Here is a 144,179-nt window from a genome sequence, read left to right on the forward strand (position 1 = left end):
GAGAGAGAGAGAGAGAGAGAGAGAGAGAGAGAGAGAGAGTGAGAGTATGTGTTAATATGAGGAGTTAGCTCATGTGATTACAGAGCTCAAGAAAGTCCAAGATCTACCACCATCAGTCCGAAACCCTGGAGTAAGTGGCACAGCTACACACCTACACGTATAATACTATGAAAAGACAGAGTGCAAGTAGTTCAAGTCTGAGTCCAACAGCAGAGGAAAGCCAGTGTCTCATCTAGCAAACAGCCAGGCAGAGAGAATTCCCTTTTCCTTAGCCTTTTGTCCAATTTAGACTTCCAACAGATTGGAAGAGTCCCATCCACACTGGGAAGAAGAGCCCATTTCACTGTCTACTGTTCCAAACACTAACATCACCAGAAGGAAAACTTAACCAAATAATCATTTCTGCCAGCAACATCTACTTGCTTGTAGTTAACAATTGATGCATTCTAAAAAACGTAAAAGGCAGAGAGGCACCAATAGATAACAATCAATATCTCAAGCCATTCAGGTTGCTATATCAATAACAACATCTCTTGGGCTGTATAATTTATAGGCAATGCAAACTTATTTTCCATAGTTCTGGAGACTGGGGAGTCCAAGATCAAAACACAGCAGCATACTGCATCTCTGGTGAAGGCCTGTTCTCTTTATAAGGGCTTTACATGGACTCTACTGGGGCAAAGCCCTCAGAGCTTAATCACTTCCAGGAAGGCCCCACCCACCTTGCTATTTCATGGAACAGTAGGTCCACCATACAAATTTTGAAGGAACCTCAATACTCAGAAGTTAGTAATAATAATGTTTTTTAAAAATGAGAAGACTGTGAAGAATGTTTCAAAAGAAACATGAAAAAATGTGTTATTAAAAATAGAGAGCCTACTACATCCCTCAAAAATGTCAATGACCTCTGCCCATGGCTGTACATATCTGAGTCGGCCACAGCAGCTTTGCTTAGACAGCACTTACCCAAGGACTCAGCAGAGAGGGAGGAAAGCTGGCCCCTCCTTTTGATTTCTCTAAGGGGAACTTTGTTCTGGCACTCCCAGGGGACCTGACTGAGGCCACCTCCCAGCTGGGATGCATGGGTTCCCATTTCATTCCCCATCGCACCCCCTAGTCCTCTCTCTCCTTCCCAGGCAGCAGATCTATAGTATCAGCTCTGCCTCTCTTTTCATACTTCCAGCCTTCACCTGCATGGTTTCCCAGTACGTTGCCTCTAATACGTTTTGGTGTGCTGGACTGAACTTTGGATAAAGAGAAGCCAAATGGGTACAGTTGTGTGGTGTTCCAGATTAAAGGAGACCACAGAATTCTGAAAACATAAGTACCTATGTCCTGGAAGTGGAGGGTGCTAGACAAGATATTGTTACATCAACCCATGAAATGCAATATATGTAAAATTAGAGAAAAACAAATCAATCTAAATTCTTCTGAAGTTGATAATGTATGTCCCGTGGATTGAAAGAGTGGCATTCCTAGGAAATACAACTGAATAATTTAGAACTAAAGTACCCTGTTGCTTGCCATTCTTATCAGTAGTTCAGATAACACTGTCTAGGTAAATAAAGGACAAAAAGTTTTTAAATGGTGACCATGGAGAATACTCTTTGTACCGTTCTGTGTGCTTGAAACTGTTCCCAAATAAAATGGTAAAATAAATAAATAAATTACAGAAAGAAAGAAAAGAAGGAAGGAAGGAAGGAAGAGAAAGAAAGAAAGAAAGAAAGAAAGAAAGAAAGAAAGAAAGAAAGAAAGAAAGAAAGAAAGAAAGAAAGAAAGAAAGAAAGAAAGAAAGAAAGAAAGAAAGAAAATACCACAGCCTTCCGTGCACAGCGGGCCAGGAGAGCGTGATCTCCCAGCAGCCCATTCACTTCTGAGCACAGAGGTCAGATTTCCACCTTCTCTCTGGAGGGGGCCAGCTGGGAGCACACAGGGCATAAGATCAGTGAAACAGCTGGGACAGAAGTCTTCCTGCCACCATTTGCATCAGGGAGCCAGGAAACTCCACAGCCTTCTGTGCATAGCCCACCAGGAGAGAGAGATCTCCCAGCAGTGCTTTCACTTTTGAGCTCAGAGGAATAAGGACACAGGCTTACAAGTCCACAGGAGGAACAAACTCCAGCCAGAAACAACAATACCAACTAGCACCAGAGACAACCAGATGGCAAAAGGAAAGCGCAAGAAACCTACCAACAGAAACCAAGGCCACATGGCAACATCAGAACCCAGTTCTCCCACCACAGCAACTCCCAGATACTCCAACACACTGGAAAAGCAAGAGTTGGATTTAAAATCTTATCTCATGATGCTGATATACAGGAGAACATTGGTCAACAGGTAAAAGCCCTTAAAGAGGAAACACAAAAATCCCTTAAAGAAATACAGGAGATCATGGGTCAACAGGCAGAAGCCCTTAAAGAAGAAACACAAAAATCCCTTAAAGAATAACAGGATGGCCGGGCGGTGGTGGCACACGCCTTTAATCCCAGCACTTGGGAGACAGAGGCAGGTGGATTTCTGAGTTCAAGGCCAGCCTGGTCTACAGAGTGAGTTCCAGGACAGCCAGGACTATACAGAGAAACCCTGTCTCGGAAAAAACAAAAACAAAAAAAAACCCCAAACAAACAAAAAAGAATTACAGGAAAACACAAACAATCAAGTGAAGGAACTGAACAAAACCATCCAGGATCTAAAAGTGGAAGTAGAAACAAGAAAGAAATCACAAAGTGAGACATCTCTGGAGATAGAAAACCTTGGAAAGAATTCAGGAGTCACAGATGCAAGCATCAATAACAGAATACAAGAAATAGAAGAAAGAATCTCAGATGCTGAAGATACCATAGAAAACATTGACTCAACAGTCAAAGAAAATGCAGAATGCATAAAGCTGGTAACCCAAAACATCCAGGAACTCCAGGATACAATGAGAAGACCAAACCTAAGGATTATAGGTATAGAAGAGAGCAAGGATTTACATCTTAAAGGCCCAGTAAATATCTTCAACAAAATTGTAGAAGAAAACTTCCCTAACCTAGAGAAAGAGATGCCCATCGACATACAGGAAGCCTACAGAACTCCAAACAGTCTGCACCAGAACAGAAAGTCTTCCCAGCACATAATAATCAAAACACCAAATGCACTAAACAAAGAAAAAATATTAAAAGCAGTAAGGGAAAAAGGGCAAGTAACTTATAAAAGCAGACCTATCCGAATTACACCAGACTTCTCACCTGAGACCATGAAAGCTAGAATATCCTGGGCAGACCTCATACAGACCCTAAGAGAACACAAATGCCAGCCCAGGCTACTATACCCAGCAAAATTCTTAATCATCATAGATGGAGAAACCAAGATATTCCATGATAAAATCAAATTTGTACAATATCTGTCCACAAATCCATCCCTACAAAGGATAATAGATGGAAAATGCCAACACAAGGAGGGAAACTACACCCTAGAAAAAGCAAGAAAGTAATTTTCTTCCAACAAACCCGAAAGAAAATACCTACACAAACATAAAAATAACATCACAAATAACAGGAAGCAACAATCACTATTCCTTAATATCTCTTAACATCAATGGACTCAAGTCCCCAATAAAAAAACATAGACTAACAAAATATTTCTCATGTAAATCTTCAATTTTATCAGAAAATGTTTGTAATTCCCCTTTTAATTAATTTAGTAATTTCTTTTATGTCTACCATTTTATCTGCATTATTTTTCATAATAATCTTCAATTTTAATATGCCTTTCTATATATTTCCTCTATTTTATCAGAAATGTTTTCAATGTAAATCTTTGATTTTATCACAAATGTTTCTAATTCCACCTTTAATTAATTTAGAAAGAGAAATAATAAATTTTAACATGTTTGTCTATATATTTCTTGAATTTTGCCAGAAATATTTTCCATGTAAATCTTCAATTTTATCTGAAAATGTTTATAATTCCACCTTCAATCAACTTAGAATTATCTTTATACATATCACTTTATCTGTATAATTTCCATAATAATCTTTAATTTTAATATGTTTTTCTATATATTTCTTCAATTTTATCAGAAATATTTTCCATGTAAATCTTCAAGTTTATCAGAAAATGTTTATAATTCCACTTTCAATCAACTTAGGAATACTTTTATGCCTACCATTATTATATCTATATAAAATTTTCCATGATAATCTTTAATTCTAACATGTTTTTCTACATTTTTCTACAATTTTATCAGAAATATTTTCCATGTAAATCTTCAATTTTATTATAAAATGTTTCTATCCCAAATTTCAATTAATTTAGCAATGTTTTACATGTCTACTACCTTACTCTTTAATTTTCCATGAAAATTGTCAATTTTGACGTGCTTATCTGAAATATTTTCCATGTAAATCTTTAATTTTATCATAAAGTGTTTTTACTTCCCTTTTCAATAAAAATATATATAAAAAGAAAGGAAGGAAGGAACAAAAAGAAAGAAAGAAAGAGAGAGAGAGAAAGAAAGAGAGAGAGAGAGAAAGAAAGAAAGAAAGAAAGAAAGAAAGAAAGAAAGAAAGAAAGAAAGAAAGAAAGAAAGAAAGAAAGAAAGAAAGAAAGCGCAGAGTTTGAGGAGGAACCTTAGCAATTACTGGATTGGCTAAGAGAAGTCAATCTCCTTCCTATCTGACTTCCTGGAGCTTTCTATGGATGCTTACTAAGATGTACTTGGCCACTCAAAATTTCTTCAAGTGAGAGATCTTGAGAATCAACATTCCAAATCATGCATTGGACTAAAACTCAGAAAATTAAACTAAACTGAGGCATGAGGTCAAGAACTCTGATTCTACCATCCCACAACTCCAGAATTCATGTATTCACCCTACAAGGAAGTAGGTTGATTTAAGCAACCCTGAAACATTTTCTTTGCTTATTTACAGCAATGGTGTGCAATACAGGCTAGAAAAGTCTATGATGTCTTTAGGGTGGTCCAGCAGCAGATGAGGGAGGAGGGAACAGAGAATTCTACCTCTGAAAAGACTGGGAAACACTACATCTTCCTCAGGCGCTCTGTGAATCTAACTCCTGCCCCCATTCTTCCTATAAACCTCTGTCTTGTCAAGAGTTTACAAGAGTAAATTTATCTGTTGCACGGGTGGTTACAAAATCCTCACAACATATAAAATTAACAACGGACACCTTCCCAAGAGGGGATTAATTTGAATTAATTTTTTGCATGAGTGGTTATATATCCTCATGATATATGAAATTAATGTCAGAACACTTTTTTCATCTTTATTTATTTATTTTTATTATGATATTCAACATAATATATATATTTATTACCAATCATAAAAATTATGGACGTTATTAAATGAACATAAAACGATAAAGTCTTTTTGTTTGTTTGTTTGTTTGGTTGGTTGGTTGGTTGGTTTTTAGTAAAGCTTAAAATCTTGACTTGTACTGTGCTACAAACCCAAGATAAGAACAATTTTTAGACATTGGAGTTCATTGTAATAAGGCTGACTTCAATGTTCTTCATATTACCAAAGGTTTTTACCTCCATAGTAGCTAAGCTAAGAGTTGTCAGTTGTGCTATGTCAAGGAATGAATTGTATGCACAATTATTTGGGTACAGATATTCTGCTATGATCAAAGGTATTTGACTTGAGTGATTATCATCATTCTCAGCCCACAGGGAACAGGTTACATTCATATAAGAAACTGTGTGTGTGTTAAGATGGTCTATCCATGAAGTCATTCATCAACTGTTTCAATGAACAATGGTTCTGCTTGGAGGGTGGCACAGACATTAGGTGACGGTAAGAATCTGGTTCATTGGCTGTGATGATTTTGAAAAGCATTCATCTCAGAAAAAGAGTAACATATAAGTCATCTTCTTCAAAGTTGATACAATAATTATAAATATCAAGCAAAATATTTAGTTTCACTCCCTGCTGTTCTCTTACAAGCTACCTCCCAAATTAATTGTCTGTGTTTCTTCTGGCTGTATTAATAATTTTGAAATATGTAAACTGTTCTGAAAACCATAGTACAATATAAAACCATTAAATAAACAATCCTACTAATAGAGAGGCTGAGATAACAGAAGCATGATTTCAAGACCATTACATGGTACACAGCAAGACACTGTCATGTACAAACAAGCAGAAAGTGTATATAGATGGTACAATATTGGACATATTTCTCCATTTACCAAATTAGAGAGACCATTGGGTGATAGCCAACAAATTTCTAATTCCTTATATTTTTGGATTTAAATCAATTAGGATATATTGGTAATATTAATAGATATTAAGGAAAAGTAATTGTTACTTCCTGTTATTTTTGTTGTTAGAGGTGGATTTATTTTTGTGTGGGTTTGTTGAAAGATTACTTTCTTGCTATTTCTAGGGTGTAGTTTCCCTCCTGGTATTGGTGTTTTCCATTATTCTTTATAGGGCTGGATTTATGGAAAGATATTGTGTAAATTTCATTTCATCATGGAATATCTTATTTTCTCCATCTATGGTAATTGAGAGTTTTGCTGGGTATAGTAGCGTGGGCTGGCATTTGTGTTCTCTGTATGACATCTGCCCAGGATCTTCTAGTTCTCATAGTCTCTGGTGAGAAGTCTAGTGTAATTCTCATAGGTCTGCCTTTATATGTTACTTGACCTTTTTCCCTTACTGCTTTTTAATATTCTTTCTTTGTTTTGTGCATTTGGTGTTTTGACTATTGTGTGACGGGAGGAACTTCTTTTCTGGTCCAATCTATTTGGAGTTCTGTAGGCCTCTTGTATGTTTATGGACATCTTTTTTCTTTAGGTTAGGAAGTTTTCTTCTATAATTTTGTTGAAGATATTTACTGGCCCTTTAAGTTGGGAATCTTTATTCTCTTCTATATCTATTATCCTAAGATTTGGTCTTTTCATTATGTCCTGGATTTTCTGGATGTTTTGGGTTAGGAGCTTTTTGATTTTTGCCTTTTCTTTGACTGTTGTGCCAATGTTTTCTATGGTATCTTCTGCACCTGAGATTTTCTCTTCTGTCTCTTGTATTCTGTTGGTGATCTATGACTCATGATCTTTTTCCTAGGTTTTCTAACTCCAGGGTTGTTGCACTTTGTGATTTTTTTTTATTGTTTCTATTTCCATTTTTAGATCCTGCATGGTTTTATTCATTTCCTTTGCCTATTTGATTGTGTTTTCCTGTCATTCTTTAAGGGATTTTTGTGTTTCCTCTTTAAGGGTTTCTACCTGTTTACCTGTGTTCTCCTGCATTTCTTTAAGTGACTTATTTATGACCTTCTTAAGGTCCTCTATTATCATCATGAGAAGTGATTTTAGACCCGAATCTTGCTTTTCCAGTGTGATGGTGCATCCAGGACTTGCTATAGTAGGAGAATTGGGTTCTGATGATGCCAAGTAACCTTGGTTTCTGTTGCTTATATTCTTATGCTTGCCTCCCGCCATCTGGTTATCTCTCGTGCTACCTGCCCTCTCTATATCTGACTGGAGCCCGTCCTTCCTGTGATCCCAGTTGTGTTAGAACTCCTCAGAGTCAAGCTGCCTCTGTAATCCTGTGATTCTGGGATCCTGGGATCCTGAGATCCTGGGTGTGCCTGAGCTCCTAGGAGCCAAGCTACCTCTGGGACACTGAGATCCTGGTGTGGCCAAGCTCCTGTGATTCTGTGATCCTATGAGCCTGTGATCCTGGGCATGTTAAAGTGCCTGAGAATGGAGTGTCCTCTGGGTGTTGTGGGACTGGCTGCGGGAGTTCTTGCCCAAGATCTGCTCAGGGCAAGGGCCCAGACAGGAAGGGCCACTGTTCAAGTGGAGTTCCTGTGTGCCTGGGTCATGATGGTCCCAGTAACTCCTGGTGTTGGCACAAATGTTGTGTCCTCCTTATCGCTGATCCTATCAGCAGGACACTTTCTTATTATTAAGTTTTTTTTTACATTAATTTTACCCAGAAAAGGAACAGAATGGGTAAGAGTAGGAATACATGTGATAGCCACTTTTTTTTCTCACAAGTTTTTAAAACCATGGTTCATTGTTGTAGAATGAAAAGCATAAGACAGCATTTGCTGAGGTGCTCTGTGTGTGGTGTGTGTGTGTGTGTGTGTGTGTGTGTGTGTGTGTGAGGGAATTACATCTTAAAACTAAATCCCCATTTTCAAGCAGGAGGCCTAAAGAATTCAAGTGGAAGTGACATTTCCACATTTTACAAGAAATTTTTACTGGAATATTCAGAGGGAGGAAAACAACAAACAAACAAACAAGAAAATATACATTAAAAATACTACAAATTAAGCAAGTCATATTCTTTAACTTTGTTAAATAATATACTAGAAGTCAGAGAAAATGGAAACTAAGAGAGTAATATATGCAAAAGAGCAAGAACCAGCCCAAACATTCTTTAGTAGCATGGTATATCTATAACCACAGAAGGTTCCTGGGGTGGGGGATGGGGTGGGTATCTGTAGAGATTACCCAGTGGTTAAGAATAGTTATAGCTCCTGCAGAGGCCCCAGGTTTCATTCTCAGCATCACAGTGCAACTAAGGATATTCTGTAACTCCTGTTCCAGCAGATCCAATGGCCTCTTCTGGCCTCCAAGGGTGCCTGGAACATGCATATTCACACACACATAGGTAAAATACTCATATACATAAAACAGCAAAAAAATATCTTTTTTTTTTTTTTGAGATAGGGTTTCTCTGCATTGCCCAGGCTGTCTTGGAACTCACTTTGTAGAACAGGCTGGCCTTGAACTCCCAAGTGCTGGGATTAAAGGCATGCACCACCACTGCCTAGCAATAAATATCTTTTTAAACAAACTGCTGGTACACATAATTTGCATGTTAGATTACAGAAAGCAAACTGGTTTCCTATTCTGGATTTCATAGCTATATGTTGTTAAAATAACAAAATGTTATTTTTAAATTAAGTAATCTTTATTTTTATACAATATATTTTGATCATGTTCTTTACCTTCCCTGTCTCCTCCTATGTCCTCTCCACTTACCTACCCATCCAACTTTCTATTCTCTCTCCCTCCCTCTCTCTCCCTCCCTCTCTCCCTCCCTCTCTCTCTCTCTCTCTCTCTCTCTCCTATCTACTATCTATCTAATAAACAGAAAAGGAAAAACCCAAATAAAACAACACATACAGGCACACACAGGCACATGTCCACACACACACACACACACACACACAAAACATGGAGGCTATTTTGTGTTGGCCAACTACTCCTGGACACAGGTCATGCACTGGAATGATTGATATACCTGGTGATACGTTATTGGAGAAAACTGACTTTGCCTTTTCTAGCATGTATTAACTGCAAATTGTTTCTTAGTTAGGAGTGGAATCCCATACAACCTCTTCTCAGTGCTGGGAAGTTGTGTGGTTTGAACCCGCACAAGTGTCTGAGAGTCCATATGTGCATCAACTCTGTCCTGTCTGGAAGACACCAGTTTTCTAGTCATCCATGGCTTCTGGCTTTTAAGATCTTCTCACTTCTTCTTTGAAATAAAGCCCTGAGCCTTAAGGGGAAGAGTTTGATGAAGACATGCCATTTAGGACTGAATGCTTCAATGTCTCTCATTCTCTGGACATTTCTAGTTATCTCCTACTTCAAGAAGATGCTTCTTGGATGGGGTCTGAGCAATTCTCTCTGGTCTATGGATATAGAAATATATCTTTAGGAGTCATTTCATTGCCAAGTTCCTTTAGCTGAATAGGAATAGTAGGTTGTCCCCTAGGGCCCAAGTCTATGTAGTCTCAGTCTGGAGTGGGCCTCAAATCTGATCAAAGAGTGTTTGGTCACTTCTGTAACATTTGCTTTGATGCTGTACCAGGCAAGTTGCTGTTATAGGTTGAAGGGTTTGTAGCCGGGGGATGTTGATGCTTACTTTCCTCCTCTGGAAGCATGCTAAACACCTTCCAGGACCATGAACGCTAGTCAGTAGGCATGAAGCTTCTAGTTCAGCACCAGCTTGGTTCCTTCATGCTTAGTGACATTATTGGTTGACATGGGACAGGATGGCGGATGGCGTGGAGTGGAGGGCATATCGTGAGGATTTGGATTTTGTATTTATATATCTTGAGTATATTGATGGACTATGATGGTGGTTATATGTATTTATACATCATAAAGTTGCATATTCTTAAATATATGCATATAAACATGTGTCTATATATCCAAAGGAGTACATGTGAAATTGTGGAAATCAGAATAAAGACTACAAAATTAATCAATGTCATCTTCCTTGATGTGATAGTGTACTGCAGTCACACAAGGCAGAGAAACCACATGGAAGGTTCAAGGGTCCAAGGACCTGAACCACTCCCTCCAACTATGTGTAAATCTGCAGTTATCTCAAAATTTTAAATTTTCTCAAAAATAAAAGATTTTACATTCACACTTTAAATATTGTCTATTGTGTTGGCATTTGTCTTTCTCACATACAGATGTTTATTATTTTAATGATACCCGTGGAGACAAAGTTTTTATCTTGGCTACCAATGGTTGTCTGCCTTTCAGTGTTGGTGCCAGAGCCAAAGGAAAGATATTTTGTGGTAGACAAGTGTCCTGATAATGTTCACATCTGTGGCACTAATAGTAAGCTACCTTCCTTCAGTGGATCAACAATAAAAGTCAATTCTTATTCTTGTTGGCCTTATCCAAATTGTTATCTTTTTGTGCATTTATCTGAGCCATGCCACTGAATGAGGCAAATAGAAAACCCTTATATTCTAATTTGTATAATAAATCATAAGATGGGAAAAAGGTCTATTCTTAAAAATGTTGTGTGTGTGTATGTGTGTGTTTATGAAAATATATGTAAATCTTCCTTCCTACCCTTCCTCCTAGCCGCTCTGAGGAAGTCAAATTCCTTTTCTCTATTAACAATCAAACAACAACTTTACAGCCTTTCTATGGAGCTTTCAGCCATTATTAGACCCTTCAAGGGGACCTCAGACTCTCCAGCCCTTTAAGGGAATGGGACATTTAGCTGCAGAAAGTAAAGATGAAACCACACAGAAATGTAGTCCCACTCCACTTCCTGACTGCAACTGTGGGTAGCTTTTAAAAATTGACTTGTGGTTCTGGACAAGTGGTCTAGACTAGCATAGGGGTTCAGAGCAGAGGCACCTGGAAGGAGAGCAGCAGTTAGAACATCCTTGTTACTGTTACAATACTATTGGGATATAATAGACCTCTTTTAAACTAGAAAATCAAAATGCTGAACTGAGAAATGAGCACTCATCATCACTTATGATTCTTGTTTGAATGACTGAAAGTTTTCTGCAATTAGCACACTTAATTAGCTTGCCAGGATGACACATGATCTATTCAGGATGCTGAATTTATTAATTGCTTTGCATGCCTCTTAGTCATCCAACAAGTTAGAAAGGCACACATGAGTTTACATCTATTTATTCCAAAGCCCTTGCATTTCCAAACCAAGGACTTAGCTCTTGAGCTATATGAAGGTGGGTAGGGACTATATAAAGTATACAGGAACTCTCTATATTGTCTCTTCAATCCTATGTAAATCTATTTTTTTCTGTAACAGTTTATTATTACAAAACATAACAAAGCCCAAATAATTAACAAAGTTTGCCATAATCAAAAGGGTTGTGTAGGAAGACCATAAATTCAGGGCTTCACAGATGTGCATATTAAGACTCTGTCTCAAATAATAATGTAACGCATGAGAATATAACCATATCATAAACTTCCTTGTGGAAAGCCAGAGACAAGGCTACATACAGACATCAATCATTTCACTCAAATCCCACACCATCTCCCCTTCAACAGAACTCCAGAAAAATCTGCTCATTCAAGCTCAGGATAAATTCCTGAAATACAAAGCAATAACTAGAGGGAAAGGTCCTGAGCCTTTCAGAAAGGGAAAGGAGACAATCCAAGATGATTCTCCCTCAAGAGGAGAATAAGATGGGGTGAGCTGGCTGAGACAGGTTGTTCCAGAAGAGAACCCCAGTAGTGATTCCTAGGTACAGTGCCCTTTTGCTTTTTGTAGTTAGGAAATGGTCATGTCTACTGGAATAAAGAAGGGGGGATCATTCTGTACTGGTATGTGGAACATTTTGTATCAGAAAGAGGGCAGACAAGACTGGCAGATGGTTCTGTGGCCCAAGGCCAGGTCCGGAAATACTGGTGTTGCCAGACAGAGATGAATGTGTGGGAATGACTGTAGTCCCCAAGTGGCCACCCCCAAAGGATCTCCTCCATCAGAACAGGGGAAGGGATTGGATAAGATGGATGTTCCCACAGGTCACGGGCAAGGCGGGGCAGAACAATCAATTCGATATAGTAGGGCATCCCGGCTCTATCTCATGACTGGGACAGCCTGAGGGAAATACCTGTTATGTAAGGAGTCACTGACATGATTCACCAAATCACACAGGGTTATTAAAATGCTGCCTCCTTTGTCATAAAAGTCCTTTCTGATTTTTTTCTTTAAGTAAATATACTTTCAGCAAGTCAGAAGATTCAAGTCACATTAGAGAGTACCGAAACTGTAAGAAGGCTGTGGTCTGGCTCCCTTTCTTACAACTCTGGAAAGGCTTTTTAGTTCAGCAGACTATTTGTAAATCAAATCCTGAGCTACACTACCTTCTGACCTCCAGTAAGGAGAGCTCTCAAAGGTCCGGTAACTGTGAATTGGAGATAATATGCCTGTAGAAACAGCTCCTACACCTGTTTCTGAGCTGTGTAAATATAAAGAAAGAGAACTCCAGACTTTACAGAATATAGCTGAGAAGACAAGATGATAATATATAATAATAAAAAAAATTTTTTAGAGTGATTCACATGGGACTTCTCAGAAATGCCAGTTAATTGTATTTCCCAAATCCAAAAAAGCCTAGAAGGGTAATTTCCTCTCACAGATCCGGGTAGAGGAAGCAGCATCTGGGGGTTTCCACAGTTCCTTCACAGTTCAAGGGTGCCGTGACAATGCTAGGATTCCTAGCACCAAGATTCCGTAGCCGACTTCCTGTATTCTTGATGGTGGATTATGTGGGAGTGCTAAAAGCCCTTGCAGGTACAGGAAGCAATGCCAAGACCCAGTTGCTTCTGTTTTTGCTGTATCTCTGGGTAGATTTTTCATTTACAGCTCATACCAAAGTCTTAGTACAACACAGACCTCTCCTTTAGGGTTTCCTGTGGTGCCCAAAAGATGGCTTCTAGTTGTTCTCATCCTGTTCCCTCTAAATGAACCCAGCTCACCTACGCAAGTGCTGCGAGCAATAGGAAATGCCCTTGGGCCATGGGCACCCTCCTCTGGAATTTGTCTAGACTATTTCCCTTAGTGAGATTAACAAATTTGCTTGTGGTCAGTGCCAGAAACTGGCAAGACTGGCATTCACATCTGGGGGCTGCCAGCTGCACAGCCTATGTGTGCATGGATGATGGACTCGTCACCAGGTTCCCAACATTCACTTTCAGGGAAAACCGTTCTGCCAGTTTGATTTGACAAGTGACCAGGTCCAAGCCAAGAACGACTCTATTCAAGTGACCAAGTATAGAACATGAGAGACTATCCAGCACACATGAGTTTGCATGATGATTCACATCATGAATTCACATCATGAGCATTTTAATTGCTCTTCTCCAGAAGACATCTTGCAAATGGTACAGGCCTCTAGTTACTGATCTGTACTGAAACAAGTTACTGTGTTCACTGCAATTGCCTTGAGATCAAAGCATAATAAACAGATTTCTTGTTTTCTAGCAACTCAAGCTTAGGGGGCTGGGGGTGGGAGTTTAGACATGAAAGATGAATCTGAAATGCAAGTGTGTGCTTCTCTGGCCAGGATAAGGTAAATGCCATGGAACAAAATTGCTGTTCTGTAGAAGGATAGGTACTACTAAAAGATAGTTTCTAAAGTCCCTAAAGCTTTGAGCCCTAAGTTCATATAAGATCATGAAATAATATCTCATATAACAGTTATTTTACCTCAAAATGACTTCCCTGGAAAAAGTCATGACTTGCTACTCCCATAAGCCCCTCATCATTCTATTTTTGAAAATTCCCCACCACTGTTTTTTGTTGGATCTTTTTTTTCCTTCTCCCTCAGAGCATTCTTGACATGTTAAGACTCAGCTCCGATCTTTTTTGAGAACGACATAATTGGCAGGAATGTGATCAAGGGCCCTATTCACTCAAAAACATACACATGACCTACACAGTCAAGTTGTATTGGTTTCAGAGTCACATAGATGCAGCTTAAACACACACACACACACACACACACACACAGAGAGAGAGAGAGAGAGAGAGAGAGAGAGAGAGAGAGAGAGAGAGAGAGAGAGAGAGAGGAGGGCTTCTTTCTAGATTTGCAGATTGCTACAATAACAGAGTAAGACTATTCTGAGCATGTGTCAGCACACCCAATCTACACTGTTTTATCTTGTCTTTCAAAGCTGGCTTTTAAGCATCTTATGGGTTTGATGATACTCAGGAGACAGAACTGTAAGGCTGTTTTGATTTGAGTTTTGTAGTCTTCATAGTCCCTGTGCTGTCTGCCCATTGCCTGATAACCAAGGAATGTCTCACAATCCTTTAGCTGTTGTGTTTCTGAAACAAAATAGAACTATCTTCCTGTCAAATACAACAGGGCTCCATACTGCTATTTAAAGATCATTTAAAAATAAGTTGGTCTGATCCTTTGTATCTGAAACTCACTGAAGTCACATACAAATAGAAAGTACAAGATTTTAATCTCCATTTTCATGAAATGTGAAGATGCCAAACATTTTGTCTGATTCTTTCTTGTAATCAAGTGTCAAAGTATTCCCTCAAATCTCAAACTAAAGAAAATCTGCACCCACATATTCCCACCTTCAAGAGGCATGGCTCATCAGGGTAACTCTGTTACTCAGAGGAACTTCCAAACCATAAGACTGGCTCCAGTCTAAGCCATGCAGTGGTGGCACATGCCTTAAATCACAGCACTTAGGAGGCAGAAGCAGGTGGATCTCTGGGTTTAAGTCCAGTCTGGTCTACAGAGTGAGTTGCAGGACATCCAGGGCTACACAGAGAAAGCCTGTCTCAAAAAACCAAAATCATAAACAAGAAAACCAAAAAAAAGATTGGTTCTAGTCAAAAGTACAAAGGATTTCTTTTTTGAGACAGGGTTTCTCTGTGAAGCCTGGGCTGTCCTGCAACTCAGAAATCTGCCTGCCTCTGCCTCCCAAGTGCTGGGATTAAAGGCATGCACCACCACTGCCTGGCAGGATTTCTTAATAATTTTAAGACTGGGTGTGTTTGTGGATTTTCATTTAGTCATAAGGAAAAAGAAAAGTACGCAGTTTTATAGAAAACAGATTGACTGGAGATCACCAAGTTAAAATGAGCCAGACTCACAAAAGCACGTGTCATGCTTTCTCTCTTGTGCATGATACACATACATATATATGTACATACATACATACATACATGTATGAGTTTTCCAAGCAGACAAAGTAGCATGTGTAGCAGGAGGAAAGATGGTATCTGAGATGAGTCCAGATGATGAGGCTAGGGAAGTTGAGACGGGGACATGGGGACAGAACGGGTAGTATGATGCAGATACTCTTCCTCTTACTAAGAGCATGCCCCCATGTCTCTCAGACACTTGGATAATTCTATGATCGTCTTACCACAGGCCTGGTTAATCATTTTGACTCTTTTCTTAGAAACAGTAAAGAACATTAATCATGAAATAACACCTTAGAGTATGACTTCACAAACGAGACTAAGTTAGGTCTACCTATGGCAGTATACATCATGCCAGCCCCCAGTAGAAGCATAGTCTGAGAAAGGCAGCACTGGCAGTTTATTTAGCTGTGAGCTGGCTTCAAATTAACATTAATGACCAATTCTAAGTTATGATCAGAGTACCATTCCCTAGAGGTCTCCAGAGAAACAGAACAAATGACTCTATATTAAGAAAGAGTGTATGGTCAGGAAGAGGTAGGTTGATTTTTAAGAAAAGGTTCAGATGAATATGAAGCTGAGCACTTGCAGTCCAGTCTGAGGAGAGTCTTCTGGAAGAACTACCTCTTCTTGGGGACAATCAATTTTTCTATTCAGGCCGTCACCTGGTAGAATGAGGCATACCCATGCTACAGTGTAGTGTGTTTCACTCGGTGTCTATAAACTGCAAGGTGTCTATAAACTGCAATACTGATTGCAACCAAAACTAACTTCACAGAAACATCCAGAATAAGATCTGACCATGCTCTGACTACGGACAAGACAAACAAACACATTTGATGATCCACTACAAGAGTCTAGTGGTCCAAGTAGATAGGTTGACTTTCATTGTGAGGAGGAGGTTTGTTTCTTAATCCTGAGGACAGAGCATCCATCCATTGCTGTATGTTGTCATAGCACCTCTGTGTGGGGACACAAAGCTCCATTGAGATGCTTTCTGAACACACAAGTGGAAGCTCATGTGCACCACAGTCCAGAACGGAAGGTTGGGGGTTTCTGGAAGCAGCATGTGTAGGAATCCTCCTTCTGTCGATGCTGTTGTCCTTGAAGGAACAGGGCAAGAACTATTTTCTTGTCAAGGAAATTTTATCAGGGAAATAACTTTAGAACTTCACAGTTTCGGTAAAGAAGCTATAAAGGCCAACAAAAGAGCTGAAAGTCTTCCTCTCCACTTATTAAAAAAGAAAGAGGAAACGCCTCTGGTAAGTTTGCCTGGTACCTCTGTGCTTCTCTGAAGAGGCATGAGTCATAAGGTTTAATCAGGGGGCAGGTGCTGCAAGGCCGGGTGGGCTGCACAAAGCCTCATTGCATTTGCAATAATAACTAGTCAGTTCCCATCAGTGTGACCACTTGAGAGTCTAGGTCACAGAACTTTTCCTTAATGCTCAAAAGGGAGGGTGTCATTTCCTGTGTGCCCGGTTGCTCCTTATTCAAGAAAATAAGTAGGGAGATTAAAAATAAGAAAATGCAGAGGGTATAAGAAACTTTCTGAAGCCATTCTGTCTAAGGACATACCTGCTTTGCATATGTGCTTTCTTAAACATTTCTATAACTCAGAGGTACTCAGTAAAGGCAAAAGAAAGTTCTCAAAGACAAAAATTGTGGAGACTATTTGATTCTTCACTTTCCTCTAGATATAGCAAAAGACTTAGGCTCAGCAAGTGTTAGAATCCTACAAGAACTCCTGTGTACACATTAAAAGAAGGAAGAAAAGCTTGGTCCAGTAGCAGCTCACATGGGCAGTGCACAAAGCCAGGACACAGCACAAATTACAAGCCCAGTGCTGAGGGCTCAGGGAGGCCTCACTACCAGAAACCCAGAGCTTTATTACATGGTTGGATGCAGATCAAGAACGGATTGCTCTCTGTTCTAAGAAGCCTTGCTGATACGGATGCATGAACAACTCGTCACGGTGGCAGAAAACAGATGGTTCACTCAAAAGTGTGAAAGGCAGAGGTATGGTGGCAAAGGAAAGCCAACAAAAGATGGAAAACATCCCTAGACTTATTCTCAAAGGAGGCCACCAGCAATGGCAATCTGAAATCTGAAGCACGAGGGAAGGGAGTGAGGGCCGAGTCCTAGTGTAGCCTGCACTATGGGAAGGGCCCCCAACGGCAACCACTAACAAGCTAAGACCTGGGGGGAAAGGCAGTGAGAATACTTCATCCATCTTTTTTTCCTGCTTCTCTCTGACTTCTTGCCAATCCTGCCCATTAGCCAGACCAAAGCAAAAGCCAGAGGCCAGGAACTCAGTTGATCAAGTCCTGAGTGGTGAAGGGTAGTACATGAGTCGTCAGGGATACCGAGTACACAATGAAGCTGGCCAAGGATAAAAAACAAGCACTATCACCCAGACTAAGGTGGAGGTCTTAGGGGATCTGATTTTAGACGTGAGCCTGAGTCTCCTTTTGGGAGAGATGTGGGGAGAGTCTCAAGCCAAGTACAGACTCATTAAGAAAAGAACAAGCTAAGACTTCTTTTGTGTTTTCAGGATTTTGAAGGTAACCTCCCTAGCTCCTTTATCCAACACATATCTTGTCTTCTGGTTTTACTCCTCACGTGCATGCCTGCCTGGGTGGCTTCTCTTTCTGCCTTCATCTGTGGAGGTTATTCAGTTATTTTTCTAGAAATCTTCTTTCCATGTGACTTTTAATGAACATACTCAACTATACCTAGGAAAAGGTTTGGTTAAAATGTTTTACCTATGTATTATGTTTACATACATAAATATAATCCAGAGAGAAGAAAACACAACCCTGAAATATTCGGTTTCATCTTTAATCTGAGTATTGAATGATCCAGTTTATTTTCTGCTACAGTCATTGAAGAGTAATGAGACTTTGATCGTTCTCATCTTGGAATGTATTGCAAAGATGTTGACTTTGGGATCTAGTCCCCTTGCCTCCACCCCGCCGGATATGGTCTCATAAGTTTTGTTGACATTAATGAATAGTTTTGTGTGCACAACACAAGGATACGAGAGACATCTGAGGGTCAGAGTGGTTATTTCTTCCCTAGAAGCAAGAGTAATAAACTTTGTCCAACAAAGCAATCAGTGGTGTAACAATGTGTGCTATTACTTTTTCTTCCATCTATAGGAAGCCATTCTAAGTTCACCTAATTAACAGAATCTTTTGTGTATCACATTCAGAAGAGCCTTCCCCTTCCAAGGAGGAATCTAACAGCACAGCAAACATATGCATTTCTGGCTGCATTTCAAGCCGTGTTTATTAACTAAGTGTTAGGGTGGAGGAGGGTTTTCTTGCCAACAGGATTCATAGGACAGCACTTGAAAGCACATCAAGGAAGGAAGTATTTCTGCGACAAGCATAATCCTTGCCTGTAACTCGAATGGAGTCAATACTCTCTGCACTGACCGCATGAACCACAAGCTAACTGAAGAACTCCAGGCACCTGAGGTTAAACACAGTCTCCCAGTATATGAGGTGCTGGGACCAATCCTCAAAGCCACTTGAGTTTAGAGAAAATAGCAGCTGGTCAGATGGAGGCCATTTCCGACTTTCCCCCACCATTTTGGGCACTGCATTTGGAGCTGAACACTTTCATATCCTGTTGTTGGCAAGGAATAGCCTATTCACCACGGACCTGCTTCTCTTCACACACCCTTTGCAAAACAACATTTTTGGAAGAAATCCAATGACCTATGAAACCAACACAGGGAATATGCCAGGTAATTAAGACACAGGCAGGTTTTCTTTGGTGCCTTTCTGCTCCTGCCCACACTCCCTCCCACCTCTCTCGGCTTCCAAAGTCAGAAACTAACAATCTCTCTCTCTCTCTCTCTCTCTCTCTCTCTCTCTCTCTCTCTCTCTCTCTCTCTCTCTCTGGCAGCAGTCCCCCTCCACTCCTTGCTGAGTGTGTGAAGACTAGGAGGTTGGAATAAAGAGGGTTCATGTCAGGTGACAAAGCTGGCACATGTTAAACACTTAGCATTATACAGCCGCCCCTTCAGAGTGCTCCAAATCCATCAGTCATCATGGAAAAATTAGAAGCTTTACTGGGTTCCTGCCTCTCCAAACAGATCTTCTCAGCTCCTTAATGCACTCCATAATTCAGCATTTGAGAACAGAGCCTCAGACCAACAAGACTGTGTCTGTAACACTCTGTCAGGCAACTTGGAAAAGACAGAGAGGAACAAGTCAAAACCATCAGCAATTTCATTAAGGGGATAAGATTAATCTTGAATGATGCCCAAGTCTGACTCACATTGTCAGTTATATATGATCTCTGCAAGCAGGCCATTTCCCAACTCACTGAAACATCTGCACATTTCAATGGGCTGAGCTTCCCCCTATCCACAGCCTCTGGCTGTTTTTGTTGTGGATTATGTAATTTACTGAGTGACGCAGTAAGGAGAAGAATGCTTTCTACCTGCACTTTGTACACGAGAATGTCCAAGGATTAGGGCAACCAGCTAGATGGCCCAGAACCCTGGATTTCAACACCCTGATTTGCTCTGTGACCTTAGGCCTATTACTTCCCCTCTCTGGCATCTGCTATAAAATTGATGTGAAACAACACTACTTGCCTGTGTCATCACTTGATCTGAAACAAACTGTAACTGCCATTCAAACATGGCCTGGTCCCTGAAACAAATACCCAGAAGATTTGGGCTAAGATTCCTGGAAAGTACACAACGGATATTATCTTAAATAACAAAACATTCCCATTATGATTTATCCTTACATTTAGCTGTAAGAAGCTAAGTTTAAAATGGGAGCTTAGAGAAGAAGGAGGTAGAGGAGTTCAAAGCCAGTCTCAGATGCATTGCAAGTCAAAGAACAGCCTGGACTCTATAAAACTCTGTCTCAAAAAAAAAGTTGTAAAATAATAATTAAAAAAAACCTTACAATTTTATCTACCAGTGTCAAATAGAGCAAAAGAAATTAGAGATCTTGAGTCTAATAAATGCAAATAAAAGTCACTTAAAAAACATGATGTATTATACAAGATTAAAAATTATGTCATAAAGATGCTAGAAGGAAATGGGCTAATATTTTTATAACCTTATAGCTTTCCTACGGATACCATAAAATCCAGATGCCACAGAAGGAAACCTGATAAATTCACTACAGAAAACAGAAAAACTTCTTTGAGAAACCAGATACATTTAGAGCCAACGTATCAAAGAACTGGAAGAACATTTGCATTTGACATGCCAGGAAAGACAAATGTCTCTAACATATGACATCCTTGAAAAGTCTATACAAAAAGTAGGAATACAGAAATCAAACAAAAAGTATATGGGCCAAAGGGGGAGAGAGAGAGAGAGAGAGAGAGAGAGAGAGAGAGAGAGAGAGAGAGAGAGAGAGAGAGAGAGAGAGAGAGAGAAACTAACCAATATGTGGGAAGATCCCCATGCTTATTCCTAGTGCCTACAAAAGGAAGGTAAAATCAGTTATGCCTTCTTGCTTGTCAGACAGACTAATGCTTCAATGCTTCTGCAACTCCTCACTAGAATAATGTGTACAATGGACTTTCTATATCCTAATGGATTATGTGCATACTCAAAGGAATTGGTAAACAAGCAGGATATATTAAATTTCACTTAAAATTCCTTATCAAGAATTTGTTCCACAGACGTAATTCCAAAAATATACAGAAATTACTTACTTTAGTATTGTTGGCAATAAAACCTGGGAGCATCCACATGGTACTCTACTGATTCTAGATCATCAGAATTACAGTGGGCCTATACATAAGATGATGCATGCTGTTGCAAGTATGCCTTTAATAGAAGAAAACAATGTCCAAATTAATGAATATAGTACATACCATGTAAAATTGAGAAAAGAATCATATATACTATGAGAGTGAGGGCAGAGTTGTTTAAATGGGCTTTTGCTCTTGTCTTAGAATTTTGGCTATTTCAACACTTACAGCAGTACGTGGTATCTACCCAGTGTTCTAAAAAGCAGTCTTTTATCATCCAAACCTTTCTTTCATAGAAAGAAGCCCTATGTAGTGTCTCCTAGCATATCCCCCATCTTCACTCTGAGAAGGTGTTGGAGACTGATCAGAGAAGGAGAGGGGAGACTAGAGAGGTGTTATTCTCATAATTGAGTTACTCCTCCATGGAGGTCCTCACATTCAGAGAGGCTGAATAGAGAGAAAGAAAAAGCTCACTTGGGAGAGGCTGGAGGCTCACCAGAGGGAGACAAGGCAGCTCCCCCACCTCTCTGTCTTTGACAGTCTCTGAACACTCAGAGCTTGTTACCTGCTACTCCTTCAACAGCATAGTGAAAAAAACCTAGCTCCAGAGGTTAACCTAGATCCCTAGACCTTGATGCACCCATGGATTCATACACTGCCTAGAAAGAGACTAAAAGCCAGACAGAAAGCATTTTATTACTTTTCTTGTTGCTGGGGCAAAATATTGACAAAAGCAACTTAAGGAAGAGAAGGTTTCTTTTGACTCATAGTTCAAGGATATGGTCCACCCTGGCAGGGAAGGTGTGCCTTCAGCACCAAGAAAGTGACTGGTCACATTGTATTCACCACCAGGAAGCAGAGAGCAGTCGGGGTTGGCACTCAAATCCTTTCTTCCTCTGTATTCAGTCCAGGACCTCAGCCCACAAAGTTGTACTGCCCACATGTAGAGTGTCTTTCCACCTCAATTAACAAAACCTACAAACTCCCTCACAGCCATGCCCAGAGATTTGTTTCCAATTCTAAATGCCATCAAGCTGACGATCATGACTGAGCACCAGAACTCCATTCCTTGTCAACTTGATACCCAAACATTTCACTTTTAAGACCAACCTTGCACCCCTCATCAATATTAACCATCACTAAGGTTGTTGGGAACGGCCCAGTGTGTTAGAGCAAAGAAAAGGAACTCTGGTGGAAAAAGGACTCTGGAGCAAAGTCCTTGTCTCCAAGCCTTCCCAAAGAGCCAAATGGTCATCCCAGAATGTAGTCACATCTATTCTGTAGAAAAGTCCTTGCTTCAGTTTGTCACGGCTTGTGTTAGCTGACTATCGTGGGAGGAATCATGTGGGAGCTGGAGAAGTGTAAAAATCTATTTGGGGAGAGTCCGTAGAGGCTTGGAGATCTCCTAAAACAAATAGTTCAAGAGAAGAGAAAGCTCTCACTGGATCTCTGGAGTCCTTGAGAAACCCCCAGACCCACCCTATGAAAGAAAAAAACAAAACAAAACAGAACACTGGAAAAAGGAATAGGTCTCCAATTACAGCCAGCTTTAGGTGAGACCTTATCCTTTTCTTTATGCTTTGTTTTTGTTTCTATTTTGTTTAGTTTGAGACAATGTTTCATTCTAGCCCAAGCTGGCTAGAAACTTGCAGCTATCCTCCTGCCTCAGCCTCCTAATGCTGGGATTATGGGCATGAGGTATTTTGTTTCCCTTAGACCTTCTCCTTTTCACTTCATCTCCTACCCCTTCCTCTGTCGGGAAAGATCCTGGGATCGGTATGGGTCAAGCATGGTGGAAAAGCATGGTTAAGAAGAGGAAAGCCAGACCCTACAGTCCCCTTCTCCCTGAAGGTTTCTGAACCAAGCCAGGTCTAACCTCTGACTATAAACAAGATGTAGGAAGGTCTCTATAATTTTATTTTATTTTTATTTTTAATCAAGAAAAAGGCAAGTGTTTTGACATCTGAACAAGTTGGAAAAGCTTCAGGATCTGACTGAGGTACTTACGACTCAGGGCCAGTGCCAAGAGCAGTGCAGAGTAAGTTTGAAAGGTTGGATTAGTGAAGGAAAAAAGGCAACTTTCCTTGTCCTCCCTTTCAGTTTCATTTAATGTACAATTTAGGCATGTGCTAAGCATTCCTAAAAGAGTAAACAAGAAGCTGTTAGCTGTGCTTCAAGATACAGGATTAGAATGTCACACAGGAAGCCTTTGTAAAATGCAGACTTTGGACACCTTTTAAAAAAAGTACTCACTATTTAAGATGGTTTTAATATGGAGCTAATACACGACTTGTAGCAAAAAGACTTTTCCTGGGGCATTTTAATATCATCTTTCCCAGAATCCTCTCCTTCAACTTTTACACTGTCAACTGCTACCTACTTGGCCTAACTGACTAGTACTAAGTAGATGTCTCTGGCTGTCTAGCTGCCCTAACAAGGCACTAGAACCTTTTGGCATCTATCCCAGCAGTGTGCTAAAAATAAATAAATAAATTAAACTCTCAAGAGGGAGGTCCCAGACAGCCAAAGCTGTGGATAGCCAGACTTACCTAACCAAGGGCATTGTAGAGCATTCCTGAAGCCTCCACAACTGTTGTCAGGGCTCCTGACACATTTATGAAGTATTTGCATCCCAGCACATTTCTTAAGCCTTGACTGACAGCTGCTGTCAGGGCTCCTAACACATATGTCACTCAGCAGAAGGAGGCCCTCGTATGAACAAGGCCAGGTCTAGAGAGTTCAGTGGCTGTCACTAGGATGCTCATTCATTCACTTATCACTGTCCGTCAATTGCTAGCATTGTGATTGATTATTATTACCATGCCATGAAGTAGCGGGGAGAAAGAAAGAAAGAAAAAAGAAAAAATCTGACAAGGCTGAGGAAAGAAAAATGGCCTTGGATGGTTCTTTCGCCTATGAACTACGTGGTTGCTAGGATGTGATTATCTCCATGTCTAGACAGTTGTGATCCAGAAGCAGACACATGCTAAGGCTGCTCTGCTCCAGCCTAAGGTCTCATGCTTTTGAGTAATAGCAGCCATACAAACAGAGCCTCTAGATGAGAGCATCTTTGTCCCTGCTTTCCACCAAGAAAAAACTTGTTCTCATTATCTTAACTTCTCCAAAAGCTGTGTCTAGGCAGAGAGCTACATTCTCCAAGCTGGAGAGAAACAGCCAAAGAACTTTCCATTTGGTCCATGAAGAAAAGGAAGGCTCACATTGCCATTCTGCCAGGCTTCTAGCCATGAGGTGATCTGTTTTTGAGCCTTCACCTCATTGTTACCATTGTTACCATTTTTGTTGTTTTGTTTAGTTTTGTTTTGTTTTTTAATCCCAAATTGAGTCACCCTTCCTCCAGAATCACCCAATAACAACACCAAGCATCTATTGAGCAGATCTGTTAGGGTCAGGAGGTTATGAGAAACAGTGTAAAAGAAAAAAAGATGAGGGTCTGGGTAAGCTAAAAGGGGAGGGACATCCATGCCTCTTCTAGAAATTGATAGAGATTTATGTCTTCTTGATATTTCCCTGCCTCTTTTATTGCCAACTGCCATGGCGCTTGCAGGGAGGAGTCATCTGTGTATGCAGACAGAATGACAAAGAATTCACAGGTTGCCTGGCACTCACTGTGGTGGCCATCTTTGTTCTAATCAGTTTTGGGCTAGCCTACCCAAACAGGAACTTCTGTTTGGAACTTTCAAGCATCCTGTCCTCAAAGATAATCAGGATTAGGACAACGACACTGCCTAGGCCTTGTCACAGCCAGCCACCTCTCCAGAGCACCTACCAAGTTACCGTCTTAGCAGCTGTCATCAAGGCTTTAGTTACAGCAAGATGACAGTCATCTGAGCACCATCAGTAAAAAGAGCCAGTTAGGACCACCTAGGAGGAAGCAGTAGAGGCTGAAAAGAGCAAACTGTGGGTCTTACCTTCTGCCTTTAACCTAAATGACAGCCAGAATGGTCAGGAGCCAGGATGACCCAGATCCTTCAGTCAGGGTCAAGCAGGAGGGGGAATAAAGAGAAGAAAGGGGCAGTTCAGTAACTTGACTACTTAAACAAACAAGATGGGGGATGGGAGCTGAGACAGGGAACTGTACTGCCAGCAGACAAAAAAGCTAGCTTGAGTCTGGTAGAATGTCAGGGTGTGTAGGACCTTCATCAGCTGGGTCATGCCATGGGGCTCCGGAAAGTTAGAGAAATGACTGACAGGAAAATTAACCTGGACTTTGGAATGTGCAAGTGAAGATAACTCTCTCTGGCTGGTTACCACAAGACTGCCAGGAAAGGAAGCTGCACAAGACAGAAATGTAACAATTAATTAACAATGCAAAAGAGCCGGCTCTGAAAGGGAAGGACAGGAAGCTCTCACAAACCTATAAATTATTCCTGCTTATTGAGTGCTAAAAGCACAAGTTCTAGACGTATATAAATAATATATCCCTGTAAATAATTGAAAACACAAGCCAAATTACATAAGCAGAAGCCAACTCTAAATTTAGCAAGGCCAGTGGCTTTGAGATCCCTTATATATTATGTTTCTCTTTAGCCCAGCACCTTGGCTCTCCGGAGATGGGGAGGTGGGAGTGGGGATAGGTTCTGATCCTACCCTATCAAAGAGAACTGACTATAGTATTTCCTTTCTTTGGCTTTGTAGCTTCCATATCTTTTTTTAAAGTATAGACAAATGAGCTGTGAAATCTCTTCCAGACTCGGCTTTCTGTTTTTGTGCAGACACTAATAATGTCTTGGAGCATCCCGAACATCTCTGAGCTTCAAGTTTGTAATTTATATTGGGATCGATCCTTAAAGCAGCACTTCCTGTAGTGGCTTTGGAATCTTGGTTTGCTGATGTGTGAGCTAAGAAATGACTGTCTTCAGCCAGCTGAGTATTCTGTAGCTACAACCTTAGTTCATGAACTAGCGAAGTTCTCTCCTTGGGAAGTTAGCTTGCTGTCTATTTCCTTCGGAGGAAGACCTCACTAGGTGCAAAGAGCAATGATATAAAATGAATAGGCTTCAGTTTCTTCATTGTGCAAAGTACGTGGGGAGCAAGACTCCATGCTGCCGTTCCCTATGGCTCTGGCTGTGCTCTGCCTTAGGGACAACTTACCGAGTTGCCACCTGATTAATGAGAAAGGGAAAAGTTAGATGCAGGAAGAGTTTGGCAAAGCTTCCTTTATCTGTGATTGTTTAGATACAGAGGTTGTGACTTGATCACAACAGCTGTTATTTAGTATATAGGGACCCAGTGATAAGCACACACATTATCTCTGGTCTTGTAACCACTGGGTGAAAAGATATTATCATGAAACTCAGTCTCAAAGGTTAAGTAAATTGTTTGTGACCACATAAGAGACAGAAATAAGAATCGACCAGGTTCTCATCAGACACTAAACCCTGTGTTCAGTTAATCACATTGATTCTGAGTCAGGCAACACATAATATCTTAGCCTACAGCTGTAGTACAGTTATTACCCAAGTCCCACTATTGTAAGCTTATGTGAAGACATTATTTCAGAATCTTGGACCCTTCTCTCTTACCGTCCCGAGTTTACACTTGTCTTTACCCAGTACTACAGCTTGAATGTTTGTATCCTTCCAAAATTTATGTAGAAACTTAATCTCTAATGGAGCACACCAAGAGGCATGGACTTGAGGAAGTGACCAGGTCACGAAGGATCCTCCAATCTGAATGGGATGAAGAACCTAGACTAGAGGTCAGGAGAACACTGAAATTCTGCTCTGGCATCTTACACCAAGTGAAGGAACAACATTCCTTCCACACGCCCCTTTGGAAGCAGAAATCAGGAACCAAATATATCTTGATTTTGAAATTTACAGCCTCTAACCATGAGAAATAACTTCCAGCTATTTATAAATTACTTGCCCCCAGATGTTTGTATCTGAGAATAAATGGCTGAAGACACCTAGTAGTATATAGTTGTACTTAACCACAATTTAGGATGTCTCTGCTCTCATAATAGCATTTTCATTTTATAGTGTCAGATAGCTGGTATCATCAAAAGAAGTGGAATATACTACGCTATGAAAGCTTATAGCTTACACTCATTTGTATCTCTCAGCATTTTGCATACTCCCCTAAGTTGATCATAGTTATTAATCGAAGCAAATTTATATGAGCATTAGCCATGCATATATACAAGTTAGAAACCATATATAGATATGTAACTTCATTGTTTCATAAAATAAAATATAAACTTCAAAACAAGGGGAAGTGCCTGCTTGAAGATTTCTCCCAGAAATCAATTCTGTTATCCTAATTATAAAGAGTTTAATCTCGCCTGGGGTGAAAAGTAAATCAAAGGGATTTCAAAAGTGAGTGTGTTTCAAGTGAAAAAATAGGCATTTAAAGCTACAAACCTCAGATCTAAAACTATTGGAAAGGCTGAATACCAGTTTCCGTGTTTGGAGTTTGCTTTTAGTAGAGAACGATTTTGTAGAATTGAACAAAATCTTTGGGGCACCAAAAATTGTTTAAATTTCAGGCATTGAAACAGGATGAAGTGTGTTTGGTGTATGATAGTAAAATAAATAATTCTTAAAGAACAGGGACACTGCACTCGTATCAAAATCTCCAGTCCCCGCTGGCCATCAGCACTGTGATTTACTGATCTATGACCTCTTTGTCTCCAACTCCATCCTCCGATTGCAACTGTCACTGAGTCACACAGCCTGCTCTAGGAATGATGCCAATTTGATTACAACAACTGCTTGTGCGACAGAGAAAGTTAGTTTTCAGGGTCCTAGCAAATGGTTCACCCAGGTTCCTGGTTCTAGGACATAAAGTTTGGCTGCCATTCATAAGATGAAAGATTAATGACGTCCAACCTGATAAACCGCGATCTGAAAAGTCTGTGTTAAGCCCAGACTTTTATAGACAGACAGACTGATGAGGCCCTCAGCTCTAATAACCACATATGAGCACAGCAACATTTCTCAAAAGCTCAGTGTTTCAGGAGCTTAGCACCTTTACAATCCTGTTTTTATTTTCCATGCTTACAGTGTGACTTGCTCATTTTTGATTCCCAGATGTCTAGTGCATGGCATATGTACAAACAATATTTAGCTAAAGTGGAATAATTATGTCACCTAGTTACCTGTCTAGCTTTATTCATTCCCAAGGCCGTTAGTGAATGGGGAACGGGACACTGAGAATTTTCATACACCTTTAGTCTTTACAACTGAACTAAGTCACTCCACTTTCAACCATTTTTTTTGCTCTCTGTAGAAACAAAATTTTCAAGATGAAGGACAAAGCCAGACCTAGTAGCTTATTCCTTTAGTCACAGCACTCAGGGGACAAAGACAGGTGAATCTCTGTGAGTTTCAGGATAGGTCTACATAGTTCGTTCCAGGACAGTCAGAGCTACATAATGAAACCCTGTCAAAAATAAATGAATAAATAAATAAATAAATAAATAAATAAATAACAAAATCTTACTAAATAATATCATGTTCTATTAATGTAAAAACATAAACATATACATGTAACCAGTTCAGGCTACCACTGTAGCATCTATGAAATACATCACTTAATTTCCATGTTTATATGTTGTCGTTGGTTTGGGTCTAAAACATAAGTTAGGACATTAAAATTATTCAATCCCTCAGAAAGAAACAAGCCTCTCTATTTGATATACTACCCGCCCATGCCACTACCCAGTTGACAGCATACTTGTTTCATTTAAATAGCTTACCCAACAAATTCTTATTAAATTGCATAAACAGGTAATTATAGGAGTAAAAAATAAGCAATGATATCAGCTGCAATGTAATTAACATTTCTTTGTCTCCACTCTTTTGCTAATGTGGGCATATATTAACTCACATGGTTACCAGGACAAAATTATGTGGTGTCAATGATGTCTTTGAATGTGATGAACCTTCGAGAGATAAGGGATGTATTCAAGGTCACCATCTAAAGAGCCGCAGAGCTAAAGTTCAACCCGGAGTTCTTAGGCTCCTGGGCTTAGTTAGCACAGGGACAGAATCAATGATGTGGACAGTCAATAGGATTTTGGAGCCTGACATTACTTGGATAGTCCTAATGGAGAAAAAGACAGACCAGGCCAAGAGCCCTGCTTTCGTGAGGACCAATGACCGCACAAGCGAAGTCAAACTTGGCAAATCCCAGCGAGTACAACTCAGCTTGATAGTCTGCAATTTTTAGTCATCTCCATACTTCCTCCATCTAGAACATTCTTCGGCCTGCTCAGCTACTATTTCTGTTTCTGTTTTGTAGCTGGGGTGTTCTCCACAACATCCTGCTCTCTATAGATTTCTTGCCCTCTTCCTCTTGGTCTGAGTCAAAGCTGGGATTCTTTTTCACAAGCTGTTCTATTAAGAAACAAAGGGACAGAGACTTGGGAGATGGCTCGGTGAGCAAAATGTTTCCCATGTTTCTGTGAGGGCCTGAGTTTGATCTCTAGTACCCCAATGAAGGAACTGGCCTGTAATCCCAACAGCGGGAGTTAAAGATCAGAGCGTGTTTGGGGTCTGCTGTCCAGCCAGGCTGGCCAAAAAAAGTGAACTCCAGGCTCAGAGAAACATCCTGTTTCAAAATGTAAGGGTTGGAGGGAGACTTGAGGAAGACAGCAGATACTGACCTCTGCCATCCATGTATGTGTCCACCTGAAAATAGAACCCATGGAAATACCTGGTAGGTGTGGCAACCTTCCTATAATTTCAGCTTCAGAAGATGGAGACAACTGCCTAGTCAGACCAACCCTGTCAGTGAGCTCTGGGTTTGATTGAAACTCTGCCTCCATGAATAAGTTAGAAGAGCAATGGAGGATGGTTCCAGACATCACCCTTGGGCCTCATGTGCTTAGACACACATGTACACACACCTACACACAAAACAGAAAGGCTAATTAACCAAACTGGGCAACTGCTACTTTACAGAGAAGCAAATAGGTCAATATTAAGGGGAAATGAGAGAGCCACCCATGCTTGGCCCAGATAAACATTATATTCTTTCAGGTTTCAGTTGCCAGAGAAGCTGTCTTCTGAGAAAGGATAAGAAACTAGGAGTTCAACCCAACTTCCTAAGATGCAGTATATGAACACCCACTCCCACTCACTCAGGCTGCACTGGCCCTGTGATTTCAGACAACAATGGTAAATGCTGGAAGCGTAAAAGAAGAAGAAGAAGCTTTTGAGTCCCCCATGTTAATGTGCGGGATGATCATAGTGCTCTGAGGTAGGTGTGTCATATGTAAAGGGACCAGTGCTGTCAGTCACTTCTGAGTCTGTATACTGCACGAGCAAGCAGAACTGCAGATCACCAGGTGGGGCCGGAACAGATGGAGCAACCTCCAGAGATGGACGGGAAGTGCTTCCGTGAGGCTCACCTGCAGTCGGCCTGCCGCCTTTGATGCACTCACTGTGCCAACGGCCCCCAAAGTGAAATCTTTTCCACATGGAGCCTTTCTTTGGAAGAAATACTATTTGCATGTTAAAGCGATTTCTATAAAGGGATGGATAAGAAGTATTGAGAACTATCCAGAGGAGAAGAGAGGGGACGCTGAGATTAGAAGATGAAGGAGACTTTTGTAATGATACCGTCAGGGTGGGGGAACTACCTCACTGAATAACATATAGATAGTAATCAAGTGTGGCTCCAGTGACCTGAAGGATCCACAATGTCCTTTTAAAAGAGGACTGTTAGGAAGATAAAAGTTGATTAAACAAGAAACTATTAGTGGGTGCCAGTTCCCTCCCTCCCTCCCTCTCTCCCTTTCTTCCCTCTCATTCTTTTCTGTGGATCAAACCTACAGCCTTCACTGCCTAAGCAAGCAACACATTACTAAACTACACACGTAGACCAGCTCTTCAATGGTAAGTTAAGATAAGCTGGCACATATTTGACTTTAAAGGATCACACTTTAAGTAAAATTAATATTTCCTTTACTAAGTTCATATGAGCTCTAGTCTTTTCTAGTGTGGATCTTTATAGCAATAGTTAGAATATCTTGGGTGGGGCTTGATAATTCAACGGGATCTGTGGTTTATCCTGATACATCCCCAAATCCAGCAACTGTTAGCACATTGTTTAATGGCTACCTGCCAGTGTATTATAGATACTGATATTTATAGATATATACTTCTCTGGGCATTTAATGTATGTTTTTCACTATTATAAATCATGATACACAGTCCACCTTCATAAAAATAATCAGCATTCATTGAATGTTTCTGTTCTAGCTAAGTTTGTACAGTCAGGACAAATTGTTAAGAGGTAGGATTTACTGAGATAAAATCTATATATTTTAAGGGTTTTGATGCTTATTTTCAACCTGCTACAGCAAAAGATTAGCTCTGTGGACATTCCACACATTTTATGCCAGATAAACACTGATGGTTATGGTGCGTGGTGGCTAGTACTCGGCTATCCACTGGGTAAGCACCTTCAAACAGCTGCTTATTCAAGAGACTCAGAAAAGATAAAGCCCTGTGGTCCTGGCTCCCGCTTCAGATCTGAGCTGCTATTGTTTCTAAAAGTAGCACTCCTGAGTGGTTGCTTCCAGGAATGTCTACCCAGACTGAGCCGCAGAGACGGTTGGTTGTCTCTGGGAACTGGCACACTTCACAGGCTGTCTGTCTCTTCCAGGACCTATCAAGGCATATAGCTGTAGTCAAGGGAACACAGTAGTGTGGAATTACTGGGCCTACAATTTTTCTTTTCAAATAAAATTTGATAGTAGATTGAAAATGCTCTGTTATGAGAACAAAATTCTAATGACCTAAATAAATGGCCAGGCTGTGAAGAAGTTAATGCATGCCTAGAAAATATAATAGTCAGGCACAGAGGAGTTAACCAATGGGGGGAAATGGTATCTTTTCTTCTGTGGTGGTTTGCCCCATAAGCTAATATGTATGAATACTTGATCCCCAGTTAATGGAACTGTTTGGAAAGAATTAGGAGGGGTAGCCTTGTTGGAGGATGTTTGTCACTGGAGACTGGCTTTGTACCATTCCCAGTTCTCTGCCTTAAGAACTACTGTCTGCACCATTCCTGTCTGCCTGCTGCCATGGTCCCTGCCACAATAGCCATGGACTAACCCTGTTGAGCCATGAGGTTAAACACTTTCTTTTATAAGTTGCTTTGGTGCCTTTTCCTAGAAACTGAAAAGTAACTAAGACATCGTCTTATCCTTTTCATAAATTCTGTTGTGCCCCATTTGTGGAGAACTTCAGCTTCTATTATCACATATTTATAATACCTTAGTCATGAGGTGGGCCAAGAAGGCCCTTGGAGGGGAGGTGTTTACCTACGTAAGGCCAATGGAAGGTAAGTGTTAGCCACCTAAAAAGACATTCTTATTTGATAGGGGCAAAGCTTTACAATATTTATTCAAAGACAAAGCCACCACATTTTCAAAGCAATCCTGGAGGATTTGGTGCAGAGAATGAAGTGTGGGTTACAGTTCTCCTAGGCTTGGAACAATGGTATGAAAAGAACTTTTTTTGAAAACAGGAATAAAATTTCTACTTACACGGCTTCTGAAAAGCTTCAAAGAACATGGTAGAGTGAGGACTATAAGCAATTTCAGTACATATTATCTGATCTCTATTATTTTATAAATTAGAAAGCAAGGGCATCGTGGAGCTGATAAATGAACACCATGACATCTGACTGTAAGCCAAATCTGATTGGCTATATGGCTTTCTTCTCTTTCCTGCTTAGCCCTTGTAATCAACACTCTAAGAATTTGCAATCTCTAAATATAAATGTTCTTTCTTTGAGGCAAAGTACTAGATAGGATATAAAATAATTACTAAGTAAAAGTGTATTCTCTTCCTGGTTGCCTGCAATGTGCCTACAACTAGATGTGATATAATTCTTACTTCAGAAAGGTACATTTTCCTTCTCTCTACCTACAATGAGCCTCTCACGTGCTGTAAATACCCTCATTTTTCTAAAGGAAAAAAAAGAGCTGTAGATGTTTACTGTTGGTCCTGTGGCTGTGCTTGTCAGAGCAGTCATCACTATGTGGATTTTAGCAAAGCTGGCGTTGAAGTCAATCAGCTTGTGGGGACACAATAGAGGGCAAGGGTGCTGCCTGACATTTTCAATAAGGGAGCTTAGGGGTCATGACAAAGATATATATGTGTGTATATGTGTGAAGCTGGCTAGCACCGAGGCTACAACTCACTGGTAGCACATTAGACTAATCATGGGTGAGGTGCTGACTTGAGTGCCTCCTGCTGTACTGGTGGAGGGTAGATGACGGAACTATCATGAATAAGGGAATCAGATGAGCATTGGTTTGATCTAAGAAGCTGTATAGGCAGGATCAGAAATTCTGGTACTCTGCTGTTTTCTGAGGCAGCCACCTTGCCTACCTGAAACCAGGTGTGGTCCTCAGTGAATGTTCATGATGGCTACTGAACAAAGACATGTGTACATGGACCTCAGGACAGCTGGAATCCAGTTCTGACTTTCTCACTGGCCTCGGGGAACCTCGTGAGTCTCTTTCCTCACTGGTACAGGAAGGGTATGGACTACATGATATCTTTGGCAAGTATGGATACTTAGGTTTGCCCAGCTCTGGCTTAGCACCGGAACTGCCCCTGTCCAACTCCAGTGTCTATGGAATTACAGTGAGACCACACAACTGACCACCACATCAGTCAGGCAGAGGTATTCCGAAGCTGAGCCAATGGGAGAGTTTTGTTTTTCCCAAGAGTTTCAGAACTGGAGATAAAAGGATTCTGTTGGCTTCTTTCTGGTGTCTGAAGCTGAGACCCTACAGACCTGCAACTTGTTTTAGCCACCTTCAGCTATTTGATCTGAGTGGTAAACAGAACTGGGAAGGAGGGAAGGATGGAAGGAGGGAAGGAGGGAAGGAGGGAAGGGGGAAGGAGGGAAGGATGGAAGGAGGGAAGGAGGGAAGGAGGGCACAGTCATTGAGTAAAACAGTAAGACAGAATCACTTCCAGAGCCATGATCCCAGCTGAATCAGAGAGCCAGTGCATTCCTGGTCTTAATGTAACATAATGCTATAGAATCCTTATGCTACTATTAAACACCTTAGTCAGAAAATTAATTCAGCCACTTGGCAAATAAATTGTCTATTAATTGAGATTAAAAATAGTTATGTCCAATACATTTACACATCTCTTTCAGGCCCAAGAGTTGAAGATTTGAAGGGTTGTGAAGGCTGAAGGGGAGGCAGACAGGAGAATTGCACACCATAGAAAACAATTTAATGGAAACTGACTTAATGGAGAATGTCTGCTGAGAGGAAAGCTCCTAGAACAGGAACCACAACTCTAGGTTAGGATACCGGGAAGTTAAAGGAAGTGTTCTACCTGAATGTGTAAGTACACAGAGAGAACAGGTAGCCATTCCCACAATCCCAGGAAAGCAGGAAGGCAGGCACCTCCCTGTCACTATTTAAACTTTTGATGTTTGGCTTCATGTGTTTTCTTTAAACTTTACTTTTAATTTTTAAAAGGGAGTTAAGATATTTGTCAACTGCCTCTTTCAATTTGAGCTTGAAGGCTGCACGAAAACATTCCAATTGAAGCCGAAGACTGCACTTGCCAACTTTGTCGCAGGTCTTAAACAAAGGGTCCCATCCTCATGACGGGTCAAAGCAAAGGTCTCAGTAAAAAGTGAAAGGGGCACAAAGAATAGACACTTAAGAAATATGTTAGGCGGAACAATATCAAGTAACTACATAGTGGGTTTATGGTTTGCCTTCGTGCTCGCAGTTCATGGTCCCAGGTTCTCTTCACTGGGTAGCAGAAGGGGTTTGCATTTTCCTTTGCATTTACTCCATAGTTTAACAAACTGTCTGGAAGCAGCGCTGGGGCTGGGACAGATTCAGAAGCCTATTTCTTGGGACTCTGAGATAAAGGCCTTTGTGATGAAGTCCAGGGAAACCTTTGATGCTGTGCTGTGGGCCTGAGTTTTTATCCTGATGGCTGTTGAAGAGGCAGAAGGCCCGCTTGCCTGTCACCCTGCACTGTTCTGTGGCTGAGGACCATGGCCTCCTGTTACTAGCCCCTGTGTCTTTATGTGTAGGTCTGTACTGTGATTGACATCTGTCACTGATCAAGGAGACACGTTTAATGGGGCTTCTGAAGAAACACAAATGTCCTAATTTGACGCATGCAGCAAAGAACAAATAACCCTGTGACCCCAGTAGTCTTCTGAAGAGGGTGGAAGAGTCTCAGGAGGTGCACAGAGCTACATTCATTAGGGCAAAAAATATAAGAACTTATATTTTTATTTGCTCTTTATTGCATATGCTTTTAAAAATTCCACTTTAGAATTTTTTAAATTAAAATGATATATTACTAGAACAATGTATTTATATTGTGTCTTGAGTTAACTTATTTATTTAAAGGTTACCAATAGAAATATAGCTTATTTTTGAATGATCTTGGGATAGGCAAAAATCATACTCTGCTAACAATGTTAGATTTGGCCAGAGTCAGAGAGCATTAATCCAAGCCCTACTGTGCTTTTTACTTATTTATGCAATCTTGGGCAAACCCCTCACCTGAGTTCTTAGTTTTCACAATCACTAAATATATCTATGAGGCTTTATGAGCTACTGCATGTACGACTGAACGGAATTTTAAAGAGTGTATACATTTCAGTTACTACCACTAAATACTTCTTTAAAATTCCCTATATAAATATTCTAGTTAGGAGGTATATTCAAATCTGTAAAATAAATTTTTTAAGGCAAGAGACAGTCTAGTCTAATTTGAGGATAATAATTATTCCTCACACAGTTTCAATAGAAGAAAGCTTTTCCCTTTTGCTATTGTTATCTCAACATCTGCTCCATTTCATTTTAATCCATGGCTTTATACAGAGACATCCAAATAATATCATTCACAAAATACTCTCCAAAGAATTCCATGGCTAAAGAGAGAAAACGCTGGCAAGGAGCTGCACCCAAATACATTGGCTTTGGCTTTTATACTACTGCTATTTTGCATTAATTTTTAAAATGAGTGGTCCAAATTTAGGCCAGACAGGAAGGAGTTGAAAGAAGAAAAAAAAAACCCAGAAGATGGATAGAAAGAAAAACTCTGTGAGTCCCTTAATCTTCGTTTTGAGACAAATTCCCATACAGAGGGAGCCTAGTACCATTGTCTCTCAGAAAGTATGGTTCCATGCTTGATGCTGCTGACATCTTCAGTCAGATAATTTGCTGCAGTGAGAGTCTGTCCTTAGGCGTGTCTCTGGACTCTTCTCACTAGATGCCAGTGACATTCCCTCCCGCCCACCCCCTGAACTATGACACCAAAAATATTTCCAGACATCATCAAATGTCCCCCACCCGCTTTCTTTCATGTGTGTGTGTGTGGTGGTGGGGGGGCAGAAAGAAGTTGCTCCCATCTGAGATCCACTTGGATGAAGTGGTTTCCTATTTTCTTTTCTGTTGTGATAAGTGGATCCAATGGATTGGTGAGACCCTGAAGACCCAATTCTAAATATTAGGATGAGTCTTTCAGAATGTTTTTTTAAGTATACACTTTCTAATTATTTAGGAAGTCTGTATTAGACCTATAGTGCCTGTGAGGTGTAAGTGTAAATCTTCCTTTGGAAGAGTTCGGGTCCTTGGTGTTTCTGCTGACTGCAGCATGGGGGAGGTGAGGCACTTGTGCTTTCTCTTGCCTCTTAGCATCTACTGTCTTCTCCCTTCTGGTTTCCCCCTTGACCCCCACTTTTCTCTTTTTTCTGTCTATGCCCTTGTTATGGTTTCTTTCCCCTCTGCTACTGTTTTAGTTACAGTCTGGTCATGAAAACCCAGAGTTGTGGTTACGAAGCCAGATGGCCTTACTTTGAAGCAAAGCTTTGCCACTTTCTTGTGAAACCTCCTCAAGCTCATTTAACCTCCATCTGCTTTTGTTTCCTTCCCACTGAGATGAGGGTGATACCAAGAGTATCTCTCGGTGGTGGGACAGTGGTGGGACGGACCTGAACAGAGATGAAGCAAGTGGGACTGGGCAGGTGGTGAGCGGCCAACAGTGTTAGATATCCCAGCACTTGGGAAGCAGAGGCAGAGGCAGGCAGATTTCTGAGTACGAGGCCAGCCTGGTCTACATGGTGAGTTCCAGGAGAGCCAGGGCTACACAGAGAAACCCTGTCTCAAAAAACAAACAAACAAACAAACAAACAAACAAGATATTACAGTCTCTTCCTTTCTACCAGCATAGAATATGGGGTACACCTTCAGGGTCCAGCAACGTCCACCTGCATCTCTCCAGAGAATTACTCATCATTACTGCTTTGGGAAAGAAGACATGGGGTACCTGCTTTTAGGCGCTGACTAAACTGCTCTGTGCTGGGGCAATATTACAACAAATGTTCTAGGGTTAGTTTATTACTAAGGTTAGCTAAGGATACAGATCAGGAAATGGAGGCAAAGGAATATATGAAGAGGGTAAACAATAAAGCTCATTGAAGAAGGAACATGAACAACATTAAAGCTGGTAATTAGGACTGTACAAAAACAAAGCCAGCAATAGAGTATTTGGGTAGGGTGTTACAATTAACAAAAATTAAGAAAGATTGATATTCTTATGTGTGTGAATTTAGAGAAAATGATACTGTCATTCATTACTAATGAGAAAATAATTGTTTTTTTTTAAAGACATGCTGTAGAGGGAGGGTCATGTAGTTCTATCTTTAAAATGTTTATTCTCAAGTCAGCTATAGTAGTTTACATTCAGGAGGCTGAGACAGATAGACTGTGGAGTTCAAAGCCATGGACTACAGAGCAGGCAAGACCCTGTCACAAAAATAAAGTAAGTAAGCAAACAAAGTCTTTCTTTTTAACTTAGGAATGCCACTAATATAAAGTTTCCTGAGAGAAATCTGTACTTGTAAGTATAAATATACTTTAAGATAAGTATCCAGGCTGTTCACAAAAGTGCTGTTTCTGACAGGAAAAAATAAACACAGTAATAAGCTAAGATTGATGTAGAAACAGATCAGTAAACAGATGCAGGTAACTTACTTTATACCCATACTGCAAACTATCACATGACTGTTTCAAAGAATAAACACTGCTATAAAGTGTGCACATGGCATGGTTCCATTGTGGATAGCAAACACATGTTTACTGCCTGTATATATAGGTATACAGCAAAGGGTCTGAATTCAAATATTCTCAGTTGCTAACAGTAGTCCCTTGTAAACATGGAGACTAGGTGTCCTCTGACTGCATACATTTATCACAGAGTTCCTAGTGCTTATAAAGAACACTTGATTTAATTTAAAAAGCAATTTAGCATCATTTTCTTTGCTTGCTGGGACTCCTGGGAGTGATGTATGTAACTTGATTTCTTTTCCTGTTTCTGTGACCAATGACTCTGACAAAAGCAGCTTAAGGGAGAAAGGGTTTCTTTTCTCTCAGTTTCAGGATCCAGTTTATATGGCCAGAAAGTCCTAGCGGCTGGCACCTGAGGCACCTGGTCCCATCACATCTGTAATTTGCAAGCAGAGAATGCTTCAGTGTCCAAGTACTGGTCAGTATGCCTGGCTAAAGCCTCCTGGCTCCTTAATTTGATATTGAGAACATACACTGGAAAGTTAAGAACATTTGTCTTTAAAGAATAAGATAGAGATTGCACGGATACAGGTAGTATAGAAATTCTACATGCACCAAGAAGAAAAGAGAAACATTAGCCGAAGTACAATGTGTGGAGGATAGACACAGGCGAGGCCAGGTGATGGCCTGGAATGTCTAAAAGGGATACAAAAGACAAGCACTGGCAGCTAGGAGCTCAGAATCAACACAGAAACACATTCAATTATGTAAACGGCCCCTTTCTCTGGGTGTGTAGGTATAGATTAGTGATTGCTGGGCTAAGCCAAAAAGGATCAATATAACAAACAACTGCTAGAAAATACAACTGAAACAAATATAAGCTGGCTACGTGCACACTCGGAGGTCACCGTGTGGTAGGTGCCCCACTGGTGTTCTCCAGGATCATATAAGCTGGCTATGTGCACACTCGGAGGTCACCGTGTGGTAGGTGCCCCACTGGTGTTCTCCAGGATCATATAAGCTGGCTACGTGCACACTTGGAGGTCTCTGTGTGGCAGGTGCCTCCCGGGTATCCTCCAGTATCTACCTTTATTTCCTCCCAGCAGGCTGAGAGCAGAGGTGCCTTGACAGTGTTATTTTCATAGAGCTTCACACTCAGGCCCTGGTGACCAAAAGTACAGGAGAAAACGAGAACCACACTCTTGTCAGATCTCTGGGCACCGGCTGGCCCCTCAGAAGCTGAATCCACACAAACAGCAGTCAGCACTTTATGTTCACGTTCTCCGTGAACACATGGATGGAGCCAAGGTCAAGGATGTTTCTCACTTCCTTGTTCTTATTTATGTTTCACAATAATGCTTCATGGCAACTTGCTGTTGTCATTACTGTGTGAAGTGAAGCTGGCTGCTCCCATGCCTGACTTCTTCACTTGTGCTCCTCACTTATAGTCCTTACCAGGTGACCTCTCCTTACTAGGTGACATCCCTCCTTACCAGGTGACCGCTTCTTAACAGGTGACATCGCTTCTTACCAGGTGACATCTCTCCTTACCAGGTGATATCTCCTTACCAGGTGACATCTCTCCTTACCAGGTGACATCTCTCCTTACCAGGTGACATCCCTCCTTACCAGGTGACATCTCCTTACCAGGTGACATCTCCTTACCAGGTGACATCTTCACTACACTGTTTCTTGAAGTCAAGGAGTATGTTTATTTCATCTCCAGCATGAACCTGGTATTTAAAATGAATATCCCAGCAAATAAAGATCTTTTAACAGGGAGATCTGTGAGCTTATACAGATAAAACAATCCTTTGAAAGTTGAATCAAATATTCTTGCTAGTAAAGTCCAGGTGGCTGGTATGTTTTCAGAAGAATCTCCATATTCTTTAATGGGTACTTCAGTCTTATACCATAAGATATCAGTCATTCTTCTCATTCTCCTTGTCCTCCTCTTCTTGCTTGGGTTTTTAAAATAGGGTTTCTTTGCATAGCCTTGGGTGCCCTGGAATTAGCTCTGCAGACCAGGTTGGCCTTGAACTCAGAGATCTACTTGTCTGTGCCCCCTGCGAGCTGGAATTAATGGTGTGTGTCACCACGGCCCAGATACCTGTCAGACTTTCTAATAACAGCATTTTACTTGAATGAATAGGAGCTCCCAAAATATAAAGTTATAAACTAAAAGTTGCCTTATGAAGGGTAATGGATTACAAGACTCACAGTAACCTCTGACCTATCTGATATCTCACTTTATAAGTTCTTTTAGCAATAAACTGATACATCTGAATATTGAAATTTATGAAAGCATGAGAAAGACAAATAGCTAAATATAGACACTAAGCAAATGGAGTTAAGAATACTACCATGGCCCAAAACAAGAATAGCTACACACTGCTAAGATGTAGGCTGGGCAAATATTTGTAGAAAGCAAATTTATTTTCCCAAATCAATTCTAAGCCATTTTGTAGAAATGCTCAGGAGACATAAATATGTAAGCACTATGAAGCAGGTAAGAAAGAGGCTGTTCAAAGGATGTGGCCTTGCTTGGCGAGGGACCCAGAAGGAAGTCTGGGACAAGGCAACAAAGGAAGGAAACCTGAAATAAACAAAGATTGGCTCAAGCCCAGGAGGCAAATAGGGTGTGAAGTGTTTTAAGGCCTTTGATAAAGAGGTTTGGAGCCTCTGGTGTAAAGGAAAGATAGTGTCTGCTTGGCCTTCCAGTCTTGGGAAAATAAAGACAGATCTTTAAGGTGAGGTTCTAGCTGTCACTAGAACTGGAGAATTTAATGATTTGTTTTCAGTTTTTTATGAGGGCCTTTTGTTTGTTGCTTTGTTTTTTGAGACAAGGTATCTCTAGATAGCCCAGGATGTTCTGGAACTGGCTATGTAGACCAAGGCTGGCCTGGAACTCACAGAGATCCACCTGCTGCTGTCTCCCGAGTGCTGTGAAAGGTCTGTACCCTCATGCCCGCCTTATATGAGTAATTTTATTATATAAAAGTAGGTACAACAATACAATAGATTTCCAAAACAGACACTTTTGGAGATGTTGCATTTGTTTAAACTAAAGAAAGTCATAACAGTTAACTTATTACTTGCTAGGAATTCAGTCACATGGCTTTGTTTAGTAACTAAATGTTTGCCTTGTGTCTGCAGATTGTGGAGTCCTCTGTGGACGTACGGCAGCCCTGTGGATCCTGCAGACCTCGGGGTCCTCTGTGGATGTACGGCAGCCCTGTGGATCTTGTGGCTCACTACATCTGCAGTTACCCTCTTTTCTTGAGCTTCAAGGTCTATGAGCTATATTTCAATTTTTAATCCTACATAGTCTTTCTTTCTTTCTTTTTTTCCTTTCTTTTTTCTTTCTTCTTTCTTTCTTTTTTTCTTTCTTTCTCTCTCTCTCTCTCTCTTTCCTTCCTTCCTTCCTTCCTTCCTTCCTTTCCTTGCTTCCTTGCTTCCTTGCTTCCTTCTTTCTTTTCTTCCATTTTTCAGGGGGCAGGGGTGGGCAAGAGGAGAAGGTCTTAGTCTGTAGCCCAGAGTGGCTTGGAATTCACAATGTACCCTAGGCAGGCCTCAAACACATGGCAAGCCTTCTGCTCCATCCTCGCCAATGCTGGGGTTATAGAAATGAGCGATCACACCTGGCTTCCTCATTATAATAGCTTTTTCTGCTCTTCAATCCTACAGTGTAACTATGGAAACAATGGAAACTGAAAGGCAGGCAGGCAAACTGGCTCAGTAGGTAAAGGAGCTTGCCTCCAAGCCTGATGACTGGAATCCTATGCATGAGGCTGTCGTGGTGGAAGGGGAGGGCTCCCAGGAGCGGTTCTCTGACCTCCACATGCATCCCCCAACCCCAACAAACACAAGTAAATAACCATTTACAAGAAAAGGTTTAGATAGCAAGGATGTTATTTAAAAGAAGTAACATTTTCTCAAAGACTAGTATTTCCTTTCTGACTTTTCTTCTGCCTATATCAATTCAAAGTATACATTCTGAATCTGAATTACAATTGCACATATATACACATATACTTGTGTCTACCAGGTAAAGAGTTGTTACATGTAACTTGCATGTTGCACCTAAATGAAGAGTGTTTTAAGATTTTTTAAAAAAGTTAAATAGACAACTTGGCAATTACAACATAATGGAGAATTGTAAGAAACTCCAAAAGAGTTGTGTTAGAAGTACTGAGCTTTATGCAAACCCAGCCAGGAGTGAACAAATTACATTCTAATGCAATATTACAGAGGGAGCTGTAAAAAACAAGAATGGATTGTTTGTCTGTTTTTGGAATTCAGATACGTTTTAGAGAAAAGAAGGAAGAAGTGACTTATCAACTATATTACCTATTACTAGGTGGGGAGAAAAACCCGACCTCAGCTACTTAGGGGAGGAAAACAATATTTCAGCTCATGGTTCCTACAGTCCATCATGGCGGGAAGGCATGGCAGCAGGCATCTGAAGCAATTGGTCACACTGCATCCACAGTCAGGAAGCAGAGAAGGGCAAGGGTTGGTGCTCAGCAAGCTTTCTCCCTTTCAGGCAACTCAGACCCCCCAGTCCAGGAATGGCGCCATCCAAACTGATGGCAGTCACTCCCATACCTAGGAACCCAACCTAGGAAATTCCTCACGGATGTCCCCAGAAGGCTGTTACCTACTCTCACAAGTTGACAGTCAATACTACCCATGACAGGGATGCACAGTTCCAAAACTGAGTGGTGGGACTTCGGGGAACAAGGTAAGCAGTGTGCCCACCCAGAGGGGAGCTAAGGCAAGGTGCCAAAGGGTCGAAGTTCCAGACTGGAAGGAAGTGGGTAAGGGGGGCAGGGGAACAGCTCTATGTGCTGGGGCTAGAGAAGGAACTGGATCAGTGAAATGACTGATCACCTTACCTTTTGTATCCTCAGAGTCTGGACAGGTCTGAGACACAATGTTTCTAGTCAGTGTTGGTAAAGGACAGCCTCATCTGCAGATTACCTTTTACCAGAGCTTGTTAAACAGCACTGTGTCGATGAGTTACCTGGGGAATACTGTTAAGTAAAAATTTCAATTCAGTAGGGATGAGGTGGAGGCTAGGAGCCTACATTTCTAACCAAGTTGAGGTGATGCTTTGCAACTCTGAGTAGAAAGTATGGACACTTGAAGTACTTTTAGAAAACAAATAGATTAGTGAATTTATGTTCCCCAACAGAGTTATCTCCTGTGGGCTCATCAAAGACCTTAACTATGAAATTATCCTCTCTTTCACCTTTAGTAGATAGAAATGAATAGGTAATCATATATCCAAAGGCAGAATCTAGTATCCTGGATCAAGCCAGTGATAACACATTTGAAAGCATAAACATTGTTACATGTCCATTTTAACAATAAGGTAAGTCCCTGTATTATTTATAGCAATACACATCTCTACACTAAAGTGTCCAAGACAGGTTTCCTGTGATAATAGAAATGTTCTGTAGCTAAGTATATACTAAACACCTATCTACTGAGCATCTGAAATATCCCTAGTACACCTCAGGAATAAATAGCCACCCATGGCTACTTGCCACCATGTTCATTCATGTTGCTGGCATCACCCAAAGATGCCAGATACCCAGATGGTTTTGCCTTCTGATGAAGTCTTGCTACTAAGACTAGAATTTAGCTACTGATTTATAAAAAGAGATCTCAGAAGTCTCTAGGCCCTACCCTGAGAGCTGATAAGTTATAAAGAAACTTTAGGACGATAGAAGCCAATTGAAAACAACCAGGGAATTTAGTTCCCCTTCTGTCTAAAGGTAGATGGTTTCTCCTGCCAAACTATCATCCAAGACTCAAAACAGAAGCATGTGCTACCGAGGGGCCTGTGTTTGAAATATTCTATACAACACTGAAATACATAAACAGGAGCTAGGGGGATGGGGAGGAGAAGCGGGGGGAGAGTAGTAACCGTGCAGCACTAACTGTACCTTTACGATGTCTAAACCCTTGACGAGGAGCTGAACCTCCCTAATTTCTGATTCTCAAGTCTCTGTAAATCAGAGCTGGTAATGGTACTTACTGGGCAAAGACATGAAGAAGCTAAGGTCCTACAGGACATTAAAATCCTATACAAAAGTTAATTATTACTCACTAAAAGGGAAGTTGATGTTTTAAAATGACAATCTGAGAACTACCTAGAATCTTTTCTTAATGCCATTAATAACATTTGTATTGTATGCACATAGCCTTAGAAGTCTCTTGTGTAGCATATTTGACCCTTCATGTCTGCTGTAAGGGAGCACAACCTGTGTGGAATGGGAAGGCAACAGCCATCCGGGAGGACGGTGGAAGAGGCAAGTGCTTTATTTAGTAGCAAGGGTCTGCTGAGCATCCTCCCTGCTAAGATTACACTGAACATAAAGGAAATTGCAGACTGCTCACTTCCCTTGTACTCATCCCAATCTCGTGGAAACTTCCTGTAAAAGGCAGTTATAGCATTAAAAGTAAACTGATTTCGCACATACCGGATACTACCAGACTAACAATTGCAGTCTCTAGGGAGAAATAGAAAATAGCACACTTGCCTTTCATACTTTACATCAGTTTGGAAGCACACGGAAACTCAGTGGAGAAGGGAAGCAGGCTAGAGGCAAGGGAACTATTTAGAAATGTGGTTACTGTTTCGTAATTCCACTCAGGGGTAGGGCTCATTAGCCATCAGATTGATTATCCTACAGAAAGAGAGAGCAAGAAGGAGGGAGAGAAGGGAAAAGAAGACAACAGGGAGGGAGGGGAGGAGGGAGAGGGAGAGAGAAGTCACAGAGTAGCGGAAGAAGGAAAGGGAGACCAGGGAGGAAAAGAGACTGAGAAAGGGAGGGGGAGAGAGGAAGGGGGGAGAAAGAAGCAGTATACAAAGCATATGGCACCATGACAATAGTCCATCTCTGATGCCTAACAGCTACGAAGGAGCACTGCTAAGGTAAGGAGGGTTTCGGAAAGAGAAGAGAGCTAGTCTTTTAAATACGAAAAGAACCTCATGTGCTGCCATGCCTCTCTCCTCTTTAGCTTGCCAAGTGTACGAATATCAGCTGAGAGCCAAGAGTACCAGACAGGGTGTGTGCGAACCGCTGGACCGCCATCTATCCCAGTACAGTAGGAAGTGCGAGGAACTTGTGGTTTCAGCCCAGAGTCAGGCTACACAGCTTCACCTTTATGTGTAGATAAGACCTTGGCATAATCTCCTACCTCAAAAGCTCTGTTATCAAAAACCAATGCTAAAAAGCACACCAAAATTAGGAAAAGTAGCCTGTCTCCTGGGGAAACCAACGTATATTCATAAAAAGATAACTAGCAAAAAGGTCATTAATGCATTAATAATGTATACATAGTAAAGTCCAAAAGGACAGACATTCAGAAGACATCTTCATAGGAAAGACAGTTCCTATGGAGTGCAGTGTGGGGAGACTGTTGGGGGCAGAGCACAGGGTTCCATTTACTATTCTTGTCGATTTCATCAGCTGCATCTCATACTGCTGTGAAAAAATATCCCAAAGAAACAGTTTAAGAAAGCAAGGCTTATAGTATCAGGTGATGCCAATCGTGCTGAGGAAGACTTAGTGGCAGGTATTTGAGACAGTGGGTCCTGTGCCATCTACAAAAAAGAGGCAGAGATCAATGGGCGGTGGTCCTCTGGGTGCTTCCTCTTTTCAGTCCAGGACCCCAGCCTATAAGACGGTGCTGCCCACAGGGAAAGTGGGTCTTTCCACCTCAGTTAACTCAGTAGAAAACCCCTCAAAGGCTTGTCTCTGAGGTGATTCTGGATCCTGTCACATTGGCAAGCAGTGTATTAACCAAATGTGGACTATGTTACTTGCCTGAAACTTAGACTCCTCCTATGACTTACCTTTTCTGAAATGATCCCATCCTGGTCTCACTTGACAACTGTGGTTTTGCTCCTCTCTTGTTGGTCCTTCACACTATTCCGGTTTCCTTTCTATTGCTATGACAAATATAACCAAAAGCCATCTAGAAAGAGAAAAGGGTTTATTTAACTTCCAAGTTACAGCAATGACCCCAGTGATTCTGGAGTCACAGTTCCTCACATTGTGGTGACCCCCCAGCCATAAAATTATTTTGTTGCTACTTCATAACTGTAATGTTGTTATTGTTACAAATATCTGATAACTGTAGTTTTGCTACCCGTTATGTAAGTACCTTACATTCAGGTTGCGAACCACTGCACTACCTTGTAACTGGTTAGTGTTTGTGGCTGTGGCCAACTTTAAGAAGCCAAGGACAAAGTACAGAGAGCTTGCCAACTGTGGGAACCAACAATTGTGGCCAGCCTTCTTCCTCAGCCCCACCCTCAAAGAAAAACAACCAAGCAAATACAAATGTTCCCTCCCTTGAAGAGCCAGATCCTAGCCTAGAATCCTTGACTAGCAGTAACCGCCAGAGCTGGAACTTAAGATGTAACTGTGGTGTCTGTAGCTTCTCACATACAGGAGAGGCTGGTTTTTAGGTTTTGGTTTTTGGTTTGTTTGTTTTTGGTGCTGGCTAGAGCAGTTGTTTTAGTTATGAAGTATTAGGAGACAGGATAACAGGTGCTTGCAAAGAAAGCGGAAGGAAGATTGTGAAGGACTGAAATGACTTACTTCTGGAAAAGGAGAGTTGTTGAACATTCTATAGCCACAATGACCACAGCCTCTAGGTGAGGGCCTCACTACTCACAGGGCTGTGGGGACTTTGGAAAAGAGGTACAAAAAGAGGCACCCACAGAAGATGGGGGGAAAGGCCTTTACAGTGGAACATTTCAATATAAAATAGTGAAGGAAATATACTTATTGTCTTAGGGTTTTACTTCTGGGAACAGACACTATGACCAAGGCAAGTCTTATAAAGGGCAAAATTTAACTGGGCTGGCTTACAAGTTCAGAGGCTCAATCCGTCATCATCAAGGTGGGAACAGGGCAGCACCTAGGCAGGCATTAGGGCAGGCAGAGCTGAGAGTTCTACATCTTCATCTGAAGGCAGCTAGTGGAAGACAGCTAGAGTGAGGCCTACAGTGACACACCTCCAACAAGGTCACACCTAATAGTGCCACTCCCTGGGCCAAGCATATACAAACCATCACACTTACCTATAGCTAATCTTGAGTCCTCAATCTCTTCACTCTTGTTTTGAAGAAACTGGCAGGGGCAGTTCAAATCTGGCAAACCCCCTCAAAACTGGCAGGCTCCCTCAGCCTGGTCCTCAAAGTTGGTCCCATGGGGCAAGTCTGTGTACTGGCAGGCAGAATCTTGAGATAGATGGACTGGGTAACATCGTTGGTTGGTGTCCATTTTGGAGATTGACTGGACATTCAAACTTGAGTGGGCAGTATATAATATTAAGAGTAAGATTGTCAACTGCTGGTAAGTAGTGGGAACTGCATGGTCCTCTTAAAACAGACACAGAAGGACCTTAACTAAAACGAGTTGATAGCTTGACCACCACCTACATTTTGTCCATAGGGCACAGAATTAATAGGGGCGTTAATTTAAGCTGTTGACCAGAGTCTGTCTGTTTGTCTCTGTCTGCCTGTCTGTCTCTTGTTCGTGTGGACAGCACATTGCTTGGTGTATGATAAAGACAGTTTTCTCATCTTACCCAAAAGTAAGTTCTGATGATTTCTAGGCTGCATAGGAGCCCCAGACATCTGCGTCTCAAAAGAGAAAGCTGCTTCTGCAGATGGCCAACGTTGTCCTTAATCATAGCCATGATGGTTATCACTGCTGATGGCTTACCACGGGCCAGGCCACGTGTCTCCTGGGATACACAGGAGGAGACAGATGGTTATTTGTTGAACGACTGAACAATGCTGAGTGCTTTACAATTAACCTTGACATGCCATCACTTTGACATGGGCTTTAGAACTTCTGTTTCACAAAATTATAGCGAGAACTGGACATACCATCACCTCAGAATTTGTTCTAAGAGCTTTATGTGTGTTGCTAGCCCATTAATCCATATAAAAGCTCTGTGAAATAGATGCTATTAGCCACATAAACTAGAGAGAGTTTAAGTGAGTTACTTAAGAACAGACTATGGGTGATGAGACTTGACTCAGGCTCTCCCCTCCCACCTCAGTACTGGGGATTTAGCCCAGGGTCTCTTGTCTACCTCCCCCCAGCCCCAGGCATTCCACTAAAAGGCTAGATCTTTGGCCCCTTTCATTTTAACTTTTTATTTTGAGACAGTTATTTTATTTTAAGTTAAGGAGGCTAGCCTTGAACTGGTTCTGTAACCCAAGCAGACCATGAACGTGGAATCCTCCTACCCCAGCCTCCGCGCATAGGCCTGCTGGCCCGATTCATTTAAACTTGAGTGGGCAAAGCCAGTTAGTGGCGGTACCTGGAGCACTGACTAGCATCACTACGCTGGCATTCAGGTTCTTCACATCCTAAGATCAAGTTCAAAATGGTAGGGGTAGAGATCTCTTCCCAGGCACCACTCATGCCTCTTTCCCATCCCGGCTTGCTCCAAAGATGAACAATCCTGCAGACGTGGCCGGAAGAGCTATATAAAGAAACCTCAGTGATCCATTGTATGGGTGCACGGCTGGCTGGGTTAGCGCCTTTATTCCTTCCTCAAACATACATTAGGCACTTTTATGTGCACAGTACGCTAGCAGATTAGTGTGTAGTCATTCGGAGAGCAACAATTCCGAGGCTTCGTGGAAACCCTTGGCTGAAGAGTGACGGTTTCCTTAGGAGGCCCTCTGGATTTCTTCTTCCCCTGGAATTGTTCTATCTCTCAAAGTGGCTGGAACAGCAAGCTTCCTTCCCTGGAGGTTAAGTAAACTAGAGAACAAAGTGAAAAGCCTACCGTAGAACCGCCTAGGGAGACGCCATAGGAACTTGGGACCACTAGGGAGTAGGTCCCCCAGGCCATCTTGTACCTAGGCAGACTTCGGAGAGAAGAGATAATAGAATTTACAGAGCTAGGAGTTCCTAGCCCTCCGGTCACAAAGATCCCAGGCCCCAGCCCTCAACCTTAGAAGGTTCTTAGGGGATGATTGCATACATTGTCCTCTGACAATGCAAACGTGACAGCTGCCTATCCAACAACCATTCCGCCTCCGTTCACCAAAGTTCGTGCCACACAAGCTTCTCCTGCGCTATAGTTATGCAACCTCGCTCGCAGCGGGAGTTATTTCCTGTGCTGCTGGATGCGCCAGATTCATGTAACCCGCCTACCCCGGGCTTCAATGGAAGCCGTTCTCCATTAACAAGCACTCAGGCTTTCAGAGATGAATGCCCAGCATTGCATGCTGTTTGCACAGTGAGAATCGCGCTACGAGGTATTGAAACCAACTCTTTACACACACACACACACACACACACACACACTACCCTTGTACAAGTAGCAAGGGGACTGCAGCAGTGCAACAAGAGGGACAGCAGGAGGAGCTCGCTTTGCAGTCCTAGCCTGTAACCCCCACTAAGAGATGAACTCATGCCAGTTCCATTCTTTGCAAGAAAAACACAACACACGCGCGCGCGTGCACGCGCACTGAGCAGAACGGAGTGGTCTCCTGATTTCTTCCCGGAGCACACGGTGTGCTTGCCTGCTCGTCCCGGCAACCCGGATATTCCAGGCCCGAGTAACGGGGAGTTGCGCGTCGCAACAATGCCAGTCCCCGAGCAGCTCTGCTCACAGCTCCCACCCCCGCCCCCTTTCCTCGGCGTGCCAAGAGTTTGGAGCGCGCGCACGCACACGCGCGCGATGCAGTGCAGCGACATATCCCTCCGCCACCCTCCTCGCCCCGCTCCCGCTGCCCGACGATTTGGGAAGCAAGGGGAGGAGGGAACTACTTTTCCGAAACTTGTTCTGCTGCCCACGATCTGGAGCTGCAGTGATTCGACTGCGGGTCGCGGCTTTTAGGTTTCCCCGACCCCTCCGAGGACCCGCGCCTCCGGCTCGCAGCCGCGCCCCACGTCCACTCGCCCGCTCCCGCGCGAGCCCCGCCGCGCCAGAAGTCGCGAGGGACTACTTCGCCTGCCTCTCCCGCGGGCGCCCCGGTTCGAGCGGCGGAAGGAGCGGGCGGCGTGAGCGCTTCCGCCGCCCCCCTCGCGGCTCCCCTCTCGCGGGCGTGAGGAGCGGGCCGCCGAGCTGCGCTGATCTCGGCCCTCCTCACCGCTGCTCGGCACTGTGCCCTCGGGCTCCGACGCTCGCCTCGCGCTCTGCCTGCGGCCCCCAGCTGGAGCGCGCCTGAGGGAGCCCCTGAGGGCCGACCAGGCGCGCCGCGCGGGCAGCCGGCGGCCAGGCGGGAGATGGTGCGCGGCACCTCGGCGGGACCGCGCCGCCTCCCGCAGCCAGCGCTCGGCTGCCCCCCGCCGGCTCCCGCCGCCCGCCCGTCGCCGCGCCCCTGAGAGCAGCACCGCCTCAGCCTCCGGCCGCGTCCCCTCTGCGCCCGCAGTCGCCCGCGCCGTCTCGGCTTCGCACCCGACCTCGGCGCGGCAAACCGCTGGGGTCGCCACGGCCGCGCTTGCTGCCGCCGCCCCCCTGCGGGGGTGGCCGGGCTGCCCGGCTCGCGGGGCGCCGCTCCGGGTGAGGCATCCACCATGGTGAGGCCCCCGAGCCGCTGCCCGCGCGCCCCGCCGGTCGTCGTCGCCCGCCGCCCCTCCGCGCCGCCGCTACCGCTGCTTCCCCGCCTGCTGTTGCTCCTCCATCTCCTGAGCGGATCACGGTGAGGGAAAGATGAGCGAGGAGACGGCGACTTCTGACAACGAGTAAGTGAGCCCTGGCCTGGTTGAGCCCGGTGGGCAGCCCCCTCCCCCAGCCCGTCCCGCCCGGGAGGTGATAGATGCCCGATGTGTCGGGCCATTTTCTTTAATGGCAGCACCCCTTTCCATTCGTGCATTCTCGCCTCTCTGCTTGGGGAAGGGTATCGAGTGCAGTGCAGGGGCGGCGTAGCAATCGGACGTCTCCGAGACGTGGAGTAGGAACTACCCTTTGCCTGCCGTTCACTCCGGCATCACCCCCGCGCCCCCAGCCCCCAACACCTAACACCTTGAACATCCAGCCACCCTGCCTTTGCAGCTATTTCGCTCGGAAACTAATGTGTGGGAGCACCCCCAGCCGCAAACTGCTCTTGAATCCTAATTCGATGACTCAGTGACTCTTAAATACCGATTAAGCCTTCGCCCCCCGCCCCACTTTTTAAACTTATGACCTATACTATTCTAGTAAAAAGATAGGGTTAGGGAAACATTTTAAGAATTAAATAGGATTAAGGACACCTGGAGTGTGGGCAATGTTGAGCTATTGTGTTTTTTACCTTTGAGAGTATTGAACCCTGTCTTCATCAAGAACAGAGTAATTAAAATTTTTGACTGCTAGTGTTTGGTTTCCGTCTGTGATATAGCACGGTTTACTTAGCCGAACGCGTTGGTTGACTTCATCAGAGCTTAATCCATGACTTTTAAGTTTTTGCTAATTTGGACTGTCCTTAGGTTTCCCAAACGAATCACCTTGCCTTTTAAATATTTTGCTTTAATGTAGCAGCCTCTTGGAGGAATAATGGTGCTGTAACAGTTTCCTGTTGAGAAGAGTTAATTTGGGGCCGAATTTTGGCGTCTGTGGTTGTTGGGTTTTTTTTTTTTTTGTAATTGAATTCAAGTTTTATTTGTCTTTGGAGGGCTATGAAGAGTTAAATGAAGTCTAGTTCTTAGGATGCATTCCTTTAAATAAAGTGCATTCCTCAAGTCAGATCTTTCGGAGGAGGCTTTAAAGGCCACTGCGGAAGCCTGTTTACCAAAAAATAGCTAGAAAAATGCCGGGCAACGTCCCCCCCCCCCCTTTGAAAAGCACGCATTGAGGAGCGGGTGTGGAAGGAGGTGGATTGCTGCAGTCAGTGCAGTCTAGAAGCAGAAGTGGCCGCCATGTTCTCTCTTTTTGTGAATCGCCCTCATTTGCATAGCACACTTCATTCATAAAAAAAAATAATTAAACATCCATCACCTTGGACAACTTGAAAGGATTTCCTAAGAAAACCACTCGAAGCTTGTTTGTCCTTGTGTAGAGTTTTGGGTTTAGGAAGAGAGGAGAATTTGAAGTTTTAGATTAAATTTTGGAACATACACGCACACACAAACAACTACCCCAGTTCTCAGAATGTTGACACAGTTATGTGGGAAATATCAGTTCGGGGAGGTGCTGGGATCACGTGGTCGCCTCCATTCATAAAATACCTGGCTGTCCATTCACAGTGCAGTACACTGTCACTGCCTTCCGCAGACTAGACCTATTTTGAGCGAGATCAAGAAGCCTGTCTCAGATAGTGCTGGGCTGGGAGAAAAACTGCGGAAATGCTGAAGGGAATGACGGGAACTTTTACTAGTATCTTGCAATAAAGCAGCTGGGATAAAAATTTTAAGAAATATTTTTTTGAGATGGGGAAAGATGTCTTACCAGTTTAATAGTTTAGGAAGTAGTATTGCCTTACAATTGCCAAGGAACAAATGATGGGATGTAGATTAATAGAAGCATAGAATATATTGTTTCAAAACGGACACTTTTTTTTTGGTACTATAGTAAATTGAAAGTGCAAGTAAGTGTATGAGAGAGATCTCAGTGTGGATAGAACCGTTATTGAACTAGAATGAAAAAATATTAACCATGGTTTTAATTCTCAAGATACTGATGATTTCACACAGCCTCCCACCCTCCCCAATGGGCAACTGGGAATTATTCATCCAGATTTTTAAAATTGTTTTCACAAGGATATACTGCCTTATTAATACAACTACTAGTTTGGGTAGTAAAAGGATAATCTATTTTAGCATGTATTGTCATCTGAGAAGTTCTTCATAGGGCAAAAATGGGTGGTGGTGATGGATTAATGTGAGGAAGTGATTTTTTCATCTGCTAATCATTGTTGCTAGAGCTGACACTGTCTACTTGTGCCTTAGCTCAACCACAAAGTGGATTTCTTGGAATGTCCCTTTTAATCTGGCCATTTGTATAGCTCATCTTTAACCTAGGAGGTGAAGTTTTGAAATGAAAATTCATTATTTGTGATCACACATTAGGAAAAAATGAGAGATCCAGTAGAGCCCTCCTGGGCTTAGGTTTGGTTTAAAATGACCTTGGTTTGTTTTTTTGGTTTTTTTTTTCCCTTTTTTCTCTATTAAACTATCTTTCATAGGGATTTGATTACAGTAGAAATTATTTATACTTTATTGCTTCATCTTTTTCTTTGTTTCTAGCCTTTTAAAGAAGATGAAAATGATTAATTTCTTGGAAGACTGTGTTAACTTTTAAAAATTGATAGCCATTGTGCTAAAATATAGTAGGGCCTTTTAGAGCCCTCATTTTGAAAAACCAATATTTGAATTTAGATTTTGTTTGTGTAGAAATAGGTAACTGAGGTGCTTACATATCTAATCAAGAATTAGTACAAGATGTTATTCTATGAAAGTGTAAAAGGCATCTCAACAGTAATAAGTCAAATGAGGGGAAAATGAATGAGAATAGGATGGAGCCTTAGATTGTTTCGAATTGATGTTTAAAAATAAGATTTTTAGGCAGGTAAGATGGCTCAACTGGTAAGGCACTTTACACCTTGCAGCCTGGCGACCTGAGTTTCATTTCTGGGACTTACATGGTTGGAACCTGCTCCCACAGGTCGTTCTCTGACCTCCATGTGCACATATGGCACCTGTACATTCAAAACAGTCACACAAATAAATGGAATAAAACATTTTTAATTAGGCTTTTCAAAAGATAGTAAATATACTTTAGAAGTAAACCGCGTTATGCCACAAATAAAGGAACTAGCAATTTAATTTTATTTTCGAAGTTAATACTTTTTTTCTGATCTCCAAATGTTTCCAGTACAGGTATATCATATATATAATGGATTAGCCTTTTGAACATTTAAGTATATATTACGTAATACATAAGGGCCTTCGTAATTCACTTCATCAATGAGTGAGTATAGCCCTGCGTGGCCTTTGTTGGTTTGACCAAAGCCCTTGGAGGAGTGAAGTAGCTGAAAAACCTAGCGTTTTGTTTATTGTGTGCAGATAAGCCAAAACCACCTGCTGTGTCAGAACTAGGCTTTTCAATAGCAAGCTGGGATTTACAGGAATTTTAGACTAGGTTAATTAAAATTAGATCACTTGAGATAAATTTGTGGTAGTATAATCTGTGTTAGAATCATTTCTCTTGTCAAAAGCAAATGTGATATCATTTAGTGCTTCCTTCATTAAAAATGTACCTCGCAGTGGTGCTACATGAGTATATGTTCTTAATTCCATTTATCTTACATATGTGTATGTTTATGCATACGTTATACACATATGTTTGAAAGTATTCTAGAACTGAAGAGGAAGAAACATTGGGAAGCTGTGAAGCAGTTATCCAGTGATGTGTGTTTGTGTGGGTATCATGGATACATAGTGTAAAATCTGCTTAGAACTCAGTGGAGCTCAGTAGTGCTCACCATCTCTTCTCTCTTTTGACATAACGCTTTTGGTTTTGAACTGTATGTTTTAAACTCTGCTAACATGCTTAAAATAATAAAACAAAACAAAAAACTTGTGGAAATAATTTTCCCCCAGAAGACTCAATTATGCCATGATCTCCAGCATTCTGCCCTTCTGTGTCACTGTGCACTAGACCTGTACTTAAGACTCAGATTTCAAAAACCATACTTATTTACACATTTTTATGTATGTTACTGCCCCTTATTTCATAGTGCTTGTTATACACTTTTGTGTGTGTGACTTTATACATTAGGGATCACTTAGCTTTGTTAGAAGATGGGCCCCAAAATTACTGGGAAATGAATTATGTTATCTTTTAAAGAATATTTACCCTTTTATTTCCTAAAGTCAAATGAAGTCATTGACTTCATTTTTGACATGTCATATTTTCTCAAGTTCTAGAAATAATAGTTGAGACCTAAAACTATCCTGGATACTCCTAGATAATCATTGTGTTGGGCTCTGAGCACTGTATCAACAAAAAGGTACTCATTTATCTGATTGGTTTCAAGATTTGAAAGTTCCTTTCTTTTACAGCTCCACCATAGTGCTGGTTAGGACTAAAGAAGCTCATTGATGGGGAAAGGGTACGGTTTATAGACTTCCTCATTGGATGTTGTTGCTGGTGGACTGAAGTATCTGGGGGGAGGGGGGGAAGGAGGACTGACAACCTAGCTCTGGTTAGGGTAAAGTGACTAATACGTCTCACTAAGTGTTGGGAAGGGTGATACACAGAGATACGTTTCTTCTCTAACCTTCAAAACTGTCAATTTGAGAAATAGTTTACCCACCCATGCAAGAACAAAACCTAGTTCAGAGACAATTTATTTGGTGTGCTACCCTGAGATAGCAAGGACTAGCATTTGTTATGTAATTGTGTTCTTTACCTATGATTTAATGATGTTGTTTATATATTGGGTTTTTTCACATTGTTCCAAGCACTGTGTGAAAAGCTTTAAGAATTACAGTGTTTATATACATACAAATACAACACTCCTCCACCCTCTTTCTGAGTGGAATGGAATTTCATAGTGAATGTTAAGGTAGATTAATATATGTGAATATTTTTGCTATGTTTGAGTTATCTTTCTAGAATATGCTTTTCAGTGGCTATTGTATGTCCAAGGTATGGTGTACGTTAATGTTTACTAGTCTAATATTGGAATTTGTTCTGTTTTTTTTTTTTTGAACAATGAAGACTGACCTTCAATTTTTTTTTTTAATGTGTATCTGTTGCTTTTTTCCTTGAGATAGTCTAGGAAGGTCACTTTTCATTAATTAAATTGCCATATACAAAAGAAAAATAGTATATGAGAATACTTAGGCTTTGAAATGTCTGTTTAGTTCTCTTTGAAAATTATATCAGTTTAATAGAAAATGAAATTTTATTCAGACTGTTAAAATGTGCTGGGTGGTAAAGTAGAAATAATTTGTTTAGAAAAAATGTTTTAGGGTAGCTAAAATTTTTGAAATACTGCATTATATATAAAATTAAAGTAATTGTTCAGAGGTCATTTGCATATCTATTTAATTTTTAACTGTTTTGTGCACTATGGAATAATACATAGAATATTAAAAATCAGGAGACATGCTTTTCTTATAACTAATTCTGTGACTGAGGGCGAGTGAAGCTGGCTCCTTTGTAATGGAAGGAGTTTGAACTCAGCATTATGGGCTCTTCTGCTAATATATGCTAATAGTATATGATTTGTTTTAATGTTATCAGTGGTAGATACATTCACTTGATTTTGCTAATTATTATTATTGCTAATTATATTATTTTTAGCATATTTAAGCAAATGCTGCCTGATACTACAGTAACATAAATACATGGATTTTGAATAAAAAGGTGTAGTTTACATTCAGAAACAAGTGGAGATCTCTAACCATTTTATTGTCATTAGGAGATGGAGTCCTGCTATCTATTTACTCCAGCTTCTTCTCGGACTTGTTTGATTTAAATAATCTTCTCTACACCCTCCAGTTAGTCGGGATTATAAGGGGACTGACATGCTACCCCATCCACATGGATTAGTTGGAAAAGTGAACAAAAAGCTACTGGATTTGAATGACAGCTTCAGGAGCTCTGTAAGGAACATCCTAGCATCAAGCCAGCCTCTAGAGCTTTACTCACTGACTGGGAGCACCAGGAAGTCATTCTTACTTGGTCACTTATCAAAGCCATATTAAACTAAAGCAGTTAGTTTTAGAAGTTGACACAGAACACAGGTAAAGTAGTGTATTCTCCTGTATTTAGATATTGTACTGTGACAAGTTTGGTATCATAACTGTACCTTAACAGTCGAGAACTAGAGTCATTAGATCTATGAAATTTATGTTTGTGATACTTGGAATGAAGAAAACATTTATTTATTTATTTATTTATCTTCTTTTGAGAAAGGTAGTGTCTCATTATATAGCCCTGGCTGCCCTCAAATTCACAGAGATATGCCTGCCTCTCTGCCTCTTATCTAACAAACAAAACAATACTAGTATATTGTGAACATTTGCTTTCATGTTCGGAGTAAAGACTGGAAAGAGTAGGCAGATACAGAACATGTATTGAGAAGATAAAGATCTAGTTCTGTATCGTTTTTTTTTTTTTTTGCTTCATTAAACAAAACAAACTGAGGGGTAGTGACATGCCTTTGACCCCAGCACTTAGGAGGCAGAGGCAGGTGGGTCTGTGAGTTCGAGGCCAGCTCTGGTCTACAGAGGAAGTTCCAGGACAGCCAGGGCTACACAGAGAAACACTATCTGGAAAAACCAAAAACCAACTAACCAACCAACCAAAAAACCTAAAACAAACCACCTATCTATAAAAAGCATTTTTTTTCTGGGAGCCTGTTAAAGCTTTAGATTTGGAACTGATTTTTTTCTTTTCCTTCTTTCCTTCTTTTTCTTTTTTCATTTTCATTTTATTTCTTTCTCTTTTTTTTTTTTTTTTTTTTTTTTTTTGAGGCAGTGTTTCTCTGTATAATGTTGGAACTTGCTCTGTAGACCACTCTGGCCTCGAACTCAGAGATCTTCCTGTCTCTGTATTCTCCTACAGATTAGAGGCATGTGCCACCACTTCCTGTCTAGGGTCTGTTAAAATGCCTTTCTGAGCACATTGTGGAAGTACTGATAGGTTTGATGCTGTTCCCTCATTTTAGGTGAAAAAGGACATGTTTCTTACAGTTTCAACTCAAGAGCATTTAAATATCACAGTATAGGGGTCAAAAGTTTACTTTCTTAGGAGAAATGATCCTTTTTAGTTTCAGTTATTTCATGAGGTAAACAGTTTATGTTCTTGTAAGCTGTGATCCAGCTAAGATCTTTTATTGGTAAGAAAGATTTGCTAGCCAGTTCACTATTCTTGGTTTAATCTGTTAGAATTTTAATTGGGTTAACCAAAGTCTGTCAACTTATGTGTAAGCTGCCAGTTTTGGTCATGAACAACTGTAGCAAAAAATTAGTATATATTATCATTAGCTCCTGATATTTAGTTTGCTATTCTGAGATAATTAATTTGTTAACTCAGAAATAACTTTCTTAGATATGTAACTGTATGTTTGGTTTAGGAGTTAACTGGAAGTTTATTGATGAGTTAGGTGAAGAATGTATATATTTTGAGGCTTGTTTGACTAAAAATACTAGGTAGAAGTTGAGAACATGTAGCAAATAACCTTAATAAATGCATCAAACCAGAGTATTGTTTAGCTTTGTGTTAGAGAGAAAAGATGAATGAAACAGTAACCTGTAGCCACCCTTTGTTTTCCTTGGCAGCTTTTTTTGATTCCTGATATTTCACAAGGGAGCAAACAGCTTTAGTGACCGAAAAGCTTACAGACTGGACTGCTTTGAGTCTGACTCTGTAGAGTATGTTCTGTTTGCCCTCTAGTACAGATCAAAGGAAAAGGACAGTTTGTTGTGTAATTACTGATTAACTTCAGCTCATCCCATTATTGCATTTATCCTGCCTTAAATACATTTAGCTCATTGGGAAGTATAGGGAAAACAGTTCTAGCAAGATGGAGACTTGCAGGTGGATGGATCTCTGAGTTTGAGGCCAGCCTGGTCTACATATATGTTACGCTGTCTCCAAAATAGTAAAATAGATATTTTTAAATGACTTTGAGGACAAGAGCAATTAAAGACAGATCTACTGAGAAAAGGAACTATTACTCTATAAACCTCTACAGACCTTTCATATACACAAATTTTATGTGAATATATTTTTCTTTTTAAATGTAGAATATAAAGTTGTTACATTAGATTTTAATAGGTCAAAAAGCAATAAACTATCCATTCCTACTGGATACACTTTTTTTTAAAGATTTATTTATTTTATATGAGTACACTGCAGCTGTCTCAGACAGAAGAGGACATCCAATATCATTACAGATGATTGTGAGCCACCATGTGGTTGCTGGGATTTGAACTCAGGACCTCTGGAAGAGCAGTCAGTGCTCTTAATTATAATCTGAGCCATCTCACCAGCCCTTGATACGTTTAATATAAAGACTGTTTATTTGGTTTGGCTTTCCAGAGACAGGGTTTCTCTGTCTGCCTTCTGAGTACTGGGATTAAAGGCACATGCCACCAGCACCACCACCCAGCTATCTGTATTTTTAGTAATCTGTATTTTAGTAATCCTCCCTAATATATTTCATCATATAGTACCAGAAGGTGACATACCAATTTTCTCCTTAGTGAATGCTATGTTTCCACTAACAACATCGTATGGTTGGTGTACAGTTGGAATCCTAGTGTTTAGAAGGCTGAGACAGGAGAATTTTAAGTTGACAATTACAGATTTCAGGATAGCTTTCGCTGATAGTAAATCCCAGGACAGCATGTTTCTATCTCTTTGTCTCTGTTTCCCCACCCCACCCCTGTCCCTGTGTGCACGCTTGTGTGTGTGTGTGTGTGTGTGTACCAGAGAAGGAAGTTTAGTATTCTGCTCTAGCACTCTCCATCTTATTTCCTCATTGAATCTGGGCCTGAGCTGTCAGGCTTCAAGCTCTGAGGATCCTCTTCTCTGTCCTCCACAGTGCTGGGGTTATAGATAATGTGGCTAGATGGGCTTTATGCAAATGCTCTGTCCCTCAGTAAGTGTCTTATATGGGGGCTGGAGAGATGGCTCAGCAGCTAAGTGCACTTGTTGCTCTCTTGCAGAAGACACAAGCACTGTTCATAGTATGTCACAACCATCCCTAACTCCATGGGAAACAATGCAACCTTCTGATGTCTGTGGCTGCTAGCACATATCTATACCTTCAGATAAAATGCTCATATATTTTAAAATCCCACAGTGTGCCTAAATAGTGCTTCATGGTTTTGTGAACTCTATTAAAGGAATATATTTATTTATGTGTTGATCATAGATTTTTAAAACATTTTTAAAGATTTGTTTGTTTGTGTATATGAATATGCTGTCTTCAGATCCTGTTACAGATGGTTATGAGCCACCAGGTGTTTGTTGGGTATAGAACTCAGGACTTCTGGAAGAGCAGCCAGTGGTCTCTTAATCACTGAGCCGTCTCTCTAGCCCCATAGACCTTGATTTTTAAAAAACTCCCAATAGTATATTATATATACTACAGTGTATGTGTGTACGTGCGTGCGTGCGTGCGTGCGTGTGTGTGTGTGTGTGTGTGTGTGTGTGTACTTATACATATACATATTCATATATATATGGTATCTGTCTTATAAATATCTTATTAATAGGACAAAATAAGGTATTAGATTTTTCTAGACTACGAGTCACAGGTGTGAGCTGCTTGATGTGGGTACTGGGAAGTGAACTCTGTAAGAGCACTGTACAGTTAACGACTGAGCCATCTCTGTAGCTGCATACTTAAGTATTTTTAACGTGCATTTAAAATTTCTTGGTGTTCTTATGTAACACTCCTTTTGTTACCACACTGTATTTTCTTTCCCAAGATTATTTGAGTTGTTTCCAAGTATTTGCTGTCATGAATGTACTTGTTTGCGCTCCTGGCACATATGTGCTAAGTGTTCTCTTGGGATATATGTAGGAACATAGGTTGTTAAGATAGAGTGTGAATTTTGAAGTCTATGAAGCCGTGCTCCAAAAGAACAACAAAACGAATTGTGTGCCCAAGGATTCAATTTATATTTAAAAGTGGATCTTAAATTAAACATTGCTGTGGTTTTAACTGGTATCTTGAATATCAGATAATGAATTTTGATAAAATGTCCTAGAGTATTTTTCCAGTTACTGAGCTGAGCAAATTAATTTATGTAACCAGTGAACTCATTTAATACAGCAACCCTCTGGTGTAGGTACAGCTAACTCATTACATGGATGAGGAAGCTGAAGCCTGGAAAGTGATAGTTAGGATTTAGACTTGGTTAGGTCAGACAGAAGACTTGGGCATCCTTCTTGTGCTAGTTTTTCTTTCTCCAAATTACTGATATTTATATTTCCTAATCTCTGTCTTTTCACCCGCTTTTACTCATTTCTTGGTCTGTAGTGTTCATGATAGAACATTGTCTGATGCATAGTCTTTTGAAAAGAATTTTTAGAATTTTTTCCTCAATGTTAGAATGGATCAGGTGTCTGATTTCTAGCACTCTGTTTCTAACTATTTTATAATTTGTCTTACTCTCCTATTCATTGCATCATTAATTTCCAGATAATATTATTTGTTTTATTTTGCCTTTTTTAAATTATAAAAATGTGAAATAGTTGAGAAATACTTATTATATAATTCTGTTTATCGTTAATTACTTTTACAGACTAACCATTTAGGTTATTTAAAAATCTACAGTGATTGACACACATGCATTGTTTTGTATTAGGTTAAAAACTACAAAAGCTAACCTGGTGTGGACTTGACATGAACTAATCTCCAAGAAAGGGTTTTGTACATCTGTAACTGAGCTGTTTCTTTAGCATGCTTGGTGGTTCTCTTGAGGTAGTCCTTTGTGAAGCCAGTTATCTGTATGGTCTTCTGGGTGGTTAATTGTGAATTGTATTTTATTGTTTGTTCTCTCTCTGTCTCTGTCTCTGTCTCTGTCTCTGTCTCTGTCTCTCTCTCTCTCTCTGTCTCTCCCTCTCACTAATTTAATTTCATCTTTATTTGTATGGCTGTGTATGGGTGCCCACTGAGTCAGAAGAAGGCATCGGATCTCCTGGAGCTGAGTAGCAGATTGTGAGCTGCCTATTAACATGGATGCTAGTGACCAAACACCAATCTTCTCCGAGAACAAGTGCTCTGCATCATTGAACCGTTTCTCCAGCAACAGATTCTTATTTGTTTGCTAATTTTTTGTTTTTTGTTTTTTCCCTGTGTAGCCCTGACTGTCCTGGAACTCATTCTGTAGACCTCGAACTCAGAAATACGCCTGCCTCTGCCTCCCAAAGGCTGGGATTAAAGGTGTGTTCCACCACTGCCCAGCTGTTTATTAGTTTTTTAAAGTCATTAATTCAAAAGTGATAATGATAGTGTTAGAAGAATTTAAGAAATTCTAGCAAAATGCTAGAACCCAGTAATAAATGTTAATCCCTATGCTATGTGTGATAATCTAAATGTCAGTAACATTAAAGCATTCAGGTCATGTAAAAAAAAAAAAAGTTTATGTCTACTTCGGTAATGAAATGTCCTTTAATTAAAAGTCATTATGTAAGCTCTCCATATCTTAGAGATCACTAAATGTTGCAGTGCTGTGGATCCAAAGAGCTTAATCATTTGTGGCATTGGAATGATGGACTGGTAGTAATAGCCAGACAGATGGAAATGAGGATGCTGCTGCTGTGTTTATTAGTCAAATACAGTTTATCTCCACAGTTTGCACTGCTTCTAGGTTTGGCACAGTAGTTACCATTGACACTGAATGAGGTAACATTTATGAAATCCTGGAGGAAGGAAAGAAAGGAGCTACCACTTTTGAGGCATTAGCATAATAAGCACTGGGGATATGGATAAACAGAACAAGGTCATTCTTGAGCAGTTCTCCTTAATTATTAGAAATAATTGCTAGGTCTTTGTAATGCATGGCTTGGAGATAATTTAACTATGAGGAGCAATAAAATGAGAAGAAAATCATTTATAAGGGACATTTTTTTTCATGTGCACTCACTTTTACAATTCTAAAGTCTTACATTTAATGTAGCTACAATCTTTGCCGACTGAAATATCTTAAAGTTCACACGGCAGGATAATTGTTATCTCTTAATTAGTAAAGGTTAAAGGGTTAGACTGTTATGGCTTACAATAAAGGAGCAAATGAATACTGTGGAAGTAGCCTTTGTACCTTTATATTTTATATATTGTGGATGAAATTTTCTGAGTGATATCTTAGGTATTATATATATTTATATACTGTCTGGTGCTCCTTCACTAGAAAGAGCTTTGAAATAAAACATTGATAATTGTTGTTAATACAAGGCAGTTAGCTCTACTGGGCCACTATTTAATGTAAGGGCATGCTCTTACATCTTTAGTGTATAGCAAGCTCTAAAAGACTTGCTCCAAAAGACTGCATTTTCTGCTCAGAAGACAAAGGGCAATTTGAGATGAAGAACAGGGTTTGTGTTGCAAACTTCTCTAATCATTGGCCATGAACAGATTGAGCTGTATTTTCTTCCCCCTTTCCATTTGGTTATTCTGAAACTGAAGACTTTATGGATAAAGGTGAGGTAGAAAGAGTGAAGAAACCAGCAGTTATGCTTGTTTGTCATTATTTCTTGTCATCTTACACATTCTAAGGCTGAGTTTAGTTTTAGAGAAGTTTTGGTTATTATAACTACTCATATTGCTGTTTTGCTTCAAAAAAAGTTGTATACTTTAGTATCTTACGTTCAGTGGTGAAGTTAATTCTTTTTTAAAAATTATTTTTCTCTTTAAAGTAGTGATTCAAATAGATGGTCTTTGCCAGTAGCTTAGACCCAGAATTCTACAGTTGACAGTTCAGTTCTTCCTGTAGAATCAGTGTATTTGAGAGACTGAAAGAGCAAGTGTCTGCTTCTTGCTGCATCACAATCAAACAAGTAATGGGAGCTGCTAACACTTTACCAGAATCTCAAAGCAAATCTGTCAGGTTGAGGAAATCTCTCTTTGGAAACATATTAGACCTCAAAAAGTAGGGATCAATTTCCAAAGACACAGTGTCTTCAAATCCTAAAATGTTAGTATCTTATATAGCCAAATGCAACAGTTAACACATAGATAATATTGTCTACAAACAGTGTGAGTATCTACTAAGACTATTGAAGTTTCATAAGTTTCCCTAATTCAGGAAACTTAATGATTGTATGTTGCAATACGTTGTCAGGCATGCTTACTTTCCTGTAATCTGAAACATTATAAGATGGTAGCTCAAACTTTTATGATTCTATTGTGTCTCCCTTAGTGGAAAGTTTGTCTTCATTACTGTCATTTTAGTGTTATCCCCACTGAAAAATGTTACCCCTGTTTTTCCCCCCCGCCCTATAAAATTGGTCACTTTTCTTTGGGGGGGGGGGTCTTCTTTTTTTAGGTCTAAACTGCCTAGCCAAATTCTACCTTCTGTAATTTCTCACTCCAAATAGTATCATCATCCATGATAACCCAAATGTCTATACTGGAAAATAATTTATTTGGGGTAATCATCATCTCCTGTTTTTAGGGCTGGATGGTAGACACCAGTACTTAGCTCTGAAATAGATATCACCTTTTCTTAAAGGTATACATAGCTTCTAGTCAGAATTTCTGCTAATCCCTGATATGGGTCCATTATAAAAACTGTAAGAGCACTATTTAGGTACTCCCAGTAGCCAGGCAAGTTCTTGGGAAGAAATTGAGGTGCTTATGTATTTTATAGAAAAAAAAATTTTTAAGACAAGAGTGTGGAGATAAGACATCTATATTCTTATTACCCAGTGAATCACTGTATCACTGTTACCATTTTCCTCCAAGCTTTTTATCTCTAAATCTCTTACTGTTTTTGCAATAGTGGTTACAACGGAGTTGGGCTGTCAAATCTGTCTAGAAACATGGAAGTGATGAAACTACATGATATCTACTTTGGGTTATCTAAGGTTAGGGGTTAGCAATGTGTCCACCAAGTTAGTGAGTCTGTGTGTGGACATGCAAATCCCATTTTCTTGCACAATCCAATAATTATTGGCAGAACCAAATGATTTAGAATAACCCAGTGCTGACTTAGTGTCTTACAAGTAAAGGCTGCACTTGGATTGTGAATTTGTATCAGAAGCAGTGTTTTCCCCTGGTGATGAGGCTCCACGGGAGAAGAGGAATGAAGAGCACTTGTTCTGGCAGCCAGGAGGCCACTGGAACTCTGAATAGACAGCAGTCTCATGTTTGAGACTCTGTTCTGTTCATATAGGACAGACTTATTATGACACTATATCCTTCATGCATTGCACACTCAAAAATCTATTGAGAACATCCTTGGGCAGAGAATGCAATAGTAAAAGGAGTGCAATTTACCTCAGGGTTTACTTAAAAGGAGGGTGGAAAATGTCTAGGCTACCTTGACATTTTTCTGACAGGGTCTTGTCTGATGAAAAAAAAAAACAATCAAAAACCATTTTGAAGTAGATTTACAGTTATTTATGAATCCGAAGCTATTTTTTCCTGTGAAGTTAAATGATGATCTTGGAAAGTACTGGCCATAGTTTCTAACAAGCTATATTGCCTTTTATAGGGAATATAATTGTCACAGAAAGGATGATGTCCCAATGAGAATGTGATGGGTTGTTTGTAAGTAAATGTGCCTATCCTACCACCTACCATCTTTAATTCAATTTTTATTATTCTTTTTTACCACACACACACACACACACACACACACACATCTGTAGGGATGAATCTAATCTGCCAGTTTGATATTTAGAAAGTAGATTAAATGAAGACAAGTTGTCTTCATTTAAAGGACCAACGTTTTTTTTTCTCAAATGGAGCTTTGAGAAAACTTGATCAGTGAACTAGCTCTAAATAATGGGAATCTTGTGATTATTTTTTCACATGGTAAGAATAAATCATACTCTTCCTGAGAGTAAAAGTAGAATGAACAGATGGAAGTTTAAGGAAAGATAGCAGACTTTTGTTCTATGTATAGAGACAAAGCTAAGTTCCTAATGCAGTTGTCTGGTGGTGGAATAGATTGGAGTCTGGAATCATCATAGTTTCCAAATGAGAGAGAAGATTGATCATCTGTGATTTTTTTTTTTTATTTTTTATTTTTTTTACAAAATAAAGTGTTAGATTTTAGTTAAGTTAGTCTAGATCTTCCAAAGTTCCTTGTAATTGCTTAGGGTCCATGTTTTTTTGTTTTTGGTTTTTGTTTTTGAGATGGGGTTTTTCTGTTTAGCCCTGGCTTGCCCTGGAACTTGCTTTGTAGATTATTAGACTGACCTTGAACTCAGTGAGATCCACCTGTCTGCCTTTCAAGTGCTTGGGATCAAAGGACTGTGCCACTACTGCCCACCATACTTAATATGCTTCTCTGTTAAGGTTTGCACCCTGACAAAGTGAATGTTTGTATAAAAATGAAACAATGCAACAATGCTTAGCTTTAGAGAAATACTTTACAGCTTGAGATTTATAAATGGAGAAAAAATATCGACCCTCATTAGTTGTTTTTGACAAAGAAAGCAACATTCAAATTTGGTTTGTGCAACAGAAATTGTGAACAATTTCTTCTTTCCCTTCCTCCTCCTCCCTTCCTTCCTCCCTCCTTTCTTTTTTCCTGGCATTTGTTTGCATGCCTGCTAGAAGTAGAAGTGTCCATTGTCTCCCTTGGTCACTCTCCACTTTATTTACTGAGACAGGGTTTTTTACTAAGCCCCCAATTCACCAGCTAGTCGGGTTAGCCTATCAAGCCAGTTTGTTTCAGGGATCCTGTCACCACCTCTGAAGTGTTGTGATACAGATATGCCCTGACATTTATATGGGTGTCTGGGATCCAAATTCTGTTTGTCTTGTTTGTGGGCTTGTGCAGTAAGCATTTGTTCATTGATAAGGCAGCAAGTATTAGTTCTTTGTGTATGTAGCTCAGTGTCTAGAGAAAGAGAGCCTGCGTTTAGCAAACATGGGCCTGGATTCATCCCCACTGAAAATTTTTTATTAGCATATTTTTCTTATGCAGTACTTATTTTAAAAATCAAACCTGATGTTTTCTGAATTGTTGTAATTGGGTAGGCATCAGCTTGCTGCATTCATACTGTTCCACAATGTAATCTACATGATCTGTAAATACAACTAAGGAATGCGTTAAAAATTCCCTATTCAGATGTATAAACCATGATTGGTATCTTTGGTTCATTCCAGTTTTGTTTGACATAAAAGCTGCTGACCTAAATGGATAAGCAATACTAGAATGATTTGAGTTTGTGGGTCTTGGAAACACTTGGAATGTGTTATCTGTGTCTGTTGATTGGTAGCTGTGGAAAAATGTGTCCTGTATGCCTGTAGTGTAATCTTTGTCTCACTAAAACTTTAGAAATGAAAGGTTCATAGACTTAAATGTTTATTTCTAGTGATGGCTGTTTTTATTTTATTATGCCATACTCTGAAACCCTTCTGAGTAATGACTGGTGGTATATAAGTGCTTCACTGTCAAGCCTTTTTGTTTTTAAACCACACTTCTCTTGCTGCTCTGCATGGGAATTATGAGGCTGACTTGAAGTCAGTATTGATCCTAGTTACAAAGCTTGTAGCATCTAGTGTCTTCCAGAAAATTGTTGGTAGCTGAACATTAATGAGAAGTTCAGGGCAACTGAATGGTAAACATGTGGAGGAGAATGCATTTGTGGAGAACAGTCACGTGTTTTGAGGTTGTGATGGTTGGGGGCATGATTATGGAATTGAAATTTTTTTTGTAGATGCTATGAGCTTACACTAATAAAATAGCAACTAATAGAGCATATGCACCCCAGCCAAAGATTACTTTCATGTAAATGAGACCTCCTTTCTAGGCACTTTTAATTCAAAGCACAGAGCAGAACAAGGACACAAAGACAATGGTGATTTAAATCTCACTTAGGCTCTTACACAAGATGCAGTCTTGTCAGTGGGCATTATTGTCAGAATTAAACATGCCTTGAACCTAGTTTCTCAGGCATAATAGGCTACTGAAGTCTTCATTGCTGAATGAATAGTTTAATACTTTTAGAGACCAGATTATTTTGTTTCATTGTTTTTGCTGTTGTAAAAAAAAAAAAAAAAGAAAGAAAAAGAAAAGTAACCTTACTGTCTTCTGACCATGGTGACAGGTTGTGACTCTTCCTTAGGAGCAATTATCCTTGTAGACATTCTCAAGCCGAGATCATGCTGTTTCGAAGTCTACTTCCTTGTAATTACTGTGTCAGTTTATAGTTTACTTCAAAATACTTAGTTATAGATTTACTTTTAGCCCCTTTTTAATGAGCCTCTAAGTTACTTCCTTTCTTTATTAAGTTGTACTCAACATAGCTTTATGCATATAGTCTTAGTATACTACCTCTGTTTTTCTGGAGTTGATTTCTAGACGTAAAATGTGTGGTTCTGAGGGGTATATGTGTGTATAGATTTTAGTTTTGCAGGGCATGGGAGTGCGAAACCCCTGTAAACATAGGAGCTGTGTAGAAGAATGTATTGTATTGATAATTAATTCAGTAGGTAAGAAAGTCATGACAATAGTAATTAATTTTTACTTCATGATTACTTAGTAAAATTGGGCATCTATGACTTTCATCTGGTAAATTGCCTTTTCTGTGTTTTTCCTCTAATACTTTTTTGTTTTTTTCTTTTGAGACATCTTGGGTATTTCAGACTGGCCTCAAACTCACTCTGTAGCTGGTGATGGCCTTCAGCTGATCTTTCAGCTTCCAACTCCTGAGTTATGAAAATTTCTATTAATAATTTTGTCATTTTAATTTTAGCTTAGAGTCAAGTTCTTTTTTTCCCAGAAAGTGTACTTTTTGCTTTAACACTACTTATTGAACAGCCATTCTGTTTTCTACAGATCTGATGTCTTATTGCTGTTCATACTAAATACTTGGAGTATGTGTATGTATCTTCTATACTATATTTTTGAGTTTTCACCTCATCAATTTTCTTTTAAAGCATATTATTGGCCATTGGCATGAGAAATGTATTCAGACATTTGGGTGGGATTTATGAGTCAGTGACAAACACATTAGATTACTATGATCCATGTATATTATGACCTGTACATTTGTTTCATCTGGACCACAGTATTTTAAATACTATATCTTTATTCTGCCTGTTGACTTATGGAGAAGTTCTGCTGGCCCTCTCCCTGTGCTCTCTTTATATATGTAACACATACAATAAAAACTCAAGAAGAACATTCCCCTGTTAAAATTAAACCTTATTCACTACCAGCCACTGAGTTTACAGAGGGTCTTTGAGCTTACAAATGGATTAGTCCAGTGTTGTAATACTAACTTAGCCTCGATTCCCCAAACAGCTGCTGGAGTGGAGCATCCTAGTTTGCCTGCTCCATAAAGAAGTATATGCTCATACCTCTTAGAGGTCTTTCTGGAATCTTAGTTTCCCTGCCATAGAACACTGATGAGAGAGCTACAGTAGAATGTAACAGTGATATGCAGCACATATGCTGTAATGCTGTCCTGGAACAGGCCACAGAAGGTCATGGATAGAGTAGAGATAGTTAAGCCATTACTCCTCTGTTTAGGATATCTGACAAGCTTTTACTGCAAAGGATAGAGTCAGTTGAATACATAGATGTACAACTTAAAGACCTGAGCTTCGCAAGGTTACTGGGCACACAGAGTTTGCCTTTATACCATTTGATTTTCTGATCAAATTTTTCCAGTTATTAGCTATATTCCTCAGCAATATTTTATTCACTTGGCTCCCTCCTTATCTTTTACTTTAATCTGCAAGGCAGTGTTCATCTTTTTTTAAGTATAGATTTTACATTTCCCTGCTCAAAAAGTAAAGTATTTTTCTTAGTAAAGAGGAACCTTATTTTTACTGTGTGTGAGCTGCTGTCTGCATCTTACAGCATTGTGTTCTCTCTCTCTCTCTCTCTCTCTCTCTCTCTCTCTCTCTCTCTCTCTGTTTTTTGGATTTGGCTTTTTTTCGAGACAGGGTTTCTCTGTATAGCCCTGGCTGTCCTTGAACTCACTCTGTAGACCAGGCTGGCCTCGAACTCAGAAATCCGCCTGCCTCTGCCTCCCGCAGTGCTGGGATTACAGGCGTGCACCACCACTGCCCGGCTCAGCATTGTTTTCTCACCTGGACACTGGTCTTTGTGTAAGGTAGTCCTTACTGAGAGGACTCTCTTTCTTGGTCCTGTTAATACCATCTACTCTTCTTTTGGCTCCTCTGGGATACAGAGCAATTGGTTCCTGAAAACACTTGGGTCTCTCAGATCAGAGATGCTTTTCCCTGAATGGCTGGAATCGAGAAATGTCCATATTGAATGGGTTTTGCTTGACTTTTAAGCTGTATCTTTAGAGGTCTTTCTGTAATCTTAAGTTTTCCTGCCCCAGAACAAAGTTCACCTAGAAAAGAGATTCTCTGTTGTAGTAGCTGTCTTAGAAATGGAGGTTGAGTTAATACTGCAGCACTGTATTAATCAGTATTGGATATCAAAATTTTCTCTTTACTTTGGATTAAACTTCAATAAAATATTTTGCAGTCTTTATAGAGACTAAAAGATTTGATATGTTAATAACTGATAAAAAAGTTGGGGCTTTCTATAGTTTTGTTTCATTTTTTTCAGGAACTGCATAGTAAACATTTACTATCCCAAATAATATTGTATGAGATGCAGTAGAAAGACCCTCTTTACATAGATCATTGATCTGTGTTAATATATAATAAAAAATTAAATCAATAAATTAGATTATTTCAGTCATAAGTATTAGGATGGAAAGGAGGTGTCAGTGCTACTTTGGGGAGAAATCATTAGCTGAGACTGAAGGATGAAGCATCCAAACAGTTCCATATTTCCAGGGTAATCAAGTGGAGACAGATGGCTGGGGTAGAAGAAAGCTGTTGAAGATGGCGAGTGGTTGAAATGAAGGGGCACTGGGAGTAGTAAGAAGGTAGACCCGCTTAATGAGTTGTCTGGGCTCTTTAAGTTTTGGATTTAATGTTGAAATGTTATATTTCAATTCTGAGATAAAAAAATCATTAGAGCTAAATTTAGCAATATCATTAGGGTAGAGTGATGAGGTTTTTTTTATATTGACTATAGATTCTGAAGTATGCTAGGCTTATATAATTTTTATTTTTTTGAAGTTTTAGGTATTTGAGCTGGACATGATGTTCAGGAGGCTGAGTCAAGTTGCTGTGTTTTGAAGTAGCCTGGCTATGTAATGAATTCCAGGCCAGTCTCGGCTACAGTATCAGACCTGGTCTCAAAACAAACCTATTGCTAGGTTCATACAAAAGGGAAAATGGCTAAAATATGTGTATTGCTACTGTTCTAAAGAATCATTACTAGTTACCTTAAAATAAACTACAAACTGGTCTCATTACATAGCCAGGCTACTTCAAAACACAGCAACTTGACTCAGCCTCCTGAACATCATGTCCAGCTCAAATACCTAAAACTTCAAAAAAATAAAAATTATATAAGCCTAGCATACTTCAGAATCTATAGTCAATATACATTTAAGTGAGCAAATATTTAAGAATCCAAGAGCTTTCACATAAGCAAGATGTCCAACTTTTCTAAACAGATTGAAATCTTCCCAATACTGAATCTCCATTCCTAGAAGGCAGCAGCTAGAGTAAAGTACTGCTTCCTACTGTCTAGCCTATAGCACTGAAATGTTACCCAGCTCAAAGCTGCTTTCTTTGCCCATGATCTGTTACACTTACAGGTGTGTAGGCCACTGAGAAAATTCAAATGTTTATTTATAGCTGCTACTTATTTTTTTGTCCCATTGCATTTTTTATTGAAAAAGGAAGTAAAAATAAAATGGAAGGTTTACATGCAAAGTATTTCTGACAAAATTGAAGAAATATAAAAAAAACATGTTAAAATTGACAATTTTCATGGGAAATTAAAGAATAAAATGGTAGACATAAAAACATTGCTAAATTAACTGAAAAAGGAAGTAGAAACATTTTATGATAGAATTGAAGATTTATGTGGAAAGTATTTCGGATAAAATTGTAGAAAAATATAGAATAACATGTTAAAGTTGAAGAATATCATGGAAAATCACACGATAAAATGGTAGGTATAAAAATATTTCTAAATTGATTGAAAGTGGAATTATAATAAATATTTTCTCATAAAATTGAAGATCTACATGGAAAATATTTCTGATAAAATTCAAGAAATATGTAGAAATGCACATTAAGATTGACTATTTCATAGAAAATTATACAGATAAAATGGTAGGCATAAAAATATTTCTAAGTTGATTAAAGAGTAATTACAAACATTTTCTGATATAATTGAAGATTTACATGAAAAATATTTCTGTTAGTCTATGCATTTTTATTGGGGAATTGAGTCCATTGATGTTAAGAGATATTAAGGAATAGTGATTGTTGCTTCCTGTTATTTTTATGTTTGTGTGGTTATCATCTTTTGGATTTGTTGGAAGAAGATTACTTTCTTGCTTTTTCTAGGGTATAGTTTCCCTCCTTGTGTTGGCGTTTTCCATCTATTATCCTTTGTAGGGCTGAATTTGTGGAAAGATATTGTGTAAATTTGGTTTTATCATGGAATATCTTGGTTTATCCATCTATGATAATTGAGAGTTTTTCTGGGTATAGTAATCTGGGCTGGCATTTGTGTTCTCTTAGGGTCTGTATGAGATCTGCCTAGGATCTTCTAGCTTTCATCATCTCTGGTGAGAAGTCTGTAATTCTAATAGGTCTGCTTTTATAAGTTACTTGCCCTTTTCCCCCTACTGCTTTTAATATTCTTTCTTTGTTTAGTGCATTTGGTGTTTTGATTATTATGTGCTGGGAGGACTTTCTGTTCTGGTCCAGTCTGTTTGGAGTTCTGTAGGTTTCTTGTATGTTCATGGGCATCTCTTTGTTTAGGTTAGGGAAGTTTTCTTCTGTAATTTTGTTGAAGATATTTAATGGCTCTTTAAGTTGTAAATCTTCACTCTCTCTATTACAATCCTTAGAGTTGGTCTTCTCATTATGTCCTGGATTTCCTAGATGTTTTGGGTTACAAGCTTTTTGCATTCTGCATTTTCTTTGACTGTTGAGTCAATGTTTTCAATGGTGTCTTCAGCACTTGAGATTCTTTCTTCTATCTTTTGTATTCTGTTGTTGATGCTATGACTCCTGATTTCTTTCCAAAGCTTTCTATCTCCAGAGCTGTCTCCCTTTGTGATTTCTTCATTGTTTCTACTTACATTTTTAGATCCTGAATGGTTTTGTTCAGTCCCTTCCCTTGTTTGTTTGTGTTTTCCTGTAATTCTTTAAGGGATTTTTGTGTTTCTTCTTTAAGGGCTTCTGCCTGTTGACCCATGTTCTCCTGTATTTCTCCTGTATTTCTTTAAGGGAGTTATTTATGTCCTTTCTGAAGCCCTCTATCAGCATCATGAGATGTGATTTTAAATCCAACTCTTGCTTCTCTGGTATGTTGGGGTATCTAGGACTTGTTGTGGTGGGAGAACTGGGTTCTGATGTTATCATGTAGTTTTGGTTTCTGTTGGTAGGGTTCTTGTACTTGCCTTTCGCCATCTAGTTATCTCTGGTGTTAGTTGGTCTTGCTGTCTCTGGCTGGAGCTTGTCCCTCCGTGGGCCTGTAAGCCTGTGTTCATATTCCTGGGAGACCAACTCTTTTCTGGCAGGGTCTGTGCACAGAAGGCTGTGGAGCCACCTGGCTCCCTGGTATAAATGGCGCCTGGAAGGCTTCTTTCACAGCTGCTCCACTGATCATATGCCCTGTGCTCTCCTAGCTGTTCCCTCCAGAGAGAAGGTGGAGATCTTACCTCCACGCAAAGAAGTGAAAGCACTGCTGCTACTAGTGATTTTTACAAAATAAACTCTAAAGTGATTTGGATTAACCAAAAGATCACCTGTATTTGAATTTTATAACCTAATTCATTATTGAATTATTGAAGAAAGGAGTTTCACATCTATTGTGTCACTATTGTATCAGCATTCAAATTATACTTAAACATAGGATTCACTTCTGAATTTTTTAAAAGATTTATTTATCTTTTTTGTACATGAGTGCTCTGCTCACCTTCATTTGAGAAGAGGGCAGCAATCTCATTACAGATGGTTGTGAGCCACCATGTGGTTGCTGGGAATTGAACTCAGGACCTGTCCCTCACTTCTGAATTTTAAGCAAAACCATTGTATTGAATTTAATTATATTTTAAATTACCTGCCAAAATTAAGTATTATGCCTCCTATCACTTATTTTTAATTTTAAAGGGCCCTTTCTCCCAATGGTTAGCCTGAGTTACAGTCCTTTTCACAGGCTTCTGATTTATTTCCAGAGCCTCTATTAAGTACATAGAATAATTCCATCAGAGTAAAGCACCTTAGAAATTTGATGGCAATTTATAAACATTATTCTCCTTCTGTTTTTAAAATTAGTTATTGTGAATACTTTGATAGGGACTGTATATTATTATGTTGGGAACTTGATAATGTATTTTATGTGTGAATATGTGCATATATATGTAGAGAGACTAGAGGTCAATATCCAGTGATCAGTTTTTGTTTTGTTTTTTTGACCCAGTCTCTTGAATAACTTGGAACTCTATGAGTGAGCTAGATTGGTTAGCTACCAAGCCTCAGTGATCTTCCTATTTCTGCTTCCCCAGTACTGGGATCACAGTGCATGCTACTGTGCCCACCCATACCTGTATTGGTTACTGGGAGTCCAAACTCAGGTATGTGGCAAGGACTTTACCAAACGTGCTTTAACGTATCATTTTATTTTTAAAAATCCAGTGAATTTGATTGCCCAATTAAAAACAAACATAACATGTCATATGCTTGGCATGGTCACTCAGGCTGTCACCTTTGGACAGTATTACCACATGTGTCACTCATCTTTCTGTTGCTGCTAGGGTTTGTTTTGGGTCTGTGGTGAGTGAGAGGGGTATCCTACAAGAGGAGTGTAGGATACCAGAGGGTTTCCACCATTTCCCTGTAGCACCGCAGCCTGGTGACCACCTATAGTACATGGCCTTTAGGAGACAACGGTGATCCAAACCATAATAATACATTGCTGAATGCTTATTCTGGGTTAGCAGCCTCTCTGCACCTACTGATAATCGGTCCTTACAGGTTTGTAGTCTTGGAGATCATCTGTTCCACCCTTTGTCTCTTAATACTTACTCTCCTTGAGTTTTGTTAAAAAGAATAGATCCATAATTCTACTTTCTAGCTCTTTCTATAAAGACACTGCTGTGTTCCCAGGTTTCAGTATTAAAATAGTATCGAAAATTCAGATAGCATCTTCCTAGCTGCCTTTCTATCTTTGCTTTCTTCTGGTTATTCTGAGCTTTCTTGATTCCATTTTTTTAGTGTATTTATTCTTAGATTTTCTTCATATTCCCCAGCATAGAAGCCTAGAATAATTTTATTTTTTAATATATAAGGCCATCTACTGATAAATTCCCAAGTTGAACTCATTTTTCTTGTTGTTTATAATCTTCCAGCTTATGCTTGGGTAGTATACATATATATGTATTTTATATTTTGCACCACCATATTTGTAATTAAGTCTGCCCATGTTATCACAGTGTCCAAGACGGACAAGTTAATTAGACTCAATTCCAAGAGTTTTAAACACTTCAAAAAAGAGAAACTTTGTTGGTACTCTGAGGATTTCATAAACCTGATGAGGTGAAGGCCAGTAAAGGACCCTTAGCTAGAGTCAAATTTAAAATGAAGTTCAGTTTATTGTAAAGATAAGAAGCCCCTTTGCTTTGAAGCCTTTTGCTACACTGAAGAACCTCATTGTAGAGAATGTGAAATTTCTCACTGGCATTTGTATACTTTGTCTATACATGGATAGTTGTGTTTTTTATACTAGAGTGCAAGAGAGTCCTCTGTAACTTCACCAAACGAATCCGTCAGCCCAGAACTCTGAAGGATTAGATAAAAGGACTTACTTTTGTGCATTGGTAGAGTGTGTAAATGTAAATGCATTTTCTTGATTGGACCTGAGAGACAATTCAAAGCTTTATGCTATCTTTCTTTTTTGTGTTTGCTGGGCAATGAAACCCAGGGCTGCTGGCTTGATAGGCACACCTATCACTGAACTACTGAGACTTACATGAATCTCTGTCTTTTGACTTAGGAACACTTACATGTGAAATTAGGTATCAGAAAATAGAAGGCTTAATTTAAGGATCTCTAGTTACTGTAGTCTATAAGGGAATGCTTCCAGAAGAGATTGTATTGTACTACCCAGAGGGTCTCTTTTCTTTAAAATAGATCAGCCACCAGACTATCCTTTAAAGCTTTGACTCACGAGGGGTGTGTGTATGAGTGTGTGTAGGGGGTGGGGCTATGTGTCCTTGCTGTCCATTCTCAAGACCTACCCTGTGCTACCTACCTCTCAGCTGGCCACATTTGTGAATACTGCCTTTCTCTCTGTTTTTAGACCCAGGATACATATTTGCTGTTATTTCAGAGTCTTCTATCATAACCTTTTTCCTCCTCTTATTTTGCTTCTTCCAGGGATTTATGTTTTTGATACGAGGTTACATGTAGCTTGTGCTGAGACTTGCCTAGGCAGTCAAAGCTGACCTTGAATTCCTGATCCTCAAGTATTGGCATTATCGGTGTGTGTTACACATGCACACAGCCTGCCTTCGTTGATTCTGAAGAATGCCTTGTTTGTTAAAAGTAGCAATGATTTATAAGTCACTGTGAGCAAAATGGGGGCTGGCAAAGTGGTTCAGTGAGTACAGACAGTTATTGCTGTTCTTCATGACATCATTTGATCCCTGGACCTACATGATAGAAGGAAGAAGTGACCTCAGCAGGGTGTCCTCTGACCTTCAGGCATGTATAGTGGTACAGGAACTTCCACACAGACATACACACAAAATAAATGAGTACTTCTTAATGAATATTAAACTAAAAAAAAAATCTGTGTGTGAGAAATGACTAGTTTCTACTTATGTTTATCTATATCATACATGGACAGGATATCTATAATCAGGCAGTGTCCAAATTCTGAAAATTGATATTAACAAAATGAACTACAGTAGGAAGTACTTATTAAGTAAGGAATATTTGTTGTAAGAAAGTACCTGTTTATTTAGTAGCTATTTTGTTCTAGATAGCAGTAAACAGTTATGTAAATCTATTCTTTGTGGAAAATGACTTTGAGTGGATTGTAGTTGTAGGTATCTGGATTTTCAGCTATGTTATTACGTAACATTTTTCTGTTGATGAGCAGCACAGGACTGGGAGGACTGGATGACTTATGCTTGGTAAAAACAAAGTTGTATTCTTCCCTTGGCATGACCTGAAGAAGGTGTCTGTGGGAGGATAAACTGATATTCTGGTTCCTCTGCAGAGCTCAGCTTTTACTTACTTCTGCATCTGCTTACATGGACTCATTTTATTAAACGAATTTAGCAACTAAAGGTGCCATAAACAAACAAACAAAGCAGCTGAATTTTCTTTTCTTTTTTTGTACAGACTCCAGATCAGATTGATAGTTTTTGATTATTTAGTTTAGCTGAAAGCAGTCCATTAAGAGTGAATAAATAATATCGGAGGAGTTATAAAAGTAGTTAAGATGCAAATGTTAAATGCCTAGAGTTCATAAACCAAGCCAAGATCTAAGATTCCGTGTAAGTTTGTATGTAGAAGAAAAGAACATTCTACTGGAAGAAATACAAAGGCAGTATGTATTCATTTATTTATGAGTGCATCAGTTTCTAAAAAAGTTTAGAATGCTTTCTTTCTCTGTAGTGTCCTTTTACATTTAAAGTTTTTTTTTATTTTAGTGTATGTGTGTCTGTACTACATGTGTACAGCACTGCCAGAGGTAGGATACCATGGAACCGGATGTATATAGAGGGTTGTAAGCTGTCACTCAGGTGCTGGGAATGCTCAGCCTTCTCTCCAGCCCCTCCCCTCACTGTTTGTACCTATTAATTTACTTTCATCTAATTACAGAGCAGTCATCAAAATTGACATCCGGCTGTTTGAACTTAGTAATGCAGACCAGGATAGCCTTAATGATACTAGCTTTTTTCTCTCTCTTTCCTTGACTTGGAGTTTGCTTGATCACTGCACCCATGTGATTGTAACAAAATTGATTATGGGTACATTTTATTCAATCTGTTGGTATTCATGTTTGAAGCAGAATACTCAGTGCTTCCCTCTTTAGTTATGTAGTTTGGATCTGTATTTTATTGGACAGTGCTGCTATAGGTCATTAAATTTTCAGTGAAAAATTAAATCGATTTATATTGCATTTAGGCAGAAGGGATATTTAAAACTTTTCAAAGGTTCCAGTTTCCAACTAGTGTGACTTCTTAAGAGAAAGTTTACAAGCTGCCTTCTGTGGATGAAATGTTAGGATTATTCTGTAACCATGTAAATACTAAAGAGTGCTGAATTCTGACTGAATTCTCATTTGGCTGTTTAAGCCCACACACCAAAGACACTCTTGAAAAGTAAAGAATTTTAGCCACTTTTAATGTCTCCTTTATCTGTTTTTGTTACTCTTATTTTCACCTATTCAGGTATTTATTGAATACTTGGAGGTACCTCCAAGACTTTGGGATGTTGACCATGTTTAGAACACCCAGCTGGTGGATTTTAATACCCTGTGTGAATTTACTCTTAACCTCTCCTCCCTGTTATAACGTCTTTTGATGAATCTGGGTCTCTGCCACTGACTCCATCTCTTTCCTGTATCCCCAGTTGGATTGCATTACCCTTAAGGCTGGCAGCTTACAGCTTACTCCACCTGCCTGCATTGAGGGCTAAGATGTTATGTCAACTCTCAGCATGCATATAGCTAAATATTTGCCCCTACATGAATTTGGCAAAGTAAGTGCTTTTCATCCTTGTTAAATGAAGTCATATGCACAGAACCTTGGAGGGGTTCACAGTTACTTCAGAAGTCCTAGAAATTCAGTCTAACAAGTTTTACTGACTTAGCAAAAGCCACTCTCCAATGTTGAAAGTAAAAGGACTTCCCCCCTCTCAGAATGATCCCCAAATTTCCTTGAGTGGTGATCTATCACTAAGTGCTCTTGCTACTGCCCCATATAGCCAGGAAGTATAGTAAAGTAGGACACTACTTTATCCTACGTATATATAAACCCACAATTGTCTTTAAAGTCTGGTAACAGAGGTAATACAAGTAATAATGACTGAGCAATCATTTTTTTATTAACAACACAGAAAAGAGAATAGACTTGTACCTTCTTCCTAGCTGGCAAAAAGGAATTTTTCAGATAGATTAAGTTAAGAAAATGGACCAGTGCCTGCTTTTGCTTTAAGTAAGTATTATTAACCACACTAGCCATTAACCATTAAATGTCCATTATCCGAGTCTTGGATTCATACCATACTTGATGGAAACATTTACAAGATAATTTCCTCCCCTGCCTGTGTCTTCCTAGCTCCTCTCTTAGAAGGTGTCTTTACACTTTTACACATCCCACAGAAGAACATCAGCCTTTCTTCAGGCACGATCTTGCTTGAGTTGGCTGTTTAGTTTCCACAGAACAGCTACTGAGTCTCATGAGATATGCCCAGCATCTTTGGAAGGAGCACATGCTGGTTGTTCTGAAAAGGAGTGTGGGAAAGTCTGCAATATCAGCTTATGTTGGAGCAAGTTAGTGAATCATGGTAAAGTATCAGTCTTTTCAGGTTGATAGAGGATACATGCGTTATGCAGGGAGTAATAGGTTTGGACATCATGGAAGAGAGAGCAACTAGACTTGCTGAGTCAAAGAGTGTTCATATTTTAAATTTTGATAAAATGAAATTACCTTAAGACCTATTTACTAGCTTACATTTTCATATTTTCTGTCTTCTGAGCTACTAAATGCATTGTTGGCATTTGATCCTCTCTAATTTGCATCATTTTTATTATAACTAAGATTCTTTATTTTTTAAGAGGAGTGCCTTTGTTTGCTTGCATGTATTGTGGCAAAGAGAATAAGTAATATAGTCACCACTTCTCTCCTGCCCCCACAGTCTCTTAACCCTAAACTCTGGAACTCATAAATGTGCTAGCAGCCTTGAAAGTGTGAGTGAAGTTAGCATTGCTATGGAGAACTTGTCTTGGATTACCTAAATGGGCCCAGCCCAATCCCATAGGTTCTAAAAGTGGCATTTTTCCAACTGTGGAACTGTGATCAGAGAGAATTAATTTCAGCAAGATTCATACAAACGTAGTGGTCCTTGCTTTGAGGGGGAAGGGCCTATAAACTGAAGGAATGTTAAAGGTGTCCCAGAGCTTGTTCTCTCCTGGAGCCTCTAGGAAGGAATGCAGCATTGCCAGTGCCTTGGTTTCTGCTAAGTGAAACTGAACTTTCAAGTCACAGAGCTGTATACATTTGTGTATAAACTGCTCAGTTGTCAATTTTTATATCAATACCTACCAGTAGAAAACTGTGTGTGTGTATGTGTGTGTGTGTGTGTGTGTGTGTGAGAGAGAGAGAGAGAGAGAGAGAGAGAGAGAGAGACTTTGCTCTCATCAGTTTGCTGCTTAGTTTTTGTTACCTTTCTATTGTTTATGATGTCTTGCTAATGTAGTGATATGTAATGTAGTCAAATTTATGTCCTTTTAATGCTCTATAATATTTTGTATCACCCTGAATTAGTTCTAGTGATAATGTTGGCTTCACTTTGCTCTACTGCTTTTCCTTGCTGTTTCATCTCTATGCTGGATCATCCTAAGGTCTTGAGGATTCTGGGTATGTAAGCCAGCGATCAATGCCAGTTGTTTTCCTTAATCACTCTCCACCTTGTTTTATGAGACAGGGTCAATTCCTTAGTCTGAAGCTCTGATCCAGCTAACCTGGCTATCCAGCAAACCATAGTGATCCTCCAAATGATAGGATTGTGCCCAACTGTTTACATGGGTGCTTACGTGAGACTTAAGTCCTCATGCTGACATGGCAAGTACTCTGTGGACTCATCATCTGTCTCCCATGGCTCTGTTATGTGTTTTGAAGACAGGGTCTCATTATGAGATCACTGTGTTCAGATTTGAGATTATAGAAATCACATACCAGCTGTTGAAACTTTTAAGTATATACTCTGGCATGTTGATGATATTATCAATTAGAGCTTTGAATGCTCATGCTAAAAAGGTAATTCAGCACCTATTCATCCTTCAGATTAAAAAACAAAATTCTGCTTCTCTTTGAGAGCTTTCCAGATGTCTGACTTGGTTAGATGTGTTTCCATTCTGTAAACAATTGGTGACAGACTTAGAAAATTGATTATTGATTCTTAGCTATGGTTAATAATCTTTACTCAAGGTTTTAAATGGGCCTTGCCTCCTGGGTTTCTTCCACAAAACCATAGTAAATACAAAGCAAGGCATTTCCAGAATAAGCATATTAACATTAGAAAGTTAATTTAATCAGATCATTATAAGAACATTTATTAGCCACTTGTGTTTGAGTAGACACAGTGCTAAGCACGTTACATTATGTCTTCATTTATTTCTTACAACACTCTGGTAATAGGCATTACCTTACATTATAGGCCAGGAAAATGGAATAGGGGAGAGCTTAAACTTATCTCGCTTTTAACTAACTGGTGGGATTGCCTTAAAACTTGAAACTTTTTTTTTTTAATTACAAAACACAGTTTTAAAAATTAGAATATGAACCAGGCAGTGGTTGCGCACGCCTGTAATCCCAGCACTTTGGGAAGCACAGGCAGGCAGATTTCTGAGTTCGAGGCCAGCCTGGTCTACAAAGCGAGTTCCAGGACAGCCAGGGCTATATAGAGAAACCCTGTCTCGGGAAAAGAAAAATTAGAATGTGGAAACAGTTAAAAAATCAGATATCTGGGACTACAATTTGATTCCATTGGTCAACAAAGAAGCCAGAAATACAAATTGAATAAAAGACAGCATCTTCAACAAATAGTACTGGTCAAACCGGATGGCTGTGTGAAGAATATAAATAGATCTTTATCACCCTGCAGAAAACTCAACCTGAAATGCAGGATAAGGCCAAGATACCCTGAATCTGATAGAAGAAAAATAGGAAATAGTTAACCAGGATAAGGATACCTCATTGCCCCATAAAATTGGCCTGTGGACCTGCTGTGGGGCATTTTCTTGACTCATAATTGAAGTAGAAGGGCCATCTCATGGAGGGTGGTACCATCCCTGGGCAGATAGTCCTGGTTGTATAAGAAGCAGCTTCCTTCTATGATCTCTGCTTTATTCCTGATTCCACGTTCCTGACTTGAGTTTTACCTTGACATCCCTTGATGACAGATTATAACCTATAAGCCAAATAAAGCTTTTCATACTCCAGGTGTTTTGTCATAGCAACACAAGCCATATTAGAATACACAGATATGATGTGTATACAGATACATGCATATAAACATCATTTGGTACTTTGAAAGGTCACTACCTGGGAAATGTTTCTTTTACCTTTAAACTTACTAGTATAGAAGAGTAATTGGACTTAAAACTTTCTAATTCTATTCAGTCTAATTCTATTCCTTACTTTTCTTATTCAAGTGAGAAAATAACTACCCTCAAGATTAGTACAACAAGGTTCTGAGAAAGGTCTTTAAAATACTCAGATCCCATGGTTACTGCACTTTGTATTCTTTTATCTCAGTAATGAGTAATAATCTTATTCATAGTGTTCAAGGCTTAATGATAGACTCTTAAGCCAGATGTGATGATGCTTGCTTATCATCCCAGCACCTAGGATCTGAGGCAGAAGGTCTCAAGTTTGAGGGAAACCTGGACTATATCCTGAGATCCTGATTCTCACCTTCCCCTTAATAAAGGGGATCTGAGTGATCTCTAGTTGTTATGTCTTTACCTGAGAGGTGAGAAGCCTCTACAGGAAAAGGAACATAGGTTTTCTATTTTGTGTATGTGTATGACTTAAAAATAGTGCTAACTAGTTAATTGAATAGGTGAATGGGTTGTAATGTGCTGTTTTTTTTCAGTGTTTGTCTTAATACTTTGGTTAAGTGCCTGAAATATGCCATGATGAATACTGTAAACATAATAATAAAAAGATATTTTATCATTGTAAGCATACATGGGGTTGGGGCGTGGACAGCTAATTCTTGTGCTGAACACACCTTATGGGGTTCTGGTTTTCAATTTGTGGATAAGAGGTACAGTTAATTATCTTTTGTGGTTGGAAAATGGTAGTTTTCCTTTCCTGTGTATAGACAACTTCCATATCCTAAAGACTTTCCCTCATGCTTTTCTACTCATTTCCTGTTGCTGCTGGAACAAATTCCCATAGCCCCAGTATCTTTAAGGCAATAGAAATTGTTATATTGTAACTTGGGAGCCAGAAATTTAAATAGACTGTTTAGTAAATTCACATCAAGATGTGTGTCAGTTGGTATATTATAGAAGAGGATAGAGGCAGAGGAGAGAAAAATTAGGAAAATAACTTATTTTACAGATGTTAAGGGCAGTCAGACAAAGCACAAACTACAGACAGATGATTACAAATACTTAGGAACACCTGAGAGAAGCCAGAACAGAACAAGAAATTCTGTTTTGTGTAGCCATGGTTGAAAATACATTAATTGAAAAATTTGTGGTTAAAACTATGTGCTATCTCTATAAAAGAAAATACATCTATGGTTAAAGAGCTTTACATTGCAATACAGGGGTGGGCGTTAAGCTGGAGAGATGACTCTAAGAGTCTTTCTATTCTTTCAAAGGACAAACTTCAGGGGATCTGATTCCCTTTTCTGGCCTCTGTTGACACTGTGCCGTGTGTGTGTGTGTGTGTGTGTGTGTGTGTGTGTGTGTGTGTGTGTCCCCTCTGATATGCACATATACATAATTTTTAAAGAAAAGTACAAATAAACACGATGTTGGGAATTCATAGTCCTTTCCAAGTTATACAAATGGAACACTAAGGATTTTTAGTCTAAAGAGAAAATTTGTAATGCATAGTATTCAAACCCTATCACTAGGATAATCTTTGCTAGTTAACTAAGCTTACATCATTCTTTTTAAAATAGTGTATGTCTTTTGGTGAGGAAGCTTTTTTGCTATGGCATGGGACTGGTGGTGGTCACAGGAAAACTTGGGAGTATTTTTATCTTCTATCACTTGGGTCCTGGGGATGAAACTTATTCAGCTTGATGGTAAAGTTTTTACCCATTGAAACAGATCTCTGACCTCAAGAAGTGGTAGGTAATAGAATCCAACTTGATTCAGAAAAGAACATTGCACATTTTCTGAACAGTTGGGTCATCTCTTCACCCCATTTAGCTTCTTAAGTAAACTGTAATCTTACTACACTTGTAGGGAAACAAAACTGCAGTAATGTTCCAGAAAGAAAAATGAAACTAATGCCATCCAGTTACAGTACATACGAGTCAGTCTTGTGATAACAAGATAAAATATAGAGCTTTAACATGAACAGTAAACTCTGCTAGTGATCCTCCCATTGCTGTGAAAAGTACATGAGAAAAACAGCTTTAAAAGAAAAACCTCTTTTTTGGCTTAGAGTTTCATAGGTTTCAGTAGGTGATCACTTGGCTCAGGCACTTAGGGTCTGTGGTAGGATCTATAGTAAGCCAGGGACCTCCCCCTGTCTAACAGAGCTGCTTAACCCCTAGTGAGCAAGGAAGCACACAGGGGAAAGGAGCAAAGGCCTTAGTATGTTCCCTGAGGGCATGCTCTTATGACTTACTTTCTCTTGCTAGTCCCACTTTGACTAAGAATGACATCAGCCGAACAGCAAGCCTTTAACATGTAAGCTTCTGGGGGCAGTGTTCCTTTTCTGGAGATCACAGGGTTTAAGAGAACATATTGACAGAACTGGACTCTTGGGAGACAACAGTTTCCTGTTTCTTGATCTATGACTTTGTAGTCTCCGGAATTATGAGAAATAAATCTCTGTTCATTAGAATTGCTCAGCCTTGTGTGACACTGTGGTAGCTAATTCTACTGTTCTACAGTTGTTCAAATGAGAGCAGAGATCTGATGTTTAGGTACCATATTTGTTTTAAATTAAAAACAAGAAAAAAACAAGAAAATCCTTTAAGAATGCAACTAGCAATGTGACTTTGAGAAGTTCTGAAGAGAGGATTGATGGAAGACTAAAGAGTGTAGATGTAGTGGTTCCCTGTGAAGCCAACGCCATTGGAGCTCCTGTAGAAAGATCTCCAGTGATAGAACAAAATCATCACTGTCTGGCTTAGAATAACCAGAATGGCAACTTCAGTTTTAAATGTTTTCTTCTCATCTACTTAAATGCAACATTTATTGTGTGTGAAGCACAGTTTGCTTGTAATAAAGATGGGTACTGTTACTTCAAAGATGAGGCCTAGAAGCTTTGGTATCTTTCCAAAGTCTCAGAGCTAGTATGTGGCCAAACCTACATCTAAGTTAAGGACATTAACTAGAATCCTCACTTTTTCCTTTCTTCCTCCTCCTTTTTCTTCCTCTTCTACCTTCTCCTTCTCCCCCTTCTTCCTCCTTTTTCTTCCTTCTCCTTCCCCCTTTTTCCTCTTTCTTCTTCTTCTGACAGGTTCTCATTGTGTAGCCTTGGCTAACATAGAAATTGCTATGTTAACTAGACTAGTCTGGCTACAGTCATACAAAGTTCCATCTGCCTCTTCCTCCTAAGTACTAGTGTTAAAGGTGTGTGTTATCACAGTAAGCAAATCTTCACTGTTAACCACAATACAGGGAAGTATAATATTTTTTGTCAAAGTCTTGTGTCTAGAATATATAAAGAACTTCTGATAATTAAAAAAAAAGACAATATAATTTTTTAAATGGGCAAGCTAGACATGGTGGCACTTAGTTTTAATCCCAGTACTCAGGAGTCAGAGACAGGTGGATCTCTAAGTTTGAGGCCAACCTGTTATACTTAACATTCTGGGTTAGCCAGGGGTACAGAATGAGAGTCTTTGAAAAAAGAGAGAGAAATGGAAAGATTTAAAAAGAAGATAAACAAATGGCTAAATGAAATTATCTATCTTTCACTAATCTTCAAGAAACAATTAAAACAAGAATAGTTGGCAAATGGTACCATAATATATACAATACAGTAAGATTTGAAATATTGAAAACACCAGATATTAGTAGGGATGTGGAATATATGAAGCTCTCATTTTTGATGAGGTGTATAATTTCTACTACTTTGGAAAGCAAATTAACTTTGTATGTGGTTAAACATGCAGCTGTCTTGTGACCTAATAATTTCATTTCGAGGTAATTAAGAGAAATGAAAGTATTGTTTGTATAGCTCCCTGTCAGCTACATAGTGACTTCTAGGTTGGCCTGGGTTACCTTAGACCCCTCAAAAACAGATTAAAGAAAAGGAGATCTGTATAAGAGCTTGAACATAGCTTGCAAATTGAAATCATCAAAGTCTCTCTTTGTGTAAGAAGTCAATACTGATTCAACTAGGAGGCTATTTAGTAAAATTTACAAAATGAGCTTGTGATACACTATACAATATATCAAGTAAAAAAAAAAGTAAAATGATAATACCCCTTGCTTGAATTTATATAAAGTCTTAGCCTGGGCCAAACTACATGTTATAAATAAAAACAGAAGGCAAAGGAGGTTCTCAGTTTCCATGGTGGTTCTATATACATCTGTCTGTTTGGGCGCCTACGACTAGATGAAGCACAACTGGGTCATCGATAAACACTTCTTTCTCTCAGTTTTGGAGGATAAGAACTTCAAGATTAAGCTGTCTGCTGAGGGTCCACTTTTGGGGCCATAGATGACTGACCAACCCCCTTCTAGTGTGCTCTGTCCTCTCATTGGGGAGTGAGGGGAATGAGGTATATGAGGAATGAATTTGTTTTCCAAGGCTGTGTCATGACCCAAATACTCCCCCTTTGGTTTGGATAGCAATGAATATCTGAGGGACACAAACACTTGTAACAGCTGCATATGTACACATCTGAAGATTTTGGTAGTACCTGTATATTTAAAACGGATGCATGTTACTGTGTATAAAGTTACCTCAGTAGGAAATAATAAAGATTTGTACAGGAGGAACTGAAGGGATTACTGGGAAGGGAGAAATTATACTTTACAATTTTTAAAAATTAAAAGAAATAATGGAAACTGTTGTGGGAAATATTAAAAAGAACTGGCACATTCCCATGCTTATGCTGACAACTCTCTGCCCATCAGCCTGGCGGGCAACTCTCTGTCCATCACCTGGCGGGCCTGTTTTAATCCCGTGGAGACTCTCTGGCCTGGAGCTCCGAAATATTTCCACCCAGCTCTCTAAGTTCCCACTGGCGGGTCACTACCATGCGAAGTCTGTGCTTCAAATCCCCCACAGTCTTTGTGGTGCATTTCGGGCAAATGCATGCTCTGCCGCCATACCTTTCCTGAACCCAGACGAGCCACCCCATGAAGGAAAACACAGCACAAACTTACTTCAGAAACAATGGTAACTTAATTGCAGGCACAACAGCTAAAATCCTAATTGTAAGCCTTATTAAATCTAAATTAGGTTTAGATTTAGTAAGATTCATCTGGTGGTGAATCCTGACAGATCTGCCGTTGAAACTGGGAGACACTCATAATTACATCTGGTCCTCACGCTATCCCCATCCAAAAGGACCTAACTCTGTTCTTCTCCTTCCAACCTGGAAGTCCCGCCTACTCACCCAGTGATTGGCTCCTTTATTCAGTAGGGGGGATTTGTTTTCAAGAAGTCACCTGAGTATGACTCACTCCTTGCCTGCAGCCCTTTCCCAAGGAGAGCAGAATTAGCATCAATATACAAACAGCACCATGCCCACCCACAACAGGAATCAGTAACTGAAGCAAAGAAGAACTTTTGGACCAGCACAGTTCCTTATGAATAACAAGCATGCAGAGACACATTAGAAAAACAGAATTGTCGCATAGAATCTCTGCTGATGTTCCTAATTGACACAGGTCTAAATCACAGTCAGTATTTTTCTAAGTCTGCATGACTCATTATGCAGACTTAGAAAGGATTTGTTAATAATCAATAAACGTTTCAAAAATAAAAGCTTACATGTCAGTTGTATAGGACACAAAGCATTAAGTAGATTTCCTAGATTTTATGTAAATACTCATTGCTAATTTGGGGAGGACATTATGAAATGGAACTAGTCTCTTTTAAGAGGAGAATCTTGTAAAATGACAACATGAAAGGTTTCCACAGATTAGTTTGATTGATGAATAAGCAGGACATGTATCTTCTATTATTTATTAAAATGGTATAGGATACTCATTAGTAGAAGAAAATTTTAAATGTGGGCTTCTAAGCCTAAGCATGTTTATTTCAAAGTTTTGTTTATAATATAGGCCAGAACAGTTGGCAACTTAGAAGCAATTAATAAATATAGCAATAATTTGTCCTTGTTTTAATGTTGAAGCAAATGTGTACACACATAGTCTAGGTGACAAATTTTCTATGGGATCTATGATCACATGTGCAGGGTGGTTCAGATATGCTTTCTCTACCAAAATGAATTGAAATAGGAGTCCTATAGTCTTGTGGGCTGAACCTTCAAAATAAAGAATAATCTTTAGTTTGTGAGTTTCCCCTTAAAGTTAGATCCCCCCACCATGTATTATTATGGATATAAGTAATGTACACAGCAGTTACTATATAGTAATATTTGTCTTTGTCTTTTCAAACAAGACCAACAGATTGGTTTTCTTGATGTTTATGGAAGATCTAATTCCTGATCTTTGCATCTGTTTTAGTAATAGTTATGCACGAGTGCGCGCTGTGGTGATGACCAGAGATGACTCAAGTGGTGGATGGCTACCACTCGGAGGGAGCGGACTGAGCAGCGTCACTGTCTTCAGAGTCCCTCATCAGGAAGAGAATGGCTGTGCGGACTTCTTTATCCGTGGAGAGAGACTCAGAGACAAAATGGTAATGATTAATATAGCTGTCACTGTAATTTAGGATACTTTCTGAAAAAATGAGTTATCTGTTTAAAATTCTCACTGGTACATTATTTACTAGAGAATTAATTTTACCTGTGACTCAGTGACTATTTCTTGGGAATTGCTTTTATATTTATGTTAAAGATAGCAATATATGACTGTTTCTAACTGGATCTGGCAATAAAGTACATATATTGCAAGGGGCTGCCACTTTACTGTTTAGTTTAACTCAGGAATGTTCATAGATAGCTCTCTACCTTCCCTCTCTTTCTCCTTGTTTCTTAGGCCAAAGATCAGCAACTCCTAGTCTGAAGGGCAAATTCAGGCATGCTACTGTTCTTCTTTTGGTTTTTAATTCACACCACAAGCTAATGATTGGGGGGGGAGTGTGGGGAGGTTATTTATTTTAAACATTTTCAATGAGTTGATGCCTGTAACCTCAACTGTTAGGAATCCAAGGCAGGAGGATTATGATGAATTTGAGGTCAGCCTGGAATGTATAGTTCTAGGCTACCCTGACCTGACCTAGAAAGTGAGATCCCATCTCAAAAAACAAGGGCTGGTAAAATCAAAGAACCATAATTTTGTGACTCATAAAATTAGGTGAAATCAAATTTTAGGGTCCATAAGTACAGATTTTAATAAAAAGCAGATTTGTATTTATGTGTATGGATGTTTTGCTTACATATTTGTCTGTTCACTACACCCATATCTAGTGCCTTAGGAAGCCAGAAAAGGGTATTAGAGTCCTTGGAACTAGAGTTACATATGGTTATGAGATGCTATGTGGGTTCTGGGAATGAAACCCTGGGTCCTCCGGAAGAGCAGCCTGTATTCCTAAGTGTTGTGCCATCTCTTTAGTCCCATGCCAGTTGTTTTGAGTTTAGCTGAAGTCATTTATATTTATTACTGTTTTCATGCTATAAAGACAAGACAGTAGTAGCCACAGGCCTACAGAGAAACTTTCCTGCCCCTTAGACTTTTGGGGGGTCTCAGGTTCTCTTTCTTAGTTTCCCATAAATCGTTTTAGCCACATAAGATTATCTACTAGCCAGTCTCATTCTTAACACAATTATTTTCTACCTTTGTTTATTTTTTTTATATAAAAGTATTGTAAGAGGCAGTCTAGTTGTCATTTTTAATTAGTGTGGAAAGCTTATTCTCATTTTATCTGAGAGCCCAAAACTTGTAAGTATCTGAAGTTGAGTAACATTATTGTCATTCTTGTATCAAGGAAATAGTTTATACATTGAAGCAAAAACAGAAATAGTGTTGAAAATCCTAAGTTCCTTTAAAGTAACTAGAAACCCTTTAAATATATTTGCAGATGATTTCATAAGCCTGTTTAGCCTCTGTTAATTTTATCAGAACTATTTCAGATTTAAATCATTTTTTTTATGCATGAGCATTTTGAATGCAACTGGGCTTTGAATTTTGTAATATTTTTCACTGATGAATCATTTCAATAGCATAGAAACTTGGTAAACTAAACTTTAGCTAAATTTCTCCCATGGTTAGAATTATCCTAAGAGATCTTGAAATACTCCTAAGTTCATTCTTTTGTGGGCTTATAATTACTTCCTAATGTTACTCATAGCACAATAAATCAGTTTTGTGGAAAACTCCAGTTGAAATCAGAGGATAATAGAATAAACTTATAAAGTTTCAAAGGTGGTTCTGTACCCACAAAGAATGGTGTCTGCACATTTGATGCCATTTGAAGCTTGGAGACACTAAGTAGCCACCATGCTGCTGTTGTAAGTAGTCTTAGAGAAGACTGTCTCATTTGATAAAGGGGTTTGTTGAAAAATAAGTTGTAGATGTTCTCTGTGAAAACTTTATAATAAATATTTTTTTAAAAACTAGTCAAACATGGAATTAAAATTGGAGAAATGTTTGCTAGTAAAACCATCTTAATGTTAGTTATGGAACCCAAACAGTATAATTTGAAGTGAGGCTACTCTGAGGTACCTCAGGTTGATGGAGACTGTGAGTGTTCAGTATGTGGCTTTACAATACAACTACAGAATGTGAACCTGGGATTCAAAAGAATAATCTTGTTTCACTGATAAGAAATTAGAGGGAATGAGGAGAGAGGGAAAGCACATTTGTAAGCACAGTGCCTACTCCTGGGACAGGACCATCCATAGTGGTCAGTGGAAAGATAGGTTTTTCTGTTAGTAGTACTGACCAGGAATCAAAGCATATGTTGTTTCACCTAACTGTTGGCTGCAAAGTAATAAGCAGATCAAACATAACCTCAAGGAGACTTTACTTCCAGTTGGAAGGTTGTTGTGCTTGTTCCAGAGATACACTGTAATGAAGCGTTTTGGGTTATGGAGGCTTAGGGACAAAGGTATAGGCAATAACTCATGGGTGTATAACTTGAAAATAGCAAAGTATGCAGTCTCAAGTCAAAGGAGAAAGAAGCTTTAAAATCAAGAGATAATAGTCCTTTAAGGATAGCAGGGTCTTTCTGTGACTTGTTTTGTTGATTGGTTTTATTCTAGGCTCCCTCCAACCCCCAGTTCTAGTTTTTGTTTTCTCAAGGTTTTCTGACCACAAATCTGGAAATCTTTAAAGTTCTTTCCAATTTAATAATTGCTTTCTTTTAAAGATTTTCCTACTAAATAAACATATTTTAATAGTTTTTCATGTGGTAATTAATGTATTTGCTAGGCAATATCCTATACCTGTTTCTGTTAAATGTTCAGTTCCTTATATATAGATTATGGAAATGAAGCTCTTGCTCTTCAGGCTCCTGAATGAACTTGTAGCCTTTAAGAAAATAAATACTAGGAAGAGGTACGTAAGGCCACTGCTGAGAAGACTGAGTAAGACACATACTGGATGAGACTAAAGGATACTTGCTTATAGGACCCTTGAAGAAAGAGGTTTGTTGTTTGTTTCTGGTTGTTTTTCCCCGTGATCTGGTACCTTTTTCTGACCTCTTTGTGCATGCACAAAGTCCATAGACGTGTACATGCAGTCAGACACTCATGCACATAAAATAAATCTTTAAAATTAAAAAAAATATCTGGTAGAAAAGAGACTGTAAATAGATGCTCACATGTTCCCGAGTTATGGTAGACAGCAGATCTCCATTCTATTGCCACAAACAAAAAATAGGATTGGGTGAGACAGTTCTTTGAGAGAATCGGCTTTGAATAATTGGAATTGGAACAAATGCCAGCAGTGTTCAGCCAGTCCACAGTTAACCTGTACAGGTCAGGGTCTAGCCGCAGACACAGAGATAAGTTATGCTCTTAGTATCTTTCTGGATATGCATAAGTAAGCTTTGCGACTTTGTTTCAGCAGTAGTGTTACAGCAGTTAATTCTTTAACACCGCTGATGTTCCTTGAAGAGGAAAAAGCCTGCCAGTTACTATTATTGTTTGCTGTCTTCCGAAGTCCTGTGATGCCTGGATTGGGAGTTACCAGTTACCCTGCCGGCTGTCAGACAGCTTTACCTTTCTTCCTACTTGGATCTTTTTTGAGCCCATGCTTCACATTTCTTAAGATTGAGTTGTGTGTTTTAAATGGTGGCTATCACTCTGTTATTAGGACATTTAGAACCGTTACTAAGTGGATTCTACTACGGTGTGCTGATTTATACTGATTGGTGTGCTACACTCATCGATTGTGTTGATGTCATCTTTCTTGTTGTTGCCTACTAGGTTGTTGTTGTTGTTGCTGGTGTTTCCTACTAGGTCTCCTGTTCTGTTCGCCTTTGAACTGTAGGCTGTTTCTTCTTTCACTTTCGTGGTGCTGGGTATTGAATTCAAGACCTTATAATTATCAGGCAAAAATTTTACCACTGAGCGACACTTCTGTCCAGGCTATTAAATGTTTACAGCCTTCTTAACTACTGAATTAAAGTCTAATCTCCAACTGAAATTATTGGTGGTGCGTACTAGCTTTCTCCACTACTTTTATTAGATGCTAAATAATAACCTGACCATCCTCAGTTTTAGTTGGCTGATTAATTAATATTACTCCTGTCTGTATTTAATCATTTACGGTTAGAGCCTTTCTACGTGCTGGGCTTCCTGCTCAGGCTGCCATAATACATTATTGATAGGTGGGTTCAACGGCAAAAATGTGTGTCTTGGTAGTTTTGGATGCCACAGAATCAGAGATCAAGGGTGTCCCCTGCTTATGTTTTTGGTGAAGGCACATCCTAGATGGTAGACTCTAGTCTCCAACTCCTCTGTCTAGAGAAGAGTGCTGGAATCTCTTTCATTACAAGGGCACTTCATCCTAATTTAGGCTCCGTCTGTAGACCTCATCTGACATTAGCCCGTTTCACAGGCCCTGTCTTCAGAGAAAGTCACAATGAAGGTTGGGGCAGTAGCACAGGGATTTGCAGGGACTAAGTTCAGTCTCAGCAGCTTCCTGCTTAACTCTTGGTTGGTAGGTTTTAGCAAACATTCTTTCTTATATTATTATAATTATATATAGAGAATTTAGGTCTTGCTGGCAGTAGATGTCCTTATTAGTTATTACTTTCTTGTAAAGTGTTTTTCCTCATTTTTTGAGCACTGTAAAAGGTTTATCTTTAAGACATACAGATATATTTATTCAACCCTTTCACACATCCATAAATATTACCATCTTCTTTTTAACTTATCTGGAGTCTTTTAAAATTCTTCTTGCAATCTTTTTCCCTTAGGCACTAAGTAGAACTTTCTGAATAATATTTGGCACTACTGATGATTAAAGATCCTTTCTTTCTTTGTGAATTTATAGATGTTCTGGTGTACATAGAACTATTATATTGGCTGTTACCTGGAGATATCCTTTATTGTAGACATAGCACTTTTGTATTTCATACCTGCCATCAGAATTTGATAACTAATTTTAATGAAGTTTAATTTAGAATGTGTTTCATAGATGTTCAATTATGTTGATGTAAACATTACAAAATAATGTGGAGATCCTCTGTATATCCTCTTCTCAATTTTCTCAGATAACATTTTCTAAGACTATATTATCATATTCTAGAATATTCATACCATCACCCAAACATTTCTGTTTTATCCAGTCATTTATTATTGTATTTAGAGCTATAGAGTTTAATCACATACATTAACATTCACAGGCAGATACAAAGCAGTTCAATGACTCCTTCCTATTGATATTTTATGGCTATATACATATCCCTCTTAGCCTGACAAGCACTATTTTGTTCTCTGATTCTATGATTTCTGTCATTTCCAAAATGTTATAAAAGTGGAATTGTAAGTATTCAATCCTTCAGGATTGCCTGTTTTTCATTCAGCATAACTTGTCTTAAAAGTTTGTCCTTTTTATTTTTAGTATTTTGTAATCTGTAATAGTTTTGTTTTGCTCATGTTTGTTTTTCTTAATCATTGACTTGTAAATGTGAGACTACAGGGTCATTTCCAGATTGGGCCATTTCAGAGATATGACCACTATGAACATTTGTATGTATACATTTTACTGTGTCTTTGTGGATATAATGTTGCTTTTCTAGGATAAATGGTTAAAACTTAATTTGCTAGATTATGTGATGTTCATTTGTTTAATGGTATAAGAAGTTGCCAAATGTATGTTGAAAGTGGCCATGCTGTAATAAATTTGCTCATTAGGTACCTAAAAGTTCCCAGCATTCTTATTCTCATTTTGTGGACTCGTTAATTTTGGTAGATGTCTAGTGAAAAGTCACTGTAGGGCTGATTTGCAATTCTGTAGTGGCTGATGGTGCTCTCTTGGTGCCTTATCTGCTCTTTTACCCATTTCCTTACTAGACTACGGTTTTCTATTGAGCTTTCAGTGCTGATTGTTTATTCTAGATGCTAGTTCTTCCTGGGAATATGTACTGTGTATATGCTTCCTCCCAGCTTGTAGTTTATGCTTTTTAAATTTTAACATGCTCTTGTGGAGTTTTAAATTTTGATAAAGTTCATTTTATTTTTTTTTCTTTTAATAGACTAGTTGCAATGTCAAATCCATGAACTCTTCTCTAACTGGTTTCTGAGTCTATTTCCTCTAATTTGTTCTATGAGGGTTATAGTTTTGTAGTTCATATTTATACTCATGGTACATGTTAGACTAATTTTTAGTTAATGTGATACTTAAATCAAGATTCTCTGTTTTGGGACAGGATGTTAAGACTGGTTGTTTTTCTCTGCAGTCTTTCTTGAAAAGGTTGACCTTCTGTCTCCTTTAAGATGTGTTAAGTACGGTTTTGTAGGCTCTCTCTCATTCTCCTGCTCCACCAGTCTTTCTGCAGATGCTGTATCCCATGCTGTGCATCAGCACAAAGACCTAGGAGAGGGAGTCCTCCCTCTGTTGCTTTCTCTCCTCAGGATTGCTGTAGGTCACGCAGCCATTTCCTTCTGTGTAAATTCTAAATGCTGATCTTTCCTATCTCTAAGAAGCCTTACTGGGACCTTCACAGGAATTGTTTATGATGAAGCATCTAAAATCTGTATAGGTCTCTAAATTCTTAAAAATAAAAAAAAAGCATAATAATATATATTTTGTAAACTTGACATTAAGTTCTTTTGTTTTCTGATTTTTCTTACCTGCTAAATTTTTTATGTTCCCAATTCATTTTAAAAATTCTGCCTTGGTTGCCCCCATAAGCTTTACACCTCATCCACCCTCTCACTTCCGTTCTACTGAAACCTAGGCCTGTGTGTATGCAAAGTGTGAGTTGACTTGTACTCTGCCCTATATATACTCTAGTACATGGTTAATTCCCTTGTCATTCTTAAGGTTGTCTGATTTTCAGGCTGATTCATTAGGCACTTAGAAGTAGTTGTATATTTCACTAAAGAATTAGGTTATTCTCTAGAGAGTACAGTCTGTTTCCCAGATTCTTTCAAAAATATTTCTAAGTATATTCTTTCTAAGAGTTTTGTAGGCAGCACCATGTTTATTCTTTTAAATTACAGTATAAATAAATATTCTGTTTACAACCTGTATGCTCTTTTTGATCCCTTCTTAGTCCCTTTATCAAGTTGACTTGGTAAAGATTATAATCAAGGCCTCAATTTATTTAAAACGGTTCATTTTATTTATAGCCCTGTGTTTATTAAGAGCTACATTATAAGTGTTTTGTATGTTCATTAACTTTGGCACCTGACTTTGCAGGTGGTTTTGGAATGCATGCTTAAGAAAGACCTCATCTATAATAAGGTCACTCCCACATTTCACCACTGGAAGATTGATGACAAGAAGTTTGGCCTTACCTTTCAGAGTCCTGCTGATGCCAGGGCTTTTGATCGAGGCATTCGAAGAGCTATAGAGGATATTTCTCTAGGTAGGTTTCATTATTATTATCTGAATATTTATATATTATAGATAAGTAGTAGATATTCTCTTCTTGGACTTTGACCTAAAGTAGTTGCTATCCTTTAAAAGGTGTTTAATAATAGAAAATAAAATGTTCTAAGAATAACAGTCAGTGGTAAGACTCAAGAGTAGTCAAACATGCCTGTTAGCCCAGTGCTCAGGGACTGAGTCAGGGGGATTGAGAAACACAAGCTCTCCTTGGGTTGGGGTATTTAGTAATCTTGTATTTTAAATAAGCAAGCAGCAATAGGGGAGTAAAAAGTGGAGTTTTCAGAAACTGAAGAAATATAACTACTTAAAAGGAAACCAGATATAAGCATGAAAATGCTTAATGCTAAATATGTTTTGATACTGTGTGAAGCTGTGAAGTTTGGCATTTTTTTTAAAGCTCTCAGAAAACAAAGAGAAAATTATTGTGGCTATTAAAATGAAAATATTTCAAATTTTGGGTTGATTTTCAAGCCTATATTTATGCCCTTGTAAGAGAACACTTCTTTTTCTAAGATGGAATAAACTAGGTATAGTGTTGAGCCAGTTTTGTTTAAGGAGAAATTGCACATATGCCTCACCAGGAGAGTATTGCAGTGTTCCTGTCTTGTTAAGCATTGAATATCATTATCAACAGTGTTCTCTTTCAACAGATTTACTAACTTTCTGTCACTTACTTTTTTTTATCCCCAAAAATATACTAAAGTACTTTTTACAAAGGTCACATTCCTTATCTCATTCCTGCTTCGTGCTGGCCATATCTAGAGCATAAATGCAGAATATTCAGCTACCATCATTTTACATTCATTTATTATAACTAATGACACTCTTTAATACCGTATAAGCTTATGCAGGACATGTGCATGCACAAGTCAGTCAGTTGGGCCTTGACTGCCCATAGTAAATTGAGACTGACTTCTTTTTTAACATGAGCAGCTGAAAATCTTGATCCTGAACATGTATGTTCCTGGGTCAGACAATTTAGAAAAAATTGAATTAGTCACATTTTGACATCACTAAGCAACCAGAGAAATATAGCATAGCTAGTCTGCTTAGCCATGAAAGAAAGTAAGTGGAAACTTGCCAGGAAATGATGGAGACAGTCACTTTTTATCCTAACAGAGGAGGAAATGCAAGAATCTGCTATTTGAATCTGTTGCCAGGCAATGCAGAAGTCAATCTTAGATCTTTGTAATGCCATAGTCAACCATTAATACTAAAATATAAGACAAATATAAATGTGTGCGTGTGTGTATGCTTAATTAACTTCACCTCTTTTTCTTAGGGTGCCCAGCATCAAAAACTGAGGCTGAAGGAGGAGATGATGATTTACAAGTAAGTGCTTTGACTTTAAAGGAATTTTAAAACATCAATATCTATAGGAAATCATTAGAATTCGTAAGTAAACAACTCACAAATTTCAAAGATCCTGTATTTACTTTGGTCTTCCACGGAACCATGTCACAGAAAAGTTTGTTTTTGTAAGGAGTTATAGAAGTTGCAAGTCTGAAATCCTTAAAAGTTGGTGGGTTGACATGCTAGAAGCTGGGCAAACCCATGCTGCATCATTGAGCTTGGTCTCCAGGCCCCCCGGACATCATCTGTGTTGATGAGGCCTCCCACACTGAGGGAAATCTCCTTACGTACTGCATATTGATTACATGTAGTCATATCCAAAGCATAACCTGTGGCCATGTTTAGATTGGTGTTTAGCCAAACAACTACATACCATATATAACTTGACAGTTGACAAAATTAGCACTGCACACCATTTCACTATTTTCCACTTAAGAAAGTTTACAGAAAAAGGAATTACAAATTGTTAGTAGCACATAGTCAGGAGGATGGCAGCCATATACCTCCATACCAAAAAGTACACACCCCTGGCTTATACAACAGAAGAACAATCCAGTGAAAAAATGATTTGGCTTAATGGTATTTTTAAGTTTGTACATCTTTACTTTTATACATCTATTTGTCCCCAGATTTCTGACATGGAAGCTCTTTTAAGCTACGTTGTTTTTTGGAGACATCATATATATATGAAGTTAAACTTTCCTTAAAATGAGTAGAAAGGGAGGCCTTATTTATAGTTTATGTGTGTGAGTGTTTGCCTGAATGTGTTTGCACCATATGCATATAGTGCCTGAGGAGGCCAGAAGAGAGAATCAGCCCTTGGAACTGAAGTCATGAGCCTCCATTTAGGTGCTTGGAATAGATGCCATCACACCTGGTCCCCTGGAGTGTGGCAGACAGTACCAGTACTCTGAACAACTAAGCTATCTTTCTAGCCCAAGATAGCACTATTTTAAGAGTCCATGTCCAGGATTAAAACTGCAAAAGAGAATTCTTAAATTCACTGTAACACTGTACAGTTTATCTAGTGATATGCCAGAGTTTTAGAGAATGAATGATTAGGGGGAGGGCTGCATGTGTGTGATCGGGAATGTGCACCAGGGTACACATGTAGGAGTCAGATGACAACTTCTGGGAGTCAGTTCTTCCAACATGTGGGTTCTAGTGATTGAATGCTTGTCATCAGTATTGGTGATAAGTTCTTTTATCCACAGAGTCATCTTATTGGCCTATGATTACTTAATATATTACAAGTTGTTTTTTGACCATCATTTGTAAAGACAACTAGCATATAGTTTGAAAGTATAACATATAACTTATTACTCAATTTTTCATCCTAGTAGAAGTAAAAAATTATCAAATTTAAGTGAATATTTTAAAAGGATTAAATGTCAGAGCAGAAATCTCCATTTTGAATATTTATTTACTTGTTCAACAGATATTAAGATCTCTGCCATAAAATTGTTTGGCAGAACATCTTCCTGTTCTGAGCAGTTTACTATCTTTGTAGTTGCCAGGAAGCTCTAGGAAGAATTTAACATTAATTGCCATATTTTGGGACAACTGTTAGGAAAATAGGTCACAATATAAGTTAGCTGGTTTTGACATAATTGTCTTTACTTGGCAGTAGGTCCTCATGTATATTTTAAACTTTAATTGCTTGATTCCTGGTGTGATGACTGCTTTTCGCTTATACACTGCAGTTATTTTGTAATTTAATAAAAGTCAGTTCTGGAGAAATTAATGGCTGGAGACAATTGTTACAAAGCAAAAAGTAGAGTTTTACTTATAAATTTTGAAAGGTCCTAGTCAGTTTATGTAATTTACTTGTTTACTTTAGAAGGAGCATTTACAAACTCTTTAAAACTTATTTAAGAAATGAAATACACATTTTGAACCTTTAAGTTTACTAACACTGTAAAGGTTATTCTAAATTATTTTAGGATAGTTTGGGTAATAATTTGAGCCAGTGAGAGTACTCATCCATTTCTACTTGACTGTCAAATTTTCTTCTCAAATAATTATACATTCATGGAGACAATAACAAATAGTAAAATCTACACCAAAGAGAGATGAGAAAACCTAGGATTTGTTTTATAGTGTACTATAAAACATACATGTTACACTTATGTAACATTTATTTTACAGTCAGTTTTGTTTGTGACATTTTGGAATGGTGTCTTAAATGACTGTCATTAACTGAGTATATTCCCCTAAGTGTGATGGTGTGAGTGTCTGTAAGCCATCAGCACGTTCAGTCCTTCAACAGGGTCATGTAACATGATCATGGACCACTGCCATTCATGTGTTAGTATAGTTTTTACTGTGTGCTTTTTATTTTTAATTTGTAAATTGTCATATTTGTTTGTATTTCTATCCTAATTTCATTTTCTGTGTCTTTGTATTACTCTATGTATAATAATTAAAAGTCATCATTAGATTTCTACAGCACAGAAGCCTTTCATTTCTTTTAAGTTGTTACTAATAAAGTCCATTTCATTCACAAAATTTGTGTCCTAAATTTCTTTTTATTGTGTACTTTGAGTTCAGGGGATTGCCTTTCATAGTGCTGGTAGTGGCATAGGCTTACTAATGTGCTGAAGTATCTTTCTCTGTTGATGCTGTTCTTATCAGACAACTGAAGAGGACACTTCCCGTTCCCTAGTGAAAGATCACTTTTTCCAGCAAGAGACAGTTGTTACCAGTGACCCTTACAGAAGCTCAGACATAAGACCATTACCCTTTGAAGATCTGAATGCCAGAAGAGTCTACTTGCAAAGCCAAGTCAGCCAGGTGAGAAGATGAATATTCTTTACATGCACTGCTTACATAGAAGAGCTGGTGTGCCCTCTGCCAATATGCCAATGCCCTCTGCTCTTCTTCATGTTAAGAAACTCTATCATGGCTACATAGAGGGAACCTAGAACTTCCACAGTTGATTTCAGGAAGAGATATGCAGTCTCTATTACAGAGAGCACCATGAGGAAAGGTGTCTGTGATCTGGTAGAAAATCATACATATTAAAAGCAAAGGAAAAGATGGAGAGAGCCGGCAGGCACTGGGTCATTGAATGTTCATACTGTGGGAAACACCTTGGCATTTTATCTAGTATGTTTTTCATAAAATTGACTACATAGTTGTGTACTGGGTTGTACAAGAAACCAGCGACAACGTAGAACATTTTTCTACATTGTCAGTTTTACTCAAAAACAATTTGAAATAACCTTGCCACCTGCATTCCCACAGGCAGCGGACCCTTCCTAGACAACCACTTCTATCATTCCTCCTCTTTTCTTTTATCCTGAAGTAATCAGTAGGTGGAAATAAATAGTATTTTGTTGTAATTTTAAGTTTTACTTTTCTGATTGCTACTATGTTGAGCAAACTCATTGAGTTCTCTGGTCTTTTCTTACTAATTTGCAAGGATATTCTTGCATTATTTTGGAACCAAGTCTTTGTGAGGTAAATGCCTTACAACCTCTTCATGGTCTAATGTTCTGGTCTGTAAGTTAGGTAATACCAGAATTTACCTCCAAAAGTTATGAAATTATGGTGATAAAATGTGATATATAAAGCACGTAGGAAAAGCATTTTATTAAATAAAGAAAACAGTATTATTCCTAGTCTCTTATAATTGAAATGTTTCCCGATCTCAAAGATTATAGGCAGAACAAGATAGGTAATGCAGTCTCAATTAATAGGAGTTAAATTTGATGAGCTAGTTTCCTTTAACACTATATATTTATTTGTTAAGTGTTAATATATAAAATGATGGGTTTGATAATGATATTTTCATATTTACCAAGAGTAAAACATCATCCACACTTCTGGGGTGGAGCTCCGTTGTCTTTATTCCCTACATAGACCCGATTTGTATATTAGTGCACAGTGCCCCATGTCACAAACCAAGTTTCCCTGTGTGACTAGACCTGCTTCTAGTGTTTCTGATGTGATATGTTGCCTTCTTGTCTCTGCACCTGTACCATTCTCATCTTTACTTTAGAATCCCATCTCTGTAAGAAATGATGTGCAGCAAGTGTTGTAACTTAGCAGCTTGATAACTTTAAGTTTAATTTTAAATTTTTTGTGTGTTTTATATTTGATATTGTTTTGGATCTGTGCATTAGCTTAGGGAGACTTTGGTGCCACTCGTGAAAGTAATATAGCCTTCTTTTTCTGTTTGTTTCTTTTAACATTTTCTTGAAAAGAGACTGTGTCAAATTTACTCCTTTGTATTTTATTGCCATTATGAGTGGAACCTTTTGAAAAACTCTCTTATCACTAACTTTGAAAGAGCATCTTCTCTGGTTTTCCAACTGATAAATTATCCTAAAGATTGTAGAAATAGTATGTAATTTCCAGTGTTTTCAGAGCAGCACTTAATTGAGGTGTATCTTTTAACATCATTGGTAAAAGAGTATAAAAGCAGCATTGTCCATTTGTCTTTTCACTTAAACATTGCATAAGAGAACAATATCTGTCTTATTGATCCATTAAACTGAATAGCTACAGATTGTGTATGTGTTTATATGGGTGTGTATGTGTGATTTTTGAGAGTACAATAGGGATAATAAGCGAAAATGGACATTTTTACTTTTAAAGACTATTCCTACAAAAAAATTTATAGGCGATTTTGGGATTTTTCTTTTCTTGTAGCACTGTGGATTGAATGCAGGCACATGCTTTGTCCCATAGCTGTAACCCCAGCCATTAAGATTATGTATTTAGTATTTAACTTGAGGTCATTATACTAAGCCAAAAAAGTTTTTCTCTTAATTTCATCTCTGTAAGGCTCTTCTATTTACTGTTGTTTTGGTTTTACTTTCATTTTCAGATTACACTTTTATTAAATGTGACAAGGTTTGGATCAGAATGTTTCAGTACAAACAATAAAAAGAAAACAGAAAACAGAAATGACTGAAACACTGATAATAATGATTGGTATGGGGAGTCTAAAAAGTAATTCCAATAAAATTCTAATAAAGTTTTAGCCATAATGTGTTTCTATTCTTAAATGTTCTTTACAACTCAAGCTAAGAAATCTTATCAGGTCATTGACTGCCCTTCTGAGTTTTTAAAAAACATAATTCATATGCCAGAAAATTTAACATTTGGTGTTTTGATATATTTGCAATTCCAGAGCACTTCTGTTACTCTGGATAAACCATCAGGGTTATTGTCCCATTCCCCACCTCGTCACCACCAGCAGCCACTGTTGATGCTGATTCTTGTTGCTGAAGAACTCTCCCCACAAAGAAGTCCTCCTGGCAGTCAGCGCTTGACAGATAATTGTTGCTCTGACAGGATTTTACTTTGTAGTTCACACTAGACTAGTACTCCCATTTTGTAGACCAGATTGTCTTTAGTGATCCTCCCTCAGAAGCCTCCAAAGTGCTGGGATTACAGGCATGGCTGCCATACCTCCTTACTGCCTTGTTTGCTGCAAGATGTTACTTGCTAAATTGGATCTTTAAATGCGGTGTTTTACACAAATAGGAACATGTTTTTCTGTTCAAAGGTAAAATGGGGAAGAAATGATTCTGCTTTTCTTTTTTTTTTTTTTTAAAGATTTCTTTAGTTTGTGTGTATGAATATTTTGCCTACAAGTATGTTGTACATCACACGCATGTTTGGTGCCTGAGGAGGTCAGAAAAGAGCTTGAATCCCTAGAACTCAGTTACCAGTGGCTGTGAGCCATCATGTGAGTGCTGGGAACCAAATGCAGGTCCTCTGCAAGAGTAGCAAGTGCTTGTGACCACTGAGCTGTCTCCAGCCCCTTACTTGTTCTGCTTTTTATTAAGAGGGTTTTGGGCGGGGTTGTGTGTATGTGGGGGGGGGGGGGAACAGGGGCTGGTTAGAGATAACTTTATAGTTTTGAAATGTATATTGTACTTGGTTTTGTTGAAAATAGGACATCTATACTGCTGTCACTTACTATAGAAATTATTGGAATTTTAGATACCATTCAGTCAGCAAGGCCTAGATATTCAGAGCCGAAGTATGGAATACGTACAGCGGCAGCTATCTAAGGAATGTGGGAGCCTAAAGTCCCAAACTAGGGTAAGTAATGCTCATTTATCTCCTGGTCTAAAATGCTGCAGTTTAGCATCCAAGAGTAATTTAATCCAAGAGTGTATCTGCCGCATCTGTATGCCTAAACTCCATTCAGTGTGAGTGGTTTTTGAACTGCATCATCAGATAGGACAAACAGGAACTGGTATGTTGCTAATGTAGTGCATGCATCTTTCCCCTACACAGAATAACACGCACCTGCATCCAAGAGTCCCAAAGGTTTATTCTGCTCCAACATCTACTCTTCTACTCTAAGCCCTAGCTACGCCTTAAGCTGTCATCCCACCAAAGCGTGGGTGACCCTGGAGAAATGATTCATCTTGAGACAGAATTCCTCTCCAGCTGTGGAACCAGATAGAAAGAAGATACTTCTAGAATAGTGTTAGGCATAGGGTAGAAATAATCCCATTATAGAAGTGAGAGGCTGAAGTGAAGGTACTCATAGCTCCTCCTCAGGAAGGCAAAACCATAATAAGCATTTCATTCCAGTTTAGGACTTGGAATTAATCCTCTTTGGTTTCGTGTCTGTTCTGTTTTGCTCTTGATTTGGTAGTCCTTCATGCTTCTGCATCACAGCATGCATTGTCTACTGAAAAGGAGACTAGCCTTCCCTCTGAATCTGCAGGAGACCTCAGCCTTATCTTCAGAATCAGGCTCCTTTATTGGAGAGAGGGCATGCCCGGAGCCACACAGGCCTCTTGGCATGTTTTGAAGAGATCTGGAGATCCAACCTTCTGTCTTCATCCTGTCCTGGCTGCTTTCATCCGTATTGGCAGCATTTGCTTTATCCAGCTCTATGCCTGGTATCCTCTCCACTTCCCCAGTGTTTGTAATAAAGTTACACTGGAGATTATCCAATTAGTCCTTCCGCATGTGTGTGAGACAGACAGACAGACACAATATTATAAGCAACATGAAGAAAACTGCCACAGCTTCAGCATTTCTGAATATCTTTATATCCGTGTTCTATCTTCCAAGTATACCAAACATGACTGATTTTGTCACTTCCATTTTCTTTCTCTCAGTGTCCAGTAGTATGTTCTTTTTTTCAGGGTCCTCACCAGGAAAACCTTATAGGCCTTATTTTTCCTGTAGTTTCTCTGAGGTGCTGACCTATATCATAAAACAGTTTTAGTTAAAAAGCTATTATCTGTTTCTACATTTTTAAAGCTGTATTACAGTGACACCCAGCTTCTTGGCACTAAAAATCTGCAACAGAATCAATGGGATGAGTAGATGGAACTTCTGTTTTAAGGAATTGGCTCATCCAGCAGTGGGATACAAATCCAAAATCTAGGCCAGGTCTCATGGCCCAGACCTACAGAGCCAGTCTCAATAGCCTCGTGAGACCTTATCTTACAATGCAAAGGGCAGAGAGAGAGAGCTGACGTAACTCAATGGCAGACTGCATATCTAGCAGGCATAAGGCTCTGGGTTTAATTCCTAGTACTAGAGAAAAACAAAAGTGAAATATGCAAGATAAGCCATTATTAGAATGAGGGAAAAACTAGAGCCTATGTCCAAAGGCACCCTGCTGGCAGAGCTTCATCTTGCTGTACAGGGAGGTCATCTTTGTTTTAGGTGTCATTTGATTGGATGTGGTCCACCAGCTGAAGTGTTGAACTCGTTTAAAACTTTGTCCCAGAGCTCCTTGAATGAATCTCTAGGTAGGGCTCCACCAAATTGACATAAAATTAACCACCATAGTCCTTACTGTAATTTTTATCTTGTCTAGGTCCCTTTGAAATCAATCAGACATGTCAGCTTTCAAGATGAGGATGAGATTGTTAGAATAAATCCTCGAGATATCTTAATACGTCGGTATGCAGACTACAGACATCCGGACATGTGGAAAAACGACTTGGAGAGAGATGATACTGACTCCAGTGTTCCATTTTCTAAACAAGACAGTAAAAAGTCAGACTATCTCTACCACTGTGGGGATGAGACTAAGTTAAGTTCTCTGAAAGACTCTGTGGTATTTAAGACACAGCCTCCCTCGTTAAAATTTAAGTCAAAACGAAGAAAAGAGGATGGGGAACGTTCTCGCTGCGTATACTGCCAGGAAAGGTTTAATCATGAAGAAAATGGCAGGGGGAAATGCCAGGATGCTCCAGATCCTGTTAAAAGATGCATATATCAAGTTAGCTGCATGCTCTGTGCTGAGAGCATGCTCTACCATTGTATGTCAGACTCAGAGGGAGACTTCTCTGACCCTTGTTCGTGTGACACTAGCGATGACAAGTTCTGCCTAAGGTGGTTAGCCCTGGTAGCTCTGTCTTTCATTGTACCATGTATGTGCTGCTATGTCCCTTTGAGAATGTGCCATCGCTGTGGTGAGGCATGTGGGTGCTGTGGTGGGAAACATAAGGCTGCTGGGTGAAGCAGTCCAGGGCCAGCATGAGCTTAAATCTTCATCTCCAGGAATTAGCTAACTTGGATTTGTGGAAGCTGTTGGCAAGCAGTCTGGATTCTTGCCTGGTATCATTGGGGCCATGTGTGGAGGAAGCAGAACTCGTCAGTTCTTGTGATTTACAGATGCTAGCCATGCCCGTTTCCTGAGTGCATGGCGTGTTCTGGGACAGAGCATAGAGCATTTTCAGAAGGAAGTCATTCATTTCTGGTTATTGACTACAAAAGGTCAACATAGAATATGATCCAACTAAAAGGGATTAATTTTGGCATTTTTATATTTATGCACTAGGTGATGGGACTTTTTCAAGATTTGAATTCTTTAGGACATTAACTATTAAAAGTGCACTAAAGGACAGTGATTTCAGTACAAAAAAGTTAGTACTTGGGAAATTAAAAGATAAAACAAGTGCAACTAAATCATTAGTTGTTTTTTGAAAGCAGTTTTATGTATAAATAACAAATGTTTATATTTAACTAAATGTAAGGTACGAACTATGACATATTAAACTTCTTGCCCTTCCTAGTTCTGAGGTAGATGTGCACATATCTGCCACCACATTCCATATGTGTTGAGTATTTAACTCATCTAGTTAATAACGTTTGTATCCATGTGAAAGGTTTGGTGAGTTCATCCTCAGTTCTCTTTGGCTGCAGTTTATATTGAGTTATATCTGTACATTCTGGAAATCTAAAATCTTTAAAATACTCTAATAGCCTTGAGTGACCAACTTTTTTTTAAAGCACAGATGTAATTGTCTAATGTTCTGATGGAAATGTAACACTTATTTTTATATAAAGAGAAGAAATGGAGGGTTCCTTTAGTTGTTTTGTTTCTGTGGTATTCAGCCAGCAAGTTGTTTTCTTTCAGAGTTTCCTCCTTCAAAGAATTAAACTGCATTTATAACCGTTTCACAAGGCAGAGCGTTGACTGGATAGTTAGTGAGGACAGTTTGTGCTTGAGCTCTCCAGGTATCACTCTGCTAAGCCAGAATGAGCAGAGCCGTCTCACTGACTTCTGAGCTTAACCCTCTGTGCTTATTACTCTCACAACAATGGTAATTCCTTTCAGTTGCATTTTATTATATTTCAGGAGCAAAGTTACTCTGCATTAACACATGTGCAGAACTCTCCCAGAAAGTATTTAATCCATCATTACGAATGGAAATCTTATACGTCACATTCCTGTTGCAGAGCATTTTTATTATGGGATATGTGATTTACAAAGTAGTGTGATATGCTCCAGCAAACAGGTTAAAAATACTTTGAGGTCAATTGTCTTTTTTTTTTTTTTTTAATTTAATGTGTTACTATTAAAACTCTTGAGGGATTCTTTCAAAATACTCCCTCGGGAAAGAAAGCTAAGCAGTGTGCCTTTTTTGCCTTTTTTTTTTTAATAGCTTAAAGTTTCTGCAGTGATAAAATCGAAAATCACACTACCATTTCAAGTCCACCGTACAGGTTTTCAGTGTCGTTCCTGTACGGCCGTTTGATGTGTCACACTTGGGCTTGCATTGGCTTTCTTCTTTTGCCCCAGATGAAACTGAACAATGTATATATAACACTATCTGTCTGTAAAATACTTTTTTTAAGAAAGCATTTATATTTATATGACGGCTTGAACTGACAACATTATGTATATAGATCATCTTGAAGTATTATTTCACATTGAAAAGAAGAAAAATATATTGATAACTATAGATGTTATGAAGAAGAGGCTATTTCTAGTTTTGTACTAAATCAATTGGATGAACTAAATCCAAATCCGGACACTGTAGCAGCAATTGTCAGTCTTATTTTTACTGTTTCTATATTGGAGGCTGCTACACAGATAGATGATCTTCATCCTTGGCATTTTCAGATAAACTTGGTTTCCTAGAGCAGACTGTTAACTTTAAAAATTCCTTTTTATTGCTGAAATAGAATACTGGTTTCCTTGTGAATGATTATTCATATTTGTAAGTTCTGGGATTATTATTCAGGTTGGAGCAAGGTGTGAATAACTAAAGAAAATAACTTGCTGGCAATATAGGAAATGCCATGGAAATGAACTGTGTATATACTTCTGAGAAGAACAAAATTAATCATTTCTTTTCTGTTAGGCACTAGTCACTATAGTGCATCTCCTGGTTCTGTACTGTATTTTATACGCAACGTACATGCTTTAATATTTTAATGTTTGTGCATTAATATTTTCAGTTTGTTTAACCACTTTGCTGCTAAGATTTTGCCATCCCGTTCCCATTTTTCCTTTACAATTTTAAACATTTCTCTTCATTAAAACTATTATAATGAAATTGGTTTTTTTTTAACCTTGGATTTTTGTAATTAGCACTCATGAATTCAAGCCAGTCCAGAAACGAAACTGATGATATAATGTTATTGAGTCCCTTTGTGAATTAGACAGACAGTTTAATCCAATTCCAAACATGTGCAGGTGGATTCAAGGATGATTTCTTGTTCGCTGTACAGATCTGGCACTGCCACTGGGCATTTTCTTTAAAACTTCTCTTTTAATCTAAAGTTTAAGCAGGTGGCTCAACAAAACTGGTAAAGTAAAAGTAAATATGAAAATGAAATCATCTGAATGGCATGACTAGAGAATTCTCCACCTATTGAGCTTCTTTGCTTCAATCTGAAGTTCTCAAAGGATGCTTGTGGCTTATGGGGAAGCCTTTGATTTCTTGAACAGGAATGCTTATGGAGCTGCATTGCCACCTGCTGGATGGTTTTAGACCAGTGCTGAAAGATGGTGATGCTGTCGCCCAGTAAAGAAGTGCTGTTCAGGGTGGCCAGTGCCCATGGCCTACCAGAGGTGAGGAACAGCGCTAAGGAATGTAAATAAGTCTATCCCCAAATGCATATGGTTGCTGGAAGATTTTAAGCACTTTTTTTCCTACACATCCTGTTTGAAAATATTTATTGAAACTTGGAACTGGCAATCAAACTTGCGTATGTATTGAAGCATTTATACAACCAGTTTCTTTTAACTCAGAAGCCATTACCAAAATGGTATTCCTGTTTTCTTCCCAGTACCAGTCAGGGAGAAGTTTTTTTTTTTTAAAAAAATAAACATAATTACCATGTATTTTATCATGACAACTCTAGAGAGTGTATGTTTCTGAGTAGATGTTGATGAGGCAGGACTTAAAATTTAAAGAGAAAAACTTGAACTACCTATTTTCATTGGTTATTCAGCAGTGCCTAAATTGAGCTTCTGAAATAATACAAATGCACTTTCAATTCATGTGTATAGTGCCATCTAATTCTTTGGGTGAACCTTGCTTTTTCTCTCCCTCTCTTTTCTCCTGTAACTAAGTGGCACACAGGCATTTCTTAGTGTTCATGTCAGTCTTCAAAGTGCAGAGAACATGGTGGAGAGAATTTTATGGATCTTTTTTCTGTTAAAATTGAATGTCTGATTATATTTGCAACATGTAACTTGGATTAATGTGTTTTAAAGTAATTTTAATTGTAGTCCAACAGTGCATTGAACAAGTGTAACTTTTTTCTGAAAAATAACTTGGAGAACTTTAGTTAACTGATAAAAGCAATTCATCACTAAATGTTGCTCTTACTCTTGATTTGATCCAGATCACATTTCTGCGTCTTACAGGAAACACCAAAAAGTTGCTAATAAGTGATAGTAGAGCCATAGGTGAGTCAAACAGAAAATATTAAAAATATGCATACACAGACAAGCAGAGGTGATTTATACAAACCAAAATGTAGGTGGGGAGGGGCCGAAAGTTACAGGGGCTTTTAAGATACCAGTTACCTAGCAGCTGGACAATTAGAAACCTTTCAGTTGCTTTGGTATACTGTTATCCATTGCTCCCAAAAGCTAAACTTACAAATGTTACTAGTTTTTTAAATTTTCTCAAGAATTACCTAGTCGAAAGCCTTTGTATTAAAGATGCACAGGTTTTTGTGTGAACAGTTTTTTGTGAACAAGTGTGTAGTACATTTTGCTGTTTCCTTGACCTCAGAAGTGCCTCACTTGTATATTAACCCCCCTCCCCCCACTAGGAGCCTGACTGCATCTTTCTAATAAGCAATGGAAGCCTGCTTCACTCCTGTCCTAATGCGTCTCCCTACATAAAGCCAGCTAGCTGAGAGGTGTGAGTATATGATGTAAATACGCACATATGAGTTTGTAACTGCTTTTGTTCCGTCATATCATGTAATTGGACGTATCAGATGGTAGACTATTTGTTTCAGTGATTTCTCCTCCCCTGGAATTATCTGATTAAACCAAATCATGAAATTTAAAAGGGCTTTTCTCACTTCTTCAGAGCATATCATAGCTGTGTAAGATCCTAATCACTGGAGAAGAAAGCAGGGAACTGGGCACTTTGATTTGAATGTGGTTTCTTTCTTCAGAGCTGTATTCTTTAACTGAAAGTTCACCTACAGTTCAACTTCATCACCTCACCCTTGATTCCAGATAATTGTTAGTTATTAGTTTACACAGTTCCTAGTTTGTATCCATGCTGCAGTTGCAACAATTACCCGCCTTAAGGATGTGTGGCAAATGTTTAACAAACTGAAACATTGTGTGTATGTGTGCATGCACTAGTCACTAGCCTTTGTAATAAGGCTAAAACAAGAGCTGAACTGTAAGGGCAGAATCAATTGTGATAACCTCTTGATACCCAAACAATGCTTTTAGATTATTGTGTTACAGTTGTAGTCATTCAAAGAATGAACTATATACCCTAGTCATGTATGGCACATAATTGTAATTATTTATAGGCTTTCAGAAAGTTACTTATGTTGTTCACATCAAGTCAATACAAAGCTTAAGAGTAGTTTCACAGCAGGAAATTTGAGCAGGGCCTCAGTACAGTGATTTATGCAGCAACATTGCTTAAGGGGACAGGTAGATGGCATCGTCCATGGTTAAGGGTGATTGCCAGCTCTTCTGGGTGACCTGACAGGTTCCAACACCCATTCAGGCTGTTAACAATGACATGTAATTTCAGTTCCAGGGGATCCAATATGCTCTCTGATTATGGAGACACATACATACATGGCATATATTTATACAGACACATGCGCATAAATGATTAAAAATCGCTGAATGCTGGAATAAGTTCCTTTAAAATTAACCGCTATGAGATCTGAGTTAGATCCTTGAAATAAATGATGATTCAAAATCCATATGTAATATTAGGTCTAATAAAATAGCTAGAGCTTTTTGGTTTTGTCACTTACTCATTACTTAGTTTATGGCTCTGTGCTTTCCTAAGAAAGAGGCTTAGATTTGGGAGATTAAGAAGCGCTCCTAAGGAACATCCTGGTCGCTACCACATTTCATCTGACTCTAGAGTCCTGGTGCGCTTTTGCCTGTGTATGACTACCTCACATACACATCACAGGATAGGAATGGTTATGTGACATCAAGTGCTTACTTTACTCTACAATTAGATCATAAGGGAATCTTTTTTTTTAATATATATTCTTCTTTACTTCATTTCTGGACCCCTATTCAGCCATGAAGAGTCCCTTAAAAGTAAGAACATTGGGTTGCAGTAAAGCATTGGAGGATCCTTGAGGCCTGGCTGCTCTGCCTGGTCCCTTACTGTAAAATGCTCTTCACTGGTGAGGTTTCCCTACAGGGATTCTGTTTCACCAAAGCAGTAGCAGACACTTCCCCTTGAAGCCAAGGAAAAGCAATGATCTCAAGTGAGTTGCTTATTGCTCCTCAAAGAATGGTGGGCCATTCCTGTCTCAGCTCTCCCATAAGTCTGTCTTAGAACCAGATTGGACTATTTCTTAAACATGGCAAAATTACTGTCCCTCTTTCCTCAAAGGTAATAATGGCTGTACTAAGGAAATAACTTTTAACAGCTAAGAGGCTGTGTATGTGTCAGAAGGAAGAGCAGGACCAATTGGAGATTCGCCTAACTTTCTGTTTGCTAACTCGTTGTCAGACGGGAACTGTCACCTTAAGTTTCTTTAAGATTGTATTACAGTTCTTTGTATCTACTATACTTTCTTCCTGCTTTAAAAATATTTCTTCAACTTAATCTGTGGAAGAATTCATAAAAAGGAATTTTGATGATAAATTTTACACACAGGCACGCACATACACGGCCCCGCCTCCTGTTGTTCTTAGAAAGGCTACATCAATGCAAAACACACAGCTGTTGTGCCAGAAAGAATATGAACAGTTTATTCTTAGCCAAGTAGGAGTGAATATGGCCTAGGAACATGGATTCAGGTTACCCTAAATGGCACATTCTGCTGAAGAAGCTATTGCATAGACTTTTATGGTCACAGAACAAGTCAGTCATAAATGCAGTCCCCACATACACTCAAGGGAACCTTAGGCAAATACATTATAGTGGAAGGACACCATTGCTAAAGGTCTCAGATGCTGTATGATGACTAAATTTTTTTGAGCTTCAGGGTAAAATAATGATCTGATCTGCTAAATTAGTACATTCCAAAGGTTTTACCTGATTGGCAAAAGGATGTCAGACATGAAGGAGGCATGATAAAATTATTACTAAAGGAATTCTGGATAGCCCAAGGAAATTCTGATTCCTGGTCTGCAGCATTACAAGTCTTCATAATGATAAAGTTCTAGTCAGTTTGTAGAATCTGTAACAGAGATGTGGCTTTTTCATGGAATGTCAGATCATACCAAGAAGGCCTTTTGTGGGATTTAACAGGTCCAAGGAAGTTTATGTATTTGTGCAGTGCCATTGAGTTGCATCACAACAAACTGCGTTAAATTTAACTCAACTCCCCAAGTGTGTCTCTTCCAGAAAGTTAAGGATGCTCCAGTTCCCAGTGATTGCCCTCATCTCTCAGACCTCTGTCCTTGCGCTTCTCTGCCTCGATGGACCGCTGCACCACTGCCCATCCAGTGGGCCTAGTCATCACCCTGAGCCTTGCACTGAGATGGGAGTGGTGTAAGGCTCAGGGATGCACAGCTCCCATCTCAGAACAAGGCTCGGGTGTGCACAGCTCCCATCTGCACAGCCTCTGGGGTGCACCATTCCCATCGCTTTCCAGGCTCAGGTGTTTGGGGGTTTTTGTTTGTTTTGCTTTTTGTTCTCCACTTCGTAAGTGCTTCTTGCTTTCATTCTTTGACCTCTACCCACAATGACACAATATTAAGGTTTCAAAAGGAAACCCATGCAGGTCTCGAGAAACAGCTCTGGTTAAGAGCACGACAGAGTGTCTAGGTTCTCCAGTTCCTGCACCAGACTGCACACAATTGACTGTAATTCCAGTTCCACGGGATGCGACACCTTCTTCTGACATTTGTGGCTACCTATATACACATTCATATAAATTTCATATAGACACATATATATCAATAAAATTAAATCCTGACTTCAGTATTAAGGCCACTAAAAGAATTATGTTTTGAATGTTTAGATGACAGTAGAAATAGGGTGAGCCTCTACCGTGTTTGTGCAATGACTTAGGTTCTAACAAAGAGGCCTCTATTTGCTTCCTGGTCATAGTGCAACCGCAAGTCTATTGTGCTCAGTAAATGTGGGCACCCATCCATTACTTCCTGCAGCTTGATCTGCGATTGATTAAAATCATTTCCCTTTGGAAGGAGAAGGTTATTACAAGTCTGTGTTTCTGAGAATGAGCTCACTGTCCAGAGCAGGAGAGGCAGGCACTCCAACCTCCTGTCTACTGCTCTGTCCTGCGCGTTATGTTAGGCTTATCTCCTTAATGTCTGAAGCCCTTTTCTTCTACTGAATGGTTCCTTTCTTAGGCTTTTAAGTTGTTCCCTGCCTGATGGTTGATCTTGATTGTCAGCTTTGTCATCTAGATTTCAAAGATCTAGAATCTCCACTGGAATGAGCCTCAGGAGTAACTGAGGTGGGAAGACCCACCCTAGCTGGGGAGAATCATTCTCTGGTTTGGGGTCCCAGACTGCATAAAAGGAGGGAAACTAGGTAAGCACCGGGTTTATCCATCTCCTTCCACCTCCTGAAGCAGAGAAAGTGTCATCACCTGCCACAAACTCCCGTTGCCATGACTGCGCCACCAAGATGAACTGTATCCTTGAATTCTTGAGCCAAAGTTTCTCAAAATTACAAAAAAATGGGACTGGAGAGGTGGTTGAGAGTGCTTGCTGCTCTTGGAGAGGACCTGGGTTTGGTTCCCAGCTCCACATGGCAGCCTACATCTGCCTGTACCTCCAGTTTTGGGAGATGATGCCCTCTTTCGGTCTTTGCAGATACTGTACAAACATGGCGAATATACATACATACATACATACATACATACATACATACATACATGGAAAACATCTTTAAAAATACAAAAGATATGTAATTTTCATATATACATAGAAAATTTATTTAAATGACTATGTTGGGCAATAAAATAAATTTCAGAAGGCTTGGTTATAGGTACTTCTCAGTGAAGTTAAATATCTATGAAACATTAAAGGGCTTACTCACTTGCTCTGTGAAGCCAGGCATGGTAGCACATACCAGGAATTCCAGGAAAACAGGAGGCTGAGGCAGGAAAATCCCTGGAAGCTCATGAGCCAGAAAGCTTGGCATATACAATGGAAAATAACATAAAAAAATTATTTCAAATAAGAAATATGGGACAGATACTTGCTGTTGACTTCTGACCTCCATACTCACACTTTGGTACTTGGGCACCCACCCAGGAACATATATACACAGGAAACATTAAAAACACTGCAAAATAATGCATTGATAACAAATTACAATAAGACCTATTAATAACAATTTAAGATTAGGGATGTGGAGATGGCTCAGTGGTTAAAGAACTAAGAATTAGATTGCTACCAGCCTAATGATCTGTGTTCTATACCCAAGACACACGTGGTAGGACTGTCCTCTGCCATGGTGTGTGTGCACACCTATACACATATATGCACATGTACACAAACACAATAAATAGTAAAAGAAATTAAAGAATTTAAAATTATTTAAGCCAGAATAACAACAGACACCAAATATCAAAACATAGGTACAAAGTTTACTTAGAGAAAATGTTAGACCTTTAATTTTTAAAAGAAGAAAGTCTCATTGAGCTACAGAAGAGCCAAAACAATAAGCCCAAGAAGGAGCAGTTTAATAAGGTCAAAGAAAGTAAGGAAAGATGAGAAGACCCCTAAGAGCTGGAAAATGGGCATGCAAAGTGTGAGGTCTCAACCTGGAACAAATGGCTAACTGAGGTGCCTATTAACATATCAAAGTAGATGCGGGCCGCAGGTTCCCTCATCCCTAAGCTCCTACTTATTAAAGATCAAAGCTGGTGGTCCCTTACCCGAAACTTCTTGACTGCTGTCCCAGATGGTCTATATTGGCCCCTTTTACCTGCTCCTGGCCCTCTCCCCCCCTCTCCCTTCCTCCTACATCCTTCCCCCCTCCATTTTCTCCCCCTCCCTTCCCATCTCCTTTTCTCCTTCCCACCGTCCCTCACATGGCCAAATTCAGTCAGTCATCTCCACTCTGGACCTTTCCAAATGTCTATTTATTCCCTCAGAGCTATAATAAACCACTTCCACCATACCTACGAGCAATCTTGTCCTTTTTATCTCTATTTACAATGTGGGAAACTGGGCTTTCTAGATACCTGTTCAGTCCTGTCTCTAGAGATGCTGATTTTGTTTTCCAGTGCAAACCATTCTGTTTGCAAGCAATGATCACAGAATTCAGGCTTTCACCTCTTTCTCCACACGGTTCATTTTTATGACATGACTATTGCTTATGGTGAGAAACTCTTTAGCACATAATAAAGCCACTGCAAATACACATAGCAAGACTTCACTAATAAAATTCCTATAGTATATAAGTATACACACACACACACATATATATATAAATGATGGAACAGAAAGGGTGTGTTTATTTCAGATTTCACATCTTTCTACAAATAACTGCAAACTGCAGGGTAGGAGGATGAAGGTAGGGATGGAGGTCAGAAAGGGAACACAGACAACATTGGGTACCAGAGGAAGGAGATGAAAGAGGCGGGGAGGCAGTATGGAAGGACAAGTTGGCATACATGTGCATGTGTGTACATATTCACATGTATGTAAGGACATGCGCTCTTACAGGTGGAAGCTAGAGGTGAGTCTTGGTTATCATTCCTCAGGCATCATCCAAAAATAATTTCTCACGAAATCTGGAACAGGACAGGTAGGTTAGGTTGGCTGCCATGGAGCACATTCTAGCACAAGACCATCAACAAACCCATGGGATAGGAAGGTCAAACCTAGAACCTTGTGTGTACAAGGCAAGTGCTCTACTGACTGAACCCTACCCCCACCCCCAGCACATACTGGGGGATGCCGCTGGCTTTGGGAACTTACAAATGCAGGTGGTCCCACCTCTGTAATGATGCCTCACATATTTCTCATGAACACAACCAATGTTTCCAGTTCCCAGGAGACAACCACACCATCTTTCCTTACAACAATGTGAGCCAAGACTAACTCGTGTGCCTCCATTCTGCGTGCAAGGCTTTTGTGTGTTAATGTGGTTGGAAAACTAAGTTCATGACGTGGATAGGACTTAAAATTTAAATTTCATTGTAAGGTTGGCATTGTTGAATGTGGGTTTGTGTTGACTGGATGCTTTGAATTGTGCACCCACCATGGAGTGGTACTGTGTAGCTCTCTCTGCAGCCCACAAAGCACTCATCACTTTCTGTACTTTTAAAGATTTGCTTTTAAAATTGTGTGTGTGTATATGTGTACATGCGTGCGTGCACGTGCATACAAGCACACACACATACATCATCATCATCCAAAACTAATTTTAGAGGGGAAGGGACAAAGTCTCGTGTGTCCTTTTGATTGAATTCTGCATTTACCTATTTATTTAGACAGGATCATTCAGTGACTCTGACACTCAGAAATTCTACTAGCCTGCCTGGTCACTGAGCTTCCAGAACCCACTTCAGTAACCTATGTCCCTGTCTCCCAGTGCAGGTTTTACAGGAGTGCTCTGCTGTCAACCTTCACAGCTTAGGCACTGATCAGACTGGGATAACATGGAGTGAAGAAAAGACATACATGCACAGAGAAGCTGGGATTGGATGGGCCATGCCCTGTTAATGCTGGTACACCAGCAGCAGTGGGCAAGCCCAGTCAGTTTATTATATACACAGTAGGAGGAGGAGGAGTTAGGCTAGCTAGTCTCAGTAGGAGGTCTTGGTGAGGGCACAGCTTTGGCTGCAGTCATGGGGGTGTGGGGAAGGTGTGGTTGATAGTTTCTACACGAAGTGTTAGCATCTCTACTAAGACAAGGGGAAGGCTTTGCCATTCTTCTGAGCCTTACCAGGAGAAGGCCTAACCATTCCCATGGGTTAGGGGCATTGGGGGGTCTCTGATATGGCCATGCTCAAAACTTCATCTGCTCACCATACCACTTCCCTGTTTTTATGTGTGTTCTAGGGATATAACACAAGTCCTTGTGCTTTTGATATAGGCACCTTACTGACTAAGACAGTTGCAAGTCAATTGTTTGGTTTTATTTTATCTTTTGTTGAGATTGGATTCCACATATCCCAGAATGCCTTCAAACTCACTGTGTAACAGAACAACTTTACACAAATGATTCTGCTTCCTAAGATCTGGGGTTACAGGCATATACCACCAAGCCTAGTCTTAGAGTGGTATTGGGAATCAAACCCAAGGTTTTGTGCATGCTAAACAAGTATTCTAGCAATTGTGCTACATCCCCAGCTCATCACAGGAAGTTAGAGGCTGATTTTAGGTACAAGAAGTTTGCCTTGTTTGTCTAGCACAGCCTACCATCTCCTCTATTGAACAGGCTTTTTTAAAAATTTATTATATGTAGGTATACTGTTTTAATTTATTATATGTAGACACCCCAGAAGAGGGCATCAGATCTCATTATGGTTGGTTGTGAGCCACCATGTGGTTGCTGGGATTTGAACTTGGAACCTTCAGAAGAGCAGTCAGTGCTCTTAACCACTGAGCCATCTCTCCAGCCCCTTAAACAGGCTTTTGATATTCATTAAATTCCAGGTCATAAGTCAATGTGCAACTTTCTAGTCCCTCTCGGAAGAGCTGCCCTGGGTCGCTGCCAAAGCAGACATTTCTGACTCACCTGCTCACTCAACCCCTTTGGATGTTTTTCCCCAGAATTGAATGTGACGGGAGGGAAACTGATGAAAAGGCTTGGTGTGACTTTGTTCCCACATGGAGAGGAAGGATGAGGGGACTGCGTCATTTCCATCCTCAAGTGTCCTTACGCATTGCCTTGAGCCACATGTTATTTGATGATTGAGATAATCTGCTTGTCAGGAATTTTGGATTGTCATATTAGGGTAATGGGGACACTGACTAACAACACTAGGGGAGTCTTAGCATTGCCACTTAGGCACTGGGGATATATATATATTTCAGTGGGTGAGAGCACTTGTTGTAAGCATGAGGACTTGAGTGAATCTTGAATACCCATATAAAACACCAGGTACAGCCATGTGCAACTCTAGCTACAGTGTGGGGACAGGGCTGAAATAGCCTAGTGCCACCCTGTCCCCCAAACATTGAGTTCCAGGTTAGAGGAGGACACCCTGCACACTTTCTCTGATCTCTTCACATACTTCCTTCCACACTTAAGTGTACATGCATACTTATACATAATTGCCATTTAACTACCTTAAATTTTTTTTAATGAGGGTTGACAAATTGGCTTGCTGAGTAAAAAACACTTGATTTGCAAGTGTAGCATCCTGAGTGATTCCTGGAACTCATGGAAAGACAGAAGTTGGTCACCAACCTCCGAATGCATGTGCCCACATATACATGAATGCACACAAACAATAATAGTTTTTTTTTTGAGAGGCTTGAGATAAAGTTAATGGAAGAGAACTTTCTAGAACATACAGAGCCCTGCATTTAATCCATTACACTGAAATAACATATGAAAGTAGTAGAGTAATTACCAGGGAGCCTGAGTATCAGTTGGATTTATGCTTGTTTTACTTGACTGAAACCCTGGCTCTTCCTCTAGCTAGCTCTTTTGGCCTCAGCAAAATAAGTGGCTTGGTAGTAACTGAGAGCCAATGTTCCCTCAAACCTCAGAGAGTCTAGGATTTCATAATGGGCTTAGCAGCTGCAGGTTTTTGAGGATGTGCCCAGAAATACACACAGCAATTGGATCAAGATTGTGAATGCAAGAATCTTTAAGTAAGGGGTGCCGAGAAGTGATGAGGGTTTTGCTGAGGACAGAAGGAAAAGCTGGATGTGAATGTGCTTTGAATATGAAGCCCTGACTATCTATATAGAAGAGTGAAATACCATTTTCAGCAGCTCCCTATTTCCCAAGCAAAAATGAGTATTTTGTGCCCATGCTAGCTCAAAAGAGGAGAACATGTGCCGAGCAAACATTCTTTCTTGAGAGTGCATAAGGATAGAAGGCTCACTCCCACCCCTTTAGTCTGAGACTTCCTGTCAGGACAGACTTCTGCATTCATCTCTTCCTCCTGCATGCTGGGTACCTGGTCTAGTCTCTTAATCTGTTGCCTGGAACTTCAAATCTGCTGCAGTGGCTTCTCATTGTCCCCGGTGCATAACCACAACACCCTATTAAGGCTGTCAGGCATGGCCTGCTTAGCCTTCAGCCCCTCTGCCTTCTCTTTCAGCCTAAGCTTCCTCCCATCACAGGGCCTTTGCTCGTGATATCACCATGCCTGACAGCTGCCATCGCAGGCTGCTCGTAACCCTCTTCCATCAGCACTTCAAGCAATTGCCACATCACCTCCCCAGGAAAGCCTTCCCAGGATGCTCCAGCTAGCACTCATGCCTGCTCACAATTCTGTGTGTCCTTAACCTTATTAAAGAGTGTGACTATTTAATAGTCACAAATCAAGTTCTCTGAGACCAAGATCAAGTGTATTTCCCTGGTTCCTAGCAGACAAGAACTCAATAAATATTTTTAAAAGAATGAATAGCAACTGCCAACATGGCCTATATTTGCACCAAGATCTATAAGGGTGCATCATTTGTACTTGGGTAACATCTTCTACACAAACAAGCTGTATTCGAGGAGTCTGCCATTATGACTGGCAAGAAACTCCTTAGCAGGCTATGCCACACATCTGATAAAGTGGATTTAGGGAGGTCCTGTGGGTGGTGTTTCTTTCAAGTTGCAGAAGGAGGAGAGAGAATTATGAGGTCTCAGGTCTGGGTCAGGAGACCACTGAAATAGATCCTGGCATGCAGGAGATGGCTGAAGCTTCGGAACTCTGGAAGTCTCTCCCAACCTGCAGGTCACTGACTACAGTTGGGTTGAATTTCAGTCTTTTCTGCTGCTTTGTAATATTTTCAGTAAACCCAGGGACAACTTGAAAAAAAAAAAAGGAACATGTAGTATTTCCTCTTTCTTTGGTACCTGAAACGAATGGTGTCCCAGGATTTCACTGCTGTGAATAAACACCATAACCAAGGCAACTCTTATAAGGACATAAGGGGCTGGCTTACAGGTTCAGAGGTTTAATCCATTATTATCAAGGCGGGAACATGGCAGCATCCAGGCAGGCAAGGTGCAGGAGGAGCTGAGAGTTCTACATCTTCATCTGAAGGCTGCTAGTGGAAGACTGGCTTCCAGGCAGCTAGGATGAAGGTCTTAAAGCCCATAACCACAATGACACACCTACTCCAACAAGGCCACACCTAATTGTGTCACTCCCTGAGACAAGCATATACAAACCATCACAGAGAGGCTATGTTTTCATCAATAAAACCCACTTAGCGGGCAATGCCATCACTGGAAAACCAAATACTGTGGTGAGAGAGAAAGGGATGAGCAGTGCTGGAGACTGTAGCACTCAGCTGCCTCTGCAGGCCCGTGGCTGGTTCTGGCTGCTGTTTGGAGACCCTGCTTGGAACAGGTCATCTTCTCTGTCCTTGGGCTGGAGTGGAGTCCCATATATGAAAATCAAAAGAGAAAATCAAGTACTTATGGAGTAGTTACCTGAGAATGACCAGAAAATCATGAGCCCTGGCCAAATTAGCTCATTACACTGTGAGAAAGAAATTAATGTATGTATTTTTATTGCACTCTTGAGTTGTGACCAAAGGTATGTGGTTTGCCTTTACCCCACCCCTTCTGGTCTTTGTGGTGTGTGTGTGTGTGTTTATACATATGGGCATACACTATGTGTGCACTTGCATACAAAGGCCCAAAGTTAATGGTGGCCATCCCCTTCAATGGCTGTCCATTTTTCTTACTTAGGCAGAGCCTCTGGCTGTTCATGGAGCTCAACAATTCTGGATAGTCTAGGTAGCCAGCTTACCCTAGATCAACACTTTCACTCTTCTGTCCACCCATGTGTTGACACTACAGATGAGCCTCATGACCGTGAGGCTTCTTGCATGTGGGTTCTGATAATCCAAACTCCAGTCTTTATGTAGTTAATCAAGAAAATGCTCCCACGGATTTGCCCACTGGTCAATATGGTGGAGGTGTTTTCTCAGTTGAAGTTCCCTCTTCCTAGATAAACCTGTCTTACATAAGCTTGTCTGCTCTGCCATCACTTAGGAAAACAAATCCTTGTTTTCTGGAAGTCTCTGACTGGTCCTTCTCAGGGCCCTGTGCTAGCACGTGCTCCCTGAGGTGCCTAGAGTGCCTGCTTTAGGCCCCTCATCTTCTCAGAGTGAGTTCATCTGGAAACATGACTATATTTATGAGTCAATAACTGAAGAATTCCTGGATATCTAGCTCCAGCTTTAGAGCTTTCCCATGGCTCTCAGGCTTCCCTAACTATAGCCCCCTTCTCCCATCTGCACTGGCTGTAGTCTGATCTTTTCCATTCTCCCTCCAGATCATTCTCAGCCTCTCTCCTTTCTGTTGGTGATAATCACCTTACTGCCCTGACCCCCTCCTCTTACCCACAACCCTGCCTGCTGGAAGGCAGGAGATGGAAAGTAGAGGAGTAAGACTTCTGGGTTTGCATCCCTTTGTTAGGAGAAACCATTTCCTCTGAGGCCAATGCTCCCTGGTGGTGTCAGTTACTTATTCAGACTCTGAGAGGGCCAACCTGCTCTTCCTTCTATTCACTGTCCTTAAGGGCTGGAAATGGAACTGTCTGTGCTCTGCCTTGTCCTGGGGCCACCCTGTGTTGGGTGTTGGTTTCTTTGCCCACTTTGCTCAGTTACCTAGTTTGGTGTGCATCTGTTTCCTGTCTGATCCTGATTTATACAGACCCCTCAGGTTCAGTCTGGTCCAAGTGAGAGTCCTCTGTTGTCCTCTTAGTCCTTCTTATTGCAATAATGTATGGCACCCAGAAACCTAAGATCCAATTTCTTTATGATATTTTTTTGGGGTCCTCAAGTTTTATACAGTTCATCTGTAACTCTTTAGCTGAAATAATAACAATGTGTAATTGTGTGAATGGAATTTATCTCAAGTGCTGTTTATTACATCTGCAACGAGAAATTGCCCACATTTCTCTGTATAATTTTAAACCTCTCCACAGCATAGATTCATCTGTTTTTGTATTACTCATAGGGTTAATATTTGGAATATAGTAGACAACACCAAAAGATGTACTGGATTTATATATTAGTTCAAACGTGTTAAATATTAGTCTAGTTAATGGAAGCAACCTCATTGCTTTTTTCTTTTTCAGCAGTCCTCCTATATAGCTCAGGGTAGACTCACGAGTACAATACCTTTGCCTCAGCCTCCTAAGTCCTGAGACTACAGGCACATGCCACCATGCATGGCAGTGGAGCCTTTGTGTTCTCATGGATTTAAAGTTTAATAGAAAGATAAAACTCTCACCTTTTAACCTTTAACTTTCTGAGAAGCAACCCTTTCTCACGGTTAATATTCTAACTCTACAACTTTCTTCTAAAGTGCAAAAGGTGAAGATTAGAAAGGACTAGATTTTTTTTTGGCTTTTGAGTTGTTTTTGAGTTCAATGAAGTTTGCAAAATAACTGGGAGATTTACATGAACAGCTGTTGTGTGACCCCTAGCAGGAAAGATGCATTTCTTAAAAAAAAAAAAAAAAAAAAAAAAACAGGCAAAGAATAAACAATGAGCACACTGGGAGGTCAGTCTGAGCAGAGGAAGAGGAAGGCTGGGAATAGGGCTGAGACAGGGGAATATTTCACACCAGCGTGAACGAGCTAAGCATTTTTCCTGATTCCTCTAAAAGTTTTAGCCATTTTTGGAAAAGAGATGATTGTGGCTATTTATGAACACCTCGTTGCTAGGTGACACCAGGAGATGAATACTACGCTAACCTATCACTGACTTTCAGAACTAGCATTGAGAGGGTGTACAGGGGTGGGGACAAAAGCCAGGAAGGCATTCAGAGCTACTGGAGTGAGAAGTGTCTTGGGTGAGTGAATCAGTCTTATCAAACCCTTTGGTTTTTCCCTCTTCATTCTAGTAAAAGGATCTATTCAGGGTCTTGGGTCCACCCTACCCTTTGCTCGTTCCCTCTCACTGGGGCCCCTTGTGGTTAGCAGCTCTCCCTCCACCCACCCCCCTGCCTTCTTTTTCCTGCCATGACATTTGGCCTCCTCTGGGAGAAAAGCAGATCTTCCTACAGAAGCCAAGTCGGGAAGTCACCAGGGAGGAAGCCGAGAAGTCAGACTCCCCATGCAGCGAGTCTGAGAACAGCTTCTTCTAAGTCTGTATACCCTCAGCGTGGGAACGAATGTGTGGGAGGCCATGCATCTGCACTTATGTGAAGAAGCCAGGGCTTCAAGAATGCTATCATGAGTGACAAGGCTGCGTTCCAATCAGCCGGTTGTCTGCCTGGCACATCTCAGCAGCAACTTAAAAAACGTTACCTTAACTTGAAAAGAAAAAATCAATCACCATTTTGAAATGCATCCACAGAAAACTAAGCTCCTTGGGTATATTTATCTCTAAGAATTTGCTTAGCTTGTAAATCTCTAGAGTCCCATGGCTAGCTGGAATCAATGATTGGCCACTGCAGGATCTTAGTCAGCATCCTGAGAGCATGGAGAATTGTGAATACCTTGGGGCAGTATGGCGTGTGGTTACTATGTCTCAGTCCATTCATTCCCACCTTGGGGACACAGACTTGAGTACAACCTAAAGCAGACATGAAAGCACTTACTGGAAATAGGCCTTTCTACCCACTCATTACTGTAGGGCCATGTTGAGTTGGATATGCTGGAACCAAGCCTGGTATATCTATAGTGCCAGATAGTAAGAAAGTGCTCAGAGTAAAGGGCACATGGCCACTGATGGTTTGACCTTCAGCACTGCATAAAAGCTGGCTTCACTCCTAGTGACTGGAACTTCCTATTGAAGGGGTCCTTTCCTTTTGCAACTGTGACATTGAGCCTGGAGGGACTAGCTCATGCGTGCTCTCAGGGTTGTCACTGCCTTCCCTGCTGGTGTCCTTGCATCCTGAGAACCTTTCAATAGCTCTCCACATCAGAAAAAGTTGTCTTCAGGGAGACTAGTTCTCCAATACCACTCTTGCCTAGAGACACTGCAAACTACCAATTGGACAAAACTGTAAAGGATAGTCCACCACAAACGTTGAATGGATGACTGCTCTCTGTAGAGCTTTTCAAAAACCACATCTTTTCCTCCTGATGATACCATTGCCCACCAAGACAACCTGCTTGGCAAGAGAGGCCAAGGCTGCTTCTGGCTAGGTAATGGCCCTGTGTTAACTGAAGTCAGATGCTAAGACACTCAGTCCAGACTGGCCTTCTGTTCACCACATAGCTGAGGATGACTTTGAACATCTGCTCATCCTGCCCCTACTTTCTGAGTGTTCAGAGTTACAGGAGTATACCATGGAAGCCAGCTTTTATGCAGTGCTGAAGGTCAAACCATCAGTGGCCATGCACCCTTCACTCTGAGCACTTTCTTACTATCTGGCACTATAGATATACCAGGCTTGGTTCCAGCATAGCCCATCTGAGCCTCTACTTTGCTTCAGTGAAGGTTGCTATTAGAAAAACGTGCTAGATGTGGGCTGCTACAGGGGTATTGCAGCTCTCAGCCTTCTCAGTGCACAGACGTGCATGAATTGACATACATTTATATCCATCTCATCCATCTGTCTGTCAGTTTGGCTGATTATCTATTACCTTTAGATCTATTTGTCTCCCAACATTAAACACACACACACACACACACACACACACACACACACTCAAGCTGTATTTATTTTAGGCTTGTTTATTATTGTTGTTAGTATGTGTATGGTGTGTGTGTGCACACGCCATGCACAAAGGTGCCACAGAGAACAAGCAGAGTGCAGAGGACAGCTTTCCGTAGTCCATCCTCTCCACCATGAGATCTGGTCATAGAACTCAGGTCATGAGGCTTGCATAGCAAGTGCCTTTGCCGTCTGAGTCATTTATCAGCCTAAAACAATCTCACTCTGATTAGCTCTGCCACTAAGGTCCCCAGACTCCCGTCTCCTGTGTTTGTGCCTGTTCATGTGCTGTGAGATATTTATATCCTGCTATCCTGGGTTTAGTCTTCCTCCATCCCACTCTGTGGGCATGATGCTGCACTTAGAGGCAGCAGGGTCCTCTGACATTCTCACATTCCTAACATTTAAAACTCTTTGGGTTGAAGTAGGAAGGATCAGGAAAGAAGGTGGAGAGACAGGGAGACAGAGAGGGAATACGAGGGAAAGAAAGGGCAAGAAGAGAGTATGAGGGGATTTAAATCCCTTTCTAAAAAGAATTCCACAGAAATAATTATTCTCCAATAATTCAGAAAGGACTTTAACTTATCACCTCAGAGATTTGCAAGGATATAGTCAAATGGTTTTAAATTTTCAGGTGCAAAAATCTACAAATGATCTTTGACTTGAGATGGAGTTGTCCCCTGACAGTGCCATTATGGACTGAAACTGTCCTGTTGAAACTACACCTGGCCTACTTCAGCTTGCTCAGAACCTTCCACCAGCCTAGAGTTGGCAAACCAAGCTGAACATAAGACATGTTTTAGAGTAAAAGTGTTGGGTACCTCATGAGATATGAGTGTTGATATGAAAACTAGTATGATTGTTTCCATGGTTAGTGTTAGCTTGACAGACTCTAAAATGACCTAGCAGATGGGCCTCTGTCTATACCATAGGATGGGGCATCTTGATTATAGTCATTGGTGAGAGAACTATTTTAATTATGGCCAGGGGATCCTGGGTTGTGTAGAATGGAGTGAACGGCCTGAGCACTAGCGAGGGAGCCTTCATTCTTCTCTGCTTGCTAACAGCTAAAACTCCATGACTGTGCAGGTTAGGGACTATGTGTAAAGACCCAGGACTGTTGCTCTAAATGGCTGTGGTTGACATGGAGGAATAACCATCCAGGCTGTAAACAGTGGCTGCCAAGGGGAGAGGAAAATAACAGAATACTGATGTGCCTTTGTTTTCAATGCGAAATTGGAAAAAAATCATATGCTGCAGATATTGAGTAGTGAGGTCTGCAGGAGAGTCACCACATTACACATATATGAACCAAGCCAACAGACAGTGTTATTCAGCTTTTAAAAAACTTAGCCTTGAAGAAATGTGCAAAAGAAGTTTGCAGACTCCTGTAAAAAGATTTAGCATAGAAGACCGGGCTGGATGTCAGTGCATGTTTTCATGCAAGGAATGTTAAAGTCAACCCAAGGAATTAAAGCTCATTTCATGTATAAATGTGCATCCTCCATCCTCAGGAATGATTCCACCCTGCATTGCATACTGCCAACATGATTAAGCTATAAAACCCAGCAATCCAAACATAATGACAAACCTTTACATTTCTTCTGACTGTGTTTAAATATATTCTGAAATGTCAATTCAGCAGCACATTCAGTTTCTTTAAATCTGAATAATAGAGAAGATGCTTTCCTATTAGTAGAATATTTTAAAAATTAGCATCGGAAAACGTTTGCTATATTAATGTCTGAGATGATCCGTAGAGAGAACGGCAATGACCTAGCCCGTGGTGTGATGTTAGAAGACTGTACTGCATGTCGGTAAATGTCTTCATTCAAGAAATGGGATGGCGGTAACTTAAAGTCAACCCAAAGAATTAAAGACTCAGAAGCTCATTTCATGTGTGAATGTGTATTCTCCATCCTCAGGAATGACTCCACCCTGCATTGCTATTTCAAATTCCAACATGATTAAGCTATAAAAACCAGCAAACCAAACATAACGAGAAACTGCTGGCCATATGACTGTTTGAGCTTCCTTTCTGTTGTTGTGATAAAATGCCCCCGGCAGAAGCAGCTTAAGGGAGGAAGGGCACAGTCCATCGCTGCAGGAAATCTGGGCAGCAGGAACTTGAAGCACATGTTCACATCCCATCCCATCCATGGCCCAAGGCAGTAAGAAAAGGGCAGATGTGTGCCTGCCTCTGCTCAGCTGGCTCTCCCCCCTTCAAGCACTCCAGAGCCTAGTCTACCAAGCGGTGCCACTCAGGGTGGGTCTTCCTACTTCAGTTAACCTTGTTAAGAACAATCCCTCACAGACCTGTTCAGGGGCTAACCTAGACAACTTGTCATTGCGACTCCTTCTCTGGGTGATTCTGCATGCATCCAATTGGCAATCAGAATTAACCATTACAGTGAAGATTTAAAAAAAAAATTATATAGGGTGGGAAGTTGTTATTCAGTTAAATTAGGGGCAGCTAAACTATGGCCCAGTTTTAAAACTGGCCCTCTATTTGCTTCTGTGATAGAGCTTAGTTAGGACACAGCCAGAAATGTCTATTTGCTTATGGACTGTCTGGGGTTTCTTTGTACCATGACAGTGTTGCTTTATAGGTATGACAGAAATTATAAGCATCTTAGAAGGCTCAAATATTTAGTCTCTATAATTTTATAGATGGCTTGCTGCCCTCTCTCTGAATTAGAGGCAAATATATTCATTGTTTGTCCTGGAATGTTTTAGTAATGAAGTGTACAAAAATCTATTTGTGCAAATTGTTGTGTATAATTGCTTAAGGAATGTAACATTTCAAAAGTGAGTATTTTAAAGTTAAAAGAAACCGGCGTGAATACAAAGTCTCTATATAAGCAGCTTTGGAAAGGAGTTCACTGCTGCGACCCAGACGACAAGAGATGGGCTGCTGGAATTAGCAGACCAGCGCTGTGTTTAAAACACATTCCACACATCACTCACAGGCTGCATTGGGCGAGGCAGACATCTATACATGGCCACCAGCTGTCATAGGGAGGTGAATTTTATACAAGTGAAACCTGGTTAAATGTACTTTATACATCACAGGGTGTCCTAGGCAGCCAGTGGGTGCCAAAGCACTTGAACTCGAAGCTCCATGTTGTTAGCAGCATGGGGAATGGTCATCCTCTTTGCAGATGTTTCTTCTTCTAACCATTTTCTCTCTGCTTCCCACTCACCCCTTCTTTTTCCACAACACAGTCTTTGCACTTCAGCTTAAGCACTTCCGTCTGATCTACATCCGGCTTACAGTTTTTGAAGCTGTGCCTAATTGGATGTGTGGTTCGTTTGCAGATGTCTTACTTGTGTTTCCCCCTGATTATTTTATGAGTCCTGATTCTCCGCCAATTTTTTCATATTTCTCTTTTAGTTACTTGAGCATATTAATCATATATATTTTTAAGTTTATAGCTAGTAACTACATTATCTGATCTATTGTGGATGTATACCTGCAATGTGTTCTCTTTTCTGTTTTTGATTGAATATTCTGTCTTCGAAGGCCTAGTAATTCTTTCATGAGACTCTGACATTGAAGAGATCTTCTCAGTCTCTGGCTTATGCTCTCCTTTGCCAAGAAGGTAGCCTTTGCTTAAGTGGGGGTGCAAGCAATGTGGGGTAGTAGTTAGGGATCCCCTTGATTCAAATGGGAATTAAAAGATTGGGAGCTGGACTTTAGTAATTAAGAAGGCTAATCCAGCTGTGATAGCTACTGTCTGTGGGACAGAATGGGGACTCACTAGGTAGATGAATCTCTGAACAGTCTGTAGGGGGTTATACTGATTAAGTTGGTTGATGTGAGAAGACCCGTCCTCGGTGGCCATGGATAGTAGACTGGAGAAGGGGAGGTAAGCAGCAGCTCATATTCACCCATCTCTGACTCCTGACTGCAGATGTGATCAGATGGCTGCTTTGAGTGCCCATTACCAGCATCCTGGAGCTGAGAGCCAGAGTAAACCCTCCTTCCTTAAGTTGCTGTTGTTGGGTATTTTGTTACAGCAACAGAAAAGTAACTAAATTTACAGAATGAATTTCTCTCTCTCTCTCTCCCTCTCTCTCTCTCTCTCTCTCTCTCTCTCTCTCTCTCTCTCACACACACACACACACACACACACATGCACGGTTTATTAGAATGACTTACAGGCTGTGGTCCACCTAGTCCAACTATGACTGTCTACCAAAAGAAAGTCCAAGAAGCCAGTAGTTGTTCATTTCACAAGGCTGGATGTCTCAGCTGGTCTTCAGCATGCATTGGAACCCTAAAGACGTAGTCTCCAATGCCTGTGGAGGAATGTACTTGCCATTGAGAATGAGATCAAGAGCAAGAGTGAGAGGAAGCAGTCAAAGACAGAGAGATTCCCTCTTTTATGTCTTCTATAAAGGCTGACGGCAGAAGATGTGGCCCAGAGTAAAGGTGGATCTTCCTACCCCAGAAGATCTAGATCAAAGGTGTATCTTTCCACCTCCAAAGATCTAGATTAAGAGTGGGTCTTCCCACTCAAATTATTTAATTACAAAATAATCCATTGCAGGTGTATGCAAGCACTTGGGTTTTAGTTAACCGCAGATAGAGTCAAGTTGATATCTAAGAACATCCATCAGAGTCACTAAGTCACTGGTTACCCCTGGGCTCTAATGCCTCAAATATGATGGTAGGCAGAGCTGAGGGCTTGTTGACTCTTTCAGCCCATTATTTTTAGAGGGAGAAATGAGTCTAACTGCAGTGATTGATCCTTGACTTCCATACTCCATGAACTTGCCAATACCTTCAGATTGAAATTCCTTTTCCTTTTTTTTCCAAATAAAACAAAACAAAAAAAACAAAACAAAACAACAACAACAAAAAACAATTACATAGGAAAATGTTGGCTCTCTGCTGGCAAGTCCAGACAAGAGGAGAGAACCTGGTCCAGCCAGGTCTCCTAGAGGCTGAGCGGGATGGTGAGTGTCCCGGCTTGGATGTCCTGCAGTCTGGAGAAAAAACACCAGAGCTGGGAGTCTGTCAAAGCAGGAACTCATTTTATTGTATTAGTCTCTTGTTTACATAGGGTTGAGGAATGGGGTGGGAACTTTTGGTGGGGTGAGATGATGTAGGGGGCAGGGAAGGTGACAGAGGGTATGGGGTAACTGACAGGGCCAATGAAGTTATTCTACATCAGTGGTGGGTAGGCAAAGGCCAGTTTAAGCAGGTAGTGCTGAGTCATTCTCAAGCAGAAGTGAATGACAGATCTCTAAAATCGAGCCAAGGCTCAAGCTCCCTCACTAGGCCTCAGTATCTGGCCGAATAAGGCCCAACAGGAAAATACTTTGGACATACCCCAGGCCAACAAAGCTGGAAGGAAAACTTCACTGAGAGGATGAAGTATGAATGTTTTAAATTTAATACAAGATCAAATATACTTATTACCTTTGCCATTTTCTCTGCCATATCATTATGGCTAGTATGCTCCCTTGTGGATTGTTACAGAACAGTCTTGATCTATTGTTTTAAGGCAAAGATGAAGTCTAACAGAGACAGGCACCACTTTTTATAAGTGCTATGGAAAGAGAAGTTTGCAGAGGAGCTGTGTGTGTGTGTGTGTGTGTGTGTGTGTGTGTGTGTGTGTGTGTGTATCTGTGAATCCTTGTAGATGTACATCACATGTACATGAAGGCCAAGGATTGCAGATGGGTTTTTTTTTTTCCTGGATTTCTTCTCCACTCACTTGTTGAGATGAGGTTAGTTTCCCACTGGTCCTGAAGCTCACCTATTGGCTAGATTGCCTGGTGAGTGAGCTCCAGACTCTTCCTGTCTCTCCCTTTCCAGTGCTGGGTTATAGATGTGGGGACAACCATGCCTAGCTTTAAGTGGATCCTAGGAATTCCAGCTTGGGTGTTCATGCTTGTACAGCTAGCACTTTTCCTGCTGAGCCATCTCCCAACTGCAAAGACATCTAAGGCAGTCCATCTTGTCACTGTTCCTCTACTGCAGAGCATGCTGGACTAGCTGCCATCAACCTTCCCATGCCAGGATAGCTCCAATGACCCCTCCCTTGCTGGGCTAATGAGCCCTCTTCCTATGCCAGGCTAGCTCCAATGAACCCTCCCATGCTGGGCTAGCTCCTATGAGCCCTCCTCCTGTGCCAGGCTAGCTCCCATGAATCCTCCCATGCCAGGCTACTTCCAATAAAGCCTCCTATGCCAGCTAACTCCAATGACACCTCCTATGCCAGGTTAGCTCCAATGAAGCCTCTTGTGCCAGGCTAGCTCCAATAAACCCTCCCATGTGTACCAGCATTGAACAGTAGGACTCACAGCTTTCTAATCTATTTAAGTTTTCTCACTGAAAAAAAAATTACAAGAGTCTTGAAGCCATTTGCTAAAAATAAAACAATGTAGCATCTTATCCTCTGCCTAATAGCAGCAGAAATGGAAACTTAGTCAGTTCTCACTCCCACCTTGAGACCTCTGACATTTACATAGCTGAGATTTACAAAGCTGAGACCTACCGTTGTAGTTTAATGAACACAGCCAAAGATGAAGCTTTCGAGTTTGGGTTTACATGTCTTTTTTTATTTTTATTTTTTTTCTAATTCTAGCAGCTATTACGATGAAGTATAAAAATAAGTTGAATGTAGGACCAGATATTTGAAACACATTCAGCAATGTAGTAACAGTTTATTAAGGAAATAAACAAGGATCGTGTACTTTGTGAATGGTTTTGAACATTTTCTTTCAAACATGTTACTGACGACACACAAAACAAGTAAATATTGCAGAAGACACACTTTACAAAACAGAAACCACACCGATACACAAGTACTAATCCTCAAAAGTACTTGCTGATTGGTATGTAGTCAAAATCCTCAAGTACTGCTTCTCTAGGGATATGTCAAAGGCAGTATATATGAAAAAAATCAGTGATTATATTTTCAAGACAAATTAAGATCCTAACATGTTAAAAGCAAACAACTGGGCTAGCACCTATTTGAAGCACCGAGTCAGGCACCAATCAGAGGCTCTGCTCCAACTGACCTCTCATCTTTGGTTTCAGGTGGGCACCATGGTTGCACAAAGCTTCCTGGGGGCCAGAGCCTCTTCTGGCATTCTTTGGCAGTCGGGAGTACAAGCTACAGGTATTTTTTCTCATCTGCAGCAGAGGGTGGTGGAGGTATTTTGCTTAGTTTTTGACAGCTGACAACGAAACATCTTCCTGGTCTGCACGTTTCCCCTTAGTCCTTCTAGACATCCCTGTGGAACCTGTAATACCCAGCAACCCCCACCCCGTGAGGCCAGCCCTAAGCAGCTCTAGTGGAATGGAGTGGCCATGATGACAAGGCCAGCACGAGGTCCTCCTCAGCAGGGCTTGTCACCACTTTGCTATTCTAGCTCACTGTTCTTGGAAGTATTCAGAACCAATCAATAGTCCTTCAGACAAAATGTTTTTCTGCCCAAGTGAGCCGGGGTCACTCCTGATGCTTACACATAAAGACTTTGAGACATGCCAACTGGCTCACTGTGATTCTATTGTTGTCTGTCTTACTTTAACATTACTAAACAACAACAAAAAAATACTTTTTGAGCTTACTTTGTTATGAGTCTTACCACCTGACTGTATGTATGTGTATGTATGTATGTATGTATGTATGTATGTATGTATGCAATGTCTGCTTGCAGAATGGTTGAGTGATTGGCCAGCTCCCTCTGTGATCTCTTTGTAGTCAGTCTGCTGGCTCTCTTGCGTGGGTCTCACCTTGTGATCAGTCACTACTGTTCAGAGAGGCAGTTATACTCAGTTGTTCAAAAACAACATTGGGAAGCAGCAGCAGCAGGGGCGCAGGGGGGCTAGGGGGGCAGGAGGCACAGGGATGGGGGGAATCTTCCTATGTCATCATCTGCAGAAAAAACTCTGCAGAAAATCCAAAACAATCAACAAGAACAAGAATCACCCTGGAATTAACAGCTAATGCTGAAGGATGTCAGAGTGGCAAATAAAGGACTGTCGTGGTGACTCTCTGCAAAGCCTCGGAGAGAGTCCTGAGTGATGTCACTATGACGAAGTCAGAGTGCAGTGGGCTGCAGAGGAGGTAAAGGACAGTGGGCAGGCAGAAGAGGAATTTTAACTCCAGGAATCACCAAACTGCAGCACTTAACAGTTTGTTTCCGTTTGTTTGTTTTTTTGGTTGGGTTTTTGTTTTGTTTTTTCCTATATAAGTATTTACATAAGGCATTTATATTATATTATAATGTAATTAATTTTGTCATAACATTTCTGTGGAAAAGGAAAAGCCCTAAGAGCAAGCAACAGAACACTGGAGTACTGAGGTAGGGTTAACATTGTATGACACATGACTGTGTGAAATAATACACACCGTAGACACAGTTCAGAAAGAGGCCATGGAACAAAGCCAACAGTTCTTATTACACAAGAACAAAGCAATAATACAACCGAATTTCAAAACAAAACCCAAAACAACAACAAAAACCCCTAAACTCAGACCTAGACCTTGTACTCCACAAAACAACTAAAAATAGCCATCAATCCTTAATATAACATGAAAAATTATAACACTCCTAAGTGGCAGCATGGGAGCACAGCCAGGCGACCTTCTGTTTCTTGGTGACTTTTTTTTCTTTCTGGATGTAATGGTATGTTGGGCTTCACAAAGGAAGGAATTGATGGGTTAAAACTTCATTAACTTTCAAAAACTTCTGCTTTGAGAAAAGTACAGTGGGGACATGTACAAGTTACCGTGGAGTGGGAGAAAATGTTTGCACAAGTGGTACCTGAAAAAAGGCTGAGATTCAAAACACACGAAACCAAGCCAGGCCTTACTGCTTGCTGAGGACCCACATCCCCAACACCCACATGTTAAATCACAATCTTCCATAACTCCGCTTCTGGGATCAACACCCTCTGCAAACATCAGGTATGCATGTGGTACACAGACATAGCTCTGGGGAAACACTCATATACGTAAAACATAAATCCTTTCAAAACAAGAAGTCTTGAACCTCAGTGGTAAGGTTCATCATCTGTTCTTAGAGAAGTGTAAATTCAGATGGCACTGAGATTCACTAGAAACATTATAATGGCAAAATCCAGAACATGACAATACTTGAAGTGGAAGATTTTGGGTGTGTCAGGTGATACAGACTGACGTGGTATTTTGCTGAGGAAAGACCCATTTGTAGAGAGCATAAATAGGACTCAGCGGACCGTGACAGTGTGCTTGCACAGCTGGATTTACAACGCTTCCTTGGTCTCCTGGCAGGAAAGGTCTGGCTGACCATCTCTCTGGCTGACTTGTGCCAATTTGGCAGAGGCCTGGCAGTTCCTACTAGATCACACCACCACTGCTGGTTTGTGTTTGTATCCTGACACTACTAAACTGGACTGCTGGTATCCCGACAGCAGAGATCGGAACTGCCCCAAGAACTACTTCTAAATAGGTCCACATCCCCTTCTTCTGTTTAACATCTTTTGCCCCCTACCTTTGGACAGTGGGCTAAAAGTGGTTCTAAGCGTTTGAGAACCCTTATTAAAAATGGGTTTCAAAAAAATAAATCTAAGCCTACAGATACCAGATGCTGTGAGGACTTGGACAACTGAAATCTTATTCATTTCTGGTGGGATACAAAATACAATAACCACTTAAGAGACAGTTTGATGGCTTCTTACAAAATTAAATATAAAAATAATCTTATATATAAATATATATGTACCTTTATATACATTTACACACACACACACACACACACTTAGCTGAGATGCATTCGAGTGATGGAATATTAATCAAAGCTAGAAACAGACAATCTATGAAATCATGAAAAGATGTGTAGGAGGCTTGCAGGCATGCTCACGAATGGAGGAGGTCAGCTGGAGGAGACTGCGCTGTGAATGATCCTGGCTACCTGACATTCTGGGAAAATGGAGAGCTTTGAAAAGATGGTTAAGAAATCAAATGCCTCGGTGGGTGGGGTGGAGGCAAGGGAGAGACAGAGAGGCAGAGCACGGAGGGTATTTTTAAAGTTTTAGTGGTACTTTAAGTTAACAGCAGTAGAAACAAAGAAATCACAAAGTGAGACATCTCTGGAGATAGAATACCTTGGAAAGAATTCAGGGATCATAGCAACAGGATACAAGAGATAGAAGAAAGAATCTCAGGTGCTGAAGATACCATAGAAAACATTGACTCAACAGTCAAAGAAAATGCAACATACATAAAACATGTAACTGAAAACATCTAGGAAATCCAGGACACAATGAGAAGACCAAACCTAAGGATTATAGGTATAAAAGAGAGCGAAGATTTCCAACTTAAAGGGCCAGTAAATATCTTCAACAAAATTGTAAAGAAAATTTCCCTAACCTAAACAAAGAGATGCCCATGAACATACAAGAAACCTACAGAACTCCGAACAGACTGGACCAGAACAGAAAGTCCTCTTGGCACATAATAATCAAAACACCAAATGCACTAAACAAAGAAAGAATATTAAAAGCAGTAAGGAAAAAAGGGCAAGTAACTTATAAAGGCAGACCTATCAGAATTACACCAGACTTCTCACCAGAGATGATGAAAGCTAGAAGATCTTTGGCATATCTCATACAGACCCTAAGAAAACACAAATGCCAGCCCAGACTACTATACCCAGAAAAAAATCTCAATCACCATAGATGGAGAAACCAAGATATTCCATGATAAAACCAAATTTACACAATATCTTCCCACAAATCCAGCCCTACAAAGGATAATAGACAGAAAATGCCAACACAAGGAGGGAAACTACACCTAGAAAAAGCAAGAAAGTAATCTTCCAACAAACCCAAAAGAAGATAACCACACAAACTTAAAAATAACATCAAAAATAACAGGAAGCAACAATCACTATTCCTTAATATCTCTTAACATCAATGGACTCAATTCCCCAATAAAAAGACATAGACTAACAGAAATATTTTTCATGTAAATCTTAAATTTTATCATTAAGTGTTTGTAATTCTTCTTTCAATTAATTTAGTAATTTTTATGTCTACCATTTTATCTGCATTTTTCTTGATAGTCTTCAATTTTAACGGTTTTCTATATATTTTTTCTATTCTATCACAAATGTTTTCCATGTAAATCTCTGATTTTATCACAAAATGTTTTTATTTCCACTTTCAATTAATTTAGAAACGTTTTTATATCTACCATTTTATCTGTATAGTTTTCCATGAAATAGTTAATTTTAACGCGTTTTTCTATATATTTCTTCAATTTTATCAGAAATATTTTCCATGTAAATCTTCAATTTCACCTGAAAATGTTTATAATTCTACTTTCAATCAACTTAGAATTATTTTTATGCCTATCATTTTATCTGTACATTTTTTCATGATAATCTTCAATTTTAACATGTTTTTCTTCAATTTTATCAGAAATATTTCCCATGTAAATCTTCAGCTTTATCAGAAAATGTTTATAATTCCACCTTCAATCAACCTAGGAATACTTTTATGTCTACCATTATTATACCTATGTAAAACTTTCCATGATAATCGTCAATTTTAACATGTTTTTCTACATTTTTCTACAATTTTATCAGAAATATTTTTCACATAAATCTTCAATTCCATCATAAAATGTTTCTATGTCCTTTTTCAATTAATTTAACAATGTTTTTTATGTATACCACATTACTCTTCAATATCCCATGAAAATTGTCAATTTTAACGTGTTTTTCTATATATCTCTTCTATTTTATCAGAAATATTTTCCCATGTAAATCTTCAATTTTATCATAAAATGTTTTTACTTCCTTTTTTTTTTAAAAAAAAAAAAAAGGTTGACAGAAAACTTGAGAGGAAGAGCTACTGCATACATTCCGAACCTCTCAGATACATAGTACTAAGCACAGAGCAAAGAAAGCCCCCTCAATTGCACTGCTGTGGTAAGTATTGTTCCACACTTACCTGAACACAGGGAAGGCACCGCCCCAATAACAAGCCCTGGTGCGAACTTGGACTTTGGGTGGTAATCAATGTGAGTTCACCAGTTATAACAAATGAACCACTCTGCTAGCTACTCACAATGGAAGCTCTGTGGGTTTCAGGGCTATGAATCTGAGGCATCTCTGCACTTTCTTCACAGCTTTTGTGTTAAACTAAAGCCGCCTAAGTTGTTCAGGAAATGCTGTTCTAAAATATGTCACTTGTGTGTGACAAGTACTTTTCACTGAACGCACCTGGCAGCAGCAGCAGATCAGGATAGGGCTTTCTCTGAGCTCCTTTTATTGGCTTAAATATGAGTCCTCCGGGAGGAACCCGACTGTCCTACGTCTGGAATGCTAGCCAGAGAGATGTTGGTGGAGGAGGCTGATGCCCGATGCTATCACCTGCTCTTCCAAGGCAGCTATTGTCACCCACAAGACTTCATCAAGAGCACTCTTGTCCATCACAGCCTTTCTCTCTTCACACTTCCACAGCTGGCTCTCCCCACACCCCAGGAGCCCACAACCTCTAATCCTTCCTGAAGTTCAAGGAACCAAATGAGCTTCCATCTTCTAGCTGCATATTTTGTGCGACTCGCATGCATATTTCAGTGTAGGTTTTCTCCTTTTATCTCTCTCTTGTCAGTTGAGGTCACAGCTCAGCTAAAGAGCACAGAAGGAAGGGAGAAATGATTTTTGCTCCCCTGCACTGCTCTAAAAATACTTTTTAAAAAAATTGCAGGGTTCCTGTTTTAGATCTTCCTCTCCTCTCTCTCTTTCTGTCTCTCTTTGTGTCTCTCTCTTTCTCTGCCTCCCTCTTTCTCTCTTTCTCTGTCAGTTTCTGTTTCTCTTTTTCTCCTCTCTCTGTGTGTGTCTGTCTCTCTGTCTGTTTCTGTCTCTGTCTTCCTCGCGTGTCAGTTTTGTAAGAAGGTTTTACATGGTCTCTCAGGCTCTGCCTCTGAGGTGCTCTGGCTGCCACTACCATCACAGTGCAAGTCACCTGTGCTCTGACAGCAACTGACTTGTTGACCGTAACCTTTAGCGATGGAAAATTACAAACACATAGACCTAGAAAGCCCTCAGGGGCTTCACAACACATATGTTGAGACCACAGTATGGTTTCATCTGTACTGTCTGTCCCAAGCACTCTCACCTACTGCTGCCTGACTCAGGTCTCATCTTGTTACCACAGATACAGTATATATGTCTTCAAGAGATGAGCACTGTGTGTGTGTGTGTGTGTGTGTGTGTGTGTTGGTGTTTTCCTCAGTCGATCCTCACTTTAACTTAGCAACCTCATTGTCTTCCTGAACTAGAGCCACAGCCCACTGATCAGCTAGACTGGCTGGCCAGTGAACTTTGCTGCTTCTCTCTGCCCTACCTCAGTTCTGGAGTTACAGACACCATGCCACCACACCTGGCTTTTACTGGATTCTGGGCAAATAAATTTAGGTCTTGTGCAGGCAAGCACAGATGCTGAATACTCCTGAGTGCAGAGGTCCCGCCATGTTCAGAAGACACTGTTTTGAGATCTCCCTCCTCCCCACCCCTTCCTTGCTGTTCCCTCAAATCTGAACTCTGAGGGGGAGGAGCTATGGAATAGATGCCCTATTATAGGCCCAGCACACTCACCCTCTACACTTTGACTAGCATGAGTCTCTATAGTAACCACTACCCACTGCACAAAGAAGCTTCTCTGAGGAGGACTGAGAGCTGTGTCCATCTACACATTTAAAAGGCAGTTTGATAGTATATGTCTGTTCACAGAGCATTAGCAGTAGATTCACTTCTGTGAGCTTCCTAGTCACAAGATCTTAAAATACCAGGCATGAGCTGACCCTCTTAGAATGGGGTTTAAATCCAGTCAGAAAGTGGTGGGTAACCCACAAACATTCATGCCACTTTTGAAATTGTATGCATATCTTTTTGGTGCTTATTAACATTTTGATAAATACTTTCTGAAAAAAAGTGTGCCATCCATTTTTAAATGTTTTATTAAACTAATACAATTTATTTTAAAATATTCAACACAGTATTGACATTTTTAACTCATCAAAATAATTTATATAGTTAAATGCCTCTTAAATATACATGATATCTTCTGAAGCTAAAAGTAATATGCTAAGCTCAGCTCCAAATGGATCCAGGACCTCCACATAAAGCCAGACACACTGAAGCTAATAGAAAAGAAACTGGGGAAGACCCTTGAGGACATTGGTACAGGGGGAAAGTTCCTGAACATAACACCAATAGCTTATGCTCTAAGATCAAGAATTGACAAATGGGACCTCATAAAATTACAAAGTTTCTGTAAGGCAAAGGACACCATCAAAAGGACAAATCAGCAACCAACAAATTGGGAAAAGATCTACATCCAACAGAGGGCTAATATGCAATATATACAAATAACTCAAGAAGTTAGACCCCAGAAAACCAAATAACCCTATTAAAAATGGGGTACAGAGCTAAACAAAGAATTCTCACCTGAAGAACTTCGGATGGCTGAGAAGCATCTTAAAATAATGCTCAGCATCATTAGTCATTAGGGAAATGCAAATCAAAACAACCCTGAGATTTCATGTTATACCAGTCAGAATGGCCAAGATTAAAAACTCAGGAGACTGGAGGTGTTGGCGAGGATGTGAAGAAAGAGGAACACTCCTCCACTGCTGGTGGGAATGCAAACTGGTACAACCACTCTGAAAATCAGTCTGGTGGTTCCTCAGAAAACTGGGCACGTCACTTCTGGAGGACCCCACTATATCACTCCTGGGCATATACCCAGAGAATTCCCCAGCATGTAATAAGGATACATACTCCACTATGTTCATAGCAGCCCTATTTATAATAGCCAGAAGCTGGAAAGAACCCAGGTGTCCCTCAACAGAGGAATGGATACAAAAAAATGTGGTATATATACACAATGGAGTACTATTCAGCCATTAGAAATAATGAAATCATGAAATTCTTTAGACAAATGGATGGAGCTGGAGAACATCATACTAAGTGAGGTAACCCAGTCTCAAAAGATCAATCATGGTATGCACTCACTGATAAGTGGATATTAGCCTAGAAACTTGGAATACCCAAGACATAATCCACATATCAAATGATGTCCAAGAAGAACGGAGGAGTGGCCCCTGGTTCTAGAAAGACTCAGTGCAGCAGTATAGGGCAATACCAGAACAGGGAATTGGAAAGGGCAGATGGGGCAACAGGGGGAGGGAAGAGGGCTTATGGGACTTTCGGAGAGTGGGGAGCCAGAAAAGGGGAAATCATTTGAAATGTAAATAAAAAATATATCAAATTAAAAAAAGTAATATGCACTCAACCAGTTTTTAAAATCTACTTGGAACATTAAACATGATAAAAGTAGAAAAAAAAACCTCTTATAAAGTATTCTATGAAAGAAAATTGTGAAAAGCTCCTGATTAGACATAAACTGTTCCATCTCCAAGGGAGACTATTCAGTGTAACTGTGGATTCATAGGATGAATTGGGTAGTGTTCCTTCTGTTTCTATGCTGTGGATTAGTTTGAAGAGGATTGGTATTAAGTCTTCTTTGAAGCTCTGATAGAATTCTGCACTAAAACCATCCGGTCCTGGGCTTTTGGGGGGGGTAGGTTGGGAGACTTTTAATGACTGCTTCTATTTCTTTAGGGGTTACAGGACTGTTCAGATGGTATATCTGATCCTGATTTAACTTTGTTAATTGGATGCTATCATGAAAACACAAACTAAACAGAGACACATGGAAACTAATAGACCAAATGTGTGTGTGTGTGTGTGTATGTGTGTGTGTGTGTTCTTCTTAGCACCTCATGGTACCTTCTCCAAAACTGACCATATAATCAGTACAAAACAGATCTCAACAGATACAAGAAGATCCCATGCAGCCTATCAGATCATCATGGACTAAGACTGGTCTTGAATAGCAACAAAAACAACAGAAAGCCCACATACACATGAATGCTGAACAACGCCCTACTCAAGGATAACCTGGTCAAGGAGGAAATAAAGAAATTAAAAACCTTTTAGAATTTAATGAAAATGAAGGCACAACATATTCAAATTTATGGGACAAAAATGAAAGCAGTTGTAAGAGGAAAACTCATAGCTCTGAGTGCCTCCAAAAAGGAACTGGAGAGAGCATACACTACCAGCTTAACAGCACACTTGAAGCTTTAGAACAAAAAGAAGCAAATACAATAAGAGGAGTGGACAACAGGAAATAATCAAACTTAGAGCTGAAATCAACCAAGTAGAAACAAAACGAACTATACAAAGAATCAACAAACAGAATATTATTGTGTGAGGTGCAATGTGTGCTTTGAGCATTAGTAGAGTTTCTTTTATGAATGTGGGTGCCCTTTTTTGGACTGTATTTTTATTGTTGCATTTTAAAATTCTTTATACATTTTGGAATCATAGCCCTTTCAGATATGATTTGAAACTATTTTATTCTATAATGTGGATTTATTTTACTTCTATGGTGTGTGTTAATATTTTAATGCACAAAATTTTAAATACTGAAGAACTCTATATTTTCTTTATTTTAAATCATGTGGTGTGTGTGTGTGTGTGTTGCACAGTACATATGGAGGTCAGAAAGTAGCCTTGTGGAGGTGGTCCTCTCCTTCCATCTTTATATGGATTCTGGTGACTTAACGTGTGTCTCCAGCAAGCTTTACCAGCTGAGCCATTTCTCTAGACATATGTTTTCCTTTTTTTGTGCTTTGGTATTATATTTTAAAAGTTATTGCTTAATCTAACGTCATAAAACAATGTTGAAATTTCCCTTTTGGTCTCATAGATACTTACTTATAATTGTTTTTGTTTGTTTGTTTGTTTGTTTATAAATTTGGTTAGGAATCTAAACCAGGTCCTCTGATGACATCTGGTGGTAGGTTTCCTTTATGTGAGTCTCTCTCTCATTAACTCATTATATCCCATTTTTGCTGATTACCCCCAAGATAGCTTCTAGCACATCTCTCTTTCCTGGGTGTTCCAATAGACAAATTCTTAAAGTGAGAGCAGACTCTGACTCTATATTTGTAAGATTATTTCCCAGGTGCTATGGACTTCCTGGTTCCATATTGTGTAAGATTCTTTCCTGGGTTACAGCGTTATGGGCTTCTTGCTATGTCCTGTTAGAGGACTACGCTGGCTGAATGTCTCTTCTGGAGTGAAGTCAAGATTGATCATGAGTGCAGATGTTGTCAACCCCACCCATCCATTACTCTGTGTTTAATGGTTTAGGCAAGGAAGTGCCCAGATCTTACACTAGGAGTTGTAAAATAGTGATCAAGTCTGATCCTGGACAAAATCCTGGAGGAGATACTCACTCAGTCTGCAACGTGTTTTCCTCTTCTTCATGTTCTTATGTTCAGGCTGTTTTGAAGTGGAAACTTAAGGGTTCTTTGGAAAGTCAGTTGTGTTGGATGGGTTTTGCTGGGGTAAACACATAAAGAAAGGATGTTTTGCTAAAGCAGACACATGAACATGTTGCTGAAGTGGACACAGGTGAAAGGCTAAGGCAGACTCATGAAGGAATGCTCCACTGAATCAGACACAGGTAAAAGATTGTTTTGCTAAAGCAAGCACATGAAAAGACATATGATGAAAGTTTCTTCCCTAATGACATGCGTGTATTGGTCCACCTTACATTGTGTAGTTGAGTTCCATTTGTCAGGACTCTGTAGAGGGAAATGCACCAAAGAAACTTCTGGTGCTGTGCTGCAACTTCTTGCTGCTTCCAAGGACTCTGGCCAAATCGAAGAGTGATGTCAGCTGATACAGGATCACATGGGGATTTGCTGAGACAGACTCACGTGCTAAGGCAAGACACGTGGTGAGGTAAGACCTGTGGAGGATACACGATGTTTGGAGGGAGTATAAATAGGACTCAACAGACTGTGAGAGGGGCTTAGCTTGGCTTGCTGGTAGAGCTAGCTCTGCAACTCTTGTTGACCTGGAGTCTTTGTTGATTTTTCCTTAGCTGAGAGAGGCATAGCTGAGAACTTCTGGCATCCCTGCTGTTCTAAATCCCTCCTGCTGACTTGTGCCAATTCGGCTAAGACTTTGCTGTCTCTACTAGGTCATGCCACTGCTACCAATGTTTGCTATCCTGACTCTACCAAAATGGACTGTGGATATATCTGTGAAGTGTTTATGAGTGGATCAAGCGGCCTCTGCTGACCTGTGAACTGAACTGCTTATCTCTTGACAATGGAGATGGGATTTGCTCCAAAAAACCATTTCTAAACAGGTCCACTTCCAGTATCCTTTCTTTTCCACTACTTTTGGTGGGTGGTGGAATGGAAAGAAGGTTAAAGTATTTTAGAACCATCATTAAAAGTGGGCATTGAAAAAATTAAAGTTATACCTTTTAGAGTTTTGGGTTTTTTTTTTTTTTGTTGTTGTTGTTGTTTTTTTAATTTAAGTCAAACCGGGTGGTAATGGCGCACACCTGTAATCCCAGCACTCTGGGAGGCAGAGGCAGATGGATTTCTGAGTTCGAGGCTTGAGCTTCAGGACAGCCAGGAAACCCTGCCTCGGAAAAAAAAAATTTAAGTCAAAGCTCAGATCAATTGGTTCATATCTATGAAACTGGCTTCCTATTCACTCCAATACAGGCCAGTTCCTCCAGGAATAGGTACTTTTCTGACATTATTTACATTGAAGATTGAGGTTTTATATCTCTGTTTTCTCTCCTGCTTTAGACTCCATGCATTAATTTCAATACTTTTCTTTTACTCTTTCCCAATAAACATGCCTTTTATGAAGACTGTTCTAGAATCAGAATAAAATACAATAAACTTTTTACTAATGTATATGTATGTGTACACTTGCAAGTGTGCCCCCACAGGACTTTCTAAACCTAAGAAATGAATCCCTGGCAACATTTTTGAAGATGTGAGCACACTATGTACCTCTAACTCTGGCTAACCTAGAACTCATTATATAGGCTGGATTGGCTAAAATTCATAGAGATCTGCCTGCCTCTGCCTCTTGAGTGCTGGGATTGAAGATGTCTATCACCAAGCCTGGCTCCTGGAGACTTTGTAAAGTCATACTTTTCCCTTGAAAATGATAATTAGCTTGAGGTTCCATCTGTCCTTGAAAACAGAGTCCAGCCTGCACTTTGTGAAGTGGAAGTTTCTGGATATGT

At 39.9% G+C, this 144,179-nt stretch overlaps 1 protein-coding gene, 1 long non-coding RNA gene and 1 pseudogene across 2 annotated transcripts; 2 read left to right on the forward strand and 1 right to left on the reverse strand.

Moving 5' to 3' along the window:
• Window positions 1-43,029: 43,029 nt before the first annotated feature.
• Window positions 43,030-47,667, reverse strand: LOC127684542 (uncharacterized). The gene is made up of 4 exons (XR_007977746.1): window positions 47,318-47,667; window positions 47,106-47,211; window positions 46,082-46,203; window positions 43,030-43,247 (listed from the first exon to the last, which is right to left on the reverse strand). It is a non-coding gene; the product is annotated as an uncharacterized LOC127684542 (long non-coding RNA).
• Window positions 47,668-50,292: 2,625 nt separating this feature from the next.
• Window positions 50,293-110,149, forward strand: Spred1 (sprouty related EVH1 domain containing 1). Its single transcript, XM_052183207.1, has 7 exons — window positions 50,293-50,951; window positions 88,536-88,710; window positions 95,847-96,015; window positions 97,321-97,370; window positions 100,026-100,184; window positions 103,350-103,451; window positions 105,199-110,149. The coding sequence occupies exons 1-7, from the start codon at window positions 50,920-50,922 to the stop codon at window positions 105,844-105,846; spliced, it is 1,335 nt and encodes a 444-aa protein (XP_052039167.1). The 5' UTR covers window positions 50,293-50,919; the 3' UTR covers window positions 105,847-110,149.
• Window positions 110,150-129,915: 19,766 nt separating this feature from the next.
• The window catches only part of LOC127684893 (60S ribosomal protein L29-like), a 16,676-nt pseudogene continuing 2,412 nt past the window's right edge, over window positions 129,916-144,179 (forward strand).

The sequence above is a fragment of the Apodemus sylvaticus genome, chromosome 5 (assembly GCF_947179515.1).
Source record: "Apodemus sylvaticus chromosome 5, mApoSyl1.1, whole genome shotgun sequence".
Classification (NCBI taxonomy): Eukaryota; Metazoa; Chordata; class Mammalia; order Rodentia; family Muridae; genus Apodemus; species Apodemus sylvaticus.

What these genes read in the sequence shown, in the direction of transcription:
- Spred1 (XM_052183207.1), top strand. Translation starts at nt 50,920, where the DNA reads ATGAGCGAGGAGACGGCGACTTCTGACAACGA. An exon ending in AGAGACTCAGAGACAAAATG is followed by an intron (nt 88,711 to 95,846) that starts GTAATGATTAAT and finishes CTGACTTTGCAG; the next exon opens with GTGGTTTTGGAATGCATGCT. An exon ending in TATAGAGGATATTTCTCTAG is followed by an intron (nt 96,016 to 97,320) that starts GTAGGTTTCATT and finishes TCTTTTTCTTAG; the next exon opens with GGTGCCCAGCATCAAAAACT.